Source organism: Peromyscus maniculatus, chromosome 15, assembly GCF_049852395.1.
Source record: "Peromyscus maniculatus bairdii isolate BWxNUB_F1_BW_parent chromosome 15, HU_Pman_BW_mat_3.1, whole genome shotgun sequence".
NCBI classification, from domain to species: domain Eukaryota; kingdom Metazoa; phylum Chordata; class Mammalia; order Rodentia; family Cricetidae; genus Peromyscus; species Peromyscus maniculatus.
Genome location: NC_134866.1, coordinates 54,243,214 through 54,386,936, shown reverse-complemented (window position 1 = coordinate 54,386,936; position 143,723 = coordinate 54,243,214).

Genomic DNA, 143,723 nt, shown 5'->3' with positions numbered 1-143,723 from the left:
AGAGCCCAAGAAAGCCCGTTTCTCAAAAGCAGAGTGTTTTTCTTGCACGGCACACCAGGGTTCAATTAAACTTCCTAAACGGAGTTGAATCACGTTCACTTTCAGTTCTAGCAGCAAGGGTTCATTCAGGCTAAGAACAGCACCCTTGTGCTATTCTGGCCATACACAGTGCAAATACCATTCGCGACTGTTCCCAGGCATTACAGTGTATTGGACTGAAGAAAAGCTCCAGTTTTATTGAGTTTCCAATCCTGAGTTGAACCAGATATCCCCAGTTTGTGTAGGAAGCACAGTTCTTTTGTTCTGAGCTAGTTCACTATACTGGCCCTATAGGAAACACAGTAGAGTGCAAGAATGTCCGTTTCTATAAGGCAGAGTGTTTTTCTTGCATGGCACACTAGGGTTCAATTAAACTTCCTAAACGCAGTTGAATCACGTGCAGATTCAAGTTCTAGCAGCAAGGGTTCATTCAGTCTAAGAAGAGCATTCTTGTGCTAATCTGGCCATACACACTGCCAATAGATTTCGAGTCTGTTCCCAGCCAGTACAGTGTATTGGACCGAAGAGAAGCTCCTGTTTTACTCAGTTTCCAATCCTGAGTTGAACTAGATATTCCCCGTTTGTATAGGAAGCACAGTTCTTTTGTTCTGAGCTATCTCACTGTACTGGCCTTATAGGAAACGCAGTAGAGCCCAAAAATGCCCGTTTCACAAAAGCAGAGTGTTTTTCTTGCATGGCACACCAGGGTTCAATTAATCTTCCTAAACTGAGTTGAATCACGTTCACTTTCAAGTTCTAGCAGCAAGGGTTCATTCAGGCTAAGAATAGCACTCTTGTGCTATTCTGGCCATACACAGTGCAAATAGCATTCGCCTCTGTTCCCTGCCAGTACAGTGTATTGGACTGAAGAGAAGCTCCTGTTTTACTCAGTTTCCAACCCTGAGTTGTACTAGATATGCCCCGTTTGTGTCGGAAGCACAGTTCTTTTTTTCTGAGCTAGCTCACTATACTGGCCCTATAGGAAACACAGTAGAGTGCAAGAATGCCCGTTTCTCAAAAGCAGAGTGTTTTTCTTGCATGGCACACGAGGGTTCAATTAAACTTCCTAAACGGAGTTGAATCACGTTCCGTTTCAACTTCTAGCAGCAAGGGTTCATTCATGGTATGAACAGCATCTTGTGCTATTCAGGTCATACACAGTGCAAATAGCATTCGCGTCTGTTCCCATCCAGTACAGTGTATTGGACTGAAGAGAACCTTCTGTTTCACTCAGTTTCCAATACTGAGTTGAACTAGATATGCCCCGTTTATGTAGGAAGCACAGATCTTATGTTCTGAGCTAGCTCACTGTACTGGCCCTATAGGAAACACAGTAGAGTGCAAGAATGCACGTTTCTGAAAAGCAGAGTGTTTTTCTTGCAAGGCACACTAGGGTTCAATTAAACTTCCTAAACGGAGTTGAATCACGTTCAGTTTCAAGTTTTAGCAGCCAGGTTTCATTCAGGCTAAGAACAGCACTCTTGTGCTATTCTGGCCATACACAGTGCAAATATCATTCGCGTCTGTTCCCAGTCAGTACAGTGTATTGGACTGAAGAGAAGCTCCTGTTTTACTCAGTTTCCAATCTTGAGTTGAACTAGATATGCCCAGTTTGTGTAGGAAGTACAGTTCTTTTGTTCTGAGCTAGCTCACTGTACTGGCCCTCTAGGAAACACAGTAGAGTGCAAGAATGCCCGTTTCTCAAAAGCAGAGTGTTTTTCTTGCATGGCGCACCTGGGTTCAATTAAACTTCCTAAACGCAATTGAATCACGTTCCATTTCAAGTTCTAGCAGCAAGGGTTCATTCAGGCTAAGAACAGCACTCTTGTGCTATACTGGCCATACACACTGCAAATAGCATTCGCATCTGTTTCCAGCCAGTACAGTGTATTGGAATGAAGAGAAGCTCCTGTTTTACTCAGTTTCCAATACTGAGTTGAACTAGATATGCCCCGTTTGTGTAGGAAGCACAGTTCTTTGTTCTGAGCTAGCTCACTGTACTGGCCTTATAGGAAACACAGTAGAGTGCAAGAATACCGGTTTCTCAAAAGCAGAGTGTTTTTCTTTCATGGCACACTAGGGTTCAATTAAACTTTCTAAACGGAGTTGAATCACATGCAGTTTCAAGTTCTAGCAGCAAGGGTTCATTCAGGCTAAGAACAGCACTCTTGGACTATTCTGGTTATACACAGTGCAAATAGCATTCGCGTCTGTTCCCAGGCAGTACAGTGTATTGGACTGAAGAGAAGCTCCTGTTTCACTCAGTTTCCAATACTGAGTTGAAGTAGATATGCCCTGTTTGTGTAGGAAGCACAGTTCTTTTGTTCTGAGCTACCTCACTGTACTGGCTCTATGGGAAACACAGTAGAGTGCTAGAATGCCCGTTTCTCAAAAGCAGAATGTTTTTCTTGCAGGGCCACTAGGGTTCAATTAAACTTTCTAAAAGGAGTTGAATCACCTTCAGTTTCAAGTTCTAGCAGCAAGGGTTCATTCAGGCTAAAAACAGCACTCTTGTGCTATTCAGGCCATACACATTGCAAATAGCATCTGCATCTGTTTCCAGCCAGTACAGTTTATTGGACTGAAGAGAAGCACCTGTTTTACTCAGTTTCCAATACTGTGTTGAACTAGATATGCCCCGTTTGTGTAGGAAGCACAGTTCATTTGTTCTAAGCTAGCTCACTGTACTGGCCCTCTAGGAAACACAGTAGAGTGCAAGAATGCCCGTTTCTCAAAAGCAGAGTGTTTTTCTTGCATGGCACACTAGGGTTCAATTAAACTTCCTAAAGGGAGTTGAATCACGAGCAGTTTCAAGTTCTAGCAGCCTGGGTTCATTCAGGCTAAGAACAGTACTCTTGTGCTATTCTGGCCATACAGAGTGCAAATAGCATTCGCGTCTGTTCCCAGCCAGTACAGTGTATTGGGCTGAAGAGAAGCTCCTGTTTTACTCAGTTTCCAATACTGAGTTGAAATAGATATGCCCTGTTGGTGTAGGAATCACAGTTCTTTTGTTCTGAGCTAGCTCACTGTACTGGCCCTATAGGAAACACAGTAGAGTGCAAGAATGCCTGTTTCTCAAAAGCAGAGTGTTTTTCTTGAATGGCACACTAGGGTTCAATTAAACTTCCTAAACAGAGTTGAATCACGAGCAGTTTCAAGTTCTAGCAGCCTGGGTTCATTCAGGCTAAGAAGACCACTCCTGTGCTATTCTGGCCATACACAGTGCAAATAGAATTCGTGTCTGTTCCCAGGCATTACAGTGTATTGGACTGAAGAGAAGCTCCTTTTTTACTCAGTTTCCAATCCTAAGTTGAACCAGATATGCCCAGTTTGTGTTGGAAGCACAGTTCTTTTGTTCTCAGCTAGTACACTGTACTGGCCCTATAGGAAACACCGTAGAGTGCAAGAATGCCCGTTTCTCAAAGGCAGAGTGTTTTTCTTGCATGGCACACTAGCATTCAATTAAACTACCTAAACGGAGTTGAATCACGTGCAGATTTAAGATCTAGCAGCAAGGGTTCATTCAGGCTAAGAACAGCACTCTTGTGCTAATCTGGCCATACACAGTGCAAATAGCATTCGCGTCTGTTCCCAGCCAGTACAGTGTTTTGGACCGAAGAGAAGCTCCTGTTTTACTCAGTTTCCAATCCTGAGTTGAACTAGATATTCCCCGTTTGTGTAGGAAGCACAGTTCTTTTGTTCTGAGGTATCTCACTGTACTGGCCTTATAGGAAACACAGTAGAGGTCAAGAATGCCCGTTTCTCAAAAGCAGAGTGTTTATCATGCATGGTACACGAGGGTTCAATTAAACTTCCTAAACGGAGTTGAATCACGTTCCGTTTCAACTTCTAGCAGGAAGGGTTCATTCATGCTAAGAACAGCATCTTGTGCTATTCAGGTCATACACAGTACAAATAGCATTCGCGTCTGTTCCCAGCCAGTACAGTGTACTGGACTGAAGAGAAGCTCCTGTTTTACTCAGTTTCCAATACTGAGTTGAACTAGATAGGCACCGTTCGTGTAGGATGCGCAATTCTTTTGTTCTGAACTAGCTCACTGTACTGGCCCTCTAGGAAACACAGTAGAGTGCAAGAATGCCCGTTTCTCAAAAGCAGAGTGTTTTTCTTGCATGGCGCACTAGGGTCAATTAAACTTCCTAAACGGAATTGAATCACGTTCCATTTCAAGTTCTAGCAGCAAGGGTTCATTTAGGCTAAGAACAGCACTCTTGTGCTATACTGGCCATACACACTGCAAATAGCATTCGCATCTGTTTCCAGCCCGTACAGTGTATTGGAATGAAGAGAAGCTCCTGTTTTACTCAGTTTCCAATACTGAGTTGAACTAGATATGCCCTGTTTGTGTAGGAAGCACAGTTCTTTGTTCTGAGCTAGCTCACTGTACTGGCCTTATAGGAAACACAGTAGAGTGCAAGAATGCCGGTTTCTCAAAAGCAGAGTGTTTTTCTTTCATGGCACACTAGGGTTCAATTAAACTTTCTAAACGGAGTTGAATCACATGCAGTTTCAAGTTCTAGCAGCAAGGGTTCATTCAGGCTAAGAACAGCACTCTTGTGCTATTCTGGCCATACACATTGCAAATAGCATCTGCATCTGTTTCCAGCCAGTACAGTTTATTGGACTGAAGAGAAGCACATGTTTTACTCAGTTTCCAATACTGAGTTGAACTAGATATGCCCCGTTTGTGTAGGAAGCACAATTCATTTGTTCTAAGCTAGCTCACTGTACTGGCCCTATAGGAAACACAGTAGAGTGCAAGAATGCCCGTTTCTCAAAAGCAGAGTGTTTTTCTTGCATGGTACACTGGGTTCAATTAAACTTCCTAAACGGAGTTGAATCACGAGCAGTTTCAAGTTCTAGCACCCTGGGGTCATTCAGGCTAAGAACAGTACTCTTGTGCTATTCTGGCCATACAGAGTGCAAATAGCATTCATGTCTGTTCCCAGCCAGTACAGTGTATTGGGCTGAAGAGAAGCTCCTGTTTTACTCAGTTTCCAATACTGAGTTGAAATAGATATGCCCTGTTGGTGTAGGAATCACAGTTCTTTTGTTCTCAGCTAGTACACTGTACTGGCCCTATAGGAAACACAGTAGAGTGCAAGAATGCCCGTTTCTCAAAGGCAGAGTGTTTTTCTTGCATGGCACACTAGCATTCAATTAAACTTCCTAAACGGAGTTGAATCACGTGCAGATTCAAGTTCTAGCAGCAAGGGTTCATTCAGGCTAAGAATAGCACTCTTGTGCTAATCTGGCCATACACAGTGCAAATAGCATTCGCGTCTGTTCCCAGCCAGTACAGTGTATTGGACTGAAGAGAAGCTCCTGTTTTACTCAGTTTCCAATCCTGAGTTGAACTAGATAGGCACCGTTTGTGTAGGAAGCACAGTTCTTTTGTTCTGAGCTATCTCACTGTACTGGCCTTATAGGAAACACAGTAGAGCTCAAGAATGCCCGTTTCTGAAAAGCAGAGTGTTTATCATGCATGGTACACGAGGGTTCAATTAAACTTCCTAACCGGAGTTGAATCACGTTCCGTTTCAACTTCTAGCGGCAAGGGTTCTTTCATGCTAAGAACAGCATCTTGTGCTATTCAGGTCATACACAGTACAAATAGCATTCGCGTCTGTTCCCAGCCAGTAGAGTGTACTGGACTGAAGAGAAGCTCCTGTTTTACTCAGTTTCCAATACTGAGTTGAACTAGATAGGCATCGTTCGTGTAGGATGCGCAATTCTTTTGTTCTGAACTAGCTCACTGTACTGGCCCTATAGGAAACACAGTAGAGTGCAAGAATGCCCGTTTCTCAAAAACAGAGTGTTTTTCTTGCATGGCACACTAGGGTTCAATTAAACTTTCTAAACGGAGTTGAATCACATGCAGTTTCAAGTTCTACCAGCAAGGGTTCATTCAGGCTAAGAACATCACTCTTGGGCTATTCTGGTCATACACAGTACAAATAGCATTCGTGTCTGTTCCCATCCAGTACAGTGTATTGGACTGAAGAGAAGCTTCTATTTCACTCTGTTTCCAATACTGAGTTGAACTAGATATGCCCCGTTTGTGTAGGAAGCACAGATCTTATGTTCTGAGCTAGCTCACTGTACTGGCCCTATAAGGAACACAGTACAGTGCAATAATGCCTGTTTCTCAAAAGCAGAGTGTTTTTCTTGCATGGCACACTAGGGTTCAATTAAATTTCTTAAACGGAGTTGAATCACGTGCAGTTTCAAGTTCTAGCAGCAAGGGTTTATTCAGGCTAAGAACAGCACTCTTGCTATTCTGGTCATATACAGTGCAAATAGCATTCCCGTCGGTTCCCAGCCAATACAGTGTATTGGACTGAAGAGAAGCTCCTGTTTCAATCAGTTTCCAATACTGAGTTGAAATAGATATGCCCTGTTGGTGTAGGAATCACAGTTCTTTTATTCTGAGCTAGCTCACTGTACTGGCCCTATAGGAAACACAGTAGAGTCCAAGAATGCCTGTTTCTCAAAAGCAGAGTGTTTTTCTTGCATGGCACACTAGGGTTAAATTAAACTTCCTAAACGGAGTTGAATCACGAGCAGTTTCAAGTTCTAGCAGCCTGGGTTCATTCAGGCTAAGAAGACCACTCCTGTGCTATTCTGGCCATACACAGTGCAAATAGAATTCGCGTCTGTTCCCAGGCATTACAGTGTATTGGACTGAAGAGAAGCTCCTGTTTTACTCAGTTTCCAATCCTGAGTTGAACCAGATATGCCCAGTTTGTGTTGGAAGCACAGTTCTTTTGTTCTGAGCTAGCTCACTGTACTGGCCCTATAGGAAACACAGTAGAGTGTAAGAATGCCCGTTTCTCAAAGGCAGAGTGTTTTTCTTGCATGGCACACTAGGGTTCAATTAAACTTCCTAAACGGAGTTGAATCACATGCAGATTCAAGTTCTAGCAGCAAGGGTTCATTCAGTCTAAGAAGAGCATTCTTGTGCTAATATGGCCATACACAGTGCCAATAGCATTCGAGTCTGTTCCCAGCCAGTACAGTGTATTGGACCGAAGAGAAGCTCCTGTTTTACTCAGTTTCCAATCCTGAGTTGAACTAGCTATTCCCCGTTTGTGTAGGAAGCACAGTTCTTTGGTTCTGAGCTATCTCACTGTACTGGCCTTATAGGAAACGCAGTAGAGCCCAAGAATGCCCGTTTCTCAAAAGTAGAGTGTTTTTCTTGCATGGCACACGAGGGTTCAATTAAACTTCCTAAACGGAGTTGAATCACGTTCCGTTTCAACTTCTAGCAGCAAGGGTTCATTCATGCTAAGAACAGCATCTTGTGCTATTCAGGTCATACACAGTGCAAATAGCATTCGCGTCTGTTCCCATCCAGTACAGTGTATTGGACTGAAGAGAAGCTTCTGTTTCACTCAGTTTCCAATACTGAGTTGAACTAGATATGCCCCGTTTGTGTAGGAAGCACAGATCTTATGTTCTGAGCTAGCTCACTGTACTGGCCCTATAGGAAACACAGTAGAGTGCAAGAATGCACGTTTCTGAAAAGCAGAGTGTTTTTCTTGCAAGGCACACTAGGGTTCAAATAAACTTCCTAAACGGAGTTGAATCACGTTCAGTTTCAAGTTTTAGCAGCCAGGTTTCATTCAGGCTAAGAACAGCACTCTTGTGCTATTCTGGCCATACACAGTGCAAATATCATTCGCGTCTGTTCCCAGTCAGTACAGTGTATTGGACTGAAGAGAAGCTCCTGTTTTACTCAGTTTCAAATCTTGAGTTGAACTAGATATGCCCAGTTTGTGTAGGAAGTACAGTTCTTTTGTTCTGAGCTAGCTCACTGTACTGGCCCTCTAGGAAACACAGTAGAGTGCAAGAATGCCCGTTTCTCAAAAGCAGAGTGTTTTTCTTGCATGGCGCACTAGAGTTCAATTAAACTTCCTAAACGGAATTGAATCATGTTCCATTTCAAGTTCTAGCAGCAAGGGTTCATTCAGGCTAAGAACAGCACTCTTGTGCTATACTGGCCATACACACTGCAAATAGCATTCGTATCTGTTTCCAGCCAGTACAGTGTATTGGAATGAAGAGAAGCTCCTGTTTATTCAGTTTCCAATACTGAGTTGAACTAGATATGCCCCGTTTGTGTAGGAAGCACAGTTCTTTGTTCTGAGCTAGCTCACTGTACTGGCCTTATAGGAAACACAGTAGAGTGCAAGAATGCCGGTTTCTCAAAAGCAGAGTGTTTTTCTTGCATGGCACACTAGGGTTCAATTAAACTTTCTAAACGGAGTTGAATCACATGCAGTTTCAAGTTCTAGCAGCAAGGGTTCATTCAGGCTAAGAACAGCACTCTTGTGCTATTCTGGCCATACACATTGCAAATAGCATTCGCGTCTGTTCCCAGCCAGTACAGTGTATTGGGCTGAAGAGAAGCTCCTGTTTTACTCAGTTTCCAATACTGAGTTGAAATAGATATGCCCTGTTGGTGTAGGAATCACAGTTCTTTTGTTCTGAGCTAGCTCACTGTACTGGCCCTATAGGAAACACAGTAGAGTGCAAGAATGCCTGTTTCTCAAAAGCAGAGTGTTTTTCTTGCATGGCACACTAGTATTCAATTAAACTTCCTAAACGGAGTTGAATCACGTTCCGTTTCAACTTCTAGCAGCAAGGGTTCATTCAGGCTAAGAACAGCACTCCTGTGCTATTCTGGCCAAACACAGTGCAAATAGCATTCGCGTCTGTTCCCAGCCATTACAGTGTATTGGACTGAAGAGAAGCTCCAGTTTTACTCAGTTTCCAATCCTGAGTTGGACCAGATATGCCCAGTTTGTGTAGAAAGTACAGTTCTTTTGTTCTGAGGTAGCTCACTGTACTTGCCCTCTAGGAAACACAATAGAGTGCAAGAATGCCCGTTTCTCAAAAGCAGAGTGTTTTTCTTGCATGGCGCACTAGGGTTCAATTAAACTTCCTAAACGGAGTTGAATCACGTTCCATTTCAAGTTCTAGCAGCAAGGGTTCATTCAGGCTAAGAACAGCACTCTTGTGCTATACTGGCAATACACACTGCAAATAGCATTCGCATCTGTTTCCAGCCAGTACAGTGTATTGGACTGAAGAGAAGCTCCTGTTTTACTCAGTTTCCAATACTGAGTTGAACTAGATATGCCCCGTTTTTGTAGGAAGCACAGTTCTTTGTTCTGAGCTAGCTCACTGTACTGGCCTTATAGGAAACACAGTAGAGTGCAAGAATGCCGGTTTCTCAAAAGGAGAGTGTTTTTCTTGCATGGCACACTAGTATTCAATTAAACTTCCTAAACGGAGTTGAATCACGTTCCGTTTCAAGTTCTTGCAGCAAGGGTTCATCCAGGCTAAGAACTGCACTCTTGTGCTATTCTGGCCATACACAGTGCAAATAGTATTCGCGTCTGTTCCCAGCCAGTACAGTGTATTGGACTGAAGAAAAGCTCCTGTTTTACTCAGTTTCCAATACTGAGTTGAACTAGATAGGCACCATTTGATTAGGATGCACAATTATTTTGTTCTGAGCTAGCTCACTGTACTGGCCATATAGGAAACACAGTAGAGTGCAAGAATGCCTGTTTTTCAAAAGCAGAGTGTTTTTCTTGCATGGCACACTAAGGTTCAATTAAACTTCCTAAACGGATTTGAATCACGTGCAGATTCAAGTTCTAGCAGCCTGGGTTCATTCAGGCTAAGAAGACCACTCCTGTGCTATTCTGGCCATACACAGTGCAAATAGGATTCGCGTCTGTTCCCAGCCATTACAGTGTATTGGACTGAAGAGAAGCTCCAGTTTTACTCAGTTTCCAATCCTGAGTTGGACCAGATATGCCCAGTTTGTGTAGGAAGCACAGTTCTTTTGTTCTGAGCGAGTTCTCTGTACTGGCCCTATAGGAAACACAGTAGCGTGCAAGAATGCCCGTTTCTCAAAGGCAGAGTGTTTTATTTGCATGGCACACTAGGGTTCAATTAAACTTCCTAAACAGAGTTGAATCACGTGCAGATTCAAGTTCTAGCAGCCTGGGTTCATTCAGGCTAAGAAGACCACTCCTGTGCTATTCTGGCCATACACAGTGCAAATAGCATTCGCGTCTGTTCCCAGCCAGTACAGTGTATTGGACTGAAGAGAAGCTCCTGTTTCACTCAGTTTTCAATACTGAGTTTAACTATATATGCCCCGTTTGTGTAGGAAGCACAGTTCTTTTGTTCTGAGCTAGCTCACTGTACTGTCTCTATGGGAAACACAGTAGAGTGCAGGAATGCCCATTTCTGAAAAGCAGAGTGTTTTTGTTGCATGGCACACTAGGGTTCAATTAAACTTCTTAAACGGAGTTGAATCACGTGCAATTTCAAGTTCTAGCAGCAAGGTTTCATTCAGGCTAAGAACTGCACTCTTGTGCTATTCTGGCCATACACAGTGCAAATAGCATTCGCGTCTGTTCCCAGCCAGTACAGTGTATTGGACTGAAGAAAAGCTCCTGTTTTACTCAGTTTCCAATACTGAGTTGAACTAGATAGGCACCATTTGATTAGGATGCACAATTCTTTTGTTCTGAGCTAGCTCACTGTACTGGCCCTATAGAAAACACAGTAGAGTGCAAGAATGCCCGTTTTTCAAAAGCAGAGTGTTTTTCTTGCATGGCACACTAGCGTTTAATAAAACTTCCTAAACGGAGTTGAATCACGTGCAGATTCAAGTTCTAGCAGCAAGGGTTCATTCAGGCTAAGAACAGCACTCTTGTGCTATTCTGGCCCTATACAGTGCAAATAGCATTCGCGTCTGTTCCCAGCCAATACAGTGTATTGGCCTGAAGAGAAGCTCCTGTTTTACTCAGTTTCCAATACTGAGTTGAACTAGATATGCCCCTTTTGTGTAGGAAGCACAGTTCTTTGGGTCTGAACTAGCTCACTGTACTGGCCCTATAGGAAACACAGTAGAATGCAAGAATGCCCGTTTCTCAAAAGCAGAGTGTTTTTCTTGCATGGCACTCTAGGGTTCAATTAAACTTCCTAAACGGAGTTTAATCAGCTTCAGTTTCAAGTTCTAGCAGCAAGGGTTCATTGAGGCTAAGAACAGAACTCTTGTGCTATTCTGGCCATACAGAGTGCAAATAGCATCTGCATCTGTTCCCAGCCATTACAGTGTATTGGACTGAAGAAAAGCCTCAGTTTTACTCAGTTTCCAATCCTGAGTTGAACCAGATATGCCCAGTTTGTGTAGGAAGCACAGTTCTTTTGTTCTGAGCTAGTTCACTGTACTGGCCCTATATGAAACACAGTAGAGTGCAAGAATGCCCGTTTCATAAAGGCAGAGTGTTTTTCTTGCATGGCACACTAGCGTTCAATTAAACTTCCTAAACGGAGTTGAATCACGTGCAGATTCAAGTTCTAGCAGCAAGGGTTCATTCAGGCTAAGAACAGCACTCTTGTGCTAATCTGGCCATACACAGTGCAAATAGCATTCGCGTCTGTTCCCAGCCAGTACAGTGTATTGGACCGAAGAGAAGCTCCTGTTTTACTCAGTTTCCAATCCTGAGTTGAACTAGATATTCCCCGTTTGAATAGGAAGCACAGTTCTTTTGTTCTGAGCTATCTCAATGTACTGGCCTTATAGGAAACACAGTAGAGCCCAAGAATGCCCGTTTCTCAAAAGCAGAGTGTTTATCATGCATGGTACACGAGGGTTCAATTAAACTTCCTAAACGGAGTTGAATCACGTTCCGTTTCAACTTCTAGCAGCAAGGGTTCATTCATGCTAAGAACAGCATCTTGTGCTATTCAGGTCATACACAGTGTAAATAGCATTCGTGTCTGTTCCCAGCCAGTACAGTGTACTGGACTGAAGAGAAGCTCCTGTTTTACTCAGGTTCCAATACTGAGTTGAACTAGATAGGCACCGTTTGTGTAGGATGCGCAATTCGTTTGTTCTGAGCTAGCTCACTGTACTGGCCATATAGGAAACACAGTAGAGTGCAAGAATGCGGGTTTCTCAAAAGCAGAGTGTTTTTCTTGCATGGCACACTAGGGTTCAATTAAACTTTCTAAACGGAGTTGAATCACATGCAGTTTCAAGTTCTAGCAGCAAGGGTTCATTCAGGCTAAGAACAGCACTCTTGGGCTATTCTGGTCATACACAGTGCAAATAGCATTCATGTCTGTTCCCATCCAGTACAGTGTATTGGACTGAAAAGAAGCTTCTGTTTCACTCAGTTTCCAATACTGAGTTGAACTAGATATGCCCCTTTTGTGTAGGAAGCACAGATCTTATGTTCTGAGCTAGCTCACTGTACTGGCCCTATAAGGAACACAGTACAGTGCAAGAATGCCCGTTTCTCAAAAGCAGAGTGTTTTTCTTGCATGGCACACTAGGGTTCAATTAAACTTTCTAAACGGAGTTGAATCACATGCAGTTTCAAGTTCTAGCAGCAAGGGTTCATTCAGGCTAAGAACAGCACTCTTGGGCTATTCTGGTCATACACAGTGCAAATAGCATTCGCGTCTGTTCCCAGCCAGTACAGTGTATTGGACTGAAGAGAAGCTCCTGTTTCACTCAGTTTTCAATACTGAGTTGAACTAGATATGCCCCGTTTGTGTATGAAGCACAGTTCTTTTGTTCTGAGCTAGCTCACTGTACTGGCTCTATGGGAAACACAGTAGAGTGCAGGAATGCCTGTTTCTGAAAAGCAGAGTGTTTTTGTTGCATGGCACACTAGGATTCAATTAAACTTCCTAAACGGAGTTGAATCACGTTCCGTTTCAAGTTCTAGCAGCAAGGGTTCATTCAGGCTAAGAACTGCACTCTTGTGCTATTCTGGCCATACACAGTGCAAATAGCATTCGCGTCTGTTCCCAGCCAGTACAGTGTATTGGACTGAAGAAAAGCTCCTGTTTTACTCAGTTTCCAATACTGAGTTGAACTAGATAGGCACCATTTGATTAGGATGCACAATTCTTCTGTTCTGAGCTAGCTCACTGTACTGGCCCTATAGAAAACACAGTAGAGTGCAAGAATGCCCGTTTCTCAAAAGTGGAGTGTTTTTCTTGCATGGCGCACTAGGGTTCAATTAAACTTTCTAAACGGAGTTGAATCACATGCAGTTTCAAGTTCTAGCAGCAAGGGTTCATTCAGGCTAAGAATAGCACTCTTGGGCTATTCTGGTCATACACAGTGCAAATAGCATTCGCGTCTGTTCCCAGCCAGTACAGTTCATTGGACTGAAGAGAAGCTCCTGTTTCACTCAGTTTTCAATACTGAGTTGAACTAGATATGCCCCGTTTGTGTAGGAAGCACAGTTCTTTTGTTCTGATCTAGCTCACTATACTGGCTCTGTGGGAAACACAGTAGAGTGCAGGAATGCCTGTTTCTGAAAAGCAGAGTGTTTTTGTTGCATGGCACACTAGGGTTCAATTAAACTTCCTAAACGGAGTTGAATCACGTTCCGTTTAAAGTTCTAGCAGCAAGGGTTCATTCAGGCTAAGAACTGCACTCTTGTGCTATTCTGGCCATACACAGTGCAAATAGCATTCGCGTCTGTTCCCAGCCAGTACAGTGTATTGGACTGAAGAAAAGCTCCTGTTTTACTCAGTTTCCAATACTGAGTTGAACTAGATAGGCACCATTTGATTAGGATGCACAATTCTTTTGTTCTGAGCTAGCTCACTGTACTGGCCCTATAGAAAACACAGTAGAGTGCAAGAATGCCCGTTTTTCAAAAGCAGAGTGTTTTTCTTGCATGGCACACTAAGGTTCAATTAAACTTCCTAAACGGAGTTGAATCACGTGCAGTTTCAAGTTCTAGCAGACTGGGTTCATTCAGGCTAAGAAGACGACTCCTGTGCTATTCTGGCCATACACAGTGCAAATAGCATTCGCGTCTGTTCCCAGCCATTACAGTGTATTGGACTGAAGAGAAGCTCCTGTTTTACTCAGTTTCCAATACTGAGTTGAACTAGATATGCCCCTTTTGTGTAGGAAGCACAGTTCTTTTGTTCTGAGCTAGCTCACTGTACTGGCTCTATGGGAAACACAGTAGAGTGGAGGAATGCCCGTTTCTGAAAAGCAGAGTGTTTTTGTTGCATGGCACACTAGGGTTCAATTAAACTTCCTAAACGGAGTTGAATCACGTTCCGTTTCAAGTTCTAGCAGCAAGGGTTCATTCAGGCTAAGAACTTCACTCTTGTGCTATTCTGGCCATACACAGTGCAAATAGCATCCGCGTCTGTTCCCAGCCAGTACAGTGTATTGGACTGAAGAAAAGCTCCTGTTTTACTCAGTTTCCAAAACTGAGTTGAACTAGATAGGCACCATTTGATTAGGATGCACAATTCTTTTGTTCTGAGCTAGCTCACTGTACTAGCCCTATAGAAAACCCAGTAGAGTGCAAGAATGCCCGTTTTTCAAAAGCAGAGTGTTTTTCTTGCATGGCACACTAAGGTTCAATTAAACTTCCTAAACGGAGTTGAATCACGTGCATTTTCAAGTTCTAGCAGCCTGGGTTCATTCAGGCTAAGAAGACCACTCCTGTGCTATTCTGGCCATACACAGTGCAAATAGCATTCGCGTCTGTTCCCAGCCAGTACAGTGTATTGGACTGAACAGAAGCTCCAGTTTTACTCAGTTTCCAATCCTGAGTTGAACCAGATATGCCCAGTTTGTGTAGGAAGCACAGTTCTTTTGTTCTGAGCTAGTTCACTGTACTGGCCCTATAGGAAACACAGTAGAGTGCAAGAATGCCCGTTTCTCAAAGGCAGAGTGTTTTTCTTGCATGGCACACTAGGGTTCAATTAAACTTCCTAAACGGAGTTGAATCAGGTGCAGATTCAAGTTCTAGCAGCAAGGGTTCATTCAGGCTAAGAACAGCACTCTTGGGCTATTCTGGTCATACACAGTGCAAATAGCATTCATGTCTGTTCCCATCCAGTACAGTGTATTGGACTGAAAAGAAGCTTCTGTTTCACTCAGTTTCCAATACTGAGTTGAACTACATATGCCCCTTTTGTGTAGGAAGCACAGATCTTATGTTCTGAGCTAGCTCACTGTACTGGCCCTATAAGGAACACAGTACAGTGCAAGAATGCCTGTTTCTCAAAAGCAGAGTGTTTTTCTTGCATGGCACACTAGGGTTCAATTAAATTTCTTAAACGGAGTTGAATCATGTGCAGTTTCAAGTTCTAGCAGCAAGGGTTTATTCAGGCTAAGAACAGCACTCTTGTGCTATTCTGGCCATATACAGTGCAAATAGCATTCGCGTCTGTTCCCAGCCAATACAGTGTATTGGACTGAAGAGAAGCTCCTGTTTTACTCAGTTTCCAATACTGAGTTGAACTAGATATGCCCCATTTGTGTAGGATGCACAGTTCTTTTGGTCTGAGCTAGCTCACTGTACTGGCCCTATAGGAAACACAGTAGAGTGCAAGAATGCCCGTTTCTCAAAAGCAGAGTGTTTTTCTTGCAAGGCACACTAGGGTTCAATTAAACTTCCTAAACAGAGTTGAATCACTTTCAGTTTCAAGTTTTAGCAGCCAGGTTTCATTCAGGTTAAGAACAGCACTCTTGTGCTATTCTGGCCATACACAGTGCAAATATCATTCGCGTCTGTTCCCAGTCAGTACATTGTATTGGACTGAAGAGAAGCTCCTGTTTTACTCAGTTTCCAATCTTTAGTTGAACTATATATGCCCAGTTTGTGTAGGAAGTACAGTTCTTTTGTTCTGAGCTAGCTCACTGTACTGGCCCTATAGGAAACACAGTAGAGTGCAAGAATGCCCGTTTCTCAAAAGCAGAGTGTTTTTCTTGCATGGCGCACTAGGGTTCAATTAAACTTCCTAAACGGAGTTGAATCACGTTCCATTTCAAGTTCTAGCAGCAAGGGTTCATTCTGGCTAAGAACAGCACTCTTGTGCTATACTGGCCATACACACTTCAAATAACATTCGCATCTGTTTCCAGCCAGTACAGTGTATTGGACTGAAGAGAAGCTCCTGTTTTACTCAGTTTCCAATACTGAGTTGAAATAGATATGCCGCATTTGTGTAGGAAGCACAGTTCTTTGTTCTGAGCTAGCTCACTGTACTGGCCTTATAGGAAACACAGTAGAGTGCAAGAATGCCGGTTTCTCAAAAGCAGAGTGTTTTTTTTGCATGGCACACTAGGGTTCAATTAAACTTTCTAAACGGAGTTGAATCTCATGCAGTTTCAAGTTCTAGCAGCAAGGGTTCATTCAGGCTAAGAACAGCACTCTTGGGCTATTCTGGTTATACACAGTGCAAATAGCATTCGCGTCTGTTCCCAGCCAGTACAGTGTATTGGACTGAAGAGAAGCTCCTGTTTCACTCAGTTTCCAACACTGAGTTGAAGTAGATATGCCCTGTTTGTGTAGGAAGCACAGTTCTTTTGTTCTGAGCTAGCTCACTGTACTGGCTCTATAGGAAACACAGTAGAGTGCAGGAATGCCCGTTTCTCAAAAGCAGAGTGTTTTTCTTGCATGGCACACTAGGGTTCAATTAAACTTCCTAAACGGAGTTGAATCACGTTCCGTTTCAAGTTCTAGCAGCAAGGGTTCATTCAGGCTAAGAACTTCACTCTTGTGCTATTCTGCCATACACAGTGCAAATAGCATCCGCATCTTTTTCCAGCCAGTACAGTGTATTGGACTGAAGAGAACCTCCTGTTTTACTCAGTTTCCAATACTGAGTTGAACTACCTATGCCCCGTTTGTTTAGGAAGCACATTTCATTTGTTCTGAGCTAGCTCACTGTACTGGCCCTATAGGAAACACAATAGAGTGCAAGAATGCCTGTTTCTCAAAAGCAGAGTGTTTTTCTTGCATGGCACACTAGGGTTCAATTAAACTTACTAAACGGAGTTGAATCACGTTCCGTTTCAAGTTCTAGCAGCAAGGGTTCATTCAGGCTAAGAACAGTACTCTTGTGCTATTCTGGCCATACAGAGTGCAAATAGCATTCGCGTCTGTTCCCAGCCAGTTCAGTGTATTGGGCTGAAGAGAAGCTCCTGTTTTACTCAGTTTTCAATACTGAGTTGAAATAGATATGCCCTGTTGGTGTAGGAATCACAGTTCTTTTGTTCTGAGCTAGCTCACTGTACTGGCCCTGTAGGAAACACAGTAGAGTGCAAGAATGGCTGTTTCTCAAAAGCAGAGTGTTTTTCTTGCATGGCACACTAGGGTTCAATTAAACTTACTAAACAGATTTGAATCACGAGCAGTTTCAAGTTCTAGCAGCCTGGGTTCATTCAGGCTAAGAAGACCACTCCTGTGCTATTCTGGCCATACACAGTGCACATAGAATTCGCGTCTGTTCCCAGGCATTACAGTGTATTGGACTGAAGAGAAGCTCCTGTTTTACTCAGTTTCAATCCTGAGTTGAACTAGATATGCCCTGTTTGTGTAGGAAGCACAGTTCTTTTGTTCTGAGCTAGCTCACTGTACTGGCCCTATAGGAAACACAGTAGAGTGCAAGAATGCCGGTTTCTCAAAAGCAGAGTGTTTTTCTTGCATGGCACACTAGGGTTCAATTAAACTTCCTAAACGGAGTTGAATCACATGCAGTTTCAAGTTCTAGCAGCAAGGGTTCATTCAGGCTAAGAACAGCACTCTTGGGCTATTCTGGCCATATACAGTACAAATAGCATTCATGTCTGTTCCCTTCCAGTACAGTGTATTGGACTGAAAAGAAGCTTCTGTTTCACTCAGTTTCCAATACGGAGTTGAACTAGATATGCCCCGTTTGTGTAGGAAGCACAGATCTTATGTTCTGAGCTAGCTCACTGTACTGGCCCTATAAGGAACACAGTACAGTGCAAGAATGCCTGTTCCTCAAAAGCAGAGTGTTTTTCTTGCATGGCACACTAGGGTTCAATTAAATTTCCTCAACGGAGTTGAATCACGTGCAGTTTCAAGTTCTAGCAGCAAGGGTTTATTCAGGCTAAGAACGGCACTCTTGTGCTATTCTGGCCATACACTGTGCAAATAGCATCTGCATCTGTTTCCAGCCAGTACAGTCTATTGAACTGAAGAGAAGCTCCTGTTTTACTCAGTTTCCAATACTGAGTTGAACTACCTATGCCCCGTTTGTGTAGGAAGCACAGTTCATTTGTTCTGAGATAGCTCACTGTACAGGCCCTATAGGAAACACAGTAGAGTGAAAGAATGCCCGTTTCTCAAAAGCAGAGTGTTTTTCTTGCATGGCACACTAGGGTTCAATTAAACTTCCTAAACGGAGTTGAATCACGTTCCGTTTCAAGTTCTAGCAGCAAGGGTTCATTCAGGCTAAGAACAGTACTCTTGTGCTATTCTGGCCATACAGAGTGCAAATAGCATTTGCGTCTGTTCCCAGCCTGTACAGTGTATTGGGCTGAAGAAAAGCTCCTGTTTTACTCAGTTTCCAATACTGAGTTGAAATAGATATGCCCTGTTGGTGTAGGAATCACAGTTCTTTTGTTTTGAGCTAGCTCACTGTACTGGCCCTGTAGGAAACACAGTAGAGTGCAAGAATGCCGGTTTCTCAAAAGCAGAGTGTTTTTCTTGCATGGCACACTAGGGTTCATTAAACTTCCTAAACGGATTTGATCACGAGCAGTTTCAAGTTCTAGCAGCCTGGATGCATTCAGCTAAGAAGAACACTCCTGTGCTATTCTGGCCAAACACAGTGCAAATATCATTCGCGTCTGTTCCCAGCCAGTACAGTGTATTGGACCGAAGAGAAGCTCCTGTTTTACTCAGTTTCCAATCCTGAGTTGAACTAGATATTCCCCGTTTGTGTAGGAAGCACAGTTCTTTTGATCTGAACTATCTCACTCTACTGGCCTTATAGGAAACACAGTAGAGCCAAAGAATGCCCGTTTCTCAAAAGCAGAGTGATTATCATGCATGGTACACGAGGGTTCAATATAACTTCCTAAACGGAGTTGAATCACGTTCCGTTTCAAGTACTAGCTGCAAGGTTTCATTCAGGCTAAGAACAGCACTCTTGTGCTATTCTGGCCATACCAAGTGCAAATAGCATTCGCGTCTGTTCCCAGCCAGTACAGTGTATTGGACTGAAGAGAAGCTAAAGTTTCACTCAGTTTCCAATACTGAGTTGAACTAGATATGCCCCATTTGTGTAGGAAGCACAGTTCTTTTGTTATGAGCTAGCTCACTGTACTGGCCGTATAGGAAACATAGTAGAGTGCAAGAATGCCAGTTTCTGAAAAGCAGAGTGTTTTTCTTGCATGGCACACTAGGGTTCAATTAAACTTCCTAAACGGAGTTGAATCACGTGCAGTTTCAAGTTCTAGCAGCATGGGTTCATTCAGGCTAAGAACAACACTCTGCTGCTATTCTGGTCATACAGTGCAAATAGCATTCGCGTCTGTTCCCAGCCAGTACAGTGTATTGAACTGAAGAGAAGCTCCTGTTTTACTCAGTTTCCAATACTGAGTTGAACTAGATATGCCCCTTTTGTGTAGGATGCACAGTTCTTTTGTTCTGAGCTAGCTCACTCTACTGGCCCTATAGGAAACACAGTAGAGTGCAAGAATGCACGTTTCTGAAAAGCAGAGTGTTTTTCTTGCAAGGCACACTAGGGTTCAATTAAACTTCCTAAACGGAGTTGAATCACGTTCAGTTTCAAGTTTTAGCAGCCAGTTTTCATTCAGGCTAAGAACAGAACTCTTGTGCTATTCTGGCCATACACAGTGCAAATATCATTCGTGTCTGTTCCCAGTCAGTACAGTGTATTGGACTGAAGAGAAGCTCCTGTTTTACTAAGTTTCCAATCTTGAGTTGAACTAGATATGCCCAGTTTGTGTAGGAAGTACAGTTCTTTTGTTCTGAGCTACCTTACTGTACTGGCCCTATAGGAATCACAGTAGAGTGCAAGAATGCCCGTTTCTCAAAAGCAGAGTGTTTTTCTTGCATGGCACACTAGGGTTCAATTAAACTTCCTAAACGGAGTTGAATCACGTTCCATTTCAAGTTTTAGCAGCAAGGGTTCATTCAGGCTAAGAACAGCACGTTTGTGCTATACTGGCCATACACACTTCAAATAGCATTCGCATCTTTTTCCAGCCAGTACAGTGTATTGGACTGAAGAGAAGCTCCTGTTTTACTCAGTTACCAATACTGAGTTGAAATAGATATGCCCCATTTGTGTAGGAAGCACAGTTCTTTGTTCTGAGCTAGCTCACTATACTGGCCTTATAGGAAACACATTAGAGTGCAAGAATGCCGGTTTCTCAAGAGCAGAGTGTTTTTCTTGCATGGCACACTAGGGTTCAATTAAACTTTCTAAACGGAGTTGGATCTCATGCAGTTTCAAGTTCTAGCGGCAAGGGTTCATTCAGGCTAAGAACAGCACTCTTGGGCTATTCTGGTTATACACAGTGCAAATAGCATTCGCATCTGTTCCCAGCCAGTACAGTGTATTGGACTGAAGAGAAGCTCCTGTTTCACTCAGTTTCCAATACTGAGTTGAAGTAGATATGCCCTGTTTGTGTAGGAATCACAGTTCTTTTGTTCTGAGCTAGCTCACTGTACTGGCTCTGGGAAACACAGTAGAGTGCAAGAATGCCCGTTTCTCAAAAGCAGAGTGTTTTTCTTGCATGGCACACTAGGGTTCAATTAAACTTCCTAAACGGAGTTGAATCACGTTCCGTTTCAAGTTCTAGGTGCAAGGTTTCATTCAGCCTAAGAACAGCACTCTTGTGCTATTCTGGCCATACCAAGTGTAAATAGCATTCGCGTCAGTTCCCAGCCAGTACAGTGTATTGGACTGAAGAGAAGCTCCTGTTTCAATCAGTTTCCAATACTGAGTTGAACTAGATATGCCTCGTTTGTGTAGGAAGCACAATTCTTTTGTTCTGAGCTAGCTCACTGTATTGGCCCTATAGGAAACACAGTAGAGTGCAAGAATGCCGGTTTCTCAAAAGCAGAGTGTTTTTCTTGCATGGCACACTAGGGTTCAATTAAACTTTCTAAACGGAGTTGAATCACATGCAGTTTCAAGTTCTAGCAGCAAGGGTTCATTCAGGCTAAGAACAGCACTCTTGGGCTATTCTGGTCATACACAGTGCAAATAGAATTCATGTCTGTTCCCATCCAGTACAGTGTATTGGACTGAAAAGAAGCTTCTGTTTCACTCAGTTTCCAATACTGAGTTGAACTAGATATGCCCAGTTTGTGTAGGAAGCACAGATCTTATGTTCTGAGCTAGCTCACTGTACTGGCCCTATAAGGAACACAGTACAGTGCAAGAATGCCTGTTTCTCAAAAGCAGAGTGTTTTTCTTGCATGGCACACTAGGGTTCAATTAAACTTCCTAAACGGAGTTGAATCACGAGCAGTTTCAAGTTCTAGCAGCCTGGGTTCATTCAGGCTAAGAAGACCACTCCTGTGCTATTCTGGCCATACACAGTGCAAATAGGATTCGCGTCTGTTCCCAGCCATTACAGTGTATTGGACTGAAGAGAAGCTCCTGTTTTACTCAGTTTCCAATCCTGAGTTGAACCAGATATGCCCAGTTTGTGTACGAAGCACAGTTCTTTTGTTCTGAGCTAGTTCACTGTACTGGCCCTATAGGAAACACAGTAGAGTGCAAGAATGCCCGTTTCTCAAAGGCAGAGTGTTTTTCTTGCATGGCACACTAGCGTTCAATTAAACTTCCTAAACGGAGTTGAATAACGTTCCGTTTCAAGTTCTAGCTGCAAGGTTTCATTCATGCTAAGAACAGCACTCTTGTGCTATTCTGGCCATACACAGTGATAATAGCATTCGCGTCAGTTCCCAGCCATTACAGTGTATTGGACTGAAGAGAAGCTCCTGTTTCACTCAGTTTCGAATACTGAGTTGAACTAGATATGCTCCGTTTGTGTAGGAAGCACAATTCTTTTGTTCTGAGCTAGCTCACTGTATTGGCCCTATAGGAAACACAGTAGAGTGCAAGAATGCCGGTTTCTCAAAAGCAGAGTGTTTTTCTTGCATGGCACACTAGGGTTCAATTAAACTTTCTAAACGGAGTTGAATCACATGCAGTTTCAAGTTCTAGCAGCAAGGGTTCATTCAGGCTAAGAACAGCACTCTTGGGCTATTCTGGTCATACACAGTGCAAATAGCATTCACGTCTGTTCACATCCAGTACAGTGTATTGGTGTGAAAAGAAGCTTCTGTTTCACTCAGTTTCCAATACTGAGTTGAACTAGATATGCCCCTTTTGTGTAGGAAGCACAGATCTTATGTTCTGAGCTAGCTCACTCTACTGGCCCTATGAGGAACACAGTACAGTAAAAGAATGCCTGTTTCTCAAAAGCAGAGTGTTTTTCTTGCATGGCACACTAGGGTTCAATTAAATTTCTTAAACGGAGTTGAATCACGTGCAGTTTCAAGTTCTAGCAGCAAGGGTTTATTCAGGCTAAGAACAGCACTCTTGTGCTATTCTGGCCATATACAGTGCAAATAGCATTCGTGTCTGTTCCCAGCCAATACAGTGTATTGGACTGAAGAGAAGCTCCTGTTTTACTCAGTTTCCAATACTGAGTTGAACTAGATATGCCCCTTTTGTGTAGGATGCACAGTTCTTTTGGTCTGAGCTAGCTTACTGTACTGGCCCTATAGGAAACACAGTAGAGTGCAAGAATGCACGTTTCTGAAAAGCAGAGTGTTTTTCTTGCAAGGCACACTAGGGTTCAATTAAACTTCCTAAACGGAGTTGAATCACGTTCAGTTTCAAGTTTTAGCAGCCACGTTTCATTCAGGCTAAGAACAGCACTCTTGTGCTATTCTGGCCATAAACAGTGCAAATAACATTCGCGTCTGTTCCCAGTCAGTACAGTGTATTGGACTGAAGAGAAGCTCCTGTTTTACTCAGTTTCCAATCTTGAGTTGAACTAGATATGCCCAGTTTGTGTAGGAAGTACAGTTCTTTTGTTCTGAGCTAGCTCACTGTACTGGCCCTATAGGAAACACAGTAGAGTGAAAGAATGCCCGTTTCTCAAAAGCAGAGTGTTTTTCTTGCATGGCGCACTAGGGTTCAATTAAACTTCCTAAACGGAGTTGAATCACGTTCCATTTCAAGTTCAAGCAGCAAGGGTTCATTCAGGCTAAGAACAGCACTCTTGTGCTATACTGGCCATACACACTTCAAATAGTATTCGCATCTGTTTCCAGTCAGTACAGTGTATTGGACTGAAGAGAAGCTCCTGTTTTACTCAGTTTCCAATACTGAGTTGAAATAGATATGCCGCATTTGTGTAGGAAGCACAGTTCTTTGTTCTGAGCTAGCTCACTGTACTGGCCTTATAGGAAACACAGTAGAGTGCAAGAATGCCAGTTTCTCAAAAGCAGAGTGTTTTTCTTGCATGGCACACGAGGGTTCAATTAAACTTCCTAAACAGAGTTGAATCACGTTCCGTTTCAAGTTCTAGCAGCAAGGGTTCATTCAGGCTAAGAACAGTACTCTTGTGCTATGCTGGCCATACAGAGTGCAAATAGCATTCGCGTCTGTTCCCAGCCAGTACAGTGTATTGGACTGAAGAGAAGCTCCAGTTTTACTCAGTTTCCAATCCTGAAGTGAACCAGATATGCCCAGTTTGTGTAGGAAGCACCGTTCTTTTGTTCTGAGCTAGTTCACTGTACTGGCCCTATAGGAAACACAGTAGAGTGCAAGAATGCCCGTTTCTCAAAGGCAGAGTGTTTTTCTTTCATGGCACACTAGGGTTCAATTAAACTTCCTAAACGGAGTTGAATCACGTGCAGATTCAAGTTCTAGCAGCAAGGGTTCATTCAGGCTAAGAACAGAACTCTTGGGCTATTCTGGTCATACACAGTGCAAATATCATTCGTGTCTGTTCCCAGCCAGTACAGTGTATTGGACTGAAGAGAAGCTTCTGTTTCACTCAGTTTCCAATACTGAGTTGAACTAGATATGCCCCGTTTGTGTAGGAAGCACAGATCTTATGTTCTGAGCTAGCTCACTGTACTGGCCCTATAAGAAACACAGTACAGTGCAAGAATGCCCGTTTCTCAAAAGCAGAGTTTTTTTCTTGTATGGCACACGAGGATTCAATTAAATTTCTTAAACAGAGTTGAATCACGTGCAGTTTCAAGTTCTAGCAGCAAGGGTTCATTCAGGCTAAGAAAAGCACTCTTGGGCTATTCTGGCCATATACAGTGCAAATAGCATTCGCGTCTGTTCCCAGCCAATACAGTGTATTGGACTGAAGAGAAGCTCCTGTTTTACTCAGTTTCCAATACTGAGTTGAACTAAATATGCCCCTTTTGTTTAGGAAGCACAGTTCTTTTGGTATGAGCTAGCTCACTGTACTGGCCCCATAGGAAACACAGTAGAGTGCAAGAATGCCCGTTTCTCAAAAGCAGAGTGTTTTTCTTGCAAGGCACACTAGGGTTCAATTAAACTTCCTAAGCGGAGTTGAATCACGTTCAGTTTCAAGTTTTGGCAGCCAGGTTTCATTCAGTCTAAGAACAGCACTCTTGTGCTATTCTGGCCATACACAGTGCAAATAGCATTCGCGTCTGTTTCCAGCCATTAGAGTGTATTGGACTGAAGAAAAGCTCCAGTTTTACTCAGTTTCCAATCCTGAGTTGAACCAGATATGCCCAGTTTGTGTAGGAAGCACAGTTCTTTTGTTCTGAGCTAGCTCACTCTACTGGCCCTATAGGAAACACAGTACAGTGCAAGAATGCCCGTTTCTCAAAAGCAGAGTGTTTTTCTTGCATGGCACACTAGGATTCAATTAAACTTCCTAAACGGAGTTGAATCACGTGCAGTTTCAAGTTCTAGCAGCAAGGGTTCATTCAGGCTAAGAACAGAACTCTTGTGCTATTCTGGCCATATACAGTGCAAATAGCATTCGCGTCTGTTCCCAGCCAGTACCGTGTATTGGACTGAAGAGAAGCTCCTGTTTTACTCAGTTTCCAATACTGAGTTGAACTAGATATGCCCCGTTTGTGTAGGAAGCACAGTTCTTTTGTTCTGAGCTAGCTCACTGTACTGGCCCTATAGAAAACACAGTAGAGTGCAAGAATGCCCGATTCTCAAAAGCAGAGTGTTTTTCTTGCATGGCACACTAGGGTTCAATTAAACTTCCTAAACGGAGTTGAATCACATGCAGTTTCAAGTTCTAGCAGCAAGGGTTCATTCAGGGTAAGAACAGCACTCTTGTGCTATTCTGGCCATATATAGTGCAAATAGCATAAGCTTCAGTTCCCAGCCAGTACAGTTTATTGGACTGTAGGGATGCTCCTGTTTTACTCAGTTTCCAATACTGAGTTGAACTAGATATGCCCTGTTTGTGTAGGAAGCACAGTTCTTCTGTTCTGAGTTAGCTCACTGTACTGGCCCTATAGGAAACACATTAGAGTGCAAGAATGCCCGTTTTCAAAAACAGAAAGTTTTTCTTGCATGGCCCACTAGGGTTCAATTAAACTTCCTAAACGGAGTTGAATCACGTGCAGTTTCAAGTTCTAGCAGCAAGGGTTCATTCAGGCTAAGAACAGCACTCTTGTGCTATTCTGGCCATACACAGTGCAAATAGCATTCTTGTCTGTTCCCACCCAGTACAGTGAATTGGACTGAAGAGAAGCTCCTGTTTTACTCAGTTTCCAATCCTGAGTTGAACTAGATATGCCCCGTTTGTGTAGGAACCAAAGTTCTTTTGTTCTGAGCTAGCTCACTATACTGGCCCTATAGGAAACACAGTAGAGTGCAAGAATGCCCGTTTCTCAAAAGCAGAGTGTTTATCTTGCATGGCACGCTAGGATTCAATTAAACTTCCTAAACGGAGTTGAATGACATGCAGTTTCGGTTCTAGCAGCAAGGGTTCATTCAGGCTAAGAACAGTACTCTTGGGCTATTCAGGCCATACACAGTGCAAATAGCATTCGCGTCAATTCCCACCCAGTACAGTGTATTGGACTGAAGAGAAGCTCCTGTTTCACTCAGTTTCCAACTGTGAGTTGAACTAGATAGGCCCCTTTTGTGTAGGAAGCACAGTTCTTTTTTTCTGAGCTAGCTCACTGTATTGGCCCTATAGGAAACACAGTAGAGTGCAAGAATGCGCGTTTATCAAAAGCAGGGTGTTTTTCTTGCATGGCACACTAGGGTTCAATTAAAATTCCTAAACGGAGTTGAATCACGTGCAGTTTCAAGATCTAGCAGCAAGGCTTCATTCAGGATAAGAACAGCACTCTTGTGCTATTCTGGCAATACACAGTGCAAATAGCATTCGCGTCTATTCCCAGCCAGTACAGTGTATTGGACTGAAGAGAAGCTCCTGTTTTACTCAGTTTCCAATACTGTGTTGAACTAAATATGCCCCGTTTGTGTAGGAAGCACAGTTCTTTTGTTCTGAGCTAGCTGACTGTACTGGCCCTATAGAAAACACAGTAGAGTGCAAGAATGCTGGTTTCTCAAAAGCAGAGTGTTTTTCTTGCCAGGCACACTAGGGTTCAATTAAACTTCCTAAACTGAGTTGAATCACGTGCAGTTTCAAGTTCTAGCAGCAAGGGTTCATTCACGCTAAGAACAGCAGTCTTATGCTCTTCTGGCCATACACAGCGCAAATATCATTCGCGTCTGTTCCCAGCCAGTACAGTGTATTGGACTGAAGAGAAGCTCCTGTTTTACTCCGCTTCCAATCCTGAGTTGAACTAGATATGCCCTGTTTGTGTAGGAAGCACAGTTCTTTTGTTCTAGCTAGCTCACTGTACTGGCCCTATAGGAAACACAGTAGAGTGCAAGAATGCCCGTTTCTCAAAAGCAGAGTGTTTTTCTTCATGGCACACTAGGGTTCAATTAAACTTCCTAAACGGAGTTGAATCACGTGCAGTTTCAAGTTCTAGCAGCAAGGGTTCATTCAGGCTAAAAACAGCACTCTTGTGCTATTCTGGCCATACAAAGTGCAAATAGCATTCGCGTCTGTTCCCATTCAGTACAGTGAATTGGACTGAAGAGAAGCTCCTGTTTTACTCAGTTTCCAATCCTGAGTTGAACTAGATATGCCCCGTTTGTGTAGGAACAAAAGTTCTTTTGTTCTGAGCTAGCTCACTATACTGGCCCTATAGGAAACACAGTAGAGTGAAAGAATGCCCGTTTCTCAAAAGCAGAGTGTTTATCTTGCATGGCACACTAGGATTCAATTAAACTTCCTAAACGGAGTTGAATGACGTGCAGTTTCGGTTCTAGCAGCAAGGGTTCATTCAGGCTAAGAACAGCACTCTTGGGCTATTCAGGCCATACACAGTGCAAATAGCATTCGCGTCAGTTCCCACCCAGTACAGTGTATTGGACTGAAGAGAAGCTCCTGTTTCACTCAGTTTCCAACTGTGAGTTGAACTAGATAGGCCCCTTTTGTGTAGGAAGCACAGTTCTTTTTTTCTGAGCTAGCTCACTGTACTGGCCCTATAGGAAACACAGTAGAGTGCAATAATGCCCGATTCTCAAAAGCAGAGGGTTTTTCTTGCCAGGCACACTAGGGTTCAATTAAACTTCCTAAACGGAGTTGAATCACGTGCAGTTTCAAGTGCTAGCAGCAAGGGTTCATTCAGGCTAAGAACAGCACTCTTGTGTTATTCTGGTCATACACAGTGCAAATAGCATTCACGTCTGTTCCCAGCCAGTACAGTGTATTGGACTGAAGAGAAGCTCCTGTTTTACTCAGTTTCCAATCCTGAGTTGAACTAGATATGCCCCGTTTGTGTAGGAACCACAGTTCTTCTGTTCTGAGTTAGCTCACTGTACTGGCCCTAAAGGAAACACAGTAGAGTGCAAGAATGCCCGTTTTTCAAAAACAGAAAGTTTTTATTGCATGGCCCACTAGGGTTCAATTAAACTTCCTAAACGGAGTTGAATCACGTGCAGTTTCAAGTTCTAGCAGCAAGGGTTCATTCAGGCTAAGAACAGCACTCTTGTGCTATTCAGGCCATACACAGTGCAAATAGCATTCGTGTCTGTTCCCACCCAGTACAGTGAATTGGACTGAAGAGAAGCTTCTGTTTCACTCAGTTTCCAATACTGAGTTGAACTAGATATGCCCCGTTTGTGTAGCAAGCACAGATCTTATGTTCTGAGCTAGCTCACTGTACTGGCCCTATAAGAAACACAGTACAGTGCAAGAATGCCAGTTTCTCAAAAGCAGAGTTTTTTTCTTGTATGGCACACGAGGATTCAATTAAATTTCTTAAACAGAGTTGAATCACGTGCAGTTTCAAGTTCTAGCAGCAAGGGTTCATTCAGGCTAAGAAAAGCACTCTTGGGCTATTCTGGCCATATACAGTGCAAATAGCATTCGCGTCTGTTCCCAGCCAATACAGTATATTGGACTGAAGAGAAGCTCATGTTTTACTCAGTTTCCAATACTGAGTTGAACTAAATATGCCCCTTTTGTTTAGGAAGCACAGTTCTTTTGGTATGAGCTAGCTCACTGTACTGGCCCCATAGGAAACACAGTAGAGTGCAAGAATGCCCGTTTCTCAAAAGCAGAGTGTTTTTCTTGCAAGGCACACTAGGGTTCAATTAAACTTCCTAAGCGGAGTTGAATCACGTTCAGTTTCAAGTTTTGGCAGCCAGGTTTCATTCAGTCTAAGAACAGCACTCTTGTGCTATTCTGGCCATACATAGTGCAAATAGCATTCGCGTCTGTTTCCAGCCATTACAGTGTATTGGACTGAAGAAAAGCTCCAGTTTTACTCAGTTTCCAATCCTGAGTTGAACCAGATATGCCCAGTTTGTGTAGGAAGCACAGTTCTTTTGTTCTGAGCTAGTTCACTGTACTGGCCCTATAGGAAACACAGTAGAGTGCAAGAATGCCCGTTACTCAAAGGCAGAGTGTTTTTCTTGCATGTCACACTAGGGTTCAATTAAACTTCCTAAACGGAGTTGAATCACGTGCAGATTCAAGTTTTAGCAGCAAGGGTTCATTCAGGCTAAGAAGAGCACTCTTGTGCTATTCTGGCCATACACAGTGCAAATAGCATTCACCTCTGTTCCCAGCCAGTACAGTGTATTGGACTGAAGAGAAGCTCCGGTTTTACTTAGTTTCCAATACTGAGTTGAACTACCTATGCCCCATTTGTGTAGGAAGCACAGTTCTTTTGTTCTGAGCTAGCTCACTCTACTGGCCCTATAGGAAACACAGTACAGTGCAAGAATGCCCGTTTCTCAAAAGCAGAGTGTTTTTCTTGCATGGCACACTAGGATTCAATTAAACTTCCTAAACGGAGTTGAATCACGTGCAGTTTCAAGTTCTAGCAGCAAGGGTTCATTCAGGCTAAGAACAGAACTCTTGTGCTATTCTGGCCATATACAGTGCAAATAGCATTCGCGTCTGTTCCCAGGCAATACAATGTATTGGACTGAAGAGAAGCTCCTGTTTTACTCAGTTTCCAATACTGAGTTGAACTAGATATGCCCCTTTTGTGAAGGATGCACAGTTCTTTTGGTCTGAGCTAGCTCACTGTACTGGCCCTATAGGAAAAACAGTAGAGTGCAAGAATGCACGTTTCTGAAAAGCAGAGTGTTTTTCTTGCAAGGCACACTACGGTTCAATTAAACTTCTTAAACGGAGTTGAATCACGTTCCATTTCAAGTTCTAGCAGCAAGGGTTCATTCAGGCTAAGAACAGCAATCTTGTGCTATTGTGGCCATACACGTGGAAATATCATTCGCGTCCGTTCCCCGTCAGTACAGTGTATTGGACTGAAGAGAAGCTCCTGTTTTACTCAGTTTCCAATCTTGAGTTGAACTAGATATGCCCAGTTTGTGTAGGAAGTACAGTTCTTTTGTTCTGAGCTAGCTCACTGTACTGGCCCTATAGGAAACACAGTAGAGTGCAAGAATGCCCGTTTCTCAAAAGCAGAGTTTTTTTCTTGTATGGCACACGAGGATTCAATTAAATTTCTTAAACAGAGTTGAATCACGTGCAGTTTCAAGTTCTAGCAGCAAGGGTTCATTCAGGCTAAGAACAGCACTCTTGGGCTATTCTGGCCATATACAGTGCAAATAGCATTCGCGTCTGTTCCCAGCCAATACAGTGTATTGGACTGAAGAGAAGCTCCTGTTTTACTCAGTTTCCAATACTGAGTTGAACTAAATATGCCCCTTTTGTTTAGGAAGCACAGTTCTTTTGGTCTGAGCTAGCTCACTGTACTGGCCCCATAGGAAACACAGTACAGTGCAAGAATGCCCGTTTCTCAAAAGCAGAGTGTTTTTCTTGCAAGGCACACTAGGGTTCAATTAAACTTCCTAAGCGGAGTTGAATCACGTTCAGTTTCAAGTTTTGGCAGCCAGGTTTCATTCAGTCTAAGAACAGCACTCTTGTGCTATTCTGGCCATACACAGTGCAAATAGCATTCGCGTCTGTTTCCAGCCATTAGAGTGTATTGGACTGAAGAAAAGCTCCAGTTTTACTCAGTTTCCAATCCTGAGTTGAACCAGATATGCCCAGTTTGTGTAGGAAGCACAGTTCTTTTGTTCTGAGCTAGCTCACTCTACTGGCCCTATAGGAAACACAGTAGAGTGCAAGAATGCCCGATTCTCAAAAGCAGAGTGTTTTTCTTGCATGGCACACTAGGGTTCAATTAAACTTCCTAAACGGAGTTGAATCACATGCAGTTTCAAGTTCTAGCAGCAAGGGTTCATTCAGGCTAAGAACAGCACTCTTGTGCTATTCTGGCCATATATAGTGCAAATAGCATAAGCTTCAGTTCCCAGCCAGTACAGTTTATTGGACTGTAGGGATGCTCCTGTTTTACTCAGTTTCCAATACTGAGTTGAACTAGATATGCCCTGTTTGTGTAGGAAGCACAGTTCTTCTGTCTGAGTTAGCTCACTGTACTGGCCCTATAGGAAACATATTAGAGTGCAAGAATGCCCGTTTTCAAAAACAGAAAGTTTTTCTTGCATGGCCCACTAGGGTTCAATTAAACTTCCTAAACGGAGTTGAATCACGTGCAGTTTCAAGTTCTAGCAGCAAGGGTTCATTCAGGCTAAGAACAGCACTCTTGTGCTATTCTGGCCATACACAGTGCAAATAGCATTCTTGTCTGTTCCCACCCAGTACAGTGAATTGGACTGAAGAGAAGCTCCTGTTTTACTCAGTTTCCAATCCTGAGTTGAACTAGATATGCCCCGTTTGTGTAGGAACCAAAGTTCTTTTGTTCTGAGCTAGCTCACTATACTGGCCCTATAGGAAACACAGTAGAGTGCAAGAATGCCCGTTTCTCAAAAGCAGAGTGTTTATCTTGCATGGCACGCTAGGATTCAATTAAACTTCCTAAACGGAGTTGAATGACGTGCAGTTTCGGTTCTAGCAGCAAGGGTTCATTCAGGCTAAGAACAGTACTCTTGGGCTATTCAGGCCATACACAGTGCAAATAGCATTCGCGTCAATTCCCACCCAGTACAGTGTATTGGACTGAAGAGAAGCTCCTGTTTCACTCAGTTTCCAACTGTGAGTTGAACTAGATAGGCCCCTTTTGTGTAGGAAGCACAGTTCTTTTTTTCTGAGCTAGCTCACTGTACTGGCCCTATAGGAAACACAGTAGAGTGCAAGAATGCGCGTTTCTCAAAAGCAGGGTGTTTTTCTTGCATGGCACACTAGGGTTCAATTAAAATTCCTAAACGGAGTTGAATCACGTGCAGTTTCAAGTTCTAGCAGCAAGGCTTCATTCAGGATAAGAACAGCACTCTTGTGCTATTCTGGCAATACACAGTGCAAATAGCATTCGCGTCTATTCCCAGCCAGTACAGTGTATTGGACTGAAGAGAAGCTCCTGTTTTACTCAGTTTTCAATACTGTGTTGAACTTAATATGCCCCGTTTGTGTAGGAAGCACAGTTCTTTTGTTCTGAGCTAGCTGACTGTACTGGCCCTATAGAAAACACAGTAGAGTGCAAGAATGCTGGTTTCTCAAAAGCAGAGTGTTTTTCTTGCCAGGCACACTAGGGTTCAATTAAACTTCCTAAACTGAGTTGAATCACGTGCAGTTTCAAGTTCTAGCAGCAAGGGTTCATTCACGCTAAGAACAGCAGTCTTATGCTCTTCTGGCCATACACAGCGCAAATATCATTCGCGTCTGTTCCCAGCCAGTACAGTGTATTGGACTGAAGAGAAGCTCCTGTTTTACTCCGGTTCCAATCCTGAGTTGAACTAGATATGCCCTGTTTGTGTAGGAAGCACAGTTCTTTTGTTCTAGCTAGCTCACTGTACTGGCCCTATAGGAAACACAGTAGAGTGCAAGAATGCCCATTTCTCAAAAGCAGAGTGTTTTTCTTCATGGCACACTAGGGTTCAATTAAACGTCCTAAACGGAGTTGAATCACGTGCAGTTTCAAGTTCTAGCAGCAAGGGTTCATTCAGGCTAAGAACAGCACTCTTGAGCTATTCTGGCCATACAGAGTGCAAATATCATAAGCTTCAGTTCCCAGCCAGTACAGTGTATTGGACTGTAGGGATGCTCCTGTTTTACTCAGTTTCCAATACTGAGTTGAACTAGATATGCCCCGTTTGTGTAGGAAGCACAGTTCTTCTGTTCTTAGTTAGCTCACTGTACTGGCCCTATAGGAAACACAGTAGAGTGCAAGAATGCCCGTTTCTCAAAAACAGACTGTTTTTCTTGCATGGCACACTAGGGTTCAATTAAACTTCCTAAACGGAGTTGAATCACGTGCAGTTTCAAGTTCTAGCAGCAAGGGTTCATTCAGGCTAAAAACAGCACTCTTGTGCTATTCAGGCCATACACAGTGCAAATAGCATTCGCGTCAGTTCCCACCCAGTACAGTGTATTGGACTGAAGAGAAGCTCCTGTTTCACTCAGTTTCCAACTGTGAGTTGAACTAGATAGGCCCCTTTTGTGTAGGAAGCACAGTTCTTTTTTTTCTGAGCTAGCTCACTGTACTGGCCCTATAGGAAACACAGTAGAGTGCAATAATGCCCGATTCTCAAAAGCAGAGTGTTTTTCTTGCCAGGCACACTAGGGTTCAATTAAACTTCCTAAACGGAGTTGAATCACGTGCAGTTTCAAGTGCTAGCAGCAAGGGTTCATTCAGGCTAAGAACAGCACTCTTGTGTTATTCTGGCCATACACAGTGCAAATAGCATTCACGTCTGTTCCCAGCCAGTACAGTGTATTGGACTGAAGAGAAGCTCCTGTTTTACTCAGTTTCCAATCCTGAGTTGAACTAGATATGCCCCGTTTGTGTAGGAAGCACAGTTCTTCTGTTCTGAGTTAGCTCACTGTACTGGCCCTAAAGGAAACACAGTAGAGTGCAAGAATGCCCGTTTTTCAAAAACAGAAAGTTTTTATTGCATGGCCCACTAGGGTTCAATTAAACTTCCTAAACGGAGTTGAATCACGTGCAGTTTCAAGTTCTAGCAGCAAGGGTTCATTCAGGCTAAGAACAGAACTCTTGTGCTATTCAGGCCATACACAGTGCAAATAGCATTCGTGTCTGTTCCCACCCAGTACAGTGAATTGGACTGAAGAGAAGCTCCTGTTTTACTCAGTTTCCAATCCTGAGTTAAACTAGATTTGCCCCGTTTGTGTAGGAACCACAGTTCTTTTGTTCTGAGCTAGCTCACTATACTGGCCCTATAGGAAACACAGTAGAGTGCAAGAATGCCCGTTTCTCAAAAGCAGAGTGTTTATCTTGCATGGCACACTAGGATTCAATTAAACTTCCTAAACGGAGTTGAATCACGTGCAGTTTCAAGTTCTAGCAGCAAGGCTTCATTCAGGCTAAGAACAGCACTCTTGGGCTATTCAGGCCATACACAGTGCAAATAGCATTCGCGTCAGTTTCCAGCCAGTACAGTGTATTGGACTGAAGAGAAGCTCCTGTTTTACTCAGTTTCCAATACTGAGTTGAACTAGATATGCCCCGTTTGTGTAGGAAGCACAGTTCTTTTGTTCTGAGCTAGCTCACTGTACTGGCCCTATAGGAAACACAGTAGAATGCAAGAATGCCCGTTTCTCAAAAGCAGAGTGTTTTTCTTGCATGGCACACTAGGGTTCAATTAAACTTCCTAAACGGAGTTGAATCACGTGCAGTTTCAAGTTCTAGCAGCAAGGGTTCATTCATGCTAAGAACAGCACTCTTGTGCTATTCTGGCCATATAGAGTGCAAATAGCATAAGCTTCAGTTCCCAGCCAGTACAGTGTATTGGACTGTAGGGATGCTCCTGTTTTACTCAGTTTCCAATACTGAGTTGAACTAGATATGCCCCGTTTGTGTAGGAAGCACAGTTCTTCTGTTCTGAGTTAGCTCACTGTACTGGCCCTATAGGAAACACAGTAGAGTGCAAGAATGCCCGTTTTCAAAAACAGAAAGTTTTTCTTGCATGGCCCACTAGGGTTCAATTAAACTTCCTAAACGGAGTTGAATCACGTGCAGTTTCAAGTTCTAGCAGCAAGGGTTCATTCAGGGTAAGAACAGCACTCTTGTGCTATTCTGGCCATACACAGTGCAAATAGCATTCTTGTCTGTTCCCACCCAGTACAGTGAATTGGACTGAAGAGAAGCTCCTTTTTTACTCAGTTTCCAATCCTGATTTGAACTAGATATGCCCCGTTTGTGTAGGAACCAAAGTTCTTTTGTTCTGAGCTAGCTCACTATACTGGCCCTATAGGAAACACAGTAGAGTGCAAGAATGCCCGTTTCTCAAAAGCAGAGTGTTTATCTTGCATGGCACACTAGGATTCAATTAAACTTCCTAAACGGAGTTGAATGACGTGCAGTTTCGGTTCTAGCAGCAAGGGTTCATTCAGGCTAAGAACAGCACTCTTGGGCTATTCAGGCCATACACAGTGCAAATAGCATTCGCGTCAGTTCCCACCCAGTACAGTGTATTGGACTGAAGAGAAGCTCCTGTTTCACTCAGTTTCCAACTGTGAGTTGAACTAGATAGGCCCCTTTTGTGTAGGAAGCACAGTTCTTTTTTTCTGAGCTAGCTCACTGTACTGGCCATATAGGAAACACAGTAGAGTGCAATAATGCCCGATTCTCAAAAGCAGAGTGTTTTTCTTGCCAGGCACACTAGGGTTCAATTAAACTTCCTAAACGGAGTTGAATCACGTGCAGTTTCAAGTGCTAGCAGCAAGGGTTCATTCAGGCTAAGAACAGCACTCTTGTGTTATTCTGGCCATACACAGTGCAAATAGCATTCACGTCTGTTCCCAGCCAGTACAGTGTATTGGACTGAAGAGAAGCTCCTGTTTTACTCAGTTTCCAATCCTGAGTTGAACTAGATATGCCCCGTTTGTGTAGGAAGCACAGTTTTTCTGTTCTGAGTTAGCTCACTGTACTGGCCCTAAAGGAAACACAGTAGAGTGCAAGAATGCCCGTTTTTCAAAAACAGAAAGTTTTTATTGCATGGCCCACTAGGGTTCAATTAAACTTCCTAAACGGAGTTGAATCACGTGCAGTTTCAAGTTCTAGCAGCAAGGGTTCATTCAGGCTAAGAACAGCACTCTTGTGCTATTCAGGCCATACACAGTGCAAATAGCATTCGTGTCTGTTCCCACCCATTACAGTGAATTGGACTGAAGAGAAGCTACTGTTTTACTCAGTTTCCAATCCTGAGTTAAACTAGATTTGCCCCGTTTGTGTAGGAACCACAGTTCTTTTGTTCTGAGCTAGCTCACTATAATGGCCCTATAGGAAACACAGTAGAGTGCAAGAATGCCCGTTTCTCAAAAGCAGAGTGTTTATCTTGCATGGCACACTAGGATTCAATTAAACTTCCTAAACGGAGTTGAATCACGTGCAGGTTCAAGTTCTAGCAGCAAGGCTTCATTCAGGCTAAGAACAGCACTCTTGGGCTATTCAGGCCATACACAGTGCAAATAGCATTTGCGTCAATTCCCAGCCAGTACAGTGTATTGGACTGAAGAGAAGCTCCTGTTTTACTCAGTTTCCAATACTGAGTTGAACTAGATATGCCCCGTTTATGTAGGAAGCACAGTTCTTTTGTTCTGAGCTAGCTCACTGTACTGGCCCTATAGGAAACACAGTAGAGTGCAAGAATGCCCGTTTCTCAAAAGCAGAGTGTTTTTCTTGCATGGCACACTAGGGTTCAATTAAACTTCCTAAACGGAGTTGAATCACGTGCAGTTTCAAGTTCTAGCAGCAAGGGTTCATTCAGGCTAAGAACAGCACTATTGTGCTATTCTGGCCATACACAGTGCAAATAGCATTCGCGTTTGTTCCCAGTCAGTACAGTGTATTGGACTGAAGAGAAGCTCCTGTTTTACTCAGGTTCCAATCCTGAGTTGAAATAGATATGCCCTGTTTGTTTACGAAGCACAGTTCTTTTGTTCTGAGCTAGCTCACTCTACTGGCCCTATAGAAAACACAGTAGAGTGCAAGAATGCCCGTTTCTCAAAAGCAGAGTGTTTTTCTTGCATGGCACACTAGGGTTCAATTAAACTTCCTAAACGTAGTTGAATCACATTCAGTTTCAAGTTTTAGCAGCCAGGGTTTATTCAGGCTAAGAACAGCACTCTTGTGCTATTCTGGCCATACACAGTGCAAATAGCATTCGCGTCAGTTCCCAGGCAGTACCGTGTATTGGACTGAAGAGAAGCTCCTGTTTTACTCAGTTTCCAATACTGAGTTGAACTAGATATGCCCCGTTTGTGTAGGAAGCACAGTTCTTTTGTACTGAGCTAGCTCACTGTACTGGCCCTATAGGAAACACAGTAGAGTGCAAGAATGCCTGTTTCTCAAAAGTAGAGTGTTTTTCTTGCATGGCACACTAGGGTTCAATTAAACATCCTAAACGGAGTTGAATCACGTGCAGTTTCAAGTTCTAGCAGCAAGGCTTCATTCAGGCTAAGAACAGCACTCTTGTGCTATTCTGGCCATATGCAGTGCAAATAGCATTCGTGTCTGTTCCCAGCCAGTAGAGTGTATTGGACTGAAGAGAAGCTCCTGTTTTACTCAGTTTCCAATCCTGAGTTGAACCAGATATGCCCTGTTTGTGTGGAAGCACAGTTCTTTTGTTCTGAGCTAGCTCAGTGTACTGGCCCTATAGAAAACACAGTAGAGTGCAAGAATGCCCATTTCTCAAAAGCAGAGTGTTTTTCTTGCCAGGCACACTAGGGTTCAATTAAACTTCCTAAACGGAGTTGAATCACGTGCAGTTTCAAGTTCTAGCAGCAAGGGTTCATTCACGCTAAGAACAGCACTCTTGTGTTCTTCTGGCCATACACAGTGCAAATATCATTCGCGTCTGTTCCCAGCCAGTACCGTGTATTGGACTGAAGAGAAGCTCCTGTTTTACTCAGTTTCCAATACTGAGTTGAACTAGATATGCCCCGTTTGTGTAGGAAGCACAGTTCTTTTGTTCTGAGCTAGCTCACTGTACTGGCCCTATAGGAAACACAGTAGAGTGCAAGAATGCCCGTTTCTCAAAAGCAGAGTGTTTTTCTTGCATGGACCACTAGGGTTCAATTAAACTTCCTAAACGGAGTTGAATCACGTGCAGTTTCAAGTTCTGGCAGCAAGGGTTCATTCAGGCTAAGAACAGCACTCTTGTGCTATTCTGGCCATACACAATGCAAATAGCATTCGTGTCTGTTCCCACCCATTACAGTGAATTGGACTGAAGAGAAGCTCCTGTTTTACTCAGTTTCCAATCCTGAGTTGAACTAGATATGCCCCGTTTGTGTAGGAACCACAGTTCTTTTGTTCTGAGCTAGCTCACTATACTGGCCCTATAGGAAACACAGTAGAGTGCAAGAATGCCCGTTTCTCAAAAGCAGAGTGTTTTTCTTGCCAGGCACACTAGGGTTCAATTAAACTTCCTAAACGGAGTTGAATCACGTGCAGTTTCAAATTCTACCAGCAAGGGTTCATTCAGGCTAAGAACAGCACTCTTGTGCTATTCTGGCCATACATAGTGCAAATAGCATTCGCGTCTGTTCGCAGCCAGTGCAGTGTATTGGACTGAAGAGAAGCTCCAGTTTTACTCAGGTTCCAATACTGAGTTGAACTAGATATGCCCTGTTTGTGCAGGAAGCACAGTTCTTTTGTTCTGAGCTATCTCACTGTACTGGCCCTATAGGAAACACAGTAGAGTGCAAGAATGCCCGATTCTCAAAAGCAGAGTGTTTTTCTTGCATGGCCCACTAGGGTTCAATTAAACTTCCTAAACGGAGTTGAATCACGTTTAGTTTCAAGTTCTAGCAGCCAGGGTTCATTCAGGCTAAGAACAGCACTCTAGTCTATTCTGGCCATAGTCAGGGCAAATATCATTCGCGTCTGTTCCCAGCCAGTACAGTGTATTGGATTGAAGAGAAGCTCCTGTTTTACTCAATTTCCAATCCTGAGTTGAACTAGATATGGCCCGTTTGTGTTGGAAGCACAGTTCTTTTGTTCTAAGCTAGGTCACTGTACTGGCCCTATAGGAAACACAGTAGAGTGCAAGAATGCCCGTTTCTCAAAAGCAGAGTGTTTTTCTTGCATGGCACACTAGGGTTCAATTAAACATCCTAAACGGAGTTGAAACACGTGAAGTTTCAAGTTCTAGCAGCAAGGGTTCTTTCAGGCTAAGAACAGCACTCTTGTGCTATTCTGGCCATACACAGTGCAAATAGCATTCACGTCTGTTCCCAGCCAGTACAGTGTATTGGACTGAAGGGAAGCTCGTTTTTTACTCAGTTTCCAATCCTGAGTTGAACTAGATATGCCCCGTTTGTTTAGGAAGCACAGTTGTTCTGTTATGAGTTAGCTCACTGTAATGGCCCTATAGGAAACACAGTAGAGCCCAAGAATGCCCGTTTTTCAAAAACAGAAAGTTTTTCTTGCATGGCCCACTAGGGTTCAATTAAACTTCCTAAACGGAGTTGAATCACGTGCAGTTTCAAGTTCTAGCAGCAAGGGTTCATTCAGGCTAAGAACAGCACTCTTGTGCTATTCTGCCCATACACAGTGCAAATAGCATTCGTGTCTGTTCCCACCCAGTACAGTGAATTGGACTGAAGAGAAGTTCCTGTTTTACTCAGTTTCCAATCCTGAGTTGAACTAGATTTGCCCCGTTTGTGTAGGAACCACAGTTCTTTTGTTCTGAGCTAGCTCACTATACTGGCCCTATAGGAAACACAGTAGAGTGCAAGAATGCCCGTTTCTCAAAAGCAGAGTGTTTATATTGCATGGCACACTAGGATTCAATTAAACTTCCTAAACATAGTTGAATCACGTGCAGTTTCAAGTTCTAGCAGCAAGGGTTCATTCAGGCTAAGAACAGCACTCTTGGGCTATTCAGGCCATACTCAGTGCAAATAGCATTCGCGTCTGTTCCCAGCCATTACAGTGAATTGGACTGAAGAGAAGCTCCTGTTTCACTCAGTTTCCAACTGTGAGTTGAACTAGATATGCCACGTTTGTGTAGGAAGCACAGTACTTTTTTTCTGAGCTAGCTCACTGTACTGGCCCTATAGGAAACACAGTAGAGTGCAAGAATGCTCGATTCTCAAAAGCAGAGTGTTTTTCTTGCATGGCACACTAGGGTTCAATTAAACTTCCGAATCGGAGTTGAATCACGTTAAGTTTCAAGTTCTAGCAGCAAGGGTTCATTCAGGCTAAGAACAGCACTCGTGCTATTCTGGCCATGCACAGTGCAAATATCATTCGCGTCTGTTCCCAGCCAGTGCAGTGTATTGGACTGAAGAGAAGCTCCTTTTTTACTCAGTTTCCAATCCTGAGTTGAACTAGATATGCCCGTTTGTGTAGGAAGCACAGTTCTTTTGTTCTGAGCTAGCTCACTGTACTGGCCCTATAGGAAACACAGTAGAGTGCAATAATGCCGGATTCTCAAAAGCAGAGTGTTTTTCTTGCATTGCACCCTAGGGTTCAATTAAACTTCCTAAACGGAGTTGAATCACGTGCAGTTTCAAGTTCTAGCAGCAAGGGTTCATTCAGGCTAAGAACAGCACTCTTGTGCTATTCTGGCCATACACAGTGCAAATAGTATTCTCGTCTGGTCGCAGCCAGTACAGTGTATTGGACTGAAGAGAAGCTCCTGTTTTACTCAGTTTCCAATCCTGAGTTGAACTGGATATTCCCCGTTTGTGTTGGAACCACAGTTCTTTTGTTCTGAGCTAGCTCACTGTACTGGCCCTATAGGAAACACAGTAGAGTGCAAGAATGCCCGTTTCTCAAAAGCAGAGTGTTTTTCTTGCATGGCACACTAGGGTTCAATTAAACTTTCTAAAGGGAGTTGAATCACGTGCAGTTTCAAGTTCTAGCAGCAAGGGTTCATTCAGGCTAAGAACAGTACTCTTGTGCTATTCTGGCCATACACAGTGCAAAGAGCATTCACGTCTGTTCCCAGCCAGTACAGTGTATTGGACTGAAGAGAAGCTCCTTTTTTACTCAGTTTCCAATCCTGAGTTGAACTAGTTATGCCCCGTTTGTGTAGGAAGCACAGTTCTTTTGTTCTGAGCTAGCTCACTGTACTGGCCCTATAGGAAACACAGTAGAGTGCAAGAATGCCCGTTTCTTAAAAGCAGAGTGTTTTTCTTGCATGGCACACTAGGGTTCAATTAAACTTCCTAAACGGAGTTGAATCAGGTGCAGTTTCAAGTTCTAGCAGCAAGGGTTCATTGAGGCTAAGAAAAGAACTCTTGTGCTATTGTGGCCATTCACAGTGCAAATAGCATTCGCGTCTGTTCCCAGCCAGTACAGTGTATTGGACTGAAGGGAAGCTCCTGTTTTACTCAGTTTCCAATACTGAGTTGAACTAGATATGCCCCGTTTGTGTAGGAAGCAGTGTTCTTTTGTTCTGAGCTAGCTCACTGTACTGGCCCTATAAAAAACACAGTAGAGTGCAAGAATGCCTATTTCTCAAAAGCAGAGTGTTTTTCTTGCATGGCACACTAGGGTTCAATTAAACTTCCTAAACGGAGTTGAATCACGTGCAGTTTCACCTTCTAGCAGCAAGGCTTCATTTAGGCTAAGAACAGCACTCTTGTGCTATTCTGGCCATGCACAGTGCAAATAGCATTCGCGTCTGTTCCCAGCCAGTGCAGTGTATTGGACTGAAGAGAAGTTCCTTTTTTACTCAGTTTCCAATCCTGAGTTGAACTAGATATGCTCGTTTGTGTAGGAAGCACAGTTCTTTTGTTCTGAGCTATCTCACTGTACTGGCCCTATAGGAAACACAGTAGAGTGCAAGAATGCCCGTTTCTCAAAAGCAGAGTGTTTTTCTTGCATGGCACACTAGGATTCAATTAAACTTCCTAAACGGAGTTGAATCACGTTTAGTTTCAAGTTCTAGCAGCCAGGGTTCATTCAGGCTAAGAACAGCACTCTTGTGCTATTCTGGCCATAGTCAGTGCAAATATCATTCGCGTCTGTTCCCAGCCAGTACAGTGTATTGGACTGAAGAGAAGCTCCTGTTTTACTCAGTTTCCAATCCTGAGTTGAACTAGATTTGCCCCGTTTGTGTAGGAACCACAGTTCTTTTATTCTGAGCTAGCTCACTATACTGGCCCTATAGGAAACACAGTAGAGTGCAAGAATGCCCGTTTCTCAAAAGCAGAGTGTTTATATTGCATGGCACACTAGGATTCAATTAAACTTCCTAAACGGAGTTGAATCACGTGCAGTTTCAAGTTCTAGCAGCAAGGGTTCATTCAGGCTAAGAACAGCACTCTTGTGCTATTCTGGCCATACACAGTGCAAATAGCATTCGCGTCTGTTCCCAGCCAGTGCAGTGTATTGGACTGAAGAGAAGCTCCTGTTTTACTCAGTTTCCAATACTGAGTTGAACTAGATATGCCCGTTTGTGTAGGAAGCACAGTTCTTTTGTTCTGAGCTAGTTCACTGTACTGGCCGTATAGGAAACACAGTAGAGTGCAATAATGCCGGATTCTCAAAAGCAGAGTGTTTTTCTTGCATGGCACACTAGGGTTCAATTAAACTTCCTAAACGGAGTTGAATCACGTTTACTTTCAAGTTCTCGCAGCCAGGGTTCATTCAGGCTAAGAACAGCACTCTTGTGCTATTCTGGCCATACACAGTACAAATAGCATTCGCGTCTGTTCCCAGCCAGTACAGTGTATTGGACTGAAGAGAAGCTCCTGTTTTACTCAGTTTCCAATACTGAGTTGAAATAGATATGCCCCATTTGTGTAGGAAGCACAGTTCTTTTGTTCTGAGCTAGCTCACTGTACTGGCCCTATAGGAAACACAGTAGGGTGCAAGAATGCCCATATCTCAAAAGCAGATTGTTTTTCTTGCATGGCACACTAGGGTTCAATTAAACTTCCTAAAGGGAGTTGAATCACGTGCAGTTTCAAGTTCTAGCAGCAAGGGTTCATTCAGGCTAAGAACAGCACTCTTGTGCTATTCTGGCCATACACAGTGCAAATAGCATTCACGTCTGTTCGCAGCCAGTACAGTGTATTGGACTGAAGAGAAGCTCCAGTTTTACTCAGATTCCAATACTGAGTTGAACTAGATATGCCCAGTTTGTGTAGGAAGCACAGTTCTTTTGTTCTGAGCTATCACACTGTACTGGCCCTATAGGAAACACAGTAGAGTGCAAGAATGCCCGTTTCTCAAAAGCAGAGTGTTTTTCTTGCATGGTCCACTAGGGTTCAATTAAACTTCCTAAACGGAGTTGAATCACGTTTAGTTTCAAGTTCTAGCAGCCAGGGTTCATTCAGGCTAAGAACAGCACTCTTGTGCTATTCTGGCCATAGTCAGTGCAAATATCATTCGCGTCTGTTCCCAGCCAGTACAGTGTATTGGACTGAAGAGAAGCTCAAGTTTTACTCAATTTCCAATCCTGAGTTGAACTAGATATGCCCCGTTTGTGTTGGAAGCACAGTTCTTTTGTTCTGAGCTAGCTCACTGTACTGGCCCTATAGGAAACACAGTAGAGTGCAAGAATGCCCGTTTCTCAAAAGCAGAGTGTTTTTCTTGCATGGCACACTAGGGTTCAATTAAACTTCCTAAACCGTTTTGAATCACGTGCAGTTTCAAGTTCTAGCAGCAAGGGTTCATTCATGCTAAGAACAGCACTCTTGTGCTATTCTGGCCATACACAGTGCAAATAGCATTCACGTCTGTTCCCAGCCAGTACAGTGTATTGGACTGAAGAGAAGCTCCTGTTTTACTCAGTTTCCAATCCTGAGTTGAACTAGATATGCCCCGTTTGTGTAGGAACCACAGTTCTTTTGTTCTGAGCTAGCTCACTATACTGGCCCTATAGGAAACACAGTAGAGTGCAAGAATGCCCGTTTCTCAAAAGCAGAGTGTTTTTCTTGCCAGGCACACTAGGGTTCAATTAAACTTCCTAAACGGAGTTGAATCACGTGCAGTTTCAAATTCTACCAGCAAGGGTTCATTCAGGCTAAGAACAGCACTCTTGTGCTATTCTGGCCATACATAGTGCAAATAGCATTCGCGTCTGTTCGCAGCCAGTGCAGTGTATTGGACTGAAGAGAAGCTCCAGTTTTACTCAGGTTCCAATACTGAGTTGAACTAGATATGCCCTGTTTGTGCAGGAAGCACAGTTCTTTTGTTCTGAGCTATCTCACTGTACTGGCCCTATAGGAAACACAGTAGAGTGCAAGAATGCCCGTTTCTCAAAAGCAGAGTGTTTTTCTTGCATGGCACACTAGGGTTCAATTAAACATCCTTAACGGAGTTGAAACACGTGCAGTTTCAAGTTCTAGCAGCAAGGCTTCATTCTGGCTAAGAACAGCACTCTTGTGCTATTCTGGCCATACACAGTGCAAATAGCATTCACGTCTGTTCCCAGCCAGTACAGTGTATTGGACTGAAGGGAAGCTCGTTTTTTACTCAGTTTCCAATCCTGAGTTGAACTAGATATGCCCCGTTTGTTTAGGAAGCACAGTTGTTCTGTTATGAGTTAGCTCACTGTAATGGCCCTAGAGTGCAAGAATGCCCGTTTCTCAAAAGCAGAGTGTTTATATTGCATGGCACACTAGGATTCAATTAAACTTCCTAAACATAGTTGAATCACGTGCAGTTTCAAGTTCTAGCAGCAAGGGTTCATTCAGGCTAAGAACAGCACTCTTGGGCTATTCAGGCCATACTCAGTGCAAATAGCATTCGCGTCTGTTCCCAGCCATTAGAGTGAATTGGACTGAAGAGAAGCTCCTGTTTCACTCAGTTTCCAACTGTGAGTTGAACTAGATATGCCACGTTTGTGTAGGAAGCACAGTACTTTTTTTCTGAGCTAGCTCACTGTACTGGCCCTATAGGAAACACAGTAGAGTGCAAGAATGCTCGATTCTCAAAAGCAGAGTGTTTTTCTTGCATGGCACACTAGGGTTCAATTAAACTTCCGAATCGGAGTTGAATCACGTTAAGTTTCAAGTTCTAGCAGCAAGGGTTCATTCAGGCTAAGAACAGCACTCGTGCTATTCTGGCCATGCACAGTGCAAATATCATTCGCGTCTGTTCCCAGCCAGTGCAGTGTATTGGACTGAAGAGAAGCTCCTTTTTTACTCAGTTTCCAATCCTGAGTTGAACTAGATATGCCCGTTTGTGTAGGAAGCACAGTTCTTTTGTTCTGAGCTAGCTCACTGTACTGGCCCTATAGGAAACACAGTAGAGTGCAATAATGCCGGATTCTCAAAAGCAGAGTGTTTTTCTTGCATTGCACCCTAGGGTTCAATTAAACTTCCTAAACGGAGTTGAATCACGTGCAGTTTCAAATTCTACCAGCAAGGGTTCATTCAGGCTAAGAACAGCACTCTTGTGCTATTCTGGCCATACATAGTGCAAATAGCATTCGCGTCTGTTCGCAGCCAGTGCAGTGTATTGGACTGAAGAGAAGCTCCAGTTTTACTCAGGTTCCAATACTGAGTTGAACTAGATATGCCCTGTTTGTGCAGGAAGCACAGTTCTTTTGTTCTGAGCTATCTCACTGTACTGGCCCTATAGGAAACACAGTAGAGTGCAAGAATGCCCGATTCTCAAAAGCAGAGTGTTTTTCTTGCATGGCCCACTAGGGTTCAATTAAACTTCCTAAACGGAGTTGAATCACGTTTAGTTTCAAGTTCTAGCAGCCAGGGTTCATTCAGGCTAAGAACAGCACTCTAGTGCTATTCTGGCCATAGTCAGGGCAAATATCATTCGCGTCTGTTCCCAGCCAGTACAGTGTATTGGATTGAAGAGAAGCTCCTGTTTTACTCAATTTCCAATCCTGAGTTGAACTAGATATGGCCCGTTTGTGTTGGAAGCACAGTTCTTTTGTTCTAAGCTAGGTCACTGTACTGGCCCTATAGGAAACACAGTAGAGTGCAAGAATGCCCGTTTCTCAAAAGCAGAGTGTTTTTCTTGCATGGCACACTAGGGTTCAATTAAACATCCTAAACGGAGTTGAAACACGTGCAGTTTCAAGTTCTAGCAGCAAGGGTTCTTTCAGGCTAAGAACAGCACTCTTGTGCTATTCTGGCCATACACAGTGCAAATAGCATTCACGTCTGTTCCCAGCCAGTACAGTGTATTGGACTGAAGGGAAGCTCGTTTTTTACTCAGTTTCCAATCCTGAGTTGAACTAGATATGCCCCGTTTGTTTAGGAAGCACAGTTGTTCTGTTATGAGTTAGCTCACTGTAATGGCCCTATAGGAAACACAGTAGAGCCCAAGAATGCCCGTTTTTCAAAAACAGAAAGTTTTTCTTGCATGGCCCACTAGGGTTCAATTAAACTTCCTAAACGGAGTTGAATCACGTGCAGTTTCAAGTTCTAGCAGCAAGGGTTCATTCAGGCTAAGAACAGCACTCTTGTGCTATTCTGCCCATACACAGTGCAAATAGCATTCGTGTCTGTTCCCACCCAGTACAGTGAATTGGACTGAAGAGAAGTTCCTGTTTTACTCAGTTTCCAATCCTGAGTTGAACTAGATTTGCCCCGTTTGTGTAGGAACCACAGTTCTTTTGTTCTGAGCTAGCTCACTATACTGGCCCTATAGGAAACACAGTAGAGTGCAAGAATGCCCGTTTCTCAAAAGCAGAGTGTTTATATTGCATGGCACACTAGGATTCAATTAAACTTCCTAAACATAGTTGAATCACGTGCAGTTTCAAGTTCTAGCAGCAAGGGTTCATTCAGGCTAAGAACAGCACTCTTGGGCTATTCAGGCCATACTCAGTGCAAATAGCATTCGCGTCTGTTCCCAGCCATTACAGTGAATTGGACTGAAGAGAAGCTCCTGTTTCACTCAGTTTCCAACTGTGAGTTGAACTAGATATGCCACGTTTGTGTAGGAAGCACAGTACTTTTTTTCTGAGCTAGCTCACTGTACTGGCCCTATAGGAAACACAGTAGAGTGCAAGAATGCTCGATTCTCAAAAGCAGAGTGTTTTTCTTGCATGGCACACTAGGGTTCAATTAAACTTCCGAATCGGAGTTGAATCACGTTAAGTTTCAAGTTCTAGCAGCAAGGGTTCATTCAGGCTAAGAACAGCACTCGTGCTATTCTGGCCATGCACAGTGCAAATATCATTCGCGTCTGTTCCCAGCCAGTGCAGTGTATTGGACTGAAGAGAAGCTCCTTTTTTACTCAGTTTCCAATCCTGAGTTGAACTAGATATGCCCGTTTGTGTAGGAAGCACAGTTCTTTTGTTCTGAGCTAGCTCACTGTACTGGCCCTATAGGAAACACAGTAGAGTGCAATAATGCCGGATTCTCAAAAGCAGAGTGTTTTTCTTGCATTGCACCCTAGGGTTCAATTAAACTTCCTAAACGGAGTTGAATCACGTGCAGTTTCAAGTTCTAGCAGCAAGGGTTCATTCAGGCTAAGAACAGCACTCTTGTGCTATTCTGGCCATACACAGTGCAAATAGTATTCTCGTCTGGTCGCAGCCAGTACAGTGTATTGGACTGAAGAGAAGCTCCTGTTTTACTCAGTTTCCAATCCTGAGTTGAACTGGATATTCCCCGTTTGTGTTGGAACCACAGTTCTTTTGTTCTGAGCTAGCTCACTGTACTGGCCCTATAGGAAACACAGTAGAGTGCAAGAATGCCCGTTTCTCAAAAGCAGAGTGTTTTTCTTGCATGGCACACTAGGGTTCAATTAAACTTCCTAAACGGAGTTGAATCAGGTGCAGTTTCAAGTTCTAGCAGCAAGGGTTCATTGAGGCTAAGAAAAGAACTCTTGTGCTATTGTGGCCATTCACAGTGCAAATAGCATTCGCGTCTGTTCCCAGCCAGTACAGTGTATTGGACTGAAGGGAAGCTCCTGTTTTACTCAGTTTCCAATACTGAGTTGAACTAGATATGCCCCGTTTGTGTAGGAAGCAGTGTTCTTTTGTTCTGAGCTAGCTCACTGTACTGGCCCTATAGGAAACACAGTAGAGTGCAAGAATGCCCATATCTCAAAAGCAGAGTGTTTTTCTTGCATGGCACACTAGGGTTCAATTAAACTTCCTAAAGGGAGTTGAATCACGTGCAGTTTCAAGTTCTAGCAGCAAGGGTTCATTCAGGCTAAGAACAGCACTCTTGTGCTATTCTGGCCATACACAGTGCAAATAGCATTCACGTCTGTTCGCAGCCAGTACAGTGTATTGGACTGAAGAGAAGCTCCAGTTTTACTCAGATTCCAATACTGAGTTGAACTAGATATGCCCTGTTTGTGTAGGAAGCACAGTTCTTTTGTTCTGAGCTATCACACTGTACTGGCCCTATAGGAAACACAGTAGAGTGCAAGAATGCCCGTTTCTCAAAAGCAGAGTGTTTTTCTTGCATGGTCCACTAGGGTTCAATTAAACTTCCTAAACGGAGTTGAATCACGTTTAGTTTCAAGTTCTAGCAGCCAGGGTTCATTCAGGCTAAGAACAGCACTCTTGTGCTATTCTGGCCATAGTCAGTGCAAATATCATTCGCGTCTGTTCCCAGCCAGTACAGTGTATTGGACTGAAGAGAAGCTCAAGTTTTACTCAATTTCCAATCCTGAGTTGAACTAGATATGCCCCGTTTGTGTTGGAAGCACAGTTCTTTTGTTCTGAGCTAGCTCACTGTACTGGCCCTATAGGAAACACAGTAGAGTGCAAGAATGCCCGTTTCTCAAAAGCAGAGTGTTTTTCTTGCATGGCACACTAGGGTTCAATTAAACTTCCTAAACCGTTTTGAATCACGTGCAGTTTCAAGTTCTAGCAGCAAGGGTTCATTCATGCTAAGAACAGCACTCTTGTGCTATTCTGGCCATACACAGTGCAAATAGCATTCACGTCTGTTCCCAGCCAGTACAGTGTATTGGACTGAAGGGATGCTCCTGTTTTACTCAGTTTCCAATCCTGAGTTGAACTAGATATGCCCCGTTTGTTTAGGAAGCACAGTTCTTCTGTTCTGAGTTAGCTCACTGTACTGGTCCTATAGGAAACACAGTAGAACCCAAGAATGCCCGTTTTTCAAAAACAGAAAGTTTTTCTTGCATGGCCCACTAGGGTTCAATTAAACTTCCTAAACGGAGTTGAATCACGTGCAGTTTCAAGTTCTAGCAGCAAGGGTTCATTCAGGCTATGAACAGCACTCTTGTGCTACTCTGGGCATACACAGTGCAAATAGCATTCGTGTCTGTTCCCACCCGGTACAGTGAATTGGACTGAAGAGAAGCTCCTGTTTTACTCAGTTTCCAATGCTGAGTTGAACTAGATTTGCCCCGTTTGTGTAGGAACCACAGTTCTTTTGTTCTGAGCTAGCTCAGTATACTGGCCCTATAGGAAACACAGTAGAGTGCAAGAATGCCCGTTTCTCAAAAGCAGAGTGTTTATATTGCATGGCACACTAGGATTCAATTAAACTTCCTAAACGGAGTTGAATCACGTGCAGTATCAAGTTCTAGCAGCAAGGGTTCATTCAGGCTAAGAAAAGAACTCTTTTGCTATTGTGGCCATACACAGTGCAAATAGCATTCGCGTCTGTTCCCAGCCAGTACAGTGTATTGGACTGAAGGGAAGCTCCTGTTTTACTCAGTTTCCAATACTGAGTTGAACTAGATATGCCCCGTTTGTGTAGGAAGCAGTGTTCTTTTGTTCTGAGCTAGCTCACTGTACTGGCCCTATAAAAAACACAGTAGAGTGCAAGAATGCCCATTTCTCAAAAGCAGAGTGTTTTTCTTGCCAGGCACACTAGGGTTCAATTAAACTTCCTAAACGGAGTTGAATCACGTGCAGTTTCAAGTTCTATCAGCAAGGCTTCATTCAGGCTAAGAACAGCACTCTTGTGCTATTCTGGCCATACACAGTGCAAATAGCATTCGGGTCTGTTCCCAGCCAGTACAGTGTATTGGACTGATTAGAAGCTCCAGTTTTACTCAGATTCCAATACTGAGTTGAACTAGATATGCCCTGTTTGTGTAGGAAGCACAGTTCTTTTGTTCTGAGCTAGCTCACTGTACTGGCCCTATAAAAAACACAGTAGAGTGCAAGAATGCCCATTTCTCAAAAGCAGAGTGTTTTTCTTGCCAGGCACACTAGGATTCAATTAAACTTCCTAAACGGAGTTGAATCACGTTTACTTTCAAGTTCTCGCAGCCAGGGTTCATTCAGGCTAAGAACAGCACTCTTGTGCTATTCTGGCCATGCACAGTGCAAATATCATTCGCATCTGTTCCCACCTAGTGCAGTGTATTGGAATGAAGAGAAGCTCGTTTTTACTCAGTTTCCAATCCTGAGTTGAACTAGATATGCCCGTTTGTGTAGGAACCACAGTTCTTTTGTTCTGAGCTAGCTCACTGTACGGCCCTATAGGAAACACAGTAGAGTGCAATAATGCCGGATTCTCAAAAGCAGAGTGTTTTTCTTGCATGGCACACTAGGGTTCAATTAAACTTCCTAAACGGAGTTGAATCACGTGCAGTTTCAAGTTCTAGCAGCAAGGGTTCATTCAGGCTAAGAACAGCACTCTTGTGCTATTCTGGCCATACACAGTGCAAATAGCATTCACGTCTGTTCGCAGCCAGTACAGTGTATTGGACTGAAGAGAAGCTCCTGTTTTACTCAGGTTCCAATCCTGAGTTGAACTAGATATGCCCTGTTTGTGTAGTAAGCACAGTTCTTTTGTTCTGAGCTATCTCACTGTACTGGCCCTATAGGAAACACAGTAGAGTGCAAGAATGCCCGATTCTCAAAAGCAGAGTGTTTTTCTTGCATGGCCCACTAGGGTTCAATTAAACGTCCTAAACGGAGTTGAATCACGTGCAGTTTCAAGTTCTAGCAGCAAGGGTTCATTCAGGCTAAGAACAGCACTCTTGTGCTATTCTGGCCATACACAGTGCAAATAGCATTCACGTCTGTTCCCAGCCAGTACAGTGTATTGGACTGAAGGGAAGCTCCTGTTTTACTCAGTTTCCAATCCTGAGTTGAACTAGATATGCCCCGTTTGTTTAGGAAGCACAGTTCTTCTGTTCTGAGTTAGCTCACTGTACTGGCCCTATAGGAAACACAGTAGAACCCAAGAATGCCCGTTTTTCAAAAACAGAAAGTTTTTCTTGCATGGCCCACTAGGGTTCAATTAAACTTCCTAAACGGAGTTGAATCACGTGCAGTTTCAAGTTCTAGCAGCAAGGGTTCATTCAGGCTAAGAACATTACTCTTGTGCTATTCTGGCCATACACAGTGCAAAGAGCATTCGTGTCTGTTCCCACCCGGTACAGTGAATTGGACTGAAGAGAAGCTCCTGTTTTACTCAGTTTCCAATCCTGAGTTGAAATAGATTTGCCCCGTTTGTGTAGGAACCACAGTTCTTTTGTTCTGAGCTAGCTCAGTATACTGGCCCTATAGAAAACACAGTAGAGTGCAAGAATGCCCGTTTCTCAAACGCAGAGTGTTTATATTGCATGGCACACTAGGATTCAATTAAACTTCCTAAACGGAGTTGAATCACGTGCAGTTTCAAGTTCTAGCAGCAAGGGTTCATTCAGGCTAAGAAAAGAACTCTTTTGCTATTGTGGCCATACACAGTGCAAATAGCATTCGCGTCTGTTCCCAGCCAATACAGTGTATTGGACTGAAGGGAAGCTCCTGTTTTACTCAGTTTCCAATACTGAGTTGAACTAGATATGCCCCGTTTGTGTATTAAGCTGTGTTCTTTTGTTCTGCCCTAGCTCACTATACTGGCCCTATAAAAAACACAGTAGAGTGCAAGAATGCCCATTTCTCAAAAGCAGTGTGTTTTTCTTGCCAGGCACACTAGGGTTCAATTAAACTTCCTAAACGGAGTTGAATCACGTGCAGTTTCAAGTTCTAGCAGCAAGGCTTCATTCAGGCTAAGAACAGCACTCTTGTGTTATTCTGGCTATACACAGTGCAAATAGCATTCGCGTCTGATCCCAGCCAGTGCAGTGTATTGGACTGAAGAGAAGCTCCTGTTTTACTCAGTTTCCAATACTGAGTTGAACTAGATATGCCCGTTTGTGTAGGAAGCACAGTTCTTTTGTTCTGAGCTAGCTCACTGTACTGGCCCTTTAGGAAACAGAGTAGAGTGCAAGAATGCCCATATCTCAAAAGCAGAGTGTTTTTCTTGCATGGAACACTAGGGTTCAATTAAACTTCCTAAAGGGAGTTGAATCACGTGCAGTTTCAAGTTCTAGCAGCAAGGGTTCATTCAGGCTAAGAACAGCACTCTTGTGCTATTCTGGCCATACACAGTGCAAATAGCATTCACGTCTGTTCACAGCCAGTACAGTGTATTGGACTGAAGAGAAGCTCCAGTTTTACTCAGATTCCAATACTGAGTTGAACTAGATATGCCCTGTTTGTGTATGAAGCACAGTTCTTTTGTTCTGAGCTATCACACTGTACTGGCCCTATAGGAAACACAGTAGAGTGCAAGAATGCCCGTTTCTCAAAAGCAGAGTGTTTTTCTTGCATGGTCCACTAGGGTTCAATTAAACTTCCTAAACGGAGTTGAATCACGTTTAGTTTCAAGTTCTAGCAGCCAGGGTTCATTCAGGCTAAGAACAGCACTCTTGTGCTATTCTGGCCATAGTCAGTGCAAATATCATTCGCGTCTGTTCCCAGCCAGTACAGTGTATTGGACTGAAGAGAAGCTCAAGTTTTACTCAATTTGCAATCCTGGGTTGAACTAGATATGCCCCGTTTGTGTTGGAAGCACAGTTCTTTTGTTCTGAGCTAGCTCACTGTACTGGCCCTATAGGAAACACAGTAGAGTGCAAGAATGCCCGTTTCTCAAAAGCAGAGTGTTTTTCTTGCATGGCACACTAGGGTTCAATTAAACTTCCTAAACCGTTTTGAATCACGTGCAGTTTCAAGTTCTAGCAGCAAGGGTTCATTCATGCTAAGAACAGCACTCTTGTGCTATTCTGGCCATACACAGTGCAAATAGCATTCACGTCTGTTCCCAGCCAGTACAGTGTATTGGACTGAAGGGATGCTCCTGTTTTACTCAGTTTCCAATCCTGAGTTGAACTAGATATGCCCCGTTTGTTTAGGAAGCACAGTTCTTCTGTTCTGAGTTAGCTCACTGTACTGGCCCTATAGGAAACACAGTAGAACCCAAGAATGCCCGTTTTTCAAAAACAGAAAGTTTTTCTTGCATGGCCCACTAGGGTTCAATTAAACTTCCTAAACGGAGTTGAATCACGTGCAGTTTCAAGTTCTAGCAGCAAGGGTTCATTCAGGCTATGAACAGCACTCTTGTGCTATTCTGGCCATACAAGTGCAAATAGCATTCGTGTCTGTTCCCACCCGGTACAGTGAATTGGACTGAAGAGAAGCTCCTGTTTTACTCAGTTTCCAATCCTGAGTTGAACTAGATTTGCCCCGTTTGTGTAGGAACCACAGTTCTTTTGTTCTGAGCTAGCTCACTATACTGGCCCTATAGGAAACACAGTAGAGTGCAAGAATGCCCGTTTCTCAAAAGCAGAGTGTTTATATTGCATGGCACACTAGGATTCAATTAAACTTCCTAAACGGAGTTGAATCACGTGCAGTTTCAAGTTCTAGCAGCAAGGCTTCATTCAGGCTAAGAACAGCACTCCTGTGCTATTCTGGCCATACACAGTGCAAATAGCATTCGTGTCTGTTCCCACCCGGTACAGTGAATTGGACTGAAGAGAAGCTCCTGTTTTACTCAGTTTCCAATCCTGAGTTGAAATAGATTTGCCCCGTTTGTGTAGGAACCACAGTTCTTTTGTTCTGAGCTAGCTCACTATACTGGCCCTATAGAAAACACAGTAGAGTGCAAGAATGCCCGTTTCTCAAAAGCAGAGTGTTTATATTGCATGGCACACTAGGATTCAATTAAACTTCCTAAACGGAGTTGAATCACGTGCAGTTTCAAGTTCTAGCAGCAAGGGTTCATTCAGGCTAAGAAAAGAACTCTTTTGCTATTGTGGCCATACACAGTGCAAATAGCATTCGCGTCTGTTCCCAGCCAGTACAGTGTATTGGACTGAAGGGAAGCTCCTGTTTTACTCAGTTTCCAATACTGAGTTGAACTAGATATGCCCCGTTTGTGTAGGAAGCAGTGTTCTTTTGTTCTGAGCTAGCTCACTGTACTGGCCCTATAAAAAACACAGTAGAGTGCAAGAATGCCCATTTCTCAAAAGCAGAGTGTTTTTCTTGCCAGGCACACTAGGGTTCAATTAAACTTCCTAAACGGAGTTGAATCACGTGCAGTTTCATGTTCTAGCAGCAAGGCTTCATTCAGGCTAAGAACAGCACTCTTGTGCTATTCTGGCCATACACAGTGCAAATAGCATTCGCGTCTGTTCCCAGCCAGTGCAGTGTATTGGACTGAAGAGAAGCTCCTGTTTTACTCAGTTTCCAATACTGAGTTGAACTAGATATGCCCGTTTGTGTAGGAAGCACAGTTCTTTTGTTCTGAGCTAGTTCACTGTACTGGCCGTATAGGAAACACAGTAGAGTGCAAGAATGCCTGTTTCTCAAAAGCAGAGTGTTTTTCTTGCATGGCACACTAGGGTTCAAATAAACTTCCTAAACGGAGTTGAATCACGTTTACTTTCAAGTTCTCGCAGCCAGGGTTCATTCAGGCTAAGAACAGCACTCTTGTGCTATTCTGGCCATACACAGTACAAATAGCATTCGCTTCTGTTCCCAGCCAGTACAGTGTATTGGACTGAAGAGAAGCTCCTGTTTTACTCAGTTTCCAATACTGAGTTGAAATAGATATGCCCCATTTGTGTAGGAAGCACAGTTCTTTTGTTCTGAGCTAGCTCACTGTACTGGCCCTATAGGAAACACAGTAGAGTGCAAGAATGCCCATATCTCAAAAGCAGAGTGTTTTTCTTGCATGGAACACTAGGGTTCAATTAAACTTCCTAAAGGGAGTTGAATCACGTGCAGTTTCAAGTTCTAGCAGCAAGGGTTCATTCAGGCTAAGAACAGCACTCTTGTGCTATTCTGGCCATACACAGTGCAAATAGCATTCACGTCTGTTCGCAGCCAGTACAGTGTATTGGACTGAAGAGAAGCTCCAGTTTTACTCAGATTCCAATACTGAGTTGAACTAGATATGCCCTGTTTGTGTAGGAAGCACAGTTCTTTTGTTCTGAGCTATCACACTGTACTGGCCCTATAGGAAACACAGTAGAGTGCAAGAATGCCCGTTTTTCAAAAACAGAGTGTTTTTCTTGCATGGTCCACTAGGGTTCAATTAAACTTCCTAAACGGAGTTGAATCACGTTTAGTTTCAAGTTCTAGCAGCCAGGGTTCATTCAGGCTAAGAACAGCACTCTTGTGCTATTCTGGCCATAGTCAGTGCAAATATCATTCGCGTCTGTTCCCAGCCAGTACAGTGTATTGGACTGAAGAGAAGCTCAAGTTTTACTCAATTTCCAATCCTGAGTTGAACTAGATATGCCCCGTTTGTGTTGGAAGCACAGTTCTTTTTTTCTGAGCTAGCTCACTGTACTGGCCCTATAGGAAACACAGTAGAGTGCAAGAATGCCCGTTTCTCAAAAGCAGAGTGTTTTTCTTGCATGGCACACTAGGGTTCAATTAAACGTCCTAAACGGAGTTGAATCACGTTTACTTTCAAGTTCTAGCAGCCAGGGTTCATTCAGGCCAGGAACAGCACTCTTGTGCTATTCTGGCCATACACAGTGCAAATAGCATTCACGTCTGTTCCCAGCCAGTACAGTGTATTGGACTGAAGGGATGCTCCTGTTTTACTCAGTTTCCAATCCTGAGTTGAACTAGATATGCCCCGTTTGTTTAGGAAGCACAGTTCTTCTGTTCTGAGTTAGCTCACTGTACTGGCCCTATAGGAAACACAGTAGAACCCAAGAATGCCCGTTTTTCAAAAACAGAAAGTTTTTCTTGCATGGCCCACTAGGGTTCAATTAAACTTCCTAAACGGAGTTGAATCTCGTGCAGTTTCAAGTTCTAGCAGCAAGGGTTCATTCATGCTAAGAACAGCACTCTTGTGCTATTCTGGCCATACACAGTGCAAATAGCATTCACGTCTGTTCCCAGCCAGTACAGTGTATTGGACTGAAGGGATGCTCCTGTTTTACTCAGTTTCCAATCCTGAGTTGAACTAGATATGCCCCGTTTGTTTAGGAAGCACAGTTCTTCTGTTCTGAGTTAGCTCACTGTACTGGCCCTATAGGAAACACAGTAGAACCCAAGAATGCCCGTTTTTCAAAAACAGAAAGTTTTTCTTGCATGGCCCACTAGGGTTCAATTAAACTTCCTAAACGGAGTTGAATCACGTGCAGTTTCAAGTTCTAGCAGCAAGGGTTCATTCAGGCTAAGAAAAGAACTCTTTTGCTATTGTGGCCATACACAGTGCAAATAGCATTCGTGTCTGTTCCCAGCCAGTACAGTGTATTGGACTGAAGGGAAGCTCCTGTTTTACTCAGTTTCCAATACTGAGTTGAACTAGATATGCCCCGTTTGTGTAGGAAGCAGTGTTCTTTTGTTCTGAGCTAGCTCACTGTACTGGCCCTATAAAAAACACAGTAGAGTGCAAGAATGCCCATTTCTCAAATGCAGAGTGTTTTTCTTGCCAGGCACACTAGGGTTCAATTAAACTTCCTAAACGGAGTTGAATCACGTGCAGTTTCATGTTCTAGCAGCAAGGCTTCATTCAGGCTAAGAACAGCACTCTTGTGCTATTCTGGCCATACACAGTGCAAATAGCATTCGCGTCTGTTCCCAGCCAGTGCAGTGTATTGGACTGAAGAGAAGCTCCTGTTTTACTCAGTTTCCAATACTGAGTTGAACTAGATATGCCCGTTTGTGTAGGAAGCACAGTTCTTTTGTTCTGAGCTAGTTCACTGTACTGGCCGTATAGGAAACACAGTAGAGTGCAAGAATGCCTGTTTCTCAAAAGCAGAGTGTTTTTCTTGCATGGCACACTAGGGTTCAAATAAACTTCCTAAACTGAGTTGAATCACGTTTACTTTCAAGTTCTCGCAGCCAGGGTTCATTCAGGCTAAGAACAGCACTCTTGTGCTATTCTGGCCATATACAGTACAAATAGCATTCGCGTCTGTTCCCAGCCATTAGAGTTAATTGGACTGAAGAGAAGCTCCTGTTTCACTCAGTTTCCAACTGTGAGTTGAACTAGATATGCCACGTTTGTGTAGGAAGCACAGTACTTTTTTTCTGAGCTAGCTCACTGTACTGGCCCTATAGGAAATACAGTAGAGTGCAATAATGCCCGATTCTCAAAAGCAGAGTGTTTTTCTTGCATGGCACACTAGGGTTCAATTAAACTTCCGAAACGGAGTTGAATAAGGTGAAGTTTCAAGTTCTAGCAGCCAGGTTTCATTCAGGCTAAGAACAGCACTCGTGCTATTCTGGCCATACACAGTGCAAATAGCATTCACGTCTGTTCCCAGCCAGTACAGTGTATTGGACTGAAGAGAAGCTCCTGTTTTACTCAGGTTCCCATCCTGAGTTGAACTAGATATGCCCTGTTTGTGTGGGAAGCACAGTTCTTTTGTTCTGAGCTAGTTCACTGTACTGGCCCTATAGGAAACACAGTAGAGTGCAAGAATGCCCGTTTCTCAAAAGCAGAGTGTTTTTCTTCATGGCACACTAGGGTTCAATTAAACTTCCTAAACGGAGATGAATCACATTCAGTTTCAAGTTATAGCAGCCAGGGTTCATTCAGGCTAAGAACAGCACTCTTGTGCTATTCTGGCCATACACAGTGCAAATAGCATTCGCGTCTGTTCCCAGCCAGTACAGTGTATTGGACTGAAGAGAAGCTCCTGTTTTACTCAGTTTCCAATACTGAGTTGAACTAGATATGCGACGTTCGTGTAGGAAGCACAGTTCATTTGTTCTGAGCTAGCTCACTGTTCTGGTCCTAGAGGAAGCACAGTAGAGTGCAAGAATGCCCGTTTCTCAAAGGCAGAGTGTTTTTCTTGCATGGCACACTAGGGTTCTATTAAACTTCCTAAACGGAGTTGAATCACGTGCAGTTTCAAGTTCTACCAGCAAGGGTTCATTCAGGCTAAGAACAGCACTCTTGGGCTATTCTGGCCATACACAGGGCAAATAGCATTCGCGTCTGTTCCCAGCCAGTACAGTGTATTGGACTGAAGAGAAGCTTTTTTTTACTCAGTTTCCAATACTGAGTTGAACTAGATATGCCCCGTTTGTGTAGGATGCAGAGTTCTTTGGTTCTGAGCTAGCTCACTGTACTGGCCATATAGGAAACACAGTAGAGTGCAAGAATGCCCGTTTCTCAAAAGCAGAGTGTTTTTCTTGCAAGGCACACTAGGGTTCAATTAAACTTCCTAAACGTAGTTGAATCACGTGCAGTTTCAGGTTCTAGCAGCAAGGGTTCATTCAGGCTAAGAACAGTACTCTTGTGTTATTCTGGCCATATACAGTACAAATAGCATTCGCGTCTGTTCCCAGCCATTACAGTGAATTGGACTGAAGAGAAGCTCCTGTTTCACTCAGTTTCCAACTGTGAGTTGAACTAGATATGCCCCGTTTGTGTAGGAAGCACAGTTCTTTTTTTCTGAGCTAGCTCACTGTTCTGGCCCTATAGGAAACACAGTAGAGTGCAAGAATGCCCGATTCTCAAAAGCAGAGTGTTTTTCTTGCATGGCCCACTAGGGTTCAATTAAACTTCCTAAACGGAGTTGAATCACGTTTAGTTTCAAGTTCTAGCAGCCAGGGTTCATTCAGGCTAAGAACAGCACTCTTGTGCTATTCTGGCCATAGTCAGTACAAATATCATTCGCGTCTGTTCCCAGCCTGTACAGTGTATTGGACTGAAGAGAAGCTCCTGTTTTACTCAGTTTCCAATACTGAGTTGACTAGATATGCCCCGTTTGTGTTGGAAGCACAGTTCTTTTGTTCTGAGCTAGCTCACTGTACTGGCCCTATAGGAAACACAGTAGAGTGCAAGAATGCCCGTTTCTCAAAAGCAGAGTGTTTTTCTTGCATGGCACACTAGGGTTCAATTAAACTTCCTAAACGTAGTTGAATCACGTGCAGTTTCAGGTTCTAGGAGCAAGGGTTCATTCAGGCTAAGAACAGCACTCTTGTGTTATTCTGGCCATATACAGTACAAATAGCATTCGCATCTGTTCCCAGCCATTACAGTGAATTGGACTGAAGAGAAGCTCCTGTTTCACTCAGTTTCCAACTGTGAGTTGAACTAGATATGCCCCGTTTGTGTAGGAAGCACAGTTCTTTTTTTCTGAGCTAGCTCACTGTACTGGCCCTATAGGAAACACAGTAGAGTGCAAGAATGCCCGATTCTCAAAAGCAGAGTGTTTTTCTTGCATGGCACACCAGGGTTCAATTAAACTTCCGAAACGGAGTTGAATCACGTGAAGTTTCAAGTTCTAGCAGCCAGGGTTCATTCAGGCTAAGAACAGCACTCGTGCTATTCTGGCCATGCACAGTGCGAATATCATTCGCGTCTGTTCCCAGCCAGTGCAGTGTATTGGATTGAAGAGAAGCTCCTTTTTTACTCAGTTTCCAATCCTGAGTTGAACTAGATATACCCGTTTGTGTAGGAAGCACAGTTCTTTTGTTCTGAGCTAGCTCACTGTACTGGCCCTAGAGGAAGCACAGTAGAGTGCAAGAATGCCCGTTTCTCAAAAGCAGAGTGTTTTTCTTGCATGGCACACTAGGGTTCAATTAAACTTCCTAAACGGTGTTGAATCACGTGCAGTTTCAAGTTCTAGCAGCAAGGGTTCATTCAGGCTAAGAAAAGAACTCTTGTGCTATTGTGGCCATACACAGTGCAAATAGCATTTGCATCTGTTCCCAGCCAGTACAGTGTATTGGACTGAAGGGAAGCTCCTGTTTTACTCAGTTTCCAATACTTAGTTGAACTAGATATGCCCCGTTTGTGTAGGAAGCACAGTTCTTTTGTTCTGAGCTAGCTCACTGTACTGGCCCTATAAAAAACACAGTAGAGTGCAAGAATGCCCATTTCTCAAAAGCAGAGTGTTTTTCTTGCCAGGCACACTAGGGTTCAATTAAACTTCCTAAACGGAGTTGAATCACGTGCAGTTTCAAGTTCTAGCTGCAAGGCTTCATTCAGGCTAAGAACAGCACTCTTGTGCTATTCTGGCCATACACAGTGCAAATAGCATTCGCGTCTGTTCCCAGCCAGTGCAGTGTATTGGACTGAAGAGAAGCTCCTTTTTTACTCAGTTTCCAATACTGAGTTGAACTAGATATGCCCGTTTGTGTAGGAAGCACAGTTCTTTTGTTCTGAGCTAGTTCACTGTACTGGCACTATAGGAAACACAGTAGAGTGCAAGAATGCCGGTTTCTCAAAAGCAGAGTGTTTTTCTTGCATGGCACACTAGGGTTCAAATAAACTTCCTAAACAGAGTTGAATCACGTTTACTTTCAAGTTCTCGCAGCCAGGGTTCATTCAGGCTAAGAACAGCACTCTTGTGCTATTCTGGCCATACACAGTACAAATAGCATTCGCGTCTGTTCCCAGCCAGTACAGTGTATTGGACTGAAGAGAAGCTCCTGTTTTACTCAGTTTCCAATACTGAGTTGAACTAGATATGCCCCATTTGTGTAGGAAGCACAGTTCTTTTGTTCTGAGCTAGCTCACTGTACTGGCCCTATAGGAAACACAGTAGAGTGCAAGAATGCCCATATCTCAAAAGCAGAGTGTTTTTCTTGCATGGAACACTAGGGTTCAATTAAACTTCCTAAAGGGAGTTGAATCACGTGCAGTTTCAAGTTCTAGCAGCAAGGGTTCATTCAGGCTAAGAACAGCACTCTTGTGCTATTCTGGCCATACACAGTGCAAATAGCATTCACGTCTGTTCGCAGCCAGTACAGTGTATTGGACTGAAGAGAAGCTCCAGTTTTACTCAGATTCCAATACTGAGTTGAACTAGATATGCCCTGTTTGTGTAGGAAGCACAGTTCTTTTGTTCTGAGCTATCACACTGTACTGGCCCTATAGGAAACACAGTAGAGTGCAAGAATGCCCGTTTTTCAAAAACAGAGTGTTTTTCTTGCATGGTCCACTAGGGTTCAATTAAACTTCCTAAACAGAGTTGAATCACGTTTAGTTTCAAGTTCTAGCAGCCAGGGTTCATTCAGGCTAAGAACAGCACTCTTGTGCTATTCTGGCCATAGTCAGTGCAAATATCATTCGCGTCTGTTCCCAGCCAGTACAGTGTATTGGACTGAAGAGAAGCTCAAGTTTTACTCAATTTCCAATCCTGAGTTGAACTAGATATGCCCCGTTTGTGTTGGAAGCACAGTTCTTTTGTTCTGAGCTAGCTCACTGTACTGGCCCTATAGGAAACACAGTAGAGTGCAAGAATGCCCGTTTCTCAAAAGCAGAGTGTTTTTCTTGCATGGCACACTAGGGTTCAATTAAACTTCCTAAACCGTTTTGAATCACGTGCAGTTTCAAGTTCTAGCAGCAAGGGTTCATTCATGCTAAGAACAGCACTCTTGTGCTATTCTGGCCATACACAGTGCAAATAGCATTCACGTCTGTTCCCAGCCAGTACAGTGTATTGGACTGAAGGGATGCCCCTGTTTTACTCAGTTTCCAATCCTGAGTTGAACTAGATATGCCCCGTTTGTTTAGGAAGCACAGTTCTTCTGTTCTGAGTTAGCTCACTGTACTGGCCCTATAGGAAACACAGTAGAACCCAAGAATGCCCGTTTTTCAAAAACAGAAAGTTTTTCTTGCATGGCCCACTAGGGTTCAATTAAACTTCCTAAACGGAGTTGAATCACGTGCAGTTTCAAGTTCTAGCAGCAAGGGTTCATTCAGGCTATGAACAGCACTCTTGTGCTATTCTGGCCATACACAGTGCAAATAGCATTCGTGTCTGTTCCCACCCGGTACAGTGAATTGGACTGAAGAGAAGCTCCTGTTTTACTCAGTTTCCAATCCTGAGTTGAACTAGATTTGCCCCGTTTGTGTAGGAACCACAGTTCTTTTGTTCTGAGCTAGCTCACTATACTGGCCCTATAGGAAACACAGTAGAGTGCAAGAATGCCCGTTTCTCAAAAGCAGAGTGTTTATATTGCATGGCACACTAGGATTCAATTAAACTTCCTAAACGGAGTTGAATCACGTGCAGTTTCAAGTTCTAGCAGCAAGGGTTCATTCAGGCTAAGAACAGCACTCTTGGGCTATTCTGGCCATACACAGGGCAAATAGCATTCGCGACTGTTCCCAGCCAGTACAGTGTATTGGACTGAAGAGAAGCTTTTTTTTACTCAGTTTCCAATACTGAGTTGAACTAGATATGCCCCGTTTGTGTAGGATGCACAGTTCTTTGGTTCTGAGCTAGCTCACTGTACTGGCCATATAGGAAACACAGTAGAGTGCAAGAATGCCCGTTTCTCAAAAGCAGAGTGTTTTTCTTGCAAGGCACACTAGGGTTCAATTAAACTTCCTAAACGTAGTTGAATCACGTGCAGTTTCAGGTTCTAGCAGCAAGGGTTCATTCAGGCTAAGAACAGCACTCTTGTGCTATTCTGGCCATATACAGTACAAATAGCATTCGCGTCTGTTCCCAGCCATTACAGTTAATTGGACTGAAGAGAAGCTCCTGTTTCACTCAGTTTCCAACTGTGAGTTGAACTAGATATGCCACGTTTGTGTAGGAAGCACAGTACTTTTTTTCTGAGCTAGCTCACTGTACTGGCCCTATAGGAAATACAGTAGAGTGCAATAATGCCCGATTCTCAAAAGCAGAGTGTTTTTCTTGCATGGCACACTAGGGTTCAATTAAACTTCCGAAACGGAGTTGAATAAGGTGAAGTTTCAAGTTCTAGCAGCCAGGTTTCATTCAGGCTAAGAACAGCACTCGTGCTATTCTGGCCATACACAGTGCAAATAGCATTCACGTCTGTTCCCAGCCAGTACAGTGTATTGGACTGAAGAGAAGCTCCTGTTTTACTCAGGTTCCCATCCTGAGTTGAACTAGATATGCCCTGTTTGTGTGGGAAGCACAGTTCTTTTGTTCTGAGCTAGTTCACTGTACTGGCCCTATAGGAAACACAGTAGAGTGCAAGAATGCCCGTTTCTCAAAAGCAGAGTGTTTTTCTTCATGGCACACTAGGGTTCAATTAAACTTCCTAAACGGAGATGAATCACATTCAGTTTCAAGTTTTAGCAGCCAGGGTTCATTCAGGCTAAGAACAGCACTCTTGTGCTATTCTAGCCATACACAGTGCAAATAGCATTCGCGTCTGTTCCCAGCCAGTACAGTGTATTGGACTGAAGAGAAGCTCCTGTTTTACTCAGTTTCCAATACTGAGTTGAACTAGATATGCGACGTTCGTGTAGGAAGCACAGTTAATTTGTTCTGAGCTAGCTCACTGTTCTGGTCCTAGAGGAAGCACAGTAGAGTGCAAGAATGCCCGTTTCTCAAAGGCAGAGTGTTTTTCTTGCATGGCACACTAGGGTTCTATTAAACTTCCTAAACGGAGTTGAATCACGTGCAGTTTCAAGTTCTACCAGCAAGGGTTCATTCAGGCTAAGAACAGCACTCTTGGGCTATTCTGGCCATACACAGGGCAAATAGCATTCGCGTCTGTTCCCAGCCAGTACAGTGTATTGGACTGAAGAGAAGCTTTTTTTTACTCAGTTTCCAATACTGAGTTGAACTAGATATGCCCCGTTTGTGTAGGATGCACAGTTCTTTGGTTCTGAGCTAGCTCACTGTACTGGCCATATAGGAAACACAGTAGAGTGCAAGAATGCCCGTTTCTCAAAAGCAGAGTGTTTTTCTTGCAAGGCACACTAGGGTTCAATTAAACTTCCTAAACGTAGTTGAATCACGTGCAGTTTCAGGTTCTAGCAGCAAGGGTTCATTCAGGCTAAGAACAGCACTCTTGTGTTATTCTGGCCATATACAGTACAAATAGCATTCGCGTCTGTTCCCAGCCTTTACAGTGAATTGGACTGAAGAGAAGCTCCTGTTTCACTCAGTTTCCAACTGTGAGTTGAACTAGATATGCCCCGTTTGTGTAGGAAGCACAGTTCTTTTTTTCTGAGCTAGCTCACTGTACTGGCCCTATAGGAAACACAGTAGAGTGCAAGAATGCCCGATTCTCAAAAGCAGAGTGTTTTTCTTGCATGGCCCACTAGGGTTCAATTAAACTTCCTAAACGGAGTTGAATCACGTTTAGTTTCAAGTTCTAGCAGCCAGGGTTCATTCAGGCTAAGAACAGCACTCTTGTGCTATTCTGGCCATAGTCAGTACAAATATCATTCGCGTCTGTTCCCAGCCTGTACAGTGTATTGGACTGAAGAGAAGCTCCTGTTTCACTCAGTTTCCAATACTGAGTTGAACTAGATATGCCCCGTTTGTGTTGGAAGCACAGTTCTTTTGTTCTGAGCTAGCTCACTGTACTGGCCCTATAGGAAACACAGTAGAGTGCAAGAATGCCCGTTTCTCAAAAGCAGAGTGTTTTTCTTGCATGGCACACTAGGGTTCAATTAAACTTCCTAAACGGAGTTGAATCACGTGCAGTTTCAAGTTCTAGCAGCAAGGGTTCATTCATGCTAAGAACAGCACTCTTGTGCTATTCTGGCCATACACAGTGCAAATAGCATTCACGTCTGTTCCCAGCCAGTACAGTGTATTGGACTGAAGGGAAGCTCCTGTTTTACTCAGTTTCCAATCCTGAGTTGAACTAGATATGCCCCGTTTGTTTAGGAAGCACAGTTCTTCTGTTCTGAGTTAGCTCACTGTACTGGCCCTATAGGAAACACAGTAGAGTGCAAGAATGCCCGTTTTTCAAAAACAGACAGTTTTTCTTGCATGGCCCACTAGGGTTCAATTAAACTTCCTAAACGGAGTTGAATCACGTGCAGTTTCAAGTTCTAGCAGCAAGGGTTCATTCAGGCTAAGAACAGCACTCTTGTGCTATTCTGGCTATACACAGTGCAAATAGCATTCGTGTCTGTTCCCACCCGGTACAGTGAATTGGACTGAAGAGAAGCTCCTGTTTTTCTCAGTTTCCAATCCTGAGTTGAACTAGATTTGCCCCGTTTGTGTAGGAACCACAGTTCTTTTGTTCTGAGCTAGCTCACTATACTGGCCCTATAGGAAACACAGTAGAGTGCAAGAATGCCCGTTTCTCAAAAGCAGAGTGTTTATATTGCATGGCACACTAGGATTCAATTAAACTTCCTAAACGGAGTTGAATCACGTGCAGTTTCAAGTTCTAGCAGCAAGGGTTCATTCAGGCTAAGAACAGCACTCTTGGGCTATTCTGGTCATACAGAGTGCAAATAGCATAAGCTTCAGTTCCCTGCCACTACAGTGTATTGGACTGAAGAGAAGGTCCTGTTTTACTCAGTTTCCAATACTGAGTTGAACTAGATATGCGACGTTCCTGTAGGAAGCACAGTTCATTTGTTCTGAGCTAGCTCACTGTACTGGCCCTATAAAAAACACAGTAGAGTGCAAGAATGCCCATTTCTCAAAAGCAGAGTGTTTTTCTTGCCAGGCACACTAGGGTTCAATTAAACTTCCTAAACGGAGTTGAATCACGTGCAGTTTCAAGTTCTAGCTGCAAGGCTTCATTCAGGCTAAGAACAGCACTCTTGTGCTATTCTGGCCATACACAGTGCAAATAGCATTCGCGTCTATTCCCAGCCAGTGCAGTGGATTGGCCTGAAGAGAAGATCCTTTTTTACTCAGTTTCCAATACTGAGTTGAACTAGATATGCCCGTTTGTGTAGGAAGCACAGTTCTTTTGTTCTGAGCTAGTTCACTGTACTGGCACTATAGGAAACACAGTAGAGTGCAAAAATGCGGGATTCTCAAAAGCAGAGTGTTTTTCTTGCATGGCACACTAGGGTTCAATTAAACGTCCTAAACGGAGTTGAATCACGTTTACTTTCAAGTTCTAGCAGCCAGGGTTCATTCAGGCCAGGAACAGCACTCTTGTGCTATTCTGGCCATACACAGTACAAATAGCATTCGCGTCTGTTCCCAGCCAGTACAGTGTATTGGACTGAAGAGAAGCTCCTGTTTTACTCAGGTTCCAATCCTGAGTTGAACTAGATATGCCCTGTTTGTGTGGGAAGCACAGTTCTTTTGTTCTGAGCTAGCTCACTCTACTGGCCCTATAGGAAACACAGTAGAGTGCAAGAATGCCCGTTTCTCAAAAGCAGAGTGTTTTTCTTCATGGCACACTAGGGTTCTATTAAACTTCCTAAACGGAGTTGAATCACGTGCAGTTTCAAGTTCTACCAGCAAGGGTTCATTCAGGCTAAGAACAGCACTCTTGTGCTATTCTGGCCATACACAGTACAAATAGCATTCGCGTCTGTTCCCAGCCAGTACAGTGTATTGGACTGAAGAGAAGCTCCTGTTTTACTCAGGTTCCAATCCTGAGTTGAACTAGATATGCCCTGTTTGTGTGGGAAGCACAGTTCTTTTGTTCTGAGCTAGCTCACTCTACTGGCCCTATAGGAAACACAGTAGAGTGCAAGAATGCCCGTTTCTCAAAAGCAGAGTGTTTTTCTTCATGGCACACTAGGGTTCTATTAAACTTCCTAAACGGAGTTGAATCACGTGCAGTTTCAAGTTCTACCAGCAAGGGTTCATTCAGGCTAAGAACAGCACTCTTGGGCTATTCTGGCCATACACAGGGCAAATAGCATCCGCGTCTGTTCCCAGCCAGTACAGTGTATTGGACTGAAGAGAAGCTTTTTTTTACTCAGTTTCCAATACTGAGTTGAACTAGATATGCCCCGTTTGTGTAGGATGCACAGTTCTTTGGTTCTGAGCTAGCTCACTGTACTGGCCATATAGGAAACACAGTAGTGTGCAAGAATGCCCGTTTCTCAAAAGCAGAGTGTTTTTCTTGCAAGGCACACTAGGGTTCAATTAAACTTCCTAAACGTAGTTGAATCACGTGCAGTTTCAGGTCTAGCAGCAAGGGTTCATTCAGGCTAAGAACAGCACTCTTGTGCTATTCTGGCCATATACAGTACAAATAGCATTCGCGTCTGTTCCCAGCCATTACAGTTAATTGTACTGAAGAGAAGCTCCTGTTTCACTCAGTTTCCAACTGTGAGTTGAACTAGATATGCCACGTTTGTGTAGGAAGCACAGTACTTTTTTTCTGAGCTAGCTCACTGTACTGGCCCTATAGGAAATACAGTAGAGTGCAATAATGCCCGATTCTCAAAAGCAGAGTGTTTTTCTTGCATGGCACACTAGGGTTCAATTAAACTTCCGAAACGGAGATGAATCACATTCAGTTTCAAGTTTTAGCAGCCAGGGTTCATTCAGGCTAAGAACAGCACTCATGCTATTCTGGCCATACACAGTGCAAATAGCATTCACGTCTGTTCCCAGCCAGTACAGTGTATTGGACTGAAGAGAAGCTCCTGTTTTACTCAGGTTCCCATCCTGAGTTGAACTAGATATGCCCTGTTTGTGTGGGAAGCACAGTTCTTTTGTTCTGAGCTAGTTCACTGTACTGGCCCTATAGGAAACACAGTAGAGTGCAAGAATGCCCGTTTCTCAAAAGCAGAGTTTTTTTCTTCATGGCACACTAGGGTTCAATTAAACTTCCTAAACGGAGATGAATCACATTCAGTTTCAAGTTTTAGCAGCCAGGGTTCATTCAGGCTAAGAACAGCACTCTTGTGCTATTCTGGCCATACACAGTGCAAATAGCATTCGCGTCTGTTCCCAGCCAGTACAGTGTATTGGACTGAAGAGAAGCTCCTGTTTTACTCAATTTCCAATACTGAGTTGAACTAGATATGCGACGTTCGTGTAGGAAGCACAGTTCATTTGTTCTGAGCTAGCTCACTGTTCTGGTCCTAGAGGAAGCACAGTAGAGTGCAAGAATGCCCGTTTCTCAAAGGCAGAGTGTTTTTCTTGCATGGCACACTAGGGTTCTATTAAACTTCCTAAACGGAGTTGAATCACGTGCAGTTTCAAGTTCTACCAGCAAGGGTTCATTCAGGCTAAGAACAGCACTCTTGGGCTATTCTGGCCATACACAGGGCAAATAGCATTCGCGTCTGTTCCCAGCCAGTACAGTGTATTGGACTGAAGAGAAGCTTTTTTTTACTCAGTTTCCAATCCTGAGTTGAACTAGATATGCCCGTTTGTGTAGGATGCAGAGTTCTTTGGTTCTGAGCTAGCTCACTGTACTGGCCATATAGGAAACACAGTAGAGTGCAAGAATGCCCGTTTCTCAAAAGCAGAGTGTTTTTCTTGCATGGCACACTAGGGTTCAATTAAACTTCCTAAACGTAGTTGAATCACGTGCAGTTTCAGGTTCTAGCAGCAAGGGTTCATTCAGGCTAAGAACAGCACTCTTGTGTTATTCTGGCCATATACAGTACAAATAGCATTCGCGTCTGTTCCCAGCCATTACAGTGAATTGGACTGAAGAGAAGCTCCTGTTTCACTCAGTTTCCAACTCTGAGTTGAACTAGATATGCCCCATTTGTGTAGGAAGCACAGTTCTTTTTTTCTGAGCTAGCTCACTGTACTGGCCCTATAGGAAACACAGTAGAGTGCAAGAATGCCCGATTCTCAAAAGCAGAGTGTTTTTCTTGCATGGCCCACTAGGGTTCAATTAAACTTCCTAAACGGAGTTGAATCACGTTTAGTTTCAAGTTCTAGCAGCCAGGGTTCATTCAGGCTAAGAACAGCACTCTTGTGCTATTCTGGCCATAGTCAGTACAAATATCATTCGCGTCTGTTCCCAGCCTGTACAGTGTATTGGACTGAAGGGAAGCTCCTGTTTTACTCAGTTTCCAATCCTGAGTTGAACTAGATATGCCCCGTTTGTTTAGGAAGCACAGTTCTTCTGTTCTGAGTTAGCTCACTGTACTGGCCCTATAGGAAACACAGTAGAACCCAAGAATGCCCGTTTTTCAAAAACAGACAGTTTTTCTTGCATGGCCCACTAGGGTTCAATTAAAATTCCTAAACGGAGTTGAATCACGTGCAGTTTCAAGTTCTAGCAGCAAGGGTTCATTCAGGCTAAGAACAGCACTCTTGTGATATTCTGGCTATACACAGTGCAAATAGCATTCGTGTCTGTTCCCACCCGGTACAGTGAATTGGACTGAAGAGAAGCTCTTGTTTTTCTCAGTTTCCAATCCTGAGTTGAACTAGATTTGCCCCGTTTGTGTAGGAACCACAGTTCTTTTGTTCTGAGCTAGCTCACTATACTGGCCCTATAGAAAACACAGTAGAGTGCAAGAATGCCCGTTTCTCAAAAGCAGAGTGTTTATATTGCATGGCACACTAGGATTCAATTAAACTTCCTAAACGGAGTTGAATCACGTGCAGTTTCAAGTTCTAGCAGCAAGGGTTCATTCAGGCTAAGAACAGCACTCTTGGGCTATTCTGGTCATACAGAGTGCAAATAGCATAAGCTTCAGTTCCCTGCCACTACAGTGTATTGGACTGAAGAGAAGGTCCTGTTTTACTCAGTTTCCAATACTGAGTTGAACTAGATATGCGACGTTCCTGTAGGAAGCACAGTTCATTTGTTCTGAGCTAGCTCACTGTACTGGCCCTATAAAAAACACAGTAGAGTGCAAGAATGCCCATTTCTCAAAAGCAGAGTGTTTTTCTTGCCAGGCACACTAGGGTTCAATTAAACTTCCTAAACGGAGTTGAATCACGTGCAGTTTCAAGTTCTAGCTGCAAGGCTTCATTCAGGCTAAGAACAGCACTCTTGTGCTATTCTGGCCATACACAGTGCAAATAGCATTCGCGTCTATTCCCAGCCAGTGCAGTGGATTGGACTGAAGAGAAGCTCCTTTTTTACTCAGTTTCCAATACTGAGTTGAACTAGATATGTCCGTTTGTGTAGGAAGCACAGTTATTTTGTTCTGAGCTAGTTCACTGTACTGGCACTATAGGAAACACAGTAGAGTGCAAAAATGCGGGATTCTCAAAAGCAGAGTGTTTTTCTTGCATGGCACACTAGGGTTCAATTAAACGTCCTAAACGGAGTTGAATCACGTTTACTTTCAAGTTCTAGCAGCCAGGGTTCATTCAGGCCAGGAACAGAACTCTTGTGCTATTCTGGCCATACACAGTACAAATAGCATTCGCGTCTGTTCCCAGCCAGTACAGTGTATTGGACTGAAGAGAAGCTCCTGCTTTACTCAGGTTCCAATCCTGAGTTGAACTAGATATGCCCTGTTTGTGTGGGAAGCACAGTTCTTTTGTTCTGAGCTAGCTCACTCTACTGGCCCTATAGGAAACACAGTAGAGTGCAAGAATGCCCGTTTCTCAAAAGCAGAGTGTTTTTCTTCATGGCACACTAGGGTTCTATTAAACTTCCTAAACGGAGTTGAATCACGTGCAGTTTCAAGTTCTACCAGCAAGGGTTCATTCAGGCTAAGAACAGCACTCTTGGGCTATTCTGGCCATACACAGGGCAAATAGCATTCGCGTCTGTTCCCAGCCAGTACAGTGTATTGGACTGAAGAGAAGCTTTTTTTTACTCAGTTTCCAATACTGAGTTGAACTAGATATGCCCCGTTTGTGTAGGATGCACAGTTCTTTGGTTCTGAGCTAGCTCACTGTACTGGCCATATAGGAAACACAGTAGTGTGCAAGAATGCCGGTTTCTCAAAAGCAGAGTGTTTTTCTTGCAAGGCACACTAGGGTTCAATTAAACTTCCTAAACGTAGTTGAATCACGTGCAGTTTCAGGTTCTAGCAGCAAGGGTTCATTCAGGCTAAGAACAGCACTCTTGTGTTATTCTGGCCATATACAGTACAAATAGCATTCGCGTCTGTTCCCAGCCATTACAGTGAATTGGACTGAAGAGAAGCTCCTGTTTCACTCAGTTTCCAACTGTGAGTTGAACTAGATATGCCCCGTTTGTGTAGGAAGCACAGTTCTTTTTTTCTGAGCTAGCTCACTGTACTGGCCCTATAGGAAACACAGTAGAGTGCAAGAATGCCCGATTCTCAAAAGCAGAGTGTTTTTCTTGCATGGCACACTAGGGTTCAATTAAACTTCCGAAACGGAGTTGAATCACGTGAAGTTTCAAGTTCTAGCAGCCAGGGTTCATTCAGGCTAAGAACAGCACTCGTGCTATTCTGGCCATGCACAGTGCGAATATCTTTCGCGTCTGTTCCCAGCCAGTGCAGTGTATTGGATTGAAGAGAAGCTCCTTTTTTACTCAGTTTCCAATCCTGAGTTGAACTAGATATGCCCGTTTGTGTAGGAAGCACAGTTCTTTTTTTCTGAGCTAGCTCACTGTACTGGCCCTAGAGGAAGCACAGTAGAGTGCAAGAATGCCCGTTTCTCAAAAGCAGAGTGTTTTTCTTGCATGGCACACTAGGGTTCAATTAAACTTCCTAAACGGTGTTGAATCACGTGCAGTTTCAAGTTCTAGCAGCAAGGGTTCATTCAGGCTAAGAAAAGAACTCTTGTGCTATTGTGGCCATACACAGTGCAAATAGCATTTGCATCTGTTCCCAGCCAGTACAGTGTATTGGACTGAAGGGAAGCTCCTGTTTTACTCAGTTTCCAATACTTAGTTGAACTAGATATGCCCCGTTTGTGTAGGAAGCACAGTTCTTTTGTTCTGAGCTAGCTCACTGTACTGGCCCTATAAAAAACACAGTAGAGTGCAAGAATGCCCATTTCTCAAAAGCAGAGTGTTTTTCTTGCCAGGCACACTAGGGTTCAATTAAACTTCCTAAACGGAGTTGAATCACGTGCAGTTTCAAGTTCTAGCTGCAAGGCTTCATTCAGGCTAAGAACAGCACTCTTGTGCTATTCTGGCCATACACAGTGCAAATAGCATTCGCGTCTGTTCCCAGCCAGTGCAGTGTATTGGACTGAAGAGAAGATCCTTTTTTACTCAGTTTCCAATACTGAGTTGAACTAGATATGCCCGTTTGTGTAGGAAGCACAGTTCTTTTTTCTGAGCTAGTTCACTGTACTGGCACTATAGGAAACACAGTAGAGTGCAAAAATGCGGGATTCTCAAAAGCAGAGTGTTTTTCTTGCATGGCACACTAGGGTTCAATTAAACGTCCTAAACGGAGTTGAATCACGTTTACTTTCAAGTTCTAGCAGCCAGGGTTCATTCAGGCCAGGAACAGCACTCTTGTGCTATTCTGGCCATACACAGTACAAATAGCATTCGCGTCTGTTCCCAGCCAGTACAGTGTATTGGACTGAAGAGAAGCTCCTGTTTTACTCAGGTTCCAATCCTGAGTTGAACTAGATATGCCCTGTTTGTGTGGGAAGCACAGTTCTTTTGTTCTGAGCTAGCTCACTCTACTGGCCCTATAGGAAACACAGTAGAGTGCAAGAATGCCCGTTTCTCAAAAGCAGAGTGTTTTTCTTCATGGCACACTAGGGTTCTATTAAACTTCCTAAACGGAGTTGAATCACGTGCAGTTTCAAGTTCTACCAGCAAGGGTTCATTCAGGCTAAGAACAGCACTCTTGGGCTATTCTGGCCATACACAGGGCAAATAGCATTCGCGTCTGTTCCCAGCCAGTACAGTGTATTGGACTGAAGAGAAGCTTTTTTTTACTCAGTTTCCAATACTGAGTTGAACTAGATATGCCCCGTTTGTGTAGGATGCACAGTTCTTTGGTTCTGAGCTAGCTCACTGTACTGGCCATATAGGAAACACAGTAGTGTGCAAGAATGCCCGTTTCTCAAAAGCAGAGTGTTTTTCTTGCAAGGCACACTAGGGTTCAATTAAACTTCCTAAACGTAGTTGAATCACGTGCAGTTTCAGGTTCTAGCAGCAAGGGTTCATTCAGGCTAAGAACAGCACTCTTGTGTTATTCTGGCCATATACAGTACAAATAGCATTCGCGTCTGTTCCCAGCCATTACAGTGAATTGGACTGAAGAGAAGCTCCTGTTTCACTCAGTTTCCAACTGTGAGTTGAACTAGATATGCCCCGTTTGTGTAGGAAGCACAGTTCTTTTTTTCTGAGCTAGCTCACTGTATTGGCCCTATAGGAAACACAGTAGAGTGCAAGAATGCCCGATTCTCAAAAGCAGAGTGTTTTTCTTGCATGGCACACTAGGGTTCAATTAAACTTCCGAAACGGAGTTGAATCACGTGAAGTTTCAAGTTCTAGCAGCCAGGGTTCATTCAGGCTAAGAACAGCACTCTTGTGCTATTCTGGCCATGCACAGTGCGAATATCATTCGCGTCTGTTCCCAGCCAGTGCAGTGTATTGGATTGAAGAGAAGCTCCTTTTTTACTCAGTTTCCAATCCTGAGTTGAACTAGATATGCCCGTTTGTGTAGGAAGCACAGTTCTTTTGTTCTGAGCTAGCTCACTGTACTGGCCCTAGAGGAAGCACAGTAGAGTGCAAGAATGCCCGTTTCTCAAAAGCAGAGTGTTTTTCTTGCATGGCACACTAGGGTTCAATTAAACTTCCTAAACGGTGTTGAATCACGTGCAGTTTCAAGTTCTAGCAGCAAGGGTTCATTCAGGCTAAGAAAAGAACTCTTGTGCTATTGTAGCCATACACAGTGCAAATAGCATTTGCATCTGTTCCCAGCCAGTACAGTGTATTGGACTGAAGGGAAGCTCCTGTTTTACTCAGTTTCCAATACTTAGTTGAACTAGATATGCCCCGTTTGTGTAGGAAGCACAGTTCTTTTGTTCTGAGCTAGCTCACTGTACTGGCCCTATAAAAAACACAGTAGAGTGCAAGAATGCCCATTTCTCAAAAGCAGAGTGTTTTTCTTGCCAGGCACACTAGGGTTCAATTAAACTTCCTAAACGGAGTTGAATCACGTGCAGTTTCAAGTTCTAGCTGCAAGGCTTCATTCAGGCTAAGAACAGCACTCTTGTGCTATTCTGGCCATACACAGTGCAAATAGCATTCGCGTCTGTTCCCAGCCAGTGCAGTGTATTGGACTGAAGAGAAGCTCCTTTTTTACTCAGTTTCCAATACTGAGTTGAACTAGATATGCCCGTTTGTGTAGGAAGCACAGTTCTTTTGTTCTGAGCTAGTTCACTGTACTGGCCCTATAGGAAACACAGTAGAGTGCAAAAATGCCGGATTCTCAAAAGCAGAGTGTTTTTCTTGCATGGCACACTAGGGTTCAATTAAACGTCCTAAACGGAGTTGAATCACGTTTACTTTCAAGTTCTAGCAGCCAGGGTTCATTCAGGCCAGGAACAGCACTCTTGTGCTATTCTGGCCATACACAGTACAAATAGCATTCGCGTCTGTTCCCAGCCAGTACAGTGTATTGGACTGAAGAGAAGCTCCTGTTTTACTCAGGTTCCAATCCTGAGTTGAACTAGATATGCCCTGTTTGTGTGGGAAGCACAGTTCTTTTGTTCTGAGCTAGCTCACTATACTGGCCCTATAGGAAACACAGTAGAGTGCAAGAATGCCCGTTTCTCAAAAGCAGAGTGTTTTTCTTCATGGCACACTAGGGTTCTATTAAACTTCCTAAACGGAGTTGAATCACGTGCAGTTTCAAGTTCTACCAGCAAGGGTTCATTCAGGCTAAGAACAGCACTCTTGGGCTATTCTGGCCATACACAGGGCAAATAGCATTCGCGTCTGTTCCCAGCAAGTACAGTGTATTGGACTGAAGAGAAGCTTTTTTTTACTCAGTTTCCAATACTGAGTTGAACTAGATATGCCCCGTTTGTGTAGGATGCACAGTTCTTTGGTTCTGAGCTAGCTCACTGTACTGGCCATATAGGAAACACAGTAGTGTGCAAGAATGCCCGTTTCTCAAAAGCAGAGTGTTTTTCTTGCAAGGCACACTAGGGTTCAATTAAACTTCCTAAACGTAGTTGAATCACGTGCAGTTTCAGGTTCTAGCAGCAAGGGTTCATTCAGGCTAAGAACAGCACTCTTGTGCTATTCTGGCCATACACAGTGCAAATAGCATTCGCGTCTGTTCCCTGCCAGTACAGTGTATTGGACTGAAGAGAAGCTCCTGTTTTATTCAGTTTCCAATACTGAGTTGAACTAGATATGCCACGTTTGTGTTGGAAGCACATTCTTTTGTTCTGAGCTAGCTCACTGTACTGGCCCTATAGGAAACACAGTAGAGTGCAAGAATGCCCATATCTCAAAAGCAGAGTGTTTTTCTTGCATGGAACACTAGGGTTCAATTAAACTTCCTAAACGGAGTTGAATCACGTGCAGTTTCAAGTTCTAGCAGCAAGGGTTCATTCAGGCTAAGAACAGCACTCTTGTGCTATTCTGGCCATACACAGTGCAAATAGCATTCGCGTCTGTTCCCAGCCAGTACAGTGTATTGGACTGAAGAGAAGCTCCTGTTTTACTCAGTTTCCAATCCTGAGTTGAACTAGATATGCCCCGTTTGTTTAGGAAGCACAGTTCTTCTGTTCTGAGTTAGCTCACTGTACTGGCCCTATAGGAAACACAGTAGAACCCAAGAATGCCCGTTTTTCAAAAACAGACAGTTTTTCTTGCATGGCCCACTAGGGTTCAATTAAACTTCCTAAACGGAGTTGAATCACGTGCAGTTTCAAGGTCTAGCAGCAAGGGTTCATTCAGGCTAAGAACAGCACTCTTGTGCTATTCTGGCCATACACAGTGCAAATAGCATTCGTGTCTGTTCCCACCCGGTACAGTGAATTGGACTGAAGAGAAGCTCCTGTTTTTCTCAGTTTCCAATCCTGAGTTGAACTAGATATGCCCTGTTTGTGTATGAAGCACAGTTCTTTTGTTCTGAGCTAGCTCACTGTACTGGCCCTATAAAAAACACAGTAGAGTGCAAGAATGCCCATTTCTCAAAAGCAGAGTGTTTTTCTTGCCAGGCACACTAGGGTTCAATTAAACTTCCTAAACGGAGTTGAATCACGTGCAGTTTCAAGTTCTAGCTGCAAGGCTTCATTCAGGCTAAGAACAGCACTCTTGTGCTATTCTGGCCATACACAGTGCAAATAGCATTCGCGTCTGTTCCCAGCCAGTGCAGTGTATTGGACTGAAGAGAAGATCCTTTTTTACTCAGTTTCCAATACTGAGTTGAACTAGATATGCGACGTTCGTGTAGGAAGCACAGTTCATTTGTTCTGAGCTAGCTCACTGTACTGGCCCTAGAGGAAGCACAGTAGAGTGCAAGAATGCACGTTTCTCAAAAGCAGAGTGTTTTTCTTGCATGGGACACTAGGGTTCAATTAAACTTCCTAAACGGAGTTGAATCACGTGCAGTTTCAGTTTCTAGCAGCAAGGGTTCATTCAGGCTAAGAACAGCACTCTTGTGCTATTCTGGTCATACAGAGTGCAAATAGCATAAGCTTCAGTTCCCAGCCAGTACAGTGTATTGGACTGAAGAGAAGCTTTTTTTTTACTTAGTTTCCAATACTGAGTTGAACTAGATATGCCCCGTTTGTGTAGGATGCACAGTTCTTTGGTTCTGAGCTAGCTCACTGTACTGGCCATATAGGAAACACAGTAGAGTGCAAGAATGCCCGTTTCTCAAAAGCAGAGTGTTTTTTTTCATGGCACACTAGGGTTCAATTAATCTTCCTAAACGGAGTTGAATCACGTGCAGTTTCAGGTTCTAGCAGCAAGGGTTCATTCAGGCTAAGAACAGCACTCTTGTGTTATTCTGGCCATATACAGTACAAATAGCAATCACGTCTGTTCCCAGCCATTACAGTGAATTGGACTAAAGAGAAGCTCCTCTTTCACTCAGTTTCCAACTGTGAGTTGAACTAGATATGCCCAGATTGTGTAGGAAGCACAGTTCTTTTTTTCTGAGCTAGCTCACTGTACTGGCACTATAGGAAACACAGTAGAGTGCAAGAATGCCCGATTCTCAAAAGCAGAGTGTTTTTCTTGCATCTCACACTAGGGTTCAATTAAACTTCCTAAACGGAGTTGAATCACGTGCAGTTTCAAGTTCTAGCAGCCACGTTCATTCAGGCTAAGAACAGCACTCGTGCTATTGTGGCCATGCAGAGTGCGAATATCATTCGCGTCTGTTCCCAGCCTGTACAGTGTATTGGACTGAAGAGAAGATCCTGTTTCACTCAGTTTCCAATACTGAGTTGAACTAGATATGCCCCGTTTGTGGAGGAAGCACAGTTCTTTTGTTCTGAGGTAGCTCACTGTACTGGCCCTATAGGAAACACAGTAGAGTACAAGAATGCCCGTTTATCAAAATCAGAGTGTTTTTCTTGCATGGCACACTAGGGTTCAATTAAACTTCCTAAACGGAGTTGAATCACGTGCAGTTTCAAGTTCTAGCAGCAAGGGTTCATTCAGGCTAAGAACAGCACTCTTGTGCTATTCTGGTCATACAGAGTGCAAATAGCATAAGCTTCAGTTCCCAGCCAGTACAGTGTATTGGACTGAAGAGAAGCTTTTTTTTACTTAGTTTCCAATACTGAGTTGAACTAGATATGCCCCGTTTGTGTAGGATGCACAGTTCTTTGGTTCTGAGCTAGCTCACTGTACTGGCCATATAGGAAACACAGTAGAGTGCAAGAATGCCCGTTTCTCAAAAGCAGAGTGTTTTTTTTCATGGCACACTAGGGTTCAATTAATCTTCCTAAACGGAGTTCAATCACGTTCAGTTTCAAGTTCTAGCAGCAAGGCTTCATTCAGGCTAAGAACAGCACTCTTGTGCTATTCTGGCCATACACAGTTTAAATAGCATTCGCGTCTGTTCCCAGCCAGTACAGTGTATTGGACTGAAGAGAAGCTCCTGTTTTACTCAGGTTCCAATCCTGAGTTGAACTAGATATGCCCCATTTGTGTAGGAAGCACAGTTCTTTTGTTCTGAGCTATCTCACTGTACTGGCCCTATAGGAAACACAGTAGAGTGCAAGAATGCCCGATTCTCAAAAGCAGAGTGTTTTTCTTGCATGGCACACTAGGGTTCAATTAAACTTCCTAAACGGAGTTGAATCATGTGCAGTTTCAAGTTCTACCAGCAAGGGTTCATTCAGGCTAAGAACAGCACTCTTGGGCTATTCTGGCCATATACAGGGCAAATTGCATTCGCGTCTGTTTCCAGCCATTACAGTGAATTGGACTGAAGAGAAGCTCCTGTTTCACTCAGTTTCCAATACTGAGTTGAACTAGATATGCCCCCTTTGTGTAGGATGCACAGTTCTTTGGTTCTGAGCTAGCTCACTTTACTGGCCATATAGGAAACACAGTAGAGTGCAAGAATGCCCGTTTCTCAAAAGCAGAGTGTTTTTCTTGCAAGGCACACTAGGGTTCAATTAAACTTCCTAAACGGAGTTGAATCACGTGCAGTTTCAGGTTCTAGCAGCAAGGGTTCATTCAGGCTAAGAACAGCACTCTTGTGTTATTCTGGCCATATACAGTACAAATAGCATTCACGTCTGTTCCCAGCCATTACAGTGAATTGGACTGAAGAGAAGCTCCTGTTTCACTCAGTTTCCAACTGTGAGTTGAACTAGATATGCCCCGTTTGTGTAGGAAGCACAGTTCCTTTTTTCTGAGCTAGCTCACTGTACTGGCCCTATAGGAAACACAGTAGAGTGCAAGAATGCTCGATTCTCAAAAGCAGAGTGTTTTTCTTGCATGGCACACTAGGGTTCAATTAAACTTCCTAAACGGATTTGAATCACTTGAAGTTTCAAGTTCTAGCAGCCAGGGTTCATTCAGACTAAGAACAGCACTCGTGCTATTGTGGCCATGCACAGTGCGAATATCATTCGCGTCTGTTCCCAGCCTGTACAGTGTATTGGACTGAAGAGAAGATCCTGTTTCACTCAGTTTCCAATACTGAGTTGAACTAGATATGCCCGGTTTGTGTAGGAAGCACAGTTCATTGTTCTGAGGTAGCTCACTGTACTGGCCCTATAGGAAACACAGTAGAGTACAAGAATGCCCGTTTATCAAAAGCAGAGTGTTTTTCTTGCATGGCACACTAGGGTTCAATTAAACTTCCTAAACGGAGTTGAATCACGTGCAGTTTCAAGTTCTAGCAGCAAGGGTTCATTCAGGCTAAGAACAGCACTCTTGTGCTATTCTGGTCATACAGAGTGCAAATAGCATAAGCTTCAGTTCCCAGCCAGTACAGTGTATTGGACTGAAGAGAAGCTTTTTTTTACTTAGTTTCCAATACTGAGTTGAACTAGATATGCCCCGTTTGTGTAGGATGCACAGTTCTTTGGTTCTGAGCTAGCTCACTGTACTGGCCATATAGGAAACACAGTAGAGTGCAAGAATGCCCGTTTCTCAAAAGCAGAGTGTTTTTTTTCATGGCACACTAGGGTTCAATTAATATTCCTAAACGGAGTTGAATCACGTTCAGTTTCAAGTTCTAACAGCAAGGCTTCATTCAGGCTAAGAATAGCACTCTTGTGCTATTCTGGCCATACACAGTTCAAATAGCATTCGCGTCTGTTCCCAGCCAGTACAGTGTATTGGACTGAAGAGAAGCTCCTGTTTTACTCAGGTTCCAATCCTGAGTTGAACTAGATATGCCCTGTTTGTGTATGAAGCACAGTTCTTTTGTTCTGAGCTATCTCACTGTACTGGCCCTATAGGAAACACAGTAGAGTGCAAGAATGCCCGATTCTCAAAAGCAGAGTGTTTTTCTTGCATGGCACACTAGGGTTCAATTAAACTTCCTAAACGGAGTTGAATCACGTTCAGTTTCAAGTTCTAGCAGCCAGGGTTCATTCAGGCTAAGAACAGCACTCTTGTGCTATTCTGGCCATAGTCAGTGCAAATATCATTCGCGTCTGTTCCCAGCCAGTACAGTGTATTGGACTGAAGAGAAGCTCCTGTTTTACTCAGTTTCCAATCCTGAGTTGAACTAGATATGCCCCGTTTGTGTTGGAAGCACAGTTCATTTGTTCTGAGCTAGCTCACTGTACTGGCCCTATAGGAAACACAGTAGAGTGCAAGAATGCCCGTTTTTCAAAAACAGAAAGTTTTTCTTGCATGGCCCACTAGGGTTCAATTAAACTTCCGAAACGGAGTTGAATCACCTGCAGTTTCATGTTCTAGCAGCAAGGGTTCATTCAGGCTAAGAACAGCACTCTTGTGCTATTCTGGCCATACACAGTGCAAATAGCATTCGCGTCTGTTCCAAGTCAGTACAGTGTATTGGACTGAAGAGAAGCTCCTGTTTTACTCAGGTTCCAATCCTGAGTTGAACTAGATATGCCCTGTTTGTGTAGGAAGCACAGTTCTTTTGTTCTGAGCTAGCTCACTCTACTGGCCCTATAGGAAACACAGTAGAGTGTAAGAATGCCCGTTTCTCAAAAGAAGAGTCTTTTTCTTCATGGCACACTACGGTTCAATTAAACTTCCTAAACGGAGATGAATCACATTCAGTTTCAAGTTTTAGCAGCCAGGGTTCATTCAGGCTAAGAACAGCACTCTTGTGCTATTCTGGCCATACACAGTGCAAATAGCATTTGCGTCTGTTCCCAGCCTGTACAGTGTATTGGACTGAAGAGAAGATCCGGTTTCACTCAGTTTCCAATACTGAGTTGAACTAGATATGCCCCGTTTGTGTAGGAAGCACAGTTCTTTTGTTCTGAGGTAGCTCACTATACTGGCCCTATAGGAAACACAGTAGAGTACAAGAATGCCCGTTTATCAAAAGCAGAGTGTTTTTCTTGCATGGCACACTAGGGTTCAATTAAACTTCCTAAACAGAGTTGAATCACGTGCAGTTTCAAGTTCTAGCAGCAAGGGTTCATTCAGGCTAAGAATAGCACTCTTGTGCTATTCTGTTCATACAGAGTGCAAATAGCATAAGCTTCAGTTCCCAGCCAGTACAGTGTATTGGACTGAAGAGAAGCTTTTTTTACTCAGGTTCCAATACTGAGTTGAACTAGATATGCCCCGTTTATGTAGGATGCACAGTTCTTTGGTTCTGAGCTAGCTCACTGTACTGGCCATATAGGAAACACAGTAGAGTGCAAGAATGCCCGTTTCTCAAAAGCAGAGTGTTTTTTTTCATGGCACACTAGGGCTCAATTAATCTTCCTAAACGGAGATGAATCACATTCAGTTTCAAGTTTTAGCAGCCAGGATTCATTCAGGCTAAGAACAGCACTCTTGTGCTATTCTGGCCATACACAGTGCAAATAGCATTCGCGTCTGTTCCCAGCCTGTACAGTGTATTGGACTGAAGAGAAGATCCTGTTTCACTCAGTTTCCAATACTGAGTTGAACTAGATATGCCCCGTTTGTGTAGGAAGCACAGTTCTTTTGTTCTGATGTAGCTCACTGTTGTGGCCCTATAGGAAACACAGTAGAGTACAAGAATGCCCGTTTCTCAAAAGCAGAGTGTTTTTCTTGCATGGCACACTAGGGTTCAATTAAACTTCCTAAACGGAGATGAATGACGTGCAGTTTCAAGTTCTAGCAGCAAGGGTTCATTCAGGCTAAGAACAGCACTCTTGTGCTTTTCTGGTCATACAGAGTGCAAATAGCATAAGCTTCAGTTCCCAGCCAGTACAGTGTATTGGACTGAAGAGAAGCTCCTCTTTTACTCAGTTTCCAATACTGAGTTGAACTAGATATGCCCCGTTTGTGTAGGAAGCACAGTTCTTTTGTTCTGAGGTAGCTCACTGTACTGGCCCTATAGGAAACACAGTAGAGTGCAAGAATGCCCGTTTCTCAAAAGCAGAGTGTTTTTCATGCATGGCACACTAGGGTTCAATTAAACTTCCTAAACGGAGTTGAATCACGTGCAGTTTCAAGTTCAAGCAGCAAGGGTTCATTCAGGCTAAGAACAGCACTCTTGTGCTATTCTGGCCATACACAGTGCAAATAGCATTCGCGTCTGTTCCCAGCCTGTACAGTGTATTGGACTGAAGAGAAGATCCTGTTTCACTCAGTTTCCAATACTGAGTTGATCTAGATATGCCCCGTTTGTGTAGGAAGCACAGTTCTTTTGTTCTGAGGTAGCTCACTGTACTGGCCTTATAGGAAACACAGTAGAGTGCAAGAATGCCCGATTCTCAAAAGCAGAGTGTTTTTCTTGCATGGCACACTAGGGTTCAATTAAACTTCCTAAACGGAGTTGAATCACGTTCAGTTTCAAGTTCTAGCAGCCAGGGTTCATTCAGGCTAAGAACAGCACTCTTGTGCTATTCTGGCCATAGTCAGTGCAAATATCATTCGCGTCTGTTCCCAGCCAGTACAGTGTATTGGACTGAAGAGAAGCTCCTGTTTTACTCAGTTTCCAATCCTGAGTTGAACTAGATATGCCCCGTTTGTGTTGGAAGCACAGTTCATTTGTTCTGAGCTAGCTCACTGTACTGGCCCTATAGGAAACACAGTAGAGTGCAAGAATGCCCGTTTCTCAAAAGCAGAGTGTTTTTTTTGCATGGCACACTAGGGTTCAATTAAACTTCCGAAACGGAGTTGAATCACCTGCAGTTTCATGTTCTAGCAGCAAGGGTTCATTCAGGCTAAGAACAGCACTCTTGTGCTATTCTGGCCATACACAGTGCAAATAGCATTCGCGTCTGTTCCAAGTCAGTACAGTGTATTGGACTGAAGAGAAGCTCCTGTTTTACTCAGGTTCCAATCCTGAGTTGAACTAGATATGCCCTGTTTGTGTAGGAAGCACAGTTCTTTTGTTCTGAGCTAGCTCACTCTACTGGCCCTATAGGAAACACAGTAGAGTGTAAGAATGCCCGTTTCTCAAAAGAAGAGTCTTTTTCTTCATGGCACACTACGGTTCAATTAAACTTCCTAAACGGAGATGAATCACATTCAGTTTCAAGTTTTAGCAGCCAGGGTTCATTCAGGCTAAGAACAGCACTCTTGTGCTATTCTGGCCATACACAGTGCAAATAGCATTTGCGTCTGTTCCCAGCCTGTACAGTGTATTGGACTGAAGAGAAGATCCGGTTTCACTCAGTTTCCAATACTGAGTTGAACTAGATATGCCCCGTTTGTGTAGGAAGCACAGTTCTTTTGTTCTGAGGTAGCTCACTATACTGGCCCTATAGGAAACACAGTAGAGTACAAGAATGCCCGTTTATCAAAAGCAGAGTGTTTTTCTTGCATGGCACACTAGGGTTCAATTAAACTTCCTAAACAGAGTTGAATCACGTGCAGTTTCAAGTTCTAGCAGCAAGGGTTCATTCAGGCTAAGAATAGCACTCTTGTGCTATTCTGGTCATACAGAGTGCAAATAGCATAAGCTTCAGTTCCCAGCCAGTACAGTGTATTGGACTGAAGAGAAGCTTTTTTTACTCAGGTTCCAATACTGAGTTGAACTAGATATGCCCCGTTTATGTAGGATGCACAGTTCTTTGGTTCTGAGCTAGCTCACTGTACTGGCCATATAGGAAACACAGTAGAGTGCAAGAATGCCCATTTCTCAAAAGCAGAGTGTTTTTTTTCATGGCACACTAGGGCTCAATTAATCTTCCTAAACGGAGATGAATCACATTCAGTTTCAAGTTTTAGCAGCCAGGATTCATTCAGGCTAAGAACAGCACTCTTGTGCTATTCTGGCCATACACAGTGCAAATAGCATTCGCGTCTGTTCCCAGCCTGTACAGTGTATTGGACTGAAGAGAAGATCCTGTTTCACTCAGTTTCCAATACTGAGTTGAACTAGATATGCCCCGTTTGTGTAGGAAGCACAGTTCTTTTGTTCTGAGGTAGCTCACTGTTGTGGCCCTATAGGAAACACAGTAGAGTACAAGAATGCCCGTTTCTCAAAAGCAGAGTGTTTTTCTTGCATGGCACACTAGGGTTCAATTAAACTTCCTAAACGGAGATGAATGACGTGCAGTTTCAAGTTCTAGCAGCAAGGGTTCATTCAGGCTAAGAACAGCACTCTTGTGCTTTTCTGGTCATACAGAGTGCAAATAGCATAAGCTTCAGTTCCCAGCCAGTACAGTGTATTGGACTGAAGAGAAGCTCCTCTTTTACTCAGTTTCCAATACTGAGTTGAACTAGATATGCCCCGTTTGTGTAGGAAGCACAGTTCTTTTGTTCTGAGGTAGCTCACTGTACTGGCCCTATAGGAAACACAGTAGAGTGCAAGAATGCCCGTTTCTCAAAAGCAGAGTGTTTTTCATGCATGGCACACTAGGGTTCAATTAAACTTCCTAAACGGAGTTGAATCACGTGCAGTTTCAAGTTCAAGCAGCAAGGGTTCATTCAGGCTAAGAACAGCACTCTTGTGCTATTCTGGCCATACACAGTGCAAATAGCATTCGCGTCTGTTCCCAGCCTGTACAGTGTATTGGACTGAAGAGAAGATCCTGTTTCACTCAGTTTCCAATACTGAGTTGATCTAGATATGCCCCGTTTGTGTAGGAAGCACAGTTCTTTTGTTCTGAGGTAGCTCACTGTACTGGCCCTATAGGAAACACAGTAGAGTGCAAGAATGCCTGTTTCTCAAAAGCAGAGTGTTTTTCTTGCATGGCACACTAGGGTTCAATTAAACTTCCTAAACGGAGTTGAATCACGTGCAGTTTCAAGTTCTAGCAGCCAGGGTTCATTCAGGCTAAGAACAGCACTCTTGTGCTATTCTGGCCATACACAGTACAAATAGCATTCACGTCTGTTCCAAGCCAGTACAGTGTATTGTACTGAAGAGAAGCTCCTTTTTTACTCAGTTTCCAATACTGAGTTGAAGTAGATAAGCCCTGTTTGGGTAGGAAGCACAGTTCTTTCGTTCTGAACTAGCTCACACTACTGGCCCTATAGGAAACACAGTAAAGTGCAAGAATGCCCGTTTCTCAAAAGCAGAGTGTTTTTCATGCATGGCACACTAGGGTTCAATTAAACTTCCTAAACGGAGATGAATCACATTCAGTTTCAAGTTCTAGCAGCCAGGGTTCATTCAGGCTAAGAACAGCACTCTTGTGCTCTTCTGGCCATACACCGTGCAAATAGCATTCGCGTCTGTTCCCAGCCAGTACAGTGTATTGGACTGAAGAGAAGCTCCTTTTTTACTCAATTTCCAATACTGAGTTGAACTAGATATGCCCCGTTTGTGTAGGAAGCACAGTTCTTTTGTTCTGAGCTAGCTCACTGTACTGGCCCTATAGGAAACACAGTAGAGTGCAAGAATGCCCGTTTCTCAAAAGCAGAGTGTTTTTCTTGCATGACACACTAGGGTTCAATTAAACTTCGTAAACGGAGTTGAATCACGTGCAGTTTCAAGTTCTAGCAGAAAGAGTTCATCAGGCTAACAACAGCACTCTTGTGCTATTCTGGCCATACACAGTGCAAATAGCATTCGCGTCTGTTCCCAGCCAGTACAGTGAATTGGACTGAAGAGAAGCTCCTTTTTTACTCAGTTTCCAATCCTGAGTTGAACTAGATATGCCCCGTTTGTGTAGGAAGCACAGTTCTTTTGTTCTGAACTAGCTCACACTACTGGCCCTATAGGAAACACAGTAGAGTGCAAGAATGCCCATTTCTCAAAAGCAGAGTGTTTTTCTTGCATGGCACACTAGGGTTCAATTAAACTTGCTAAACGGAGTTGAATCACGTGCAGTTTCAAGTTCTAGCAGCAAGGCTTCATTCAGGCTTAGAACAGCACTCCTGTGCTATTCTTGACATACACAGTGCAAATAGCATTCGTGTCTGTTCCCAGCCAGTACAGTGTATTGGACTGAAGAGAAGCTCCTGTATTACTCAGTTTGCAATCCTGTGTTGAACTAGATATGTCCTGTTTGTGTAGGAAGCACAGTTCTTTTGTTCTGAGCTAGCTCACTGTACTGGCCCTATAGAATACACAGTAGAGTGCATCAATGCCCATTTCTCAAAAGCAGAGTGTTTTTCTTGCCAGGCACACTAGGATTCAATTAAACTTCCTAAACGGAGTTGAATCACGTTCAGTTTCAAGTTCTAGCAGCAAGGGTTCATTCAGGCTAAGAACAGTACTCTTGTGCTATTCTGGCCATACACAGTGCAAATAGCATTTGCGTCTGTTCCCAGCCAGTGCAGTATATTGGACTGAAGAGAAGCTCCTGTTTTACTCAGTTTCCAATACTGAGTTGAACTAGATATGTCCCGTTTGGGTAGGAAGCACAGTTCTTTTGTTCTGAGCTAGCTCACACTACTGGCCCTATAGGAAACACAGTAGAGTGCAAGAATGCCCGTTTCTCAAAAGCAGAGTTTTTTTCTTGCATGGCACACTAGGGTTCAATTAAACTTCCTAAACGGAGTTGAATCACGTGCAGTTTCAAGTACTAGCAGCAAGGGTTCATTCATGCTAAGAACAGCACTCTTGTGCTATTCTGGCCATACACAGTGCAAATAGCATTCGCGTCAGTTCGAAGCCAGTACAGTGTATTGGACTTAAGAGAAGCTCCTGTTTTACTCAGTTTCCAATCCTGAGTTGAACTTGATATGCCCCGTTTATTTAGGAAGGACAGTTCTTTTGTTCTGAGCTAGCTCACTGTACTAGCCCTGTAGGAAAAACAGTAGAGTGCAAGAATGCCCGTTTCTCAAAATCAGAGTGTTTTTCTTGCATGGCACACTAGGTTTCCATTAAACTTCCTAAACGGAGTTGAATGACGTGCAGTTTCAAGTTCTAGCAGCAAGGGTTCATTCAGACTAAGAACAGCACTCTTGTGCTATTCTGGCCATACAAAGTGCAAATAGCATTCGTATCTGTTCCCAGCCAGTGCAGTGTATTGGACTAGAGAAGCTCCTGTTTTACTCAGTTTCCAATCCTGAGTTGAACGAGATATGCCCCGTTTGTGTAGGAAGCACAGTTCTTTTGTTCTGAGCTAGCTCACTGTACTGGCCCTATTGGAAACACAGTAGAGTGCAAGAATGCCTGTTTCTCAAAAGCAGAGTGTTTTTCTTGCATGGCACACTAGAGTTCAATTAAACTTCCTAAACGGAGTTGAATCACGTTCAGTTTCAAGTTCTAGCAACCAGGGTTCATTCAGGCTAAGAACAGCACTCTTGTGCTATTCTGGCCATAAACAGTACGAATAGCATTCGCTTCTGTTCCCAGCCAGTACAGTGTATTTGACTGAAGAGAAGCTCCTGTTTAACTCAGGTTCCAATGCTGAGTTGAACTAGATATGCCCTGTTAGTGTAGGAAGCACAGTTCTTTTGTTCTGAGCTAGCTCACTGTACTGGCCCTAGAGGAAACACAGTAGAGTGCAAGAATGCCCGTTTCTCAAAAGCAGAGTGTTTTTCTTGCATGGCACACTAGGGTTCAATTAAACTTCCTAAACGGAGTTGAATCACGTTCAGTTTCAAGTTCTAGCAGCAAGGGTTCATTCAGGCTAAGAACAGCACTCTTGTGCTATTCTGGCCATACAGAGTGCAAATAGCATAAGCTTCAGTTCCCAGCCAGTACAGTGTATTGGACTGAAGAGAAGCTCCTGTTTTACTCAGTTTCCAATCCTGAGTTGAACTAGATATGCCCCGTTTATTTAGGAAGCACAGTTCTTTTGTTCTGAGCTAGCTCACTGTACTGGCCCTATAGGAAACACAGTAGAGTGCAAGAATGCCCGTTTCTCAAAAGCAGAATGTTTTTCTTGCATGGCACACTAGGGTTCAATTAAACTTCCTAAACGGAGTTGAATCACGTGCATTTCAAGTACTTGCAGCCAGGGTTCATTCAGGCTAAGAACAGCACTCTTGTGCTATTCTGGCCATACACAGTGTAAATAGCATTCTCATCTGTTCCCAGCCAGTACAGTGTATTGGACTGAAGAGAAGCTCCTGTTTTACTCACTTTCCAATCCTGAGTTGTACTAGATATGCCCAGTTTGTGTAGGAAGCACAGTTCTTTTGTTCTGAGCTAGCTCACTGTACTGGCCCTATAGGAAACACAGTAGAGTGCAAGAATGCCCGATTCTCAAAAGCAGAGTGTTTTTCTTGCATGGCACACTAGGGTTCAATTAAACTTCCTAAACGGAGTTGAATCACGTTCAGTTTCAAGTTCTAGCAGCCAGGGTTCATTCAGGCTAAGAACAGCACTCTTGTGCTATTCTGGCCATACACAGTGCAAATAGCATTCGCGTCTGTTCCTAGCCAGTACAGTGTATTGGACTGAAGAGAAGCTAATGTTTTACTCAGTTTCCAATCCTGAGTTGAACTAGATATGCCCCATTTGTGTAGGAAGCACAGTTCTTTTGTTCTGAGCTAGCTCACTGTACTTGCCCTATAGGAAACACAGTAGAGTGCAAGAATGCCCGTTTCTCAAAACAGAGTGTTTTTATTGCATGGCACACTAGGGTTCAATTAAACTTCCTAAACGGAGTTGAATCACGTTCAGTTTCAAGTTCTAGCAGCCAGGGTTCATTCAGGCTAAGAACAGCACTCTTGTGCTATTCTGGCCATACAGAATGCAAATAGCATAAGCTTCAGTTCCCAGCCAGTACAGTGTATTGGACTGAAGAGAAGCTCCTGTTTTACTCGGTTTCCAATCCTGAGTTGAACTAGATATGCCCCGTTTATTTAGGAAGCACAGTTCTTTTGTTCTGAGCTAGCTCACTGTACTGGCCCTATAGGAAACACAGTAGAGTGCAAGAATGCCCGTTTCTCAAAAGCAGAATGTTTTTCTTGCATGGCACACTAGGGTTCAATTAAACTTCCTAAACGGAGTTGAATCACGTGCATTTCAAGTACTTGCAGCCAGGGTTCATTCAGGCTAAGAACAGCACTCTTGTGCTATTCTGGCCATACACAGTACAAATAGCATTCTCATCTGTTCCCAGCCAGTACAGTGTATTGGACTGAAGAGAAGCTCCTGTTTTACTCACTTTCCAATCCTGAGTTGTACTAGATATGCCCAGTTTGTGTAGGAAGCACAGTTCTTTTGTTCTGAGCTAGCTCACTGTACTGGCCCTATAGGAAACACAGTAGAGTGCAAGAATGCCCGATTCTCAAAAGCAGAGTGTTTTTCTTGCATGGCACACTAGGGTTCAATTAAACTTCCTAAACGGAGTTGAATCACGTTCAGTTTCACGTTCTAGCAGCCAGGGTTCATTCAGGCTAAGAACAGCACTCTTGTGCTATTCTGGCCATACACAGTGCAAATAGCATTTGCGTCTGTTCCTAGCCAGTACAGTGTATTGGACTGAAGAGAAGCTAATATTTTACTCAGTTTCCAATCCTGAGTTGAACTAGATATGCCCCATTTGTGTAGGATGCACAGTTCTTTTGTTCTGAGCTAGCTCACTGTACTTGCCCTATAGGAAACACAGTAGAGTGCAAGAATGCCCGTTTCTCAAAACAGAGTGATTTTATTGCATGGCACACTAGGGTTCAATTAAACTTCCTAAACGGAGTTGAATCACGTTCAGTTTCAAGTTCTAGCAGCCAGGGTTCATTCAGGCTAAGAACAGCACTCTTGTGCTATTCTGGCCATACAGAATGCAAATAGCATAAGCTTCAGTTCCCAGCCAGTACAGTGTATTGGACTGAAGAGAAGCTCCTGTTTTACTCAGTTTCCAATCCTGAGTTGAACTAGATATGCCCCGTTTATTTAGGAAGCACAGTTCTTTTGTTCTGAGCTAGCTCACTGTACTGGCCCTATAGGAAACACAGTAGAGTGCAAGAATGCCCGTTTCTCAAAAGCAGAATGTTTTTCTTGCATGGCACACTAGGGTTCAATTAAACTTCCTAAACGGAGTTGAATCACGTGCATTTCAAGTACTTGCAGCCAGGGTTCATTCAGGCTAAGAACAGCACTCTTGTGCTATTCTGGCCATACACAGTGTAAATAGCATTCTCATCTGTTCCCAGCCAGTACACTGTATTGGACTGAAGAGAAGCTCCTGTTTTACTCACTTTCCAATCCTAAGTTGTACTAGATATGCCCAGTTTGTGTAGGAAGCACAGTTCTTTTGTTCTGAGCTAGCTCACTGTACTGGCCCTATAGGAAACACAGTAGAGTCAAGAATGCCCGATTCTCAAAAGCAGAGTGTTTTTCTTGCATGGCACACTAGGGTTCAATTAAACTTCCTAAACGGAGTTGAATCACGTTCAGTTTCAAGTTCTAGCAGCCAGGGTTCATTCAGGCTAAGAACAGCACTCTTGTGCTATTCTGGCCATACACAGTGCAAATAGCATTCGCGTCTGTTCCTAGCCAGTACATTGTATTGGACTGAAGAGAAGCTAATGTTTTACTCAGTTTCCAATCCTGAGTTGAACTAGATATGCCCCATTTGTGTAGGAAGCACAGTTCGTTTGTTCTGAGCTAGCTCACACTACTGGCCATATAGGAAACACAGTAGAGTGCAAGAATGCCCGTTTCTCAAAAGCAGAGTGTTTTTCTTGCATGGCACACTAGGGTTCAATTAAACTTCCTAAACGGAGTTGAATCACGTTCAGTTTCAAGTTCTAGCAGCAAGCGTTCATTCAGTCTAACAACAGCACTCTTGTGCTATTCTGGCCATACAGAGTGCAAATAGCATAAGTTTCAGTTCCCAGCCAGTATAGTGCATTAGACTGACGGGAAGCTCCTGTTTTACTCAGTTTCCCATCCTGAGTTGAACTAGATATGCCCCGTTTGTGTAGGAAGCACAGTTCTTTGGTTCTGAGCTAGCTCTCTGTACTGGCCCTAAAGGAAACACAGTAGAGTGCAAGAATGCCCGTTTCTGAAACAGAGTGTTTTTCTTTCATGGCACACTAGTGTTCAATTAAAGTTCCTAAACGGAGTTGAATCACGTGCAGTTTCAAATTCTTTCAGCAAGGGTCATTCAGTCTAAGAACAGCACTCTTGTGCTATTCTGGCCATACACAGTGCAAATAGCATTCGCGTCTGTTCCCAGCCAGTACAGTGTATTGGACTGAAGAGAAGCTCCTGTTTTACTCAGGTTCCAATCCTGAGTTGAACTAGTTATGCCCCGTTAGTGTAGGAAGCACAGTTCTTTTGTTCTGAGCTAGCTCACAGTACTGGCCCTATAGGAAACACAGTAGAGTGCAAGAATGCCAGATTCTCAAAAGTAGAGTGTTTTTCTTGCATGGCACACTAGGGTTCAATTAAACTTCCTAAACGGAGTTGAATCACGTTCAGTTTCAAGTTCTAGCAGCAAGCGTTCATTCAGTCTAACAACAGCACTCTTGTGCTATTCTGGCCATACACAGTGCAAATAGCATTCGCATCTGTTCCCAGACAGTACAGTGTATTGGACTGAAGCGAAGCTCCTGTTTTACTCAGTTTCCAATCCTGAGTAGAACTAGATATGCCCAGTTTGTGTAGGAAGCACAGTTCTTTTGTTCTGAGCTAGCACACTGTACTGGCCCTATAGGAAACACAGTAGAGTGCAAGAATGCCCGTTTCTCAAAAGCAGAGTGTTTTTCTTGCATGACACACTAGGGTTCAATTAAACTTCCTAAACGGAGTTGAATCACGTGCATTTCAAGTACTATCAGCCAGGGTTCATTCCGGCTAAGAACAGCACTATTGTGCTACTGTGGCCATACACAGTGCAAATAGCATTCGCGTCTGTTCCCAGCCAGTACAGTGTATTGGACTGAAGAGAAGCTCCTGTTTTACTCAGTTTCCAATCCTGAGTTCAACTAGATATGCCCAGTTTGTGTAGGAAGCACAGTTCTTTTGTTCTGAGCTAGCTCACTGTACTGGCCCTATAGGAAACACAGTAGAGTGCAAGAATGCCCGATTCTCTAAAGCAGAGTGTTTTTCTTGCATGTAACACTAGGGTTCAATTAAACTTCCTAAACGGAGTTGAATCAGGTGCAGTTTCAAGTTCTAGCAGCAAGAGTTCATTCAGGCTAAGAACAGCACTCTTGTGCTATTCTGGCCATACACAGTGCAAATAGCATTTGCGTCTGTTCCCAGCCAGTACAGTGTATTGGACTGAAGAGAAGCTCCTGTTTAACTCTGTTTCCAATCCTGAGTTGAACTAGATATGCCCCATTTGTGTAGGAAGCACAGTTCTTTTGTTCTAAGCTAGCTTACTCTACTGGCCCTATAGGAAACACAATAGAATGCAAGAATGCCCGTTTCTCAAAAGCAGAGTGTTTTTCTTGCATGGCACACTAGGGTTCAATTAAACTTCCTAAACGGAGATGAATCACATTCAGTTTCAAGTTCTAACAGCAAGGGTTCATTCAGGCTAAGGACAGCACTCTTGTGCTATTCTGGCCATACAGAGTGCAAATAGCATAAGCTTCAGTTCCCAGCCAGTAGAGTGCATTGGACTGAAGAGAAGCTCCTGTTTAACTCAGGTTCCAATCCTGAGTTGAACTAGATATGCCCCGTTTGTGTAGGAAGCACCGTTCTTTGGTTCTGAGCTAGCTCACTGTACTGGCCCTAAAGGAAACACAGTAGAGTGCAAGAATGCCCGATTCTCTAACAGAGTGTTTTTCTTGCATGGCACACTAGGGTTCAATTAAACTTCCTAAACGGAGTTGAATCACGTTCAGTTTCAAGTTCTAGCAGCAAGCGTTCATTCAGGCTAACAACAGAACTCTTGTGCTATTCTGGCCATACACAGTGCAAATAGAATTCGCGTCTGTTCACAGCCAGTACAGTGTATTAGACTGAAGAGAAGCTCCTTTTTTACTCAGTTTCCAATCCTGAGTTGAACTAGATATCCCCGTTTGTGTAGGAAGCACAGTTCTTTTGTTCGTGTACTGGCCCTATAGGAAACACAGTAGAGTGCAAGAATGCCGGTTCTCAAAAGCAGAGTGTTTTTCTTTCATGGCACACTAGAGTTCAATTAATCTTCCTAAACGGAGTTGAATCACGTGCAGTTTCAAGTCCTAGCAGCAAGGGTTCATTCAGGCTAAGAACAGCACTCTTGTGCTATTCTGGCCATACACAGTTCAAATAGCATTCGCGTCTGTTCTAAGCCATCATAGTGTATTGGACTGAAGAGAAGCTCCTTTTTTACTCAGGTTCTAATCCTGAGTTGAACTAGATATGCCCTGTTCGTGTAGGAAGCAGAATTCTTTTGTTCTGAGCTAGCTCACTGTACTGGCCCAATAGGAATCACAGTAGAGTGCTAGAATGCCCGTTTCTCAAAAGCAGAGTGTTTTTCTTGCATGGCAATCTAAGGTTCAATTAATCTTCCTAAACGGAGTTCAATCACGTTCAGTTTCAAGTTCTAGCAGCCAGGGTTCATTCAGGCTAAGAACAGAACTCTTGTGCTAATCTGGCCATTCACAGTGCAAATAGAATTCGCGTCTGTTCCTAGCCAGTACAGTGTATTGGACTGAAGAGAAGCTCCTGTTTTACTCAGTTTCCAATACTGAGTTGAACTAGATATGCCGCGTTTGTGTAGGAAGCACAGTTCTTTTGTTCTGAGGAAGCTCCCTGTACTGGCCCTATAGGAAACACAGTAGAGTGCAAGAATGCCCGTTTCTCAAGCGGAGTGTTTTTCTTGCATGGCACACTAGGGTTCAATTAAACTTCCTAAACGGAGTTGAATCACGTGCATTTCAAGTACTTGCAGCCAGGGTTCATTCAGGCTAAGAACAGCACTCTTGTGCTATTCTGGCCATACACAGTGTAAATAGCATTCTCATCTGTTCCCAGCCAGTACACTGTATTGGACTGAAGAGAAGCTCCTGTTTTACTCACTTTCCAATCCTAAGTTGTACTAGATATGCCCAGTTTGTGTAGGAAGCACAGTTCTTTTGTTCTGAGCTAGCTCACTGTACTGGCCCTATAGGAAACACAGTAGAGTCAAGAATGCCCGATTCTCAAAAGCAGAGTGTTTTTCTTGCATGGCACACTAGGGTTCAATTAAACTTCCTAAACGGAGTTGAATCACGTTCAGTTTCAAGTTCTAGCAGCCAGGGTTCATTCAGGCTAAGAACAGCACTCTTGTGCTATTCTGGCCATACACAGTGCAAATAGCATTCGCGTCTGTTCCTAGCCAGTACAGTGTATTGGACTGAAGAGAAGCTAATGTTTTACTCAGTTTCCAATCCTGAGTTGAACTAGATATGCCCCATTTGTGTAGGAAGCACAGTTCCTTTGTTCTGAGCTAGCTCACACTACTGGCCATATAGGAAACACAGTAGAGTGCAAGAATGCCCGTTTCTCAAAAGCAGAGTGTTTTTCTTGCATGGCACACTAGGGTTCAATTAAACTTCCTAAACGGAGTTGAATCACGTTCAGTTTCAAGTTCTAGCAGCAAGCGTTCATTCAGTCTAACAACAGCACTCTTGTGCTATTCTGGCCATACAGAGTGCAAATAGCATAAGTTTCAGTTCCCAGGCAGTATAGTGCATTAGACTGACGGGAAGCTCCTGTTTTACTCAGTTTCCCATCCTGAGTTGAACTAGATATGCCCCGTTTGTGTAGGAAGCACAGTTCTTTGGTTCTGAGCTAGCTCTCTGTACTGGCCCTAAAGGAAACACAGTAGAGTGCAAGAATGCCCGTTTCTGAAACAGAGTGTTTTTCTTTCATGGCACACTAGGGTTCAATTAAAGTTCCTAAACGGAGTTGAATCACGTGCAGTTTCAAATTCTTTCAGCAAGGGTCATTCAGTCTAAGAACAGCACTCTTGTGCTATTCTGGCCATACACAGTGCAAATAGCATTCGCGTCTGTTCCCAGCCAGTACAGTGTATTGGACTGAAGAGAAGCTCCTGTTTTACTCAGGTTCCAATCCTGAGTTGAACTAGTTATGCCCCGTTAGTGTAGGAAGCACAGTTCTTTTGTTCTGAGCTAGCTCACAGTACTGGCCCTATAGGAAACACAGTAGAGTGCAAGAATGCCAGATTCTCAAAAGTAGAGTGTTTTTCTTGCATGGCACACTAGGGTTCAATTAAACTTCCTAAACGGAGTTGAATCACGTTCAGTTTCAAGTTCTAGCAGCAAGCGTTCATTCAGTCTAACAACAGCACTCTTGTGCTATTCTGGCCATACACAGTGCAAATAGCATTCGCATCTGTTCCCAGACAGTACAGTGTATTGGACTGAGGCGAAGCTCCTGTTTTACTCAGTTTCCAATCCTGAGTAGAACTAGATATGCCCAGTTTGTGTAGGAAGCACAGTTCTTTTGTTCTGAGCTAGCACACTGTACTGGCCCTATAGGAAACACAGTAGAGTGCAAGAATGCCCGTTTCTCAAAAGCAGAGTGTTTTTCTTGCATGACACACTAGGGTTCAATTAAACTTCCTAAATAGAGTTGAATCACGTGCATTTCAAGTACTAGCAGCCAGGGTTCATTCCGGCTAAGAACAGCACTATTGTGCTACTGTGGCCATACACAGTGCAAATAGCATTCGCGTCTGTTCCCAGCCAGTACAGTGTATTGGACTGAAGAGAAGCTCCTGTTTTACTCAGTTTCCAATCCTGAGTTCAACTAGATATGCCCAGTTTGTGTAGGAAGCACAGTTCTTTTGTTCTGAGCTAGCTCACTGTACTGGCCCTATAGGAAACACAGTAGAGTGCAAGAATGCCCGATTCTCTAAAGCAGAGTGTTTTTCTTGCATGTAACACTAGGGTTCAATTAAACTTCCTAAACGGAGTTGAATCAGGTGCAGTTTCAAGTTCTAGCAGCAAGAGTTCATTCAGGCTAAGAACAGCACTCTTGTGCTATTCTGGCCATACACAGTGCAAATAGCATTTGCGTCTGTTCCCAGCCAGTACAGTGTATTGGACTGAAGAGAAGCTCCTGTTTAACTCTGTTTCCAATCCTGAGTTGAACTAGATATGCCCCATTTGTGTAGGAAGCACAGTTCTTTTGTTCTAAGCTAGCATACTCTACTGGCCCTATAGGAAACACAATAGAGTGCAAGAATGCCCGTTTCTCAAAAGCAGAGTGTTTTTCTTGCATGGCACACTAGGGTTCAATTAAACTTCCTAAACGGAGATGAATCACATTCAGTTTCAAGTTCTAACAGCAAGGGTTCATTCAGGCTAAGGACAGCACTCTTGTGCTATTCTGGCCATACAGAGTGCAAATAGCATAAGCTTCAGTTCCCAGCCAGTACAGTGCATTGGACTGAAGAGAAGCTCCTGTTTAACTCAGGTTCCAATCCTGAGTTGAACTAGATATGCCCCGTTTGTGTAGGAAGCACCGTTCTTTGGTTCTGAGCTAGCTCACTGTACTGGCCCTAAAGGAAACACAGTAGAGTGCAAGAATGCCCGATTCTCTAACAGAGTGTTTTTCTTGCATGACACACTAGGGTTCAATTAAACTTCCTAAACGGAGTTGAATCACGTTCAGTTTCAAGTTCTAGCAGCAAGCGTTCATTCAGGCTAACAACAGAACTCTTGTGCTATTCTGGCCATACACAGTGCAAATAGAATTCGCGTCTGTTCACAGCCAGTACAGTGTATTAGACTGAAGAGAAGCTCCTTTTTTACTCAGTTTCCAATCCTGAGTTGAACTAGATATCCCCGTTTGTGTAGGAAGCACAGTTCTTTTGTTCGTGTACTGGCCCTATAGGAAACACAGTAGAGTGCAAGAATGCCGGTTCTCAAAAGCAGAGTGTTTTTCTTGCATGGCACACTAGAGTTCAATTAATCTTCCTAAACGGAGTTGAATCACGTGCAGTTTCAAGTTCTATCAGCAAGGGTTCATTCAGGCTAAGAACAGCACTCTTGTGCTATTCTGGCCATACACAGTTCAAATAGCATTCGCGTCTGTTCTAAGCCATCATAGTGTATTGGACTGAAGAGAAGCTCCTTTTTTACTCAGGTTCTAATCCTGAGTTGAACTAGATATGCCCTGTTCGTGTAGGAAGCAGAATTCTTTTGTTCTGAGCTAGCTCACTGTACTGGCCCAATAGGAATCACAGTAGAGTGCTAGAATGCCCGTTTCTCAAAAGCAGAGTGTTTTTCTTGCATGGCAATCTAAGGTTCAATTAATCTTCCTAAACGGAGTTCAATCACGTTCAGTTTCAAGTTCTAGCAGCCAGGGTTCATTCAGGCTAAGAACAGAACTCTTGTGCTAATCTGGCCATTCACAGTGCAAATAGAATTCGCGTCTGTTCCTAGCCAGTACAGTGTATTGGACTGAAGAGAAGCTCCTGTTTTACTCAGTTTCCAATACTGAGTTGAACTAGATATGCCCCGTTTGTGTAGGAAGCACAGTTCTTTTGTTCTGAGGAAGCTCACTGTACTGGCCCTATAGGAAACACAGTAGAGTGCAAGAATGCCCGTTTCTCAAGCGGAGTGTTTTTCTTGCATGGCACACTAGGGTTCAATTAAACTTCCTAAACGGAGTTGAATCACGTGCACTTTCAAGTTCTAGCAGGCAGGGTTCATTCAAGCTAAGAACAGCACTCTTGTGCTATTCTGTCCATACACAGTGCAAATAGCATTCGCGTCTGTTCCCTTGTACAGTGTATTGGACTGAAGAGAAGCTCCTGTTTTACTCAGTTTCCAATCATGAGTTGAACTAGATATGCCCCGTTTGTGTAGGAAGCACAGTTCTTTTGTTCTGAGCTAGCTCACTGTACTGGCCCTATAGGAAACACAGTAGAGTGCAAGAATGCCTGTTTCTCAAAAGCAGAGTGTTTTTCTTTCATGGCACACTAGGGTTCAATTAAAGTTCCTAAATGGAGTTGAATGACATGCAGTTTCAAGTTCTAGCAGCAAGGGTTCATTCAGGCTAAGAACAGCTATTCTGGCCATACACAGTGCAAATACATTTGCGTCTGTTCCCAGCCAGTACAGTGTATTGGACTGAAGAGAAGCTCCTGTTTAACTCAGGTTCCAATCCTGAGTTGAACTAGATATGCCCTGTTTGTGTAGGAAGCACAGTTCTTTTGTTCTGAGCTAGCTCACTGTTCTGGCTCTATAGGAAACACAGTAGAGTGCAAGAATGCCCGTTTCTCAAAAGCAGAGTGTTTTTCTTGCATGGCACACTAGGGTTCAATTAAACTTCCTAAACGGAGTTGAATCACGTGCAGTTTCAAATTCTTTCAGCAAGGGTCATTCAGGCTATGAACAGCACTCTTGTGCTATTCTGGCCATACACAGTGCAAATAGCATTCACGTCTGTTCCCAGCCAGTACAGTGTATTGGACTGAAGAGTAGCTACTGTTTTATTCAGGTTCCAATCCTAAGTTGAACTAGTTATGCCCCGTTTGTGTAGGAAGCACAGTTCTTTTGTTCTCAGCTAGCTCACTGTACTTGCCCTATAGGAAACACAGTAGAGTGCAAGAATGCCCGATTCTCAAAAGTAGAGTGTTTTTCTTGCATGGCACACTAGGGTTCAATTAAACTTCCTAAAAGGAGTTGAATCACGTTCAGTTTCAATTTCTAGCAGCAAGCGTTCATTCAGGCTAAGAACAGCACTCTTGTGCTATTCTGGCCATACACAGTGCAAATAGCATTCGCGTCATTTACCAGCCAGTACAGTGTATTGGACTGAAGAGAAGCTCCTGTTTTACTCAGTTTCCAATCCTGAGTTGAACTAGATATGCCCCGTTTCTGAAGGAAGCACAGTTCTTTTGTTCTGAGCTAGCTCACTGTACTGGCCCTATAGGAAACACAGTAGAGTGCAAGAATGCCCGTTTCTCAAAAGCAGAGTGTTTTTCTTGCATGGCACACTAGGGTTCAATTAAACTTCCTAAACGGTGTTGAATCAAGTGCAGTTTCAAGTTCTAGCAGCAAGGGTTCATTCAGGCTAAGAACAGCACTCTTGTGTTATTCTGCCCATACACAGTGCAAATAGCATTCGCTTCTCTTCCCAGCCAGTACAGTGTATTGGACTGAAGAGAAGCTCCTGTTTTACTCAGTTTCCAATCCTGAGTTGAACTAGATATGCCCCATTTGTGTAGGAAACACAGTTCTTTTGTTCTGAGCTAGCTCACTGTACTGGCCCTATAGGAAACACAGTAGAGTGCAAGAATGCCCGTTTCTCAAAAGCAGAGTGTTTTTCTTTCATGGCACACTAGGGTTCAATTAAACTTCCTAAATGGAGCTGAATGTCATGCAGTTTCAAGTTCTAGCAGCAAGGGTTCATTCAGGCTAAGAACAGCAATCTTGTGCTATTCTGGCCATACACAGTGCAAATAGCGTTTGTGTCTGTTCCCAGCCAGTACAGTGTATTGGACTGAAGAGAAGCTCCTGTTTAACTCAGGTTCCAATCCTGAGTTGAACTAGATATGCCCTGTTTGTGTAGGAAGCACAGTTCTTTTGTTCTGAGCTAGCTCACTGTTCTGGCCCTATAGGAAACACAGTAGAGTGCAAGAATGCCCGTTTCTCAAAAGCAGAGTATTTTTCTTGCATGGGACACTAGAGTTCAATTAAACTTCGCTAACGGAGTTGATTCACGTGCAGTTTCAAGTTCTAGCAGCAAGGGTTCATTCAGGCTAAGAACAGCACTCTTGTGCTATTCTGGCCATACACAGTGCAAATAGCATTCGGGTCTGTTCCCAGCCAGTACAGTGTATTGGACTGAACAGAAGCTCCTGTTTTACTCAGTTTCCAATCCTGAGTTGAACTAGATATGCCCAGTTTGTGTTGGAAGCACAGTTCTTTTGTTCTGAGCTAGCTTACTGTACTGGCCCTATAGGAAACACAGTAGAGTTCAAGAATGCCCGTTTCTCAAAAGCAGAGTGTTTTTCTTGCATGTCACACTAGGGTTCAATTAAACTTCCTAAACGGAGTTGAATCAGGTGCAGTTTCAAGTTCTAGCAGCAAGAGTTCATTCAGGCTAAGAACATCAATCTTGTGCTATTCTGGCCATACACAGTGCAAATAGCATTTGCGTCTGTTCCCAGCCAGTACAGTGTATTGGACTGAAGAGAAGCTCCTGTTTTACTCAGGTTCCAATCCTGAGTTGAACTAGTTATGCCCCGTTTGTGTAGGAAGCACAGTTCTTTTGTTCTGAGCTAGCTCACTGTACTGGCCCTATAGGAAACACAGTAGAGTGCAAGAATGCCCGATTCTCAAAAGTAGAGTGTTTTTCTTGCATGGCACACTAGGGTTCAATTAAACTTCCTAAACGGAGTTGAATCACGTTCAGTTTCAAGTTCTAGCAGCAAGCGTTCATTCAGGCTAAGAACAGCACTCTTGTGCTATTCTGGCCATACACAGTGCCAATAGCATTCGCATCATTTACCAGCCAGTACAGTGTATTGGACTGAAGAGAAGCTCCTATTTTACTCAGTTTCCAATCCTGAGTTGAACTAGATATGCCCAGTTTGTGTAGGAAGCACAGTTCTTTTGTTCTGAGCTAGCTCACTGTACTGGCCCTATAGGAAACACAGTAGAGTGCAAGAATGCCCGATTCTCAAAAGCAGAGTGTTTTTCTTGCATGACACACTAGGGTTCAATTAAACTTCCTAAACGGAGTTGAATCAGGTGCAGTTTCAAGTTCTAGCAGCAAGGGTTCATTCAGGCTAAGAACAGCACTCTTGTGCTATTCTGGCCATACACAGTGCAAATAGCATTCGTATCTGTTCTCAGCCAGTGCAGTGTATTGGACTAGAGAAGCTCCTGTTTTACTCAGTTTCCAATCCTGAGTTGAACGAGATATGCCCCGTTTGTGTAGGAAGCACAGTTCTTTTGTTCTGAGATAGCTCACTGTACTGGCCCTATTGGAAACAGAGTAGAGTGCAATAATGCCTGTTTCTCAAAAGCAGAGTGTTTTTCTTGCATGGCACACTAGAGTTCAATTAAACTTCCTAAACGGAGTTGAATCACGTTAAGTTTCAAGTTCTAGCAGCAAGGGTTCATTCAGGCTAACAACAGCACTCTTGTGCTATTCTGGACATACAGAGTGCAAATAGTATAAGCTTCAGTTCCCAGCCAGTACAGTGTATTGGACTGAAGAGAAGCTCCTGTTTTACTCAGTTTCCAATCCTGAGTTGAACTAGATATGCCCCGTTTATTTAGGAAGCACAGTTCTTTTGTTCAGAGCTAGCTCACTGTACTGGCCCTAAAGCTAACACAGTAGAGTGCAAGAATGCCCGTTTCTCAAAAGCAGAGTGTTTTTCTTGCATGGCACACTAGGGTTCAATTAAACTTCCTAAACGGAGTTGAATCACGTGCAGTTTCAAGTTCTAGCAGCAAGGGTTCATTCAGACTAAGAACAGCACTCTTGTGCTATTCTGGCCATACAAAGTGCAAATAGCATTCGTATCTGTTCTCAGCCAGTGCAGTGTATTGGACTAGAGAAGCTCCTGTTTTACTCAGTTTCCAATCCTGAGTTGAACTAGATATGCCCCGTTTGTGTAGGAAGCACAGTTCTTTTGTTCTGAGCTAGCTCACTGTACTGGCCCTATAGGAAACACAGTAGAGTGCAAGAATGCCCGTTTCTCAAAAGCAGAGTGTTTTTCTTGCATGGCACACTAGGGTTCAATTAAACTTCGTAAACGGAGTTGAATCACGTGCAGTTTCAAGTTCTAGGGAAAGAGTTCATTCAGGCTAACAACAGCACTCTTGTGCTATTCTGGCCATAGACAGTGCAAATAGCATTCGCGTCTGTTCCCAGCCAGTGCAGTGTATTGGACTGAAGAGAAGCTCCTTTTTTACTCAGTTTCCAATACTGAGTTGAAGTAGATATGCCCCGTTTGGGTAGGAAGCACAGTTCTTTCGTTCTGAACTAGCTCACACTACTGGCCCTTTAGGAAACACAGTAGAGTGCAAGAATGCCCGTTTCTCAAAAGCAGAGTGTTTTTCCTGCATGGCACACTAGGGTTCAATTAAACTTCCTAAACGGAGTTGAATCACATTCAGTTTCAAGTTCTAGCAGCCAGGGTTCATTCAGGCTAAGAACAGCACTCTTGTGCTCTTCTGGCCATACACCGTGCAAATAGCATTCGCGTCTGTTCCCAAACAGTACAGTGTATTGGACTGAAGAGAAGCTCCTTTTTTACGCAGTTTCCAATCCTGAGTTGAACTAGATATGCCCCGTTTGTGTAGAAAGCACAGTTCTTTTGTTCTGAGCTAGCTCACTGTACTGGCCCTATAGGAAACACAGTAGAGTGCAAGAATGCCCGTTTCTCAAAAGCAGAGTGTTTTTCTTGCATGACACACTAGGGTTCAATTAAACTTCGTAAACGGAGTTGAATCACGTCCAGTTTCAAGTTCTAGCAGAAAGAGTTCATCAGGCTAACAACAGCACTCTTGTGCTATTCTGGCCATACACAGTGCAAATAGCATTCGCGTCTGTTCCCAGCCAGTACAGTGTATTGGACTGAAGAGAAGCTCCTGTTTTACTCAGGTTCCAATCCTGAGTTGAACTAGATATGCCCTGTTTGTGTAGGAAGCAAAGTACTTTTGTTCTGAGCTAGCTCACTGTACTGGCCCTATAGAATACACAGTAGAGTGCATCAATGCCCATTTCTCAAAAGCAGAGTGTTTTTCTTGCCAGGCACACTAGGATTCAATTAAACTTCCTAAACGGAGTTGAATCACGTTCAGTTTCAAGTTCTAGCAGCAAGGGTTCATTCAGGCTAAGAACAGCACTCTTGTGCTCTTCTGGCCATACACAGTGCAAATAGCATTTGCGTCTGTTCCCAGCCAGTACAGTGTATTGGACTGAAGAGAAGCTCCTTTTTTACTCAGTTTCCAATACTGAGTTGAACTAGATATGCCCCGTTTGTGTAGGAAGCACAGTTCTTTTGTTCTGAGCTAGCTCACTGTACTGGCCCTATAGGAAACACAGTAGAGTGCAAGAATGCCCGTTTCTCAAAAGCAGAGTGTTTTTCTTGCATGGCACACTAGGGTTCAATTAAACTTCGTAAACGGAGTTGAATCACGTGCAGTTTCAAGTTCTAGCAGAAAGAGTTCATTCAGGCTAACAACAGCACTCTTGTGCTATTCTGGCCATACACAGTGCATATAGCATTTGTGTCTGTTCCCAGCCAGTACAGTGTATTGGACTGAAGTGAAGCTCCTGTTTTACTCAGTTTGCAATCCTGAGTTGAACTAGATATGCCCTGTTTGTGTAGGAAGCACAGTTCATTTGTTCTGAGCTAGTTCACTGTACTGGCCCTATAGAAAACACAGTAGAGTGCAAGAATGCCAATTTCTCAAAAGCAGAGTGTTTTTCTTGCCAGGCACACTAGGGTTCAATTAAACTTCCTAAACGGAGTTGAATCACGTGCAGTTTCAAGTTCTAGCAGCAAGGGTTCATTCAGGCTAAGAATAGCACTCTTGTGCTATTCTGGCCATACAAAGTGCAAATATCATTCGTATCTCTTCCTAGCCAGTACAGTGTATTGGACTAGAGAAGCTCCTGTTTTACTCAGTTTCCAATCCTGATTTGAACGAGATATGCCCCGTTTGTGTAGGAAGCACAGTTCTTTGGTTCTGAGCTAGCTCACTGTACTGGCCCTATTGGAAACACAGTAGAGTGCAAGAATGCCTGTTTCTCAAAAGCAGAGTGTTTTTCTTGCATGGAACACTAGAGTTCAATTAAACTTCCTAAAAGGAGTTGAATCACGTTCAGTTTCAAGTTCTATCAGCCAGGGTTCATTCAGGCTAAGAACAGCACTCTTGTGATATTCTGGCCATACACAGTGCAAATAGCTTTCGCTTCAGTTCCCAGTCAGTACAGTGTATTGGACTGAAGGGAAGCTCCTGTTTTACTCAGTTTCGAATATTGAGTTGAACTAGATATTCCCCGTTTGTGTAGGAAGCACTGTTCTTTTGTTCTGAGCTAGCTCACTGTACTGGCCCTATAGGAAACACAGTAGAGTGCGAGAATGCCCGTTTCTCAAAAGCTGAGTTTTTTTCTTGCATGGCACAATAGGGTTCAATTAAACTTCCTAAACGGAGTTGAATCACATGCAGTTTCAAGTTCTAGCAGCAAGGGTTCATTCATGCTAAGAACAGCACTCTTGTGCTATTCTGACCATACACAGTGCAAATAGCATTAGCGTCTGTTCCCAGCCAGTACAGTGTATTGGACTGAAGAGAAGCTCCTGTTTTACTCAGGTTCCAATCCTGAGTTGAACTAGATATGCCCTGTTTGTGTAGGAAGCACAGTACTTTTGTTCTGAGCTAGCTCACTGTACTGGCCCTAGAGGAAACACTGTAGAGTGCAAGAATGCCCGTTTCTCAAAAGCAGAGTGTTTTTATTGCATGGCACACTAGGGTTCAATTAAACTTCCTAAACGGAGTTGAATCACGTGCAGTTTCAAGTTCTAGCAGCAAGGGTTCATTCAGGCTAAGAATAGCACCCTTGTGCTATTCTGGCCATACACAGTGCAAATAGCATTCGCGTCTGTTCCCAGCCAGTGCAGTTTATTGGACTGAAGAGAAGCTCCTTTTTTACGCAGTTTCCAATACTGATTTGAACTATATATGCCCCGTTTGAGTAGGAAGCACAGTTCGTTTGATCTGAACTAGCTCACACCTCTGTCCCTATAGGAAACACAGTATAGTGCAAGAATGCCCGTTTCACAAAAGCAGAGTGTTTTTCTTGCTTGGCACACTAGGGTTCAATTAAACTTCCTAAACGGAGTTGAATCACGTGCAGTTTCAAGTTCTAGCAGCAAGGGTTCATTCAGACTAAGAACAGCACTCTTGTGCTATTCTGGCCATACAAAGTGCAAATATCATTCGTATCTGTTCCCAGCCAGTACAGTGTATTGGACTAGAGAAGCTCCTGTTTTACTCAGTTTCCAATCCTGATTTGAACGAGATATGCCCCGTTTGTGTAGGAAGCACAGTTCTTTTGTTCTGAGCTAGCTCACTGTACTGGCCCTATTGGAAACACAGTAGAGTGCAAGAATGCCTGTTTCTCAAAAGCAGAGTGTTTTTCTTGCATGGAACACTAGAGTTCAATTAAACTTCCTAAAAGGAGTTTAATCACGTTCAGTTTCAAGTTCTATCAGCCAGGGTTCATTCAGGCTAAGAACAGCACTCTTGTGCTATTCTGGCCATACACAGTGCAAATAGCTTTCGCTTCAGTTCCCAGCCAGTACAGTGCATTGGACTGAAGAGAAGCTCCTGTTTAACTCAGGTTCCAATCCTGAGTTGAACTAGATATGCCCCGTTTGTGTAGGAAGCACCGTTCTTTGGTTCTGAGCTAGCTCACTGTACTGGCCCTAAAGGAAACACAGTAGAGTGCAAGAATGCCCGATTCTCTAACAGAGTGTTTTTCTTGCATGACACACTAGGGTTCAATTAAACTTCCTAAACGGAGTTGAATCACGTTCAGTTTCAAGTTCTAGCAGCAAGCGTTCATTCAGGCTAACAACAGAACTCTTGTGCTATTCTGGCCATACACAGTGCAAATAGAATTCGCGTCTGTTCACAGCCAGTACAGTGTATTAGACTGAAGAGAAGCTCCTTTTTTACTCAGTTTCCAATCCTGAGTTGAACTAGATATCCCCGTTTGTGTAGGAAGCACAGTTCTTTTGTTCGTGTACTGGCCCTATAGGAAACACAGTAGAGTGCAAGAATGCCGGTTCTCAAAAGCAGAGTGTTTTTCTTGCATGGCACACTAGAGTTCAATTAATCTTCCTAAACGGAGTTGAATCACGTGCAGTTTCAAGTTCTATCAGCAAGGGTTCATTCAGGCTAAGAACAGCACTCTTGTGCTATTCTGGCCATACACAGTTCAAATAGCATTCGCGTCTGTTCTAAGCCATCATAGTGTATTGGACTGAAGAGAAGCTCCTTTTTTACTCAGGTTCTAATCCTGAGTTGAACTAGATATGCCCTGTTCGTGTAGGAAGCAGAATTCTTTTGTTCTGAGCTAGCTCACTGTACTGGCCCAATAGGAATCACAGTAGAGTGCTAGAATGCCCGTTTCTCAAAAGCAGAGTGTTTTTCTTGCATGGCAATCTAAGGTTCAATTAATCTTCCTAAACGGAGTTCAATCACGTTCAGTTTCAAGTTCTAGCAGCCAGGGTTCATTCAGGCTAAGAACAGAACTCTTGTGCTAATCTGGCCATTCACAGTGCAAATAGAATTCGCGTCTGTTCCTAGCCAGTACAGTGTATTGGACTGAAGAGAAGCTCCTGTTTTACTCAGTTTCCAATACTGAGTTGAACTAGATATGCCCCGTTTGTGTAGGAAGCACAGTTCTTTTGTTCTGAGGAAGCTCACTGTACTGGCCCTATAGGAAACACAGTAGAGTGCAAGAATGCCCGTTTCTCAAGCGGAGTGTTTTTCTTGCATGGCACACTAGGGTTCAATTAAACTTCCTAAACGGAGTTGAATCACGTGCAGTTTCAAGTTCTAGCAGGCAGGGTTCATTCAAGCTAAGAACAGCACTCTTGTGCTATTCTGTCCATACACAGTGCAAATAGCATTCGCGTCTGTTCCCTTGTACAGTGTATTGGACTGAAGAGAAGCTCCTGTTTTACTCAGTTTCCAATCATGAGTTGAACTAGATATGCCCCGTTTGTGTAGGAAGCACAGTTCTTTTGTTCTGAGCTAGCTCACTGTACTGGCCCTATAGGAAACACAGTAGAGTGCAAGAATGCCTGTTTCTCAAAAGCAGAGTGTTTTTCTTTCATGGCACACTAGGGTTCAATTAAAGTTCCTAAATGGAGTTGAATGACATGCAGTTTCAAGTTCTAGCAGCAAGGGTTCATTCAGGCTAAGAACAGCTATTCTGGCCATACACAGTGCAAATAACATTTGCGTCTGTTCCCAGCCAGTACAGTGTATTGGACTGAAGAGAAGCTCCTGTTTAACTCAGGTTCCAATCCTGAGTTGAACTAGATATGCCCTGTTTGTGTAGGAAGCACAGTTCTTTTGTTCTGAGCTAGCTCACTGTTCTGGCTCTATAGGAAACACAGTAGAGTGCAAGAATGCCCGTTTCTCAAAAGCAGAGTGTTTTTCTTGCATGGCACACTAGGGTTCAATTAAAGTTCCTAAACGGAGTTGAATCACGTGCAGTTTCAAATTCTTTCAGCAAGGGTCATTCAGGCTATGAACAGCACTCTTGTGCTATTCTGGCCATACACAGTGCAAATAGCATTCACGTCTGTTCCCAGCCAGTACAGTGTATTGGACTGAAGAGTAGCTACTGTTTTATTCAGGTTCCAATCCTAAGTTGAACTAGTTATGCCCCGTTTGTGTAGGAAGCACAGTTCTTTTGTTCTCAGCTAGCTCACTGTACTTGCCCTATAGGAAACACAGTAGAGTGCAAGAATGCCCGATTCTCAAAAGTAGAGTGTTTTTCTTGCATGGCACACTAGGGTTCAATTAAACTTCCTAAAAGGAGTTGAATCACGTTCAGTTTCAATTTCTAGCAGCAAGCGTTCATTCAGGCTAAGAACAGCACTCTTGTGCTATTCTGGCCATACACAGTGCAAATAGCATTCGCGTCATTTACCAGCCAGTACAGTGTATTGGACTGAAGAGAAGCTCCTGTTTTACTCAGTTTCCAATCCTGAGTTGAACTAGATATGCCCCGTTTCTGAAGGAAGCACAGTTCTTTTGTTCTGAGCTAGCTCACTGTACTGGCCCTATAGGAAACACAGTAGAGTGCAAGAATGCCCGTTTCTCAAAAGCAGAGTGTTTTTCTTGCATGGCACACTAGGGTTCAATTAAACTTCCTAAACGGTGTTGAATCAAGTGCAGTTTCAAGTTCTAGCAGCAAGGGTTCATTCAGGCTAAGAACAGCAATCTTGTGCTATTCTGGCCATACACAGTGCAAATAGCGTTTGTGTCTGTTCCCAGCCAGTACAGTGTATTGGACTGAAGAGAAGCTCCTGTTTAACTCAGGTTCCAATCCTGAGTTGAACTAGATATGCCCTGTTTGTGTAGGAAGCACAGTTCTTTTGTTCTGAGCTAGCTCACTGTTCTGGCCCTATAGGAAACACAGTAGAGTGCAAGAATGCCCGTTTCTCAAAAGCAGAGTATTTTTCTTGCATGGGACACTAGAGTTCAATTAAACTTCGCTAACGGAGTTGATTCACGTGCAGTTTCAAGTTCTAGCAGCAAGGGTTCATTCAGGCTAAGAACAGCACTCTTGTGCTATTCTGGCCATACACAGTGCAAATAGCATTCGGGTCTGTTCCCAGCCAGTACAGTGTATTGGACTGAACAGAAGCTCCTGTTTTACTCAGTTTCCAATCCTGAGTTGAACTAGATATGCCCAGTTTGTGTTGGAAGCACAGTTCTTTTGTTCTGAGCTAGCTTACTGTACTGGCCCTATAGGAAACACAGTAGAGTTCAAGAATGCCCGTTTCTCAAAAGCAGAGTGTTTTTCTTGCATGTCACACTAGGGTTCAATTAAACTTCCTAAACGGAGTTGAATCAGGTGCAGTTTCAAGTTCTAGCAGCAAGAGTTCATTCAGGCTAAGAACATCAATCTTGTGCTATTCTGGCCATACACAGTGCAAATAGCATTTGCGTCTGTTCCCAGCCAGTACAGTGTATTGGACTGAAGAGAAGCTCCTGTTTTACTCAGGTTCCAATCCTGAGTTGAACTAGTTATGCCCCGTTTGTGTAGGAAGCACAGTTCTTTTGTTCTGAGCTAGCTCACTGTACTGGCCCTATAGGAAACACAGTAGAGTGCAAGAATGCCCGATTCTCAAAAGTAGAGTGTTTTTCTTGCATGGCACACTAGGGTTCAATTAAACTTCCTAAACGGAGTTGAATCACGTTCAGTTTCAAGTTCTAGCAGCAAGCGTTCATTCAGGCTAAGAACAGCACTCTTGTGCTATTCTGGCCATACACAGTGCCAATAGCATTCGCATCATTTACCAGCCAGTACAGTGTATTGGACTGAAGAGAAGCTCCTATTTTACTCAGTTTCCAATCCTGAGTTGAACTAGATATGCCCAGTTTGTGTAGGAAGCACAGTTCTTTTGTTCTGAGCTAGCTCACTGTACTGGCCCTATAGGAAACACAGTAGAGTGCAAGAATGCCCGATTCTCAAAAGCAGAGTGTTTTTCTTGCATGACACACTAGGGTTCAATTAAACTTCCTAAACGGAGTTGAATCAGGTGCAGTTTCAAGTTCTAGCAGCAAGGGTTCATTCAGGCTAAGAACAGCACTCTTGTGCTATTCTGGCCATACACAGTGCAAATAGCATTCGTATCTGTTCTCAGCCAGTGCAGTGTATTGGACTAGAGAAGCTCCTGTTTTACTCAGTTTCCAATCCTGAGTTGAACGAGATATGCCCCGTTTGTGTAGGAAGCACAGTTCTTTTGTTCTGAGATAGCTCACTGTACTGGCCCTATTGGAAACAGAGTAGAGTGCAATAATGCCTGTTTCTCAAAAGCAGAGTGTTTTTCTTGCATGGCACACTAGAGTTCAATTAAACTTCCTAAACGGAGTTGAATCACGTTAAGTTTCAAGTTCTAGCAGCAAGGGTTCATTCAGGCTAACAACAGCACTCTTGTGCTATTCTGGACATACAGAGTGCAAATAGTATAAGCTTCAGTTCCCAGCCAGTACAGTGTATTGGACTGAAGAGAAGCTCCTGTTTTACTCAGTTTCCAATCCTGAGTTGAACTAGATATGCCCCGTTTATTTAGGAAGCACAGTTCTTTTGTTCAGAGCTAGCTCACTGTACTGGCCCTAAAGCTAACACAGTAGAGTGCAAGAATGCCCGTTTCTCAAAAGCAGAGTGTTTTTCTTGCATGGCACACTAGGGTTCAATTAAACTTCCTAAACGGAGTTGAATCACGTGCAGTTTCAAGTTCTAGCAGCAAGGGTTCATTCAGACTAAGAACAGCACTCTTGTGCTATTCTGGCCATACAAAGTGCAAATAGCATTCGTATCTGTTCTCAGCCAGTGCAGTGTATTGGACTAGAGAAGCTCCTGTTTTACTCAGTTTCCAATCCTGAGTTGAACTAGATATGCCCCGTTTGTGTAGGAAGCACAGTTCTTTTGTTCTGAGCTAGCTCACTGTACTGGCCCTATAGGAAACACAGTAGAGTGCAAGAATGCCCGTTTCTCAAAAGCAGAGTGTTTTTCTTGCATGGCACACTAGGGTTCAATTAAACTTCGTAAACGGAGTTGAATCACGTGCAGTTTCAAGTTCTAGGGAAAGAGTTCATTCAGGCTAACAACAGCACTCTTGTGCTATTCTGGCCATAGACAGTGCAAATAGCATTCGCGTCTGTTCCCAGCCAGTGCAGTGTATTGGACTGAAGAGAAGCTCCTTTTTTACTCAGTTTCCAATACTGAGTTGAAGTAGATATGCCCCGTTTGGGTAGGAAGCACAGTTCTTTCGTTCTGAACTAGCTCACACTACTGGCCCTTTAGGAAACACAGTAGAGTGCAAGAATGCCCGTTTCTCAAAAGCAGAGTGTTTTTCCTGCATGGCACACTAGGGTTCAATTAAACTTCCTAAACGGAGTTGAATCACATTCAGTTTCAAGTTCTAGCAGCCAGGGTTCATTCAGGCTAAGAACAGCACTCTTGTGCTCTTCTGGCCATACACCGTGCAAATAGCATTCGCGTCTGTTCCCAAACAGTACAGTGTATTGGACTGAAGAGAAGCTCCTTTTTTACGCAGTTTCCAATCCTGAGTTGAACTAGATATGCCCCGTTTGTGTAGAAAGCACAGTTCTTTTGTTCTGAGCTAGCTCACTGTACTGGCCCTATAGGAAACACAGTAGAGTGCAAGAATGCCCGTTTCTCAAAAGCAGAGTGTTTTTCTTGCATGACACACTAGGGTTCAATTAAACTTCGTAAACGGAGTTGAATCACGTCCAGTTTCAAGTTCTAGCAGAAAGAGTTCATCAGGCTAACAACAGCACTCTTGTGCTATTCTGGCCATACACAGTGCAAATAGCATTCGCGTCTGTTCCCAGCCAGTACAGTGTATTGGACTGAAGAGAAGCTCCTGTTTTACTCAGGTTCCAATCCTGAGTTGAACTAGATATGCCCTGTTTGTGTAGGAAGCAAAGTACTTTTGTTCTGAGCTAGCTCACTGTACTGGCCCTATAGAATACACAGTAGAGTGCATCAATGCCCATTTCTCAAAAGCAGAGTGTTTTTCTTGCCAGGCACACTAGGATTCAATTAAACTTCCTAAACGGAGTTGAATCACGTTCAGTTTCAAGTTCTAGCAGCAAGGGTTCATTCAGGCTAAGAACAGCACTCTTGTGCTCTTCTGGCCATACACAGTGCAAATAGCATTTGCGTCTGTTCCCAGCCAGTACAGTGTATTGGACTGAAGAGAAGCTCCTTTTTTACTCAGTTTCCAATACTGAGTTGAACTAGATATGCCCCGTTTGTGTAGGAAGCACAGTTCTTTTGTTCTGAGCTAGCTCACTGTACTGGCCCTATAGGAAACACAGTAGAGTGCAAGAATGCCCGTTTCTCAAAAGCAGTGTGTTTTTCTTGCATGGCACACTAGGGTTCAATTAAACTTCGTAAACGGAGTTGAATCACGTGCAGTTTCAAGTTCTAGCAGAAAGAGTTCATTCAGGCTAACAACAGCACTCTTGTGCTATTCTGGCCATACACAGTGCATATAGCATTTGTGTCTGTTCCCAGCCAGTACAGTGTATTGGACTGAAGTGAAGCTCCTGTTTTACTCAGTTTGCAATCCTGAGTTGAACTAGATATGCCCTGTTTGTGTAGGAAGCACAGTTCATTTGTTCTGAGCTAGTTCACTGTACTGGCCCTATAGAAAACACAGTAGAGTGCAAGAATGCCAATTTCTCAAAAGCAGAGTGTTTTTCTTGCCAGGCACACTAGGGTTCAATTAAACTTCCTAAACGGAGTTGAATCACGTGCAGTTTCAAGTTCTAGCAGCAAGGGTTCATTCAGGCTAAGAATAGCACTCTTGTGCTATTCTGGCCATACAAAGTGCAAATATCATTCGTATCTCTTCCTAGCCAGTACAGTGTATTGGACTAGAGAAGCTCCTGTTTTACTCAGTTTCCAATCCTGATTTGAACGAGATATGCCCCGTTTGTGTAGGAAGCACAGTTCTTTGGTTCTGAGCTAGCTCACTGTACTGGCCCTATTGGAAACACAGTAGAGTGCAAGAATGCCTGTTTCTCAAAAGCAGAGTGTTTTTCTTGCATGGAACACTAGAGTTCAATTAAACTTCCTAAAAGGAGTTGAATCACGTTCAGTTTCAAGTTCTATCAGCCAGGGTTCATTCAGGCTAAGAACAGCACTCTTGTGATATTCTGGCCATACACAGTGCAAATAGCTTTCGCTTCAGTTCCCAGTCAGTACAGTGTATTGGACTGAAGGGAAGCTCCTGTTTTACTCAGTTTCGAATATTGAGTTGAACTAGATATTCCCCGTTTGTGTAGGAAGCACTGTTCTTTTGTTCTGAGCTAGCTCACTGTACTGGCCCTATAGGAAACACAGTAGAGTGCAAGAATGCCCGTTTCTCAAAAGCTGAGTTTTTTTCTTGCATGGCACACTAGGGTTCAATTAAACTTCCTAAACGGAGTTGAATCACATGCAGTTTCAAGTTCTAGCAGCAAGGGTTCATTCATGCTAAGAACAGCACTCTTGTGCTATTCTGACCATACACAGTGCAAATAGCATTAGCGTCTGTTCCCAGCCAGTACAGTGTATTGGACTGAAGAGAAGCTCCTGTTTTACTCAGGTTCCAATCCTGAGTTGAACTAGATATGCCCTGTTTGTGTAGGAAGCACAGTACTTTTGTTCTGAGCTAGCTCACTGTACTGGCCCTAGAGGAAACACTGTAGAGTGCAAGAATGCCCGTTTCTCAAAAGCAGAGTGTTTTTATTGCATGGCACACTAGGGTTCAATTAAACTTCCTAAACGGAGTTGAATCACGTGCAGTTTCAAGTTCTAGCAGCAAGGGTTCATTCAGGCTAAGAATAGCACCCTTGTGCTATTCTGGCCATACACAGTGCAAATAGCATTCGCGTCTGTTCCCAGCCAGTGCAGTTTATTGGACTGAAGAGAAGCTCCTTTTTTACGCAGTTTCCAATACTGAGTTGAACTATATATGCCCCGTTTGAGTAGGAAGCACAGTTCGTTTGATCTGAACTAGCTCACACCTCTGTCCCTATAGGAAACACAGTATAGTGCAAGAATGCCCGTTTCACAAAAGCAGAGTGTTTTTCTTGCTTGGCACACTAGGGTTCAATTAAACTTCCTAAACGGAGTTGAATCACGTGCAGTTTCAAGTTCTAGCAGCAAGGGTTCATTCAGACTAAGAACAGCACTCTTGTGCTATTCTGGCCATACAAAGTGCAAATATCATTCGTATCTGTTCCCAGCCAGTACAGTGTATTGGACTAGAGAAGCTCCTGTTTTACTCAGTTTCCAATCCTGATTTGAACGAGATATGCCCCGTTTGTGTAGGAAGCACAGTTCTTTTGTTCTGAGCTAGCTCACTGTACTGGCCCTATTGGAAACACAGTAGAGTGCAAGAATGCCTATTTCTCAAAAGCAGAGTGTTTTTCTTGCATGGAACACTAGAGTTCAATTAAACTTCCTAAAAGGAGTTTAATCACGTTCAGTTTCAAGTTCTATCAGCCAGGGTTCATTCAGGCTAAGAACAGCACTCTTGTGCTATTCTGGCCATACACAGTGCAAATAGCTTTCGCTTCAGTTCCCAGTCAGTACAGTGTATTGGACTGAAGGGAAGCTCCTGTTTTACTCAGTTTCCAATATTGAGTTGAACTAGATATTCCCCGTTTGTGTAGGAAGCACAGTTCTTTTGTTCTGAGCTAGCTCACTGTACTGGCCCTATAGGAAACACAGTAGAGTGCAAGAATGCCCGTTTCTCAAAAGCTGAGTTTTTTTCTTGCATGGCACACTAGGGTTCAATTAAACTTCGTAAACGGAGTTGAATCACATGCAGTTTCAAGTTCTAGCAGCAAGGGTTCATTCATGCTAAGAACAGCACTCTTGTGCTATTCTGACCATACACAGTGCAAATAGCATTAGCGTCTGTTCCCAGCCAGTACAGTGTATTGGACTGAAGAGAAGCTCCTGTTTTACTCAGGTTCCAATCCTGAGTTGAACTAGATATGCCCTGTTTGTGTAGGAAGCACAGTACTTTTGTTCTGAGCTAGCTCACTGTACTGGCCCTATAGTAAACACTGTAGAGTGCAAGAATGCCCGTTTCTCAAAAGCAGAGTGTTTTTATTGCATGGCACACTAGGGTTCAATTAAACTTCCTAAATGGAGTTGAATCACGTGCAGTTTCAAGTTCTAGCAGCAAGGGTTCATTCATGCTAAGAATAGCACTCTTGTGCTATTCTGGCCATACACAGTGCAAATAGCATTCGCGTCTGTTCCCAGCCAGTGCAGTTTATTGGACTGAAGAGAAGCTCCTTTTTTACTCAGTTTCCAATACTGAGTTGAACTATATATGCCCCGTTTGAGTAGGAAGCACAGTTCTTTTGATCTGAACTAGCTCACACCTCTGGCCCTATAGGAAACACAGTATAGTGCAAGAATGCCCGTTTCACAAAAGCAGAGTGTTTTTCTTGCATGGCACACTAGGGTTCAATTAAACTTCCTAAACGGAGTTGAATCACGTGCAGTTTCAAGTTCTAGCAGCAAGGGTTCATTCAGACTAAGAACAGCACTCTTGTGCTATTCTGGCCATACAAAGTGCAAATATCATTCGTATCTGTTCCCAGCCAGTACAGTGTATTGGACTAGAGAAGCTCCTGTTTTACTCAGTTTCCAATCCTGATTTGAACGAGATATGCCCCGTTTGTGTAGGAAGCACAGTTCTTTTGTTCTGAGCTAGCTCACTGTACTGGCTCTATTGGAAACACAGTAGAGTGCAAGAATGCCTGTTTCTCAAAAGCAGAGTGTTTTTCTTGCATGGAACACTAGAGTTCAATTAAACTTCCTAAAAGGAGTTGAATCACGTTCAGTTTCAAGTTCTATCAGCCAGGGTTCATTCAGGCTAAGAACAGCACTCTTGTGCTATTCTGGCCATACACAGTGCAAATAGCTTTCGCTTCAGTTCCCAGTCAGTACAGTGTATTGGACTGAAGGGAAGCTCCTGTTTTACTCAGTTTCCAATATTGAGTTGAACTAGATATTCCCCGTTTGAGTAGGAAGCATAGTTCTTTTGTTCTGAGCTAGCTCACTGTACTGGCCCTATAGGAAACACAGTAGAGTGCAAGAATGCCCGTTTCTCAAAAGCTGAGTTTTTTTCTTGCATGGCACACTAGGGTTCAATTAAACTTAGTAAACGGAGTTGAATCACATGCAGTTTCAAGTTCTAGCAGCAAGGGTTCATTCATGCTAAGAACAGCACTCTTGTGCTATTCTGACCATACACAGTGCAAATAGCATTAGCGTCTGTTCCCAGCCAGTACAGTGTATTGGACTGAAGAGAAGCTCCTGTTTTACTCAGGTTCCAATCCTGAGTTGAACTAGATATGCCCCGTTTATTTAGGAAGCACAGTTCTTTTGTTCTGAGCTAGCTCACTGTACTAGCCCTGTAGGAAAAACAGTAGAGTGCAAGAATGCCCGTTTCTCAAAAGCAGAGTGTTTTTCTTGCATGGCACACTAGGTTTCAATTAAACTTCCTAAACGGAGTTGAATGACGTGCAGTTTCAAGTTCTAGCAGCAAGGGTTCATTCAGACTAAAAACAGCACTCTTGTGCTATTCTGGCCATACAAAGTGCAAATAGCATTCGTATATGTTCCCAGCCAGTGCAGTGTATTGGACTAGAGAAGCTCCTGTTTTACTCAGTTTCCAATCCTGAGTTGAACTAGATATGCCCCGTTTGTGTAGGAAGCACAGTTCTTTGGTTCTGAGCTAGCTCACTGTACTGGCCCTATTGGAAACACAGTAGAGTGCAAGAATGCCTGTTTCTCAAAAGCAGAGTGTTTTTCTTGCATGGCACACTAGAGTTCAATTAAACTTCCTAAACGGAGTTGAATCACGTTCAGTTTCAAGTTCTAGCAACCAGGGTTCATTCAGGCTAAGAACAGCACTCTTGTGCTATTCTGGCCATAAACAGTGCGAATAGCATTCGCTTCTGTTCCCAGCCAGTACAGTGTATTGGACTGAAGAGAAGCTCCTGTTTAACTCAGGTTCCAATGCTGAGTTGAACGAGATATGCCCTGTTTGTGTAGGAAGCACAGTTCTTTTGTTCTGAGCTAGCTCACTGTACTGGCCCTAGAGGAAACACAGTAGAGTGCAAGAATGCCCGTTTCTCAAAAGCAGAGTGTTTTTCTTGCATGGCACACTAGGGTTCAATTAAACTTCCTAAACGGAGTTGAATCACGTTCAGTTTCAAGTTCTAGCAGCAAGGGTTCATTCAGGCTAAGAACAGCACTCTTGTGCTATTCTGGCCATACAGAGTGCAAATAGCATAAGCTTCAGTTCCCAGCCAGTACAGTGTATTGGACTGAAGAGAAGCTCCTGTTTTACTCAGTTTCCAATCCTGAGTTGAACTAGATATGCCCCGTTTATTTAGGAAGCACAGTTCTTTTGTTCTGAGCTAGCTCACTGTACTGGCCCTATAGGAAACACAGTAGAGTGCAAGAATGCCCGTTTCTCAAAGCAGAATGTTTTTCTTGCATGGCACACTAGGGTTCAATTAAACTTCCTAAACGGAGTTGAATCACGTGCATTTCAAGTACTTGCAGCCAGGGTTCATTCAGGCTAAGAACAGCACTCTTGTGCTATTCTGGCCATACACAGTGTAAATAGCATTCTCATCTGTTCCCAGCCAGTACAGTGTATTGGACTGAAGAGAAGCTCCTGTTTTACTCAGTTTGCAATCCTGAGTTGTACTAGACATGCCCAGTTTGTGTAGGAAGCACAGTTCTTTTGTTCTGAGCTAGCTCACTGTACTGGCCCTATAGGAAACACAGTAGAGTGCAAGAATGCCCGATTCTCAAAAGCAGAGTGTTTTTCTTGCATGGCACCCTAGGGTTCAATTAAACTTCCTAAACGGAGTTGAATTACGTTCAGTTTCAAGTTCTAGCAGCCAGGGTTCATTCAGTCTAAGAACAGCACTCTTGTGCTATTCTGGCCATACATAGTGCAAATAGCATTAGTGTCTGTTCCTAGCCAGTACAGTGTATTGGACTGAAGAGAAGCTAATGTTTTACTCAGTTTCCAATCCTGAGTTGAACTAGATATGCCCCATTTGTGTAGGAAGCACAGTTCTTTTGTTCTGAGCTAGCTCACTGTACTTGCCCTATAGGAAACACAGTAGAGTGCAAGAATGCCCGTTTCTCAAAACAGAGTGTTTTTATTGCATGGCACACTAGGGTTCAATTAAACTTCCTAAACGGAGTTGAATCACGTTCAGTTTCAAGTTCTAGCAGCCAGGGTTCATTCAGGCTAAGAACAGCACTCTTGTGCTATTCTGGCCATACAGAATGCAAATAGCATAAGCTTCAGTTCCCAGCCAGTACAGTGTATTGGACTGAAGAGAAGCTCCTGTTTTACTCAGTTTCCAATCCTGAGTTGAACTAGATATGCCCCGTTTATTTAGGAAGCACAGTTCTTTTGTTCTGAGCTAGCTCACTGTACTGGCCCTATAGGAAACACAGTAGAGTGCAAGAATGCCCGTTTCTCAAAAGCAGAATGTTTTTCTTGCATGGCACACTAGGGTTCAATTAAACTTCCTAAACGGTGTTGAATCACGTGCATTTCAAGTACTTGCAGCCAGGGTTCATTTAGGCTAAGAACAGCACTCTTGTGCTATTCTGGCCATACACAGTGTAAATAGCATTTTCATCTTTTCCCAGCCAGTACAGTGTATTGGACTGAAGAGAAGCTCCTGTTTTACTCACTTTCCAATCCTGAGTTGTACTAGATATGCCCAGTTTGTGTAGGAAGCACAGTTCTTTTGTTCTGAGCTAGCTCACTGTACTGGCCCTATAGGAAACACAGTAGAGTGCAAGAATGTCCGATTCTCAAAAGCAGAGTGTTTTTCTTGCATGGCACACTAGGGTTCAATTAAACTTCCTAAACGGAGTTTAATTACGTTCAGTTTCAAGTTCTAGCAGCCAGGGTTCATTCAGTCTAAGAACAGCACTCTTGTGCTATTCTGGCCATACACAGTGCAAATAGCATTAGCGTCTGTTCCTAGCCAGTACAGTGTATTGGACTGAAGAGAAGCTAATGTTTTACTCAGTTTCCAATCCTGAGTTGAACTAGATATGCCCCATTTGTGTAGGAAGCACAGTTCTTTTGTTCTGAGCTAGCTCACTGTACTTGCCCTATAGGAAACACAGTAGAGTGCAAGAATGCCCGTTTCTCAAAACAGAGTGTTTTTATTGCATGGCACACTAGGGTTCAATTAAACTTCCTAAACGGAGTTGAATCACGTTCTGTTTCAAGTTCTAGCAGCCAGGGTTCATTCAGGCTAAGAACAGCACTCTTGTGCTATTCTGGCCATACAGAATGCAAATAGCATAAGCTTCAGTTCCCAGCCAGTACAGTGTATTGGACTGAAGAGAAGCTCCTGTTTTACTCAGTTTCCAATCCTGAGTTGAACTAGATATGCCCCGTTTATTTAGGAAGCACAGTTCTTTTGTTCTGAGCTAGCTCACTGTACTGGCCCTATAGGAAACACAGTAGAGTGCAAGAATGCCCGTTTCTCAAAAGCAGAATGTTTTTCTTGCATGGCACACTAGGGTTCAATTAAACTTCCTAAACGGAGTTGAATCACGTGCATTTCAAGTACTTGCAGCCAGGGTTCATTCAGGCTAAGAACAGCACTCTTGTGCTATTCTGGCCATACACAGTGTAAATAGCATTCTCATCTGTTCCCAGCCAGTACAGTGTATTGGACTGAAGAGAAGCTCCTGTTTTACTCAGTTTGCAATCCTGAGTTGTACTAGATATGCCCAGTTTGTGTAGGAAGCACAGTTCTTTTGTTCTGAGCTAGCTCACTGTACTGGCCCTATAGGAAACACAGTAGAGTGCAAGAATGCCCGATTCTCAAAAGCAGAGTGTTTTTCTTGCATGGCACACTAGGGTTCAATTAAACTTCCTAAACGGAGTTGAATTACGTTCTGTTTCAAGTTCTAGCAGCCAGGGTTCATTCAGTCTAAGAACAGCACTCTTGTGCTATTCTGGCCATACACAGTGCAAATAGCATTAGCGTCTGTTCCTAGCCAGTACAGTGTATTGGACTGAAGAGAAGCTAATGTTTTACTCAGTTTCCAATCCTGAGTTGAACTAGATATGCCCCATTTGTGTAGGAAGCACAGTTCTTTTGTTCTGAGCTAGCTCACTGTACTTGCCCTATAGGAAACACAGTAGAGTGCAAGAATGCCCGTTTCTCAAAACAGAGTGTTTTTATTGCATGGCACACTAGGGTTCAATTAAACTTCCTAAACGGAGTTGAATCACGTTCAGTTTCAAGTTCTAGCAGCCAGGGTTCATTCAGGCTAAGAACAGCACTCTTGTGCTATTCTGGCCATACAGAATGCAAATAGCATAAGCTTCAGTTCCCAGCCAGTACAGTGTATTGGACTGAAGAGAAGCTCCTGTTTTACTCAGTTTCCAATCCTGAGTTGAACTAGATATGCCCCGTTTATTTAGGAAGCACAGTTCTTTTGTTCTGAGCTAGCTCACTGTACTGGCCCTATAGGAAACACAGTAGAGTGCAAGAATGCCCGTTTCTCAAAAGCAGAATGTTTTTCTTGCATGGCACACTAGGGTTCAATTAAACTTCCTAAACGGTGTTGAATCACGTGCATTTCAAGTACTTGCAGCCAGGGTTCATTTAGGCTAAGAACAGCACTCTTGTGCTATTCTGGCCATACACAGTGTAAATAGCATTTTCATCTTTTCCCAGCCAGTACAGTGTATTGGACTGAAGAGAAGCTCCTGTTTTACTCACTTTCCAATCCTGAGTTGTACTAGATATGCCCAGTTTGTGTAGGAAGCACAGTTCTTTTGTTCTGAGCTAGCTCACTGTACTGGCCCTATAGGAAACACAGTAGAGTGCAAGAATGTCCGATTCTCAAAAGCAGAGTGTTTTTCTTGCATGGCACACTAGGGTTCAATTAAACTTCCTAAACGGAGTTTAATTACGTTCAGTTTCAAGTTCTAGCAGCCAGGGTTCATTCAGTCTAAGAACAGCACTCTTGTGCTATTCTGGCCATACACAGTGCAAATAGCATTAGCGTCTGTTCCTAGCCAGTACAGTGTATTGGACTGAAGAGAAGCTAATGTTTTACTCAGTTTCCAATCCTGAGTTGAACTAGATATGCCCCATTTGTGTAGGAAGCACAGTTCTTTTGTTCTGAGCTAGCTCACTGTACTTGCCCTATAGGAAACACAGTAGAGTGCAAGAATGCCCGTTTCTCAAAACAGAGTGTTTTTATTGCATGGCACACTAGGGTTCAATTAAACTTCCTAAACGGAGTTGAATCACGTTCAGTTTCAAGTTCTAGCAGCCAGGGTTCATTCAGGCTAAGAACAGCACTCTTGTGCTATTCTGGCCATACAGAATGCAAATAGCATAAGCTTCAGTTCCCAGCCAGTACAGTGTATTGGACTGAAGAGAAGCTCCTGTTTTACTCAGTTTCCAATCCTGAGTTGAACTAGATATGCCCCGTTTATTTAGGAAGCACAGTTCTTTTGTTCTGAGCTAGCTCACTGTACTGGCCCTATAGGAAACACAGTAGAGTGCAAGAATGCCCGTTTCTCAAAAGCAGAATGTTTTTCTTGCATGGCACACTAGGGTTCAATTAAACTTCCTAAACGGAGTTGAATCACGTGCATTTCAAGTACTTGCAGCCAGGGTTCATTCAGGCTAAGAACAGCACTCTTGTGCTATTCTGGCCATACACAGTGTAAATAGCATTCTCATCTGTTCCCAGCCAGTACAGTGTATTGGACTGAAGAGAAGCTCCTGTTTTACTCAGTTTGCAATCCTGAGTTGTACTAGATATGCCCAGTTTGTGTAGGAAGCACAGTTCTTTTGTTCTGAGCTAGCTCACTGTACTGGCCCTATAGGAAACACAGTAGAGTGCAAGAATGCCCGATTCTCAAAAGCAGAGTGTTTTTCTTGCATGGCACACTAGGGTTCAATTAAACTTCCTAAACGGAGTTGAATTACGTTCAGTTTCAAGTTCTAGCAGCCAGGGTTCATTCAGTCTAAGAACAGCACTCTTGTGCTATTCTGGCCATACACAGTGCAAATAGCATTAGCGTCTGTTCCTAGCCAGTACAGTGTATTGGACTGAAGAGAAGCTAATGTTTTACTCAGTTTCCAATCCTGAGTTGAACTAGATATGCCCCATTTGTGTAGGAAGCACAGTTCTTTTGTTCTGAGCTAGCTCACTGTACTTGCCATATAGGAAACACAGTAGAGTGCAAGAATGCCCGTTTCTCAAAACAGAGTGTTTTTATTGCATGGCACACTAGGGTTCAATTAAACTTCCTAAACGGAGTTGAATCACGTTCAGTTTCAAGTTCTAGCAGCCAGGGTTCATTCAGGCTAAAAACAGCACTCTTGTGCTATTCTGGCCGTACAGAATGCAAATAGCATAAGCTTCAGTTCCCAGCCAGTACAGTGTATTGGACTGAAGAGAAGCTCCTGTTATACTCAGTTTCCAATCCTGAGTTGAACTAGATATGCCCCGTTTATTTAGGAAGCACAGTTCTTTTGTTCTGAGCTAGCTCACTGTACTGGCCCTATAGGAAACACAGTAGAGTGCAAGAATGCCCGTTTCTCAAAAGCAGAATGTTTTTCTTGCATGGCACACTAGGGTTCAATTAAACTTCCTAAACGGAGTTGAATCACGTGCATTTCAAGTACTTGCAGCCAGGGTTCATTCAGGCTAAGAACAGCACTCTTGTGCTATTCTGGCCATACACAGTGTAAATACCATTCTCATCTGTTCCCAGCCAGTACAGTGTATTGGACTGAAGAGAAGCTCCTGTTTTACTCACTTTCCAATCTTGAGTTGTACTAGATATGCCCAGTTTGTGTAGGAAGCACAGTTCTTTTGTTCTGAGCTAGCTCACTGTACTGGCCCTATAGGAAACACAGTAGAGTGCAAGAATGCCCGATTCTCAAAAGCAGAGTGTTTTTCTTGCATGGCACACTAGGGTTCAATTAAACTTCCTAAACGGAGTTGAATCACGTTCAGTTTCAAGTTCTAGCAGCCAGGGTTCATTCAGGCTAAGAACAGCACTCTTGTGCTATTCTGGCCATACACAGTGCAAATAGCATTCGCGTCTGTTCCTAGCCAGTACAGTGTATTGGACTGAAGAGAAGCTAATGTTTTACTCAGTTTCCAATCCTGAGTTGAACTAGATATGCCCCATTTGTGTAGGAAGCACAGTTCTTTTGTTCTGAGCTAGCTCACTGTACTTGCCCTATAGGAAACACAGTAGAGTGCAAGAATGCCCGTTTCTCAAAACAGAGTGTTTTTATTGCATGGCACACTAGGGTTCAATTAAACTTCCTAAACGGAGTTGAATCACGTTCGGTTTCAAGTTCTAGCAGCCAGGGTTCATTCAGGCTAAGAACAGCACTCTTGTGCTATTCAGGCCATACAGAATGCAAATAGCATAAGCTTCAGTTCCCAGCCAGTACAGTGTATTGGACTGAAGAGAAGCTCCTGTTTTACTCAGTTTCCAATCCTGAGTTGAACTAGATATGCCCCGTTTATTTTGGAAGCACAGTTCTTTTGTTCTGAGCTAGCTCACTGTACTGGCCCTATAGGAAACACAGTAGAGTGCAAGAATGCCCGTTTCTCAAAAGCAGAATGTTTTTCTTGCATGGCACACTAGGGTTCAATTAAACTTCCTAAACGGAGTTGAATCACGTGCATTTCAAGTACTTGCAGCCAGGGTTCATTCAGGCTAAGAACAGCACTCTTGTGCTATTCTGGCCATACACAGTGTAAATAGCATTCTCATCTGTTCCCAGCCAGTACACTGTATTGGACTGAAGAGAAGCTCCTGTTTTACTCACTTTCCAATCCTGAGTGGAACTAGATATGCCCAGTTTGTGTAGGAAGCACAGTTCTTTTGTTCTGAGCTAGAACACTGTACTGGCCCTATAGGAAACACAGTAGAGTGCAAGAATGCCCGTTTCTCAAAAGCAGAGTGTTTTTCTTGCATGACACACTAGGGTTCAATTAAACTTCCTAAACGGAGTTGAATCACGTGCATTTCAAGTACTAGCAGCCAGGGTTCATTCCGGCTAAGAACAGCACTATTGTGCTACTGTGGCCATACACAGTGCAAATAGCATTCGTGTCTTTTCCCAGCCAGTACAGTGTATTGGACTGAAGAGAAGCTCCTGTTTTACTCAGTTTCCAATCCTGAGTTCAACTAGATATGCCCCGTTTGTGTAGGAAGCACAGTTCCTTTGTTCTGAGCTAGCTCACTGTACTGGCCCTATAGGAAACACAGTAGAGTGCAAGAATGCCCGATTCTCTAAAGCAGAGTGTTTTTCTTGCATGTAACACTAGGGTTCAATTAAACTTCCTAAACGGAGTTGAATCAGGTGCAGTTTCAAGTTCTAGCAGCAAGAGTTCATTCAGGCTAAGAACAGCACTCTTGTGCTATTCTGGCCATACACAGTGCAAATAGCATTTGCGTCTGTTCCCAGCCAGTACAGTGTATTGGACTGAAGAGAAGCTCCTGTTTAACTCTGTTTCCAATCCTGAGTTGAACTAGATATGCCCCATTTGTGTAGGAAGCACAGTTCTTTTGTTCTGAGCTAGCTTACTCTACTGGCCCTATAGGAAACACAATAGAGTGCAAGAATGCCCGTTTCTCAAAAGCAGAGTGTTTTTCTTGCATGGCACACTAGGGTTCAATTAAACTTCCTAAACGGAGATGAATCACGTTCAGTTTCAAGTTCTAGCAGCAAGGGTTCATTCAGGCTAAGAACAGCACTCTTGTGCTATTCTGGCCATACAGAGTGCAAATAGCATAAGCTTCAGTTCCCAGCCAGTACAGTGCATTGGACTGAAGAGAAGCTCCTGTTTAACACAGGTTCCAATCCTGAGTTGAACTAGATATGCCCCGTTTGTGTAGGAAGCACCGTTCTTTGGTTCTGAGCTAGCTCACTGTACTGGCCCTATAGGAAACACAGTAGAGTGCAAGAATGCCCGTTTCTCAAAAGCAGAGTGTTTTTCTTGCATGGCACACTAGGGTTCAATTAAACTTCCTAAAAGGAGTTGAATCACGTGCACATTCAAGTTCTAGCAGCAAGGGTTCATTCAGACTAAGAACAGCACTCCTGTGCTATTCTGGCCATATTCAGTGCAAATAGCATTCGCGTCTGTTCCCAGCCAGTACAGTGTATTGGACTGAAGAGAAGCTCCTGTTTTACTCAGTTTCCAATCCTGAGTTGAACTAGATATGCCCCGTTTGTGTAGGAAGCACAGTTCTTTTGTTCTGAGCTAGCTCACATTACTGGCCATATAGGAAACACAGTAGAGTGCAAGAATGCCGGTTCTCAAAAGCAGAGTGTTTTTCTTGCATGGCACACTAGGGTTCAATTAAAATTCCTAAACGGAGTTGAATCACGTGCAGTTTCAAGTTCTAGCAGCAAGGGTTCATTCAGGCTAAGAACAGCACTCTTGTGCTATTCTGGCCATACACAGTTCAAATAGCATTCGCGTCTGTTCCAAGCCAGCACAGTGTATTGGACTGAAGAGAAGCTCCTTTTTTACTCAGGTTCTAATCCTGAGTTGAACTAGATATGCCCTGTTCGTGTAGGAAGCAGAATTCTTTTGTTCTGAGCTAGCTCACTGTACTGGCCCAATAGGAATCACAGTAGAGTGCAAGAATGCCCGTTTCTCAAAAGCAGAGTGTTTTTCTTGCATGGCAATCTAAGGTTCAATTAATCTTCCTAAACGGAGTTCAATCACGTTCAGTTTCAAGTTCTAGCAGCCAGGGTTCATTCAGGCTAAGAACAGCACTCTTGTGCTAATCTGGCCATTCACAGTGCAAATAGAATTCGCGTCTGTTCCTAGCCAGTACAGTGTATTGGACTGAAGAGAAGCTCCTGTTTTACTCAGTTTCCAATCCTGAGTTGAACTAGATATGCCCCATTTGTGTAGGAAGCACAGTTCTTTTGTTCTGAAGTAGCTCACTGTACTGGCCCTATAGGAAACACAGTAGAGTGCAAGAATGCCTGTTTCTCAAAAGCAGTGTGTTTTTCTTTCATGGCACACTAGGGTTCAATTAAAGTTCCTAAATGGAGTTGAATGACATGCAGTTTCAATTTCTAGCAGCAAGCGTTCATTCAGGCTAAGAACAGCACTCTTGTGCTATTCTGGCCATACACAGTGCAAATAGCATTCGCGTCATTTACCAGCCAATACAGTGTATTGGACTGAAGAGAAGCTCCTGTTTTACTCAGTTTCCAATCCTGAGTTGAAGTAGATATGCCCCGTTTCTGAAGGAAGCACAGTCCTTTTGTTCTGAGCTAGCTCACTGTACTAGCCCTATAGGAAAAACAGTAGAGTGCAAGAATGCCCGTTTCTCAAAAGCAGAGTGTTTTTCTTGCATGGCACACTAGGGTTCAATTAAACTTCCTAAACGGAGTTGAATCACGTGCAGTTTCAAGTTCTATCAGCAAGGGTTCATTCAGGCTAAGAACAGCACTCTTGTGCTATTCTGGCCATACACAGTGCAAATAGCATTCGCTTCAGTTCCCAGTCAGTATAGTGTATTGGGCTGAAGGGAAGCTCCTGTTTTACTCAGTTTCCAATACTGAGTTGAACTAGATATTCCCCGTTTGTGTAGGAAGCACAGTTCTTTTGTTCTGAGCTAGCTCACTGTACTGGCCCTATAGGAAACACAGTAGAGTGCAAGAATGCCCGTTTCTCAAAAGCAGAGTGTTTTTCTTGCATGGCACACTAGGGTTCAATTAAACTTCCTAAACGGTGTTGAATCAAGTGCAGTTTCAAGTTCTAGCAGCAAGGGTTCATTCATGCTAAGAACAGCACTCTTGTGCTATTCTGCCCATACACAGTGCAAATAGCATTCGCTTCTGTTCCCAGCCAGTACAGTGTATTGGACTGAAGAGAAGCTCCTGTTTTACTCAGTTTCCAATCCTGAGTTGAACTAGATATGCCCCATTTGTGTAGGAAACACAGTTCTTTTGTTCTGAGCTAGCTCACTGTACTGGCCCTATAGGAAACACAGTAGAGTACAAGAATGCCCGATTCTCTAAAGCAGAGTGTTTTTCTTTCATGGCACACTAGGGTTCAATTAAACTTCCTAAATGGAGCTGAATGACATGCAGTTTCAAGTTCTAGAAGCAAGGGTTCATTCAGGCTAAGAACAGCACTCTTGTGCTATTCTGGCCATACACAGTGCAAATAGCATTTGCGTCTGTTCCCAGCCAGTACAGTGTATTGGACTGAAGAGAAGCTCCTGTTTAACTCAGGTTCCAATCCTGAGTTGAACTAGATATGCCCTGTTTGTGTAGGAAGCACAGTTCTTTTGTTCTGAGGTAGCTCATTGTTCTGGCCCTATAGGAAACACAGTAGAGTGCAAGAATGCCCGTTTCTCAAAAGCAGAGTGTTTTTCTTGCATGGGACACTAGAGTTCAATTAAACTTCTCTAACGGAGTTGATTCACGTGCAGTTTCAAGTTCTAGCAGCAAGGGTTCATTCAGGCTAAGAACAGCACTCTTGTGCTATTCTGGCCATACACAGTGCAAATAGCATAAGCTTCAGTTCCCAGCCAGTACAGTGCATTGGACTGACGGGAAGCTCCTGTTTTACTCAGTTTCCAATCCTGAGTTGAACTAGATATGCCCCATTTGTGTAGGAAGCACAGTTCTTTTGTTCTGAGCTAGCTCACTGTACTGGCCCTATTGGAAACACAGTAGAGTGCAAGAATGCCCGATTCTCTAACAGAGTGTTTTTCTTGCATGGCACACTAGGGTTCAATTAAACTTCCTAAACGGAGTTGAATCACGTTCAGTTTCAAGTTCTAGCAGCAAGCGTTCATTCAGGCTAACAACAGAACTCTTGTGCTATTCTGGCCATACACAGTGCAAATAGAATTCGCGTCTGTTCACAGCCAGTACAGTGTATTGGACTGAAGATAAGCTCCTTTTTTACTCAGTTTCCAATCCTGAGTTGAACTAGATATCCCCGTTTGTGTAGGAAGCACAGTTCTTTTGTTCGTGTACTGGCCCTATAGGAAACACAGTAGAGTGCAAGAATGCCCGTTTCTCAAAAGCAGAGTGTTTTTCTTGCATGGCACACTAGGGCTCAATTAAACTTCCTAAACAGAGTTGAATCACGTGCACATTCAAGTTCTAGCAGCAAGGGTTCATTCAGACTAAGAACAGCACTTTTGTGCTATTCTGGCCATATTCAGTGCAAATAGCATTCGCGTCTGTTCCCAGCCAGTACAGTGTATTGGACTGAAGAGAAGCTCCTGTTTTACTCAGTTTCCAATCCTGAGTTGAACTAGATATGCCTCGATTGTGTAGGAAGCAGAATTCTTTTGTTCTGAGCTAGCTCACTGTACTGGCCCAATAGGAATCACAGTAGAGTGCAAGAATGCCCGTTTCTCAAAAGCAGAGTGTTTTTCTTGCATGGCAATCTAAGGTTCAATTAATCTTCCTAAACGGAGTTCAATCACGTTCAGTTTCAATTTCTAGCAGCCAGGGTTCATTCAGGCTAAGAACAGTACTCTTGTGCTAATCTGGCCATTCACAGTGCAAGTAGAATTCGCGTCTGTTCCTAGCCAGTACAGTGTATTGGACTGAAGAGAAGCTCCTGTTTTACTCAGTTTCCAATACTGAGTTGAACTAGATATGCCCAGTTTGTGTAGGAAGCACAGTTCTTTTGTTCTGAGCTAGCTCACTGTACTGGCCCTATAGGAAAAACAGTAGAGTGCAAGAATGCCTGTTTCTCAAAAGCAGAGTGTTTTTCTTTCATGGCACACTAGGGTTCAATTAAAGTTCCTAAATGGAGTTGAATGACATGCAGTTTCAAGTTCTAGCAGCAAGGGTTCATTCAGGCTAAGAACAGCTATTCTGGCCATACACAGTGCAAATAACATTTGCGTCTGTTCACAGCCAGTACAGTGTATTGGACTGAAGAGAAGCTCCTGTTTAACTCAGGTTCCAATCCTGAGTTGAACTAGATATGCCCTGTTTGTGTAGGAAGCACAGTTCTTTTGTTCTGAGCTAGCTCACTGTTCTGGCCCTATAGGAAACACAGTAGAGTGCAAGAATGCCCGTTTCTCAAAAGCAGAGTGTTTTTCTTGCATGGCACACTAGGGTTCAATTAAACTTCGTAAACGGAGTTGAATCACGTGCAGTTTCAAGTACTAGCAGCAAGGGTTCATTCAGGCTAAGAACAGCACTCTTGTGCTATTCTGGCCATACAGAGTGCAAATAGCATAAGCTTCAGTTCCCAGCCAGTACAGTGCATTGGACTGACGGGAAGCTCCTGTTTTACTCAGTTTCCAATCCTGAGTTGAACTCGATATCCCCCGTTTGTGTAGGAAGAACAGTTCTTTGGTTCTGAGCTAGCTCACTGTACTGGCCCTAAAGGAAACACAGTAGAGTGCAAGAATGCCCGTTTTTCAAACAGAGTGTTTTTCTTGCATGGCACACTAGGGTTCAATTAAAGTTCCTAAACGGAGTTGAATCACGTGCAGTTTCAAATTCTTTCAGCAAGGGTCATTCAGGCTATGAACAGCACTCTTGTGCTATTCTGGCCATACACAGTGCAAATAGCATTCACGTCTGTTCCCAGCCAGTACAGTGTATTGGACTGAAGAGAAGCTACTGTTTTATTCAGGTTCCAATCCTGAGTTGACCTAGTTATGCCCCGTTTGTGTAGGAAGCACAGTTCTTTTGTTCTCAGCTAGCTCACTGTACTTGCCCTATAGGAAACACAGTAGAGTGCAAGAATGCCCGATTCTCAAAAGTAGAGTGTTTTTCTTGCATGGCACACTAGGTTTCAATTAAACTTCCTAAAAGGAGTTGAATCACGTTCAGTTTCAATTTCTAGCAGCAAGCGTTCATTCAGGCTAAGAACAGCACTCTTGTGCTATTCTGGCCATACACAGTGCAAATAGCATGCGCGTCATTTACCAGCCAGTACAGTGTATTGGACTGAAGAGAAGCTCCTGTTTTACTCTGTTTCCAATCCTGAGTTGAACTAGATATGCCCCGTTTCTGAAGGAAGCACAGTCCTTTTGTTCTGAGCTAGCTCACTGTACTAGCCCTATAGGAAAAACAGTAGAGTGCAAGAATGCCCGTTTCTCAAAAGCAGAGTGTTTTTCTTGCATGGCACACTAGGGTTCAATTAAACTTCCTAAACGGAGTTGAATCACGTGCAGTTTCAAGTTCTATCAGCAAGGGTTCATTCAGGCTAAGAACAGCACTCTTGTGCTATTCTGGCCATAAACAGTGCAAATAGCATTCGCTTCAGTTCCCAGTCAGTATAGTGTATTGGGCTGAAGGGAAGCTCCTGTTTTACTCAGTTTCCAATACTGAGTTGAACTAGATATTCTCCGTTTGTGTAGGAAGCACAGTTCTTTTGTTCTGAGCTAGCTCACTGTACTGGCCCTATAGGAAACACAGTAGAGTGCAAGAATGCCCGTTTCTCAAAAGCAGAGTGTTTTTCTTGCATGGCACACTAGGGTTCAATTAAACTTCCTAAACGGTGTTGAATCAAGTGCAGTTTCAAGTTCTAGCAGCAAGGGTTCATTCAGGCTAAGAACAGCACTCTTGTGCTATTCTGCCCATACACAGTGCAAATAGCATTCGCTTCTGTTCCCAGCCAGTACAGTGTATTGGACTGAAGAGAAGCTCCTTTTTTACTCAGTTTCCAATCCTGAGTTGAACTAGATATGCCCCATTTGTGTAGGAAACACAGTTCTTTTGTTCTGAGCTAGCTCACGGTACTGGCCCTATAGGAAACACAGTAGAGTGCAAGAATGCCCGTTTCTCAAAAGCAGAGTGTTTTTCTTTCATGGCACACTAGGGTTCAATTAAACTTCCTAAATGGAGCTGAATGACATGCAGTTTCAAGTTCTAGCAGCAAGGGTTCATTCAGGCTAAGAACAGCACTCTTGTGCTAATCTGGCCATACACAGTGCAAATAGCATTTGCGTCTGTTCCCAGCCAGTACAGTGTATTGGACTGAAGAGAAGCTCCTGTTTAACTCAGGTTCCAATCCTGAGTTGAACTAGATATGCCCTGTTTGTGTAGGAAGCACAGTTCTTTTGTTCTGAGCTAGCTCACTGTTCTGGCCCTATAGGAAACACAGTAGAGTGCAAGAATGCCCGTTTCTCAAAAGCAGAGTGTTTTTCTTGCATGGGACACTAGAGTTCAATTAAACTTCGCTAACGGAGTTGATTCACGTGCAGTTCAAGTTCTAGCAGCAAGGGTTCATTCAGGCTAAGAACAGCACTCTTGTGCTATTCTGGCCATACACAGTGCAAATAGCATATGCTTCAGTTCCCAGCCAGTACAGTGCATTGGACTGACGGGAAGCTCCTGTTTTACTCAGTTTCCAATCCTGAGTTGAACTAGATATGCTCCATTTGTGTAGGAAGCACAGTTCTTTTGTTCTGAGCTAGCTCACTGTACTGGCCCTATAGGAAACACAGTAGAGTGCAAGAATGCCGGATTCTCAAAAGTCGAGTGTTTTTCTTGCATGGCACACTAGGGTTCAATTAAACTTCCTAAACGGAGTTGAATCACGTTCAGTTTCAAGTTCTAGCAGCAAGCGTTCATTCAGGCTAACAACAGCACTCTTGTGCTATTCTGGCCAAACACAGTGCAAATAGCATTCGCGTCATTTACCAGCCAGTACAGTGTATTGGACTGAAGAGAAGCTCCTGTTTTACTCAGTGTCCAATACTGAGTTGAACTAGATATGCCCCGTTTCTGTAGGAAGCATAGTTCTTTTGTTATGAGCTAGCTCACTGTACTGGCCCTATAGGAAACACAGTAGAGTGCAAGAATGCCCGTTTCTCAAAAGCAGAGTGTTTTTCTTGCATGGCACACTAGCGTTCAATTAAACTTCCTAAACGGAGTTGAATCACGTGCAGTTTCAAGTTCTAGCAGCAAGGGTTCATTCAGACTAAAAACAGCACTCTTGTGCTATTCTGGCCATACAAAGTGCAAATAGCATTCGCTTCAGTTCCCAGTCAGTATAGTGTATTGGACTAGAGAAGCTCCTGTTTTACTCAGTTTCCAATCCTGAGTTGAACGAGATATGCCCTGTTTGTGTAGGAAGCACAGTTCTTTTGTTCTGAGCTAGCTCACTGTACTGGCCCTATTGGAAATACAGTAGAGTGCAAGAATGCCTGTTTCTCAAAAGCAGAGTGTTTTTCTTGCATGGCACACTAGGGTTCAAATAAACTTCCTAAACGGAGTTCAATCACATTCAGTTTCAAGTTCTAGCAGCCAGGGTTCATTCAGGCTAACAACAGCACTCTTGTGCTATTCTGGCCATAAACAGTGCAAATAGCATTCGCTTCTGTTCCCAGCCAGTACAGTGTATTGGCTGAAGAGAAGCTTCTGATTCATTCAGTTTCCAATCCTGAGTTAAACTAGATATGCCCCGTTTGTGTAGGAAGCACGGTTCTTTTGTTCTGAGCTAGCTCACTGTACTGGCCCTATAGTAAACACAGTAGAGTGCAAGAATGCCCGTTACTCAAAAGCAGAGTGTTTTTCTTGCATGACAGACTAGGGTTCAATTAAACTTCCTAAACGGAGTGGAATCACGTGCATTTCAAGTACTAGCAGCCAGGGTTCATTCAGGCTAAGAACAGCACTCTTGTGCTATTCTGGCCATACACAGTGCAAATAGCATTCGTGTCTGTTCCCAGCCAGTACAGTGTATTGGACTGAAGAGAAGCTCCTGTTTTACTCAGTTTCCAATCCTGAGTTGAACTAGATATGCCCAGTTTGTGTAGGAAGCACAGTTCTTTTGTTCTGAGCTAGCTCACTGTACTGGCCCTATAGGAAACACAGTAGAGTGCAAGAATGCCCGATTCTCAAAAGCAGAGTGTTTTTCTTGCATGGCACACTAGGGTTCAATTAAACTTCCTAAACGGAGTTGAATCAGGTGCAGTTTCAAGTTCTAGCCGCAAGGTTTCATTCTGGCTAAGAACAGCACTCTTGTGCTATTCTGGCCATACACAGTGCAAATAGCATTCGTATCTGTTCTCAGCCAGTGCAGTGTATTGGACTAGAGAAGCTCCTGTTTTACTCAGTTTCCAATCCTGAGTTGAACGAGATATGCCCCGTTTGTGTAGGAAGCACAGTTCTTTTGTTCTGAGCTAGCTCACTGTACTGGCCCTATTGGAAACACAGTAGAGTGCAAGAATGCCTGTTTCTCAAAAGCAGAGTGTTTTTCTTGCATGGCACACTAGAGTTCAATTAAACTTCCTAAACGGAGTTGAATCACGTTCAGTTTCAAGTTCTAGCAGCCAGGGTTCATTCAGGCTAACAACAGCACTCTTGTGCTATTCTGGCCATAAACAGTGCAAATAGCATTCGCTTCTGTTCCCAGCCAGTACAGTGTATTGGACTGAAGAGAAGCTCCTGTTTTACTCAGTTTCCAATCCTGAGTTGAACTAGATATGCCCAGTTTATTTAGGAAACACAATTCTTTTGTTCAGAGCTAGCTCACTGTACTGGCCCTATAGGAAACACAGTAGAGTGCAAGAATGCCCGTTTCTCAAAAGCAGAGTGTTTTTCTTGCATGGCACACTAGGGTTCAATTAAACTTCGTAATCGGGGTTGAATCACGTGCAGTTTCAAGTTCTAGCAGCAAGGGTTCATTCAGGCTAAGAACAGCACTCTTGTGCTATTCTGGCCATACACAGTGCAAATAGCATTCGCTTCAGTTCCCAGTCAGTACAGTGTATTGGACTGAAGGGAAGCTCCTGTTTTACTCAGCTTCCAATACTGAGTTGAACTAGATATTCCCAGTTTGTGTAGGAAGCACAGTTCTTTTGTTCTGAGCTAGCTCACTGTACTGGCCCTATACGAAACACAGTAGAGTGCAAGAATGCCCGTTTCTCAAAAGCAGAGTGTTTTTCTTGCATGGCACACTAGGGTTCAATTAAACTTCGTAAACGGAGATGAATCACGTGCAGTTTCAAGTTCTAGCAGCAAGGGTTCATTGAGGCTGAGTACAGCACTCTTCTGCTATTTTGGCCAAACACAGTGCAAATAGCATTCGCGTCTGTTCCCAGCCAGTGCAGTGTATTGGACTGAAGAGAAGCTCCTTTTTTACTCAGTTTCCAATACTGAGTTGAACTAGATATGCTTCGTTTGTGTAGGAAGCACAGTTCTTTTGTTCTGAGCTACCTCACACTACTGGCCCTATAGAAAACACAGTAGAGTGCAAGAATGCCCGTTTCTCAAAAGCAGAGTTTTTTTTCTTGCATGGCACACTAGGGTTCAATTAAACTTCCTAAACGGAGTTGAATCACGTGCAGTTTCAAGTTCTAGCAGCAAGGGTTCATTCATGCTCAGAACAGCACTCTTGTGCTATTCTGGCCATACACAGTGCAAATAGCATTAGCGTCTGTTCCCTGCCAGTACAGTGTATTGGACTGAAGAGAAGCTCCTGTTTTACTCAGGTTCCAATCCTGAGTTGAACTAGATATGCCCTGTTTTTGTAGGAAGCCCAGTTCTTTTGTTCTGAGCTAGCTCACTGTACTGGCCCTATAGGAAACACAGTAGAGTGCAAGAATGCCCGTTTCTCAAAAGCAGAGTGTTTTTCTTGCATGACACACTAGGGTTCAATTAAACTTCCTAAACGGAGTGGAATCACGTGCATTTCAAGTACTAGCAGCCAGGGTTCATTCAGGCTAAGAACAGCACTATTGTGCTATTCTGGCCATACACAGTGCAAATAGCATTTGCGTCTGTTCCCAGTCAGTACAGTGTATTGGATGAAGAGAAGCTCCTGTTTAACTCAGTTTCCAATCCTGAGTTGAACTAGATATGCCCCATTTGTGTAGGAAGCACAGTTCTTTTGTTCTGAGCTAGCTCACTGTACTGGCCCTATAGGAAACACAGTAGAGTTCAAGAATGCCCGTTTATCAAAAGCAGAGTGTTTTTCTTGCATGGCACACTAGGGTTCAATTAAACTTTCTAAACGGAGTTGAGTCACATTCAGTTTCAAGTTCTAGCAGCAAGGGTTCATTCAGGCTAAGAACAGCACTCTTGTGCTATTCTGGCCATACAGAGTGCAAATAGCATAAGCTTCAGTTCCCAGCCAGTACAGTGTATTGGACTGAAGAGAAGCTCCTGTTTAACTCAGGTTCCAATCCTGAGTTGAACTAGATATGCCCCGTTTGTGTAGGAAGCACAGTTCTTTTGTTCTGAGCTAGCTCACTGTACTGGCCCTAAAGCTAACACAGTAGAGCGCAAGAATGCCCTTTTCTCAAACAGTGTGTTTTTCTTGCATGTCACACTAGGGTTCAATTAAACTTCATAAACGGAGTTGAATCACGTGCAGTTTCAAGTTCTAGCAGCAAGGGTTCATTCAGGCTAAGAACAGCACTCTTGTGCTATTCTGGCCATACACAGTGCAAATAGCATTTGCGTCTGTTCCCAGCCAGTACAGTGTATTGGACTGAAGAGAAGCTACTGTTTAACTCAGTTTCCAATCCTGAGTTGAACTAGATATGCCCCGTTTGTGTAGGAAGCACAGTTCTTTTGTTCTGAGCTAGCTCACTGTACTGGCCCTAAAGGAAACACAGTAGAGTGCAAGAATGCCCGTTTCTCAAACAGAGTGTTTTTCTTGCATGGCACACTAGTGTTCAATTAAAGTTCCTAAACGGAGTTGAATCAGGTGCAGTTTCAAGTTCTAGCAGCAAGAGTTCATTCATGCTAAGAACAGCACTCTTGTGCTATTCTGGCCATACACAGTCCAAATAGCATTTGCGTCTGTTCCCAGCCAGTACAGTGTATTGGACTGAAGAGAAGCTCCTGTTTAACTCAGTTTCCAATCCTGAGTTGAACTTGATATGCCCCGTTTGTGTAGGAAGCACAGTTCTTTTGTTCTGAGCTAGCTCACTGTACTAGCCCTATAGGAAACACAGTAGAGTGCAAGAATGCCCGTTTCTCAAAAGCAGAGTGTTTTTCTTGCATGTCACACTAGGGTTCAATTAAACTTCCTAAACGGAGTTGAATCAGGTGCAGTTTCAAGTTCTAGCAGCAAGGGTTCATTCAGACTAAGAACAGCACTCTTGTGCTATTCTGGCCATACAAAGTGTAAATAGTATTCGTATCTGTTCTCAGCCAGTGCAGTGTATTGGACTAGAGAAGCTCCTGTTTTACTCAGTTTCCAATCCTGAGTTGAACGAGATATGCCCCGTTTGTGTAGGAAGCACAGTTCTTTTGTTCTGAGCTAGCTCACTGTACTGGCCCTATTGGAAACACAGTAGAGTGCAAGAATGCCTGTTTCTCAAAAGCAGAGTGTTTTTCTTGCATGGCACACTAGAGTTCAATTAAACTTCCTAAACGGAGTTGAATCACGTTCAGTTTCAAGTTCTAGCAGCCAGGGTTCATTCAGGCTAAGAACAGCACTCTTGTGCTATTCTGGCCATAAACAGTGCAAATAGCATTCATTTCTGTTCCCAGCCAGTACAGTGTATTGGCTGAAGAGAAGCTTCTGATTCATTCAGTTTCCAATCCTGAGTTGAACTAGATATGCCCCGTTTGTGTAGGAAGCACAGTTCTTTGGTTCTGAGCTAGCTCACTGTACTGGCCCTATTGGAAACACAGTAGAGTGCAAGAATGACTGTTTCTCAAAAGCAGAGTGTTTTTCTTGCATGGCACACTAGAGTTCAATTAAACTTCCTAAACGGAGTTGAATAACGTTCATTTTCAAGTTCTAGCAGCAAGGGTTCATTCAGGCTAACAACAGCACTCTTGTGCTATTCTGGACATACAGAGTGCAAATAGCATAAGCTTCAGTTCCCAGCCAGTACATTGTATTGGACTGAGGAGAAGCTCCTGTTTTACTCAGTTTCCAATCCTGAGTTGAACTAGATATGCCCCGTTTATTTAGGAAGCACAGTTCTTTTGTTCAGAGCTAGCTCACTGTACTGGCCCTATAGGAAACACAGTAGAGTGCAAGAATGCCCGTTTCTCAAAAGCAGAGTGTTTTTCTTGCATGGCACACTAGGGTTCAATTAAACTTCGTAAATGGAGTTGAATCACGTGCAGTTTCAAGTTCTAGCAGCAAGGGTTCATTCAGGCTAAGAACAGCACTCTTGTGCTATTCTGGCCATACACAGTGCAAATAGCATTCGCTTCAGTTCCCAGTCAGTACAGTGTATTGGACTGAAGGGAAGCTCCTGTTTTACTCAGTTTCCAATCCTGAGTTGAACTAGATATTCCCCGTTTGTGTAGGAAGCACAGTTCTTTTGTTCTGAGCTAGCTCACTGTACTGGCGCTATAGGAAACACAGTAGAGTGCAAGAATGCCCGTTTCTCAAAAGCAGAGTGTTTTTCTTGCATGGCACACTAGGGTTCAATTAAACTTCGTAAACGGAGTTGAATCACGTGCAGTTTCAAGTACTAGCAGCAAGGGTTCATTCAGTCTAAGTACAGCACTCTTCTGCTATTTTGGCCAAACACAGTGCAAATAGCATTCGCGTCTGTTCCCAGCCAGTGCAGTGTATTGGACTGAAGAGAAGCTCCTGTTTTACTCAGGTTCCAATCCTGAGTTGAACTAGTTATGCCCCGTTTGTGTAGGAAGCACAGTTCTTTTGTTCTGAGCTAGCTCACTGTACTGGCCCTATAGGAAACACAGTAGAGTGCAAGAATGCCCGATTCTCAAAAGTAGAGTGTTTTTCTTGCATGGCACACTAGGGTTCAATTAAACTTCCTAAACGGAGTTGAATCACGTGCAGTTTCAAGTTCTAGCAGCAAGGGTTCATTCAGACTAAGAACAGCACTCTTGTGCTATTCTGGCCATACAAAGTGCAAATAGCATTCGTATCTGTTCTCAGACAGTACAGTGTATTGGACTAGAGAAGCTCCTGTTTTACTCAGTTTCCAATCCTGAGATGAACGAGATATTCCCCGTTTGTGTAGGAAGCACAGTTCTTTTGTTCTGAGCTAGCTCACTGTACTGGCCCTATAGGAAACACAGTAGAGTGCAAGAATGCCCGTTTCTCAAAAGCAGAGTGTTTTTCTTGCATGGCACACTAGAGTTCAATTAAAATTTCTAAACGGAGTTGAATCACGTGCAGTTTCAAGTTCTAGAAGCAAGGGTTCATTCAGGCTAAGTACAGCACTCTTATGCTATTTTGGCCAAACACGGTGCAAATAGCATTCGCGTCTGTTCCCAGACAGTGCAGTGTATTGGACTTAAGAGAAGCTCCTTTTTTACTCAGTTTCCAATACTGAGTTGAACTAGATATGCTTCGTTTGGGTAGGAAGCACAGTTCTTTTGTTCTGAGCTAGCTCACACTACTGGCCCTATAGGAAACACAGTAAAGTGCAAGAATGCCCGTTTCTCAAAAGCAGAGTGTTTTTCTTGCATGACACACTAGGGTTCAATTAAACTTCCTAAACGGAGTGGAATCACGTGCATTTCAAGTACTAGCAGCCAGGGTTCATTCAGGCTAAGAACAGGACTATTGTGCTATTCTGGCCATACACAATGCAAATAGCATTCGTGTCTGTTTCCAGCCAGTACAGTGTATTGGACTGAAGAGAAGCTCCTGTTTTACTCAGTTTCCAATCCTGAGTTGAACTAGATATGCCCAGTTTGTGTAGGAAGCACAGTTCTTTTGTTCTGAGCTAGCTCACTGTACTGGCCCTATAGGAAACACAGTAGAGTGCAAGAATGCCCGATTCTCAAACCAGAGTGTTTTTCTTGCATGTTTCACTAGGGTTCAATTAAACTTCCTAAACGGAGTTGAATCAGGTGCAGTTTCAAGTTCTAGCAGCAAGGGTTCATTCAGGCTAAGAACAACACTCTTGTGCTATTCTGGCCATACACAGTGCAAATAGCATTTGCGTCTGTTCCCAGTCAGTACAATGTATTGGACTGAAGAGAAGCTCCTGTTTAACTCAGTTTCCAATCCTGAGTTGAACTAGATATGCCCCATTTGTGTAGGAAGCACAGTTCTTTTGTTCTGAGCTAGCTCACTGTACTGGCCCTATAGGAAACACAGTAGAGTGCAAGAATGCCCGTTTATCAAAAGCAGAGTGTTTTTCTTGCATGGCACACTAGGGTTCAATTAAACTTTCTAAACGGAGTTGAGTCACGTTCAGTTTCAAGTTCTAGCAGCAAGGGTTCATTCAGGCTAAGAACAGCACTCTTGTGCTATTCTGGCCATACAGAGTGCAAATAGCATAAGCTTCAGTTCCCAGCCAGTACAGTGCATTGGACTGAAGAGAAGCTCCTGTTTAACTCAGGTTCCAATCCTGAGTTGAACTAGATATGCCCCGTTTGTGTAGGAAGCACAGTTCTTTTGTTCTGAGCTAGCTCACTGTACTGGCCCTATAGGAAACACAGTAGAGTACAAGAATGCCCGATTCTCAAACCAGAGTGTTTTTCTTGCATGTCACACTAGGGTTCAATTAAACTTCCTAAACGGAGTTGAATCAGGTGCAGTTTCAAGTTCTAGCAGCAAGGGTTCATTCAGGCTAAGAACAGCACTCTTGTGCTATTCTGGCCATACACAGTGCAAATAGCATTCGCGTCTGTTCCCAGCCAGTACAGTGTATTGGACTGACAGGAAGCTCCTGTTTTACTCAGTTTCTAATACTGAGTTGAACTAGATATGCCCCGTTTGTGTAGGAAGCACAGTTCTTTGGTTCTGAGCTAGCTCACTGTATTGGCCCTAAAGCTAACACAGTAGAGTGCAAGAATGCCCTTTTCTCAAACAGTGTGTTTTTCTTGCATGGCACACTAGGGTTCAATTAAACTTCGTAAACGGAGTTGAATCACGTGCAGTTTCAAGTTCTAGCAGCAAGGGTTTATTCAGGCTAAGTACAGCAACTTCTGCTATTTTGGCCAAACACACTGCAAATAGCATTCGCGTCTGTTCCCAGCCAGTGCAGTGTATTGGACTGAAGAGAAGCTCCTTTTTTACTCAGTTTCCAATACTGAGTTGAACTAGATATGCTTCGTTTGGGTAGGAAGCACAGTTCTTTTGTTCTGAGCTAGCTCACACTACTGGCCCTATAGAAAACACAGTAGAGTGCAAGAATGCCCGTTTCTCAAAAGCAGAGTTTTTTTTCTTGCATGGCACACTAGGGTTCAATTAAACTTCCTAAACGGAGTTGAATCACGTGCAGTTTCAAGTTCTAGCAGCAAGGGTTCATTCATGCTAAGAACAGCACTCTTGTGCTATTCTGGCCATACACAGTGCAAATAGCATTAGCGTCTGTTCCCTGCCAGTACAGTGTATTGGACTGAAGAGAAGCTCCTGTTTTACTCAGGTTCCAATCCTGAGTTGAACTAGATATGCCCTGTTTTTGTAGGAAGCCCAGTTCTTTTGTTCTGAGCTAGCTCACTGTACTGGCCCTATAGGAAACACAGTAGAGTGCAAGAATGCCCGTTTCTCAAAAGCAGAGTGTTTTTCTTGCATGACACACTAGGGTTCAATTAAACTTCCTAAACGGAGTGGAATCACGTGCATTTCAAGTACTAGCAGCCAGGGTTCATTCAGGCTAAGAACAGCACTATTGTGCTATTCTGGCCATACACAGTGCAAATAGCATTCGTGTCTGTTCCCAGCCAGTACAGTGTATTGGACTGAAGAGAAGCTCCTGTTTTACTCAGTTTCCAATCCTGAGTTGAACTAGATATGCCAAGTTTGTGTAGGAAGCACAGTTCTTTTGTTCTGAGCTAGCTCACTGTACTGGCCCTATAGGAAACACAGTACAGTGCAAGAATGCCCGATTCTCAAAAGCAGAGTGTTTTTCTTGCATGTCACACTAGGGTTCAATTAAACTTCCTAAACGGAGTTGAATCAGGTGCAGTTTCAAGTTCTAGCAGCAAGGGTTCATTCAGGCTAACAACAGCACTCTTGTGCTATTCTGGCCATAAACAGTGCAAATAGCATTCATTTCTGTTCCCAGCCAGTACGGTGTATTGGCTGAAGAGAAGCTTCTGATTCATTCAGTTTCCAATCCTGAGTTGAACTAGATATGCCCCGTTTGTGTAGGAAGCACAGTTCTTTGGTTCTGAGCTAGCTCACTGTACTGGCCCTATTGGAAACACAGTAGAGTGCAAGAATGACTGTTTCTCAAAAGCAGAGTGTTTTTCTTGCATGGCACACTAGAGTTCAATTAAACTTCCTAAACGGAGTTGAATAACGTTCATTTTCAAGTTCTAGCAGCAAGGGTTCATTCAAGCTAACAACAGCACTCTTGTGCTATTCTGGACATACAGAGTGCAAATAGCATAAGCTTCAGTTCCCAGCCAGTACATTGTATTGGACTGAGGAGAAGCTCCTGTTTTACTCAGTTTCCAATCCTGAGTTGAACTAGATATGCCCCGTTTATTTAGGAAGCACAGTTCTTTTGTTCAGAGCTAGCTCACTGTACTGGCCCTATAGGAAACACAGTAGAGTGCAAGAATGCCCGTTTCTCAAAAGCAGAGTGTTTTTCTTGCATGGCACACTAGGGTTCAATTAAACTTCGTAAATGGAGTTGAATCACGTGCAGTTTCAAGTTCTAGCAGCAAGGGTTCATTCAGGCTAAGAACAGCACTCTTGTGCTATTCTGGCCATACACAGTGCAAATAGCATTCGCTTCAGTTCCCAGTCAGTACAGTGTATTGGACTGAAGGGAAGCTCCTGTTTTACTCAGTTTCCAATCCTGAGTTGAACTAGATATTCCCCGTTTGTGTAGGAAGCACAGTTCTTTTGTTCTGAGCTAGCTCACTGTACTGGCCCTATAGGAAACACAGTAGAGTGCAAGAATGCCCGTTTCTCAAAAGCAGAGTGTTTTTCTTGCATGGCACACTAGGGTTCAATTAAACTTCGTAAACGGAGTTGAATCACGTGCAGTTTCAAGTACTAGCAGCAAGGGTTCATTCAGTCTAAGTACAGCACTCTTCTGCTATTTTGGCCAAACACAGTGCAAATAGCATTCGCGTCTGTTCCCAGCCAGTGCAGTGTATTGGACTGAAGAGAAGCTCCTGTTTTACTCAGGTTCCAATCCTGAGTTGAACTAGTTATGCCCCGTTTGTGTAGGAAGCACAGTTCTTTTGTTCTGAGCTAGCTCACTGTACTGGCCCTATAGGAAACACAGTAGAGTGCAAGAATGCCCGATTCTCAAAAGTAGAGTGTTTTTCTTGCATGGCACACTAGGGTTCAATTAAACTTCCTAAACGGAGTTGAATCACGTGCAGTTTCAAGTTCTAGCAGCAAGGGTTCATTCAGACTAAGAACAGCACTCTTGTGCTATTCTGGCCATACAAAGTGCAAATAGCATTCGTATCTGTTCTCAGACAGTACAGTGTATTGGACTAGAGAAGCTCCTGTTTTACTCAGTTTCCAATCCTGAGATGAACGAGATATTCCCCGTTTGTGTAGGAAGCACAGTTCTTTTGTTCTGAGCTAGCTCACTGTACTGGCCCTATAGGAAACACAGTAGAGTGCAAGAATGCCCGTTTCTCAAAAGCAGAGTGTTTTTCTTGCATGGCACACTAGAGTTCAATTAAAATTTCTAAACGGAGTTGAATCACGTGCAGTTTCAAGTTCTAGAAGCAAGGGTTCATTCAGGCTAAGTACAGCACTCTTATGCTATTTTGGCCAAACACGGTGCAAATAGCATTCGCGTCTGTTCCCAGACAGTGCAGTGTATTGGACTTAAGAGAAGCTCCTTTTTTACTCAGTTTCCAATACGGAGTTGAACTAGTTATGCTTCGTTTGGGTAGGAAGCACAGTTCTTTTGTTCTGAGCTAGCTCACACAACTGGCCCTATAGGAAACACAGTAAAGTGCAAGAATGCCCGTTTCTCAAAAGCAGAGTGTTTTTCTTGCATGACACACTAGGGTTCAATTAAACTTCCTAAACGGAGTGGAATCACGTGCATTTCAAGTACTAGCAGCCAGGGTTCATTCAGGCTAAGAACAGGACTATTGTGCTATTCTGGCCATACACAATGCAAATAGCATTCGTGTCTGTTTCCAGCCAGTACAGTGTATTGGACTGAAGAGAAGCTCCTGTTTTACTCAGTTTCCAATCCTGAGTTGAACTAGATATGCCCAGTTTGTGTAGGAAGCACAGTTCTTTTGTTCTGAGCTAGCTCACTGTACTGGCCCTATAGGAAACACAGTAGAGTGCAAGAATGCCCGATTCTCAAACCAGAGTGTTTTTCTGGCATGTCACACTAGGGTTCAATTAAACTTCCTAAACGGAGTTCAATCAGGTGCAGTTTCAAGTTCTAGCAGCAAGGGTTCATTCAGGCTAAGAACAACACTCTTGTGCTATTCTGGCCATACACAGTGCAAATAGCATTTGCGTCTGTTCCCAGTCAGTACAATGTATTGGACTGAAGAGAAGCTCCTGTTTAACTCAGTTTCCAATCCTGAGTTGAACTAGATATGCCCCATTTGTGTAGGAAGCACAGTTCTTTTGTTCTGAGCTAGCTCACTGTACTGGCCCTATAGGAAACACAGTAGAGTGCAAGAATGCCCGTTTATCAAAAGCAGAGTGTTTTTCTTGCATGGCACACTAGGGTTCAATTAAACTTTCTAAACGGAGTTGAGTCACGTTCAGTTTCAAGTTCTAGCAGCAAGGGTTCACTCAGGCTAAGAACAGCACTCTTGTGCTATTCTGGCCATACAGAGTGCAAATTGCATAAGCTTCAGTTCCCAGCCAGTACAGTGCATTGGACTGAAGAGAAGCTCCTGTTTAACTCAGGTTCCAATCCTGAGTTGAACTAGATATGCCCCGTTTGTGTAGGAAGCACAGTTCTTTTGTTCTGAGCTAGCTCACTGTACTTAGCCCTATAGGAAACACAGTAGAGGGCAAGAATGCCCGTTTCTCAAAAGCAGAGTGTTTTTCTTGCATGGCACACTAGAGATCAATTAAACTTCCTAAACGGAGTTGAATCACGTTCAGTTTCAAGTTCTAGCAGCAAGGGTTCATTCAGGCTAAGAACAGCACTCTTGTGCTATTCTGGCCATACACAGTGCAAATAGAATTCGCGTCTGTTCCCAGCCAGTACAGTGTATTGGACTGAAGAGAAGCTCCTGTTTTACTCAGTTTCCAATCCTGAGTTGAACTAGATATGCCCCGTTTATTTAGGAAGCACAGTTCTTTTGTTCTGAGCTAGCTCACTGTACTGGCCCTATAGGAAACACAGTAGAGTGCAAGAATGCCCGTTTCTCAAAAGCAGAGTGTTTTTCTTGCATGGCACACTAGGGTTCAATTAAACTTCGTAAACGGAGTTGAATCAGGTGCAGGTTCAAGTTCTATCAGCAAGGGTTCATTCAGGCTAAGAATAGCACTCTTGTGCTATTCTGGCCAAACACAGTGCAAATAGCATTCGCGTCTGTTCCCAGAAAGTGCAGTGTATTGGACTGAAGAGAAGCTCCTGTTTTACTCAGTTTCCAATACTGAGTTTAACTAGATATGCTCCGTTTGGGTAGGAAGCACAGTTCTTTTGTTCTGAGCTAGCTCACACTACTGGCCCTATAGGAAACACAGTAGGTGCAAGAATGCCCGTTTCTCAAAAGCAGAGTTTTTTATTTGCATGGCACACTAGAGTTCAATTAAACTTCCTAATCGGAGTTGAATCTCGTGCAGTTTCAAGTTCTAGCAGCAAGGGTTCATTCATGCTAAGAACAGCACTCTTGTGCTATTCTGGCCATACACAGTGCAAATAGCATTAGCGTCTGTTCCCTGCCAGTAGAGTGTATTGGACTGAAGAGAAGCTCCTGTTTTACTCAGGTTCCAATCTTGAGTTGAACTAGATATGCCCTGTTTGTGTAGGAAGCACAGTTCTTTTGTTCTGAGCTAGCTCACTGTACTGGCCCTATAGGAAACACAGTAGAGTGCAAGAATGCCCGTTTCTCAAAAGCAGAGTGTTTTTATTGCATGGTACACTAGGGTTCAATTAAACGTCCTAAACGGAGTTGAATCACGTTCAGTTTCAAGTTCTAGCAGCCAGGGTTCATTCAGGCTAAGAACAGCACTCTTGTGCTATTGTGGCCATACACAGTGCAAATAGCATTCGCATCTGTTCCCAGTCAGTACAGTGTATTGGACTGAAGGGAAGCTCCTGTTTTACTCAGTTTCCAATCCTGAGTTGAACTAGATATGCCCCGTTTGTGTAGGAAGCACAGTTCTTTTGTTCTGAGCTAGCTCACTGTACTGGACCTATAGGAAACACAGTAGAGTACAAGAATGCCCGTTTCTCAAGCGGAGTGTTTTTCTTGCATGGCACACTAGGATTCAATTAAACTTCCTAAAAGGAATGGAATCACAATCAGTTTCAAGTTCTAGCAGCCAGGGTTCATTCAGGCTAAGAACAGCACTCTTGTGCTATTCTGGCCATACACAGTGCAAATATCATTCGCTTCTGTTCCCAGCCAGTACAGTGTATTGGACTGAAGAGAAGCTCCTGTTTCACTCAGTTTTCAATCCTGAGTGGAAC